At 45.8% G+C, this 129,225-nt stretch overlaps 4 protein-coding genes and 2 pseudogenes across 4 annotated transcripts; 4 read left to right on the forward strand and 2 right to left on the reverse strand.

The window, feature by feature from the left end:
• Nucleotides 1–3,060: 3,060 nt before the first annotated feature.
• LOC131275520 (eukaryotic translation initiation factor 4E-like) lies at nucleotides 3,061–111,963 on the reverse strand (annotated as a pseudogene).
• LOC101423029 (zymogen granule membrane protein 16) lies at nucleotides 18,451–20,862 on the forward strand. Its single transcript, XM_004479356.4, has 4 exons — nucleotides 18,451–18,530; nucleotides 19,391–19,452; nucleotides 19,627–19,759; nucleotides 20,463–20,862. The coding sequence occupies exons 2-4, from the start codon at nucleotides 19,398–19,400 to the stop codon at nucleotides 20,761–20,763; spliced, it is 489 nt and encodes a 162-aa protein (XP_004479413.2). The 5' UTR covers nucleotides 18,451–18,530; nucleotides 19,391–19,397; the 3' UTR covers nucleotides 20,764–20,862.
• LOC131275521 (leukosialin-like) lies at nucleotides 31,273–33,152 on the forward strand (annotated as a pseudogene).
• QPRT (quinolinate phosphoribosyltransferase) lies at nucleotides 64,712–67,327 on the forward strand. The gene is given in 4 exon segments (XM_058286194.1): nucleotides 64,712–64,767; nucleotides 65,422–65,603; nucleotides 65,606–66,009; nucleotides 67,100–67,327. Coding segments are annotated over 4 exon segments (870 nt in total).
• C23H16orf54 (chromosome 23 C16orf54 homolog) lies at nucleotides 94,607–97,117 on the reverse strand. The gene is made up of 2 exons (XM_004479357.4): nucleotides 96,982–97,117; nucleotides 94,607–96,394 (listed from the first exon to the last, which is right to left on the reverse strand). The coding sequence occupies exon 2, from the start codon at nucleotides 96,392–96,394 to the stop codon at nucleotides 95,729–95,731; it is 666 nt and encodes a 221-aa protein (XP_004479414.1). The 5' UTR covers nucleotides 96,982–97,117; the 3' UTR covers nucleotides 94,607–95,728.
• A 4,656-nt stretch (nucleotides 111,964–116,619) lies between the features above and the next one.
• Nucleotides 116,620–119,464, forward strand: ZG16 (zymogen granule protein 16). Its single transcript, XM_058286717.2, has 4 exons — nucleotides 116,620–116,680; nucleotides 117,962–118,023; nucleotides 118,198–118,330; nucleotides 119,034–119,464. The coding sequence occupies exons 2-4, from the start codon at nucleotides 117,969–117,971 to the stop codon at nucleotides 119,347–119,349; spliced, it is 504 nt and encodes a 167-aa protein (XP_058142700.1). The 5' UTR covers nucleotides 116,620–116,680; nucleotides 117,962–117,968; the 3' UTR covers nucleotides 119,350–119,464.
• The last annotated feature ends 9,761 nt before the right edge of the window (nucleotides 119,465–129,225 follow it).

Here is a 129,225-nt window from a genome sequence, read left to right on the forward strand (position 1 = left end):
CTAAAGCCTGATGTGGCACTGGGGATGTGATAAGTTTCTCATTTCCATGGAATGGAGACACGCCTTAGAACAAGAGGTAGTTGTTTGCACACTTGATCGCTGTGAAAAACACTTCCTTGGCACTCTCCATGCCCCAGGCAGCATTCTGGAACTTTACTCACACCAACCACTTAATCCTCACAGCGAAGTAGGTACAGTTATTGCCTCTTTTTATTTTTTATTAAGATAAGAAATAGAAGCCCAGAAAAATAAAAATAACTTGCCCATGGCATATGGTTTCTGAGTAGCAGTTGCTGGATTCCAACCCAGCCTGGCCCCCAGATCTCTCTATCTTAATGCATTTCCAGAACACATCGTGCATGAAAGCAGATGATTGAGCCTCATGTGAAGTATAACCAAGGAAATCAAATGTGCTCCTAGTCTTCGATTAATTCTTCCTGACCCAGGGTAACGATTAGTGCATCTTGGGGAATGACTCCTCCTCATTCCCACTTTGACAGCAGCGTCCCCAGCCTAGGAGAGTGCGGGTATGGCTGGTTATAGCAACTCATAGACAAGGTTTCATCCCTCTGAATATTATACTAGAGAGTGATAACTCTTTTTACTGAGTAAAACAAATAAAGGAAACAAAGGACAAAAACAATATCAAGTCATCAAGCAATTAATTCAATAAGAGATGTGGAGACTGAAGGTAAAAGCACAGGATAAAATGAACAAACAAAAGCAACAAGATAAGTTATACTTCAGTAAAAAAAGGCAATTAAAACCAGGTTCCCAAATGACTTTATCGTCAGTTGTCCAAATCAATTTATACAATATTCTTTTTTAAAAAATAATTCATTTCATATTTATTTATACAGGATCTTTGACAAGTTTGTTTTAAAATGATCAATTCATAACATTTAAAGACAAATTCTCCTCTCAACTAATATTTTCATCCTATTACCTGTAGTTTAGCTTACCATCTTTATCTATGATAGCCATTTTTCATTTCACAGATTAAAATACAAAATTGTATATCACAGATGTTGGAGAAAATACGGCGCTTACTGGGACACAGAGACTGAAATGACTATAGATAAAGAAAGATTTATTGAGAAGCTCTTCCAATGGAGGGGGTCTGAAGGACAGACTTCAGCCCCGCCCTTGGAAGGGAGGATCTTGAATTTATACAGAACTTTCCTAGGCCGGGGAATGATAGTTGGTGGGAGGGGGTCGAGGGTCCGAGTGAAGTGCAGGGGTCAATGGGAAGCCCTTAGAAGTGGAACTTTTCCTGATAGTGACTAGCAGATAGTGGCTTAGGGAGTTATGGTTTCTTGGAATGCTGTAGGAGCAGATGTTTCTTTGTTCTGTAAGAATTTTATCTCCCTCTGATATGTAGGTAAGGAAGGTCTCCATTTCCCTTTACTCCCATCTCTATGTGGTTTATTTATTTATTTATGGGGAAGCGCCATGCCCTTGGACATGTAGGCTTCTGGGGGATGGGGTTAGCCTTTCCCAGTGCATATCAGGGGAAACTGAGCTACAGCTTGTTAATTATTGCAAACCTCTAACAATAGACAAAAATTGTTCACATTGGTTTTCAAATGATGTCTATAAAGAGGTCAAGTTTTTGAACTTACATAAAACCATACTGCACCAATTTACCAATATAAACCAAAGTCTTCATACCCATTTCTCTCATTCTGTTAGACTGAAACACTAAGTAAATTCTTAATGGATACGCCCCAAATACCTATATTCTTTCCCTATGTTGCCATTTTGGCACTTACACGAAAATATCTCAATTCAGCAACCAAGTTTTTCAACTGTTATGCCTGCCAATTAAATGCTGAGACACCAAGAGCCCAACTCTCAGGAGTTTTAACATATTAATAGAGTACGACATCATTTACCTCGTCTGAATGACTGTGCTTTAGTTTATAAGAGACAAAGATGGCCATATCAGTTTAATTCCACATAAAGGATGCTACTTGTTCAATTTATTTAAAATTTAATAAATATAATGATCAAACTAGTACTCCAAACCTTTGCTGTTTACATGGAAATCACTACAACAGAAGGCACAATAGAGACTGCCTTGCAATAAGAGGTGCATAGTCCTTCTTTAGAGATGGAGAAATAGAAGGACAAATCTAGTTGTCTGAAAGATAATTCACTGTATACATTTTTTATACTGTCTTAATATGAATGGAATTGCTTCTCTACTTAGCCATTTTTACCAAAGCAAAATAACCTAGGTAACATAAAGTATTAAAATACAGCATAAAGAAACAAAAACAGACATTTTAGTTCTAGTTAGAGACGTAATTATGATAATTACATTTTCTAAAATCCATAATTATGTTTAGTAAATCACAGAAACATAGATCACTGATTTGAATGAAAAGCAAAAATTTGTAGCAAAGCTTCATTGTTACGAAACAAAACAAATTAAGAATGCACAAAATTAATGTTTATTCCACCTTTGTGTCATATTTCTGTATCAATGTTACATGAAGGGAAAAAAAACAAAAGCAAAACAAAATGAATAACTAAAATGAGAATCACTAATGTTTTTAGTAGGTAAACAAATTAAAATCTAGCAGCCATCAGGAAGAACACAGGAAAGACAATACTGTAAAAAGAAAAAAAGAAAATTTCTAGAAAACTGTATGCCTCATATTCTTTCAAACCGGCAAAATATGCTCCTGCCTGCAATGGAACACAAACAGAATTTTTTTTTCCCTTTAAAGCATAGAAACACAAGTTCTTTTTGAATATTGGCTATGGTAATTCTACTCAGCTATTACAGAGTGGGCCAGGAACACATTTATGGATTCTGGGGATGATGTGCACTGTAATTCTTTGTTTGGAATAGTGGATACGCTAGTTAAAATTAAAAAAAAATAACACGAGCACAGAGGTACAAGTTAAAGGCGAATGAGACTTCTCTTATATCTTAGCAATATTTAGAGGGAAATCCAATTGAAATGTAGTCCACTCTGCTTTTGAAGAGGCTTTCATTCATTTCATGATTACCTGATACAACTCCTATAAAAATACTCAGAAGGTGTCTTCTTAAACGACTAATGTGTTTTCAGTGCTGGGGCTGGTCTTAGTAGCCGCATCTGCATGGGTCTGACAACCAATCACTATCTCTGGAGGAAGTTCTGACCTTTCCTTGCACACCCTCCCTACATGTGCAACAGGGTCTGTTTTCACATTCATTAGTCCATATTGCTATCTTATCACCTTTAGTCCTAACATTAACATCAAAAGATTCTCCAAGAAAGCACAGCAGTGTCTCTAGTTCAAAGCGATGGAGGTCACTTCTTAGCTGTTTATTCAATGTAATTAGCCATTGCCCTCCTTGTTTGTTTTTTCTCATCTTCCCACATGGCTCAATCTCATTCTTAAAAAGTGAGTAGTCACAGCCAGGCATTAAATTACTAGACAACTAGATATGGTTGTACAGAGACCAAAAGCCTTCAACAGTATCTAACTTGGAGATCAGTCGAAGGTTTGCTTTCCAAGTTTTGCTTTTATCATTTTTAAAACACTAAAGCAACCATCTGTTCTGTAATGTATTTTAAAAAATTATTGAAGTATATCACTCAAACATAAATATACATAAACAATATATGTACAGTAATACTTGTGAACTTACAAAACAAACATATATAATGTCATACAGTGCTATCAAATGTCACTCTACCACCAATACCTTGCATTGTTGTGAAACATTTTAACTAATGATTAAAGGGCATCCTCAAATTATTACTACTAGCCAAAATATTTTTCCCCCAACTCACCCTATTATTATTTTTCGGTTATACATGAACATACATAAACAATAAGTGTATAGTAAAAGTTGTGAACTTACAAAGCAAACATGCATAACATCATACAGGGGTCCCATACATCAACCTACCACCAATACCTTGTATAGTTGTGAGACATTTCTTACAAATTATGAAAGAATAGTGTCAAAATCTTACTAGTAACTATAGTCTTTATCTTACATTTAGTGTATTTCCCCCCAAGCTACCCTTTTATTATTTTTAAATATATTTTTATGACAGAAGTTGTAAACTTACAAAACAATCATGCACATGTGCAGCATTCCCAAACATTACCCCTCTATCAACACACCACACCTTGGTGGAACATTTGTTACAGATTATGAGATAATATCATCAGATTATTACCAGTTCGATAGTGTATATTTCACACAGTTTTTCCATACTTCCCCATTATTAACACAGTACATCTTTGGCATAGATGCATGAATATTACATTATTACTGTAAACCACAGTCCATAGGTCACTCCTATGCTTCTTTTTCCGATGCTTCTCCACATTCCCACCACCCTGCAATAATGATGTACATCTGTTCTAACTCACCAAGGACACTCTTGCATCTGTACCATGAACCACAATTCTCGTCTACCTCTGGGTTTACTGTGCTATTCAGTTCCTAGTTTATTCTCTAGCTTTCTGTCAATTGGCATTTACATCCCTAGACTACTATTTTCAGTTACATTCCCATTTATAAACCAGCTATTACTCACCATAATGTGTTCCCATCAACTCTACATTTCCACTTTTACAGGAAAGTTAATTAAAACTTCTACATACATTAAACATCAGTAGTCCATCTCAGTCCTCCTCTTATCTCCTTTAAGAATCCACCACCTACCACCAGGTCTTAAAGATATTTTCCTATATTTTCTTCTAGAAGCTTTATGGTTCTTGCTTTTATATTTAGGTTTTTTAAAATCCATTTTGAGTTGATTTTTGTATGAGGTGTGAGATAGAGGTCCTCTTTCCTTCTTTTGGCTATGGATATCCAGTTCTCTCAGCACCATCTGTCAAATGGACTGTTCTGCCCGAGCTGGGTTGGGTTTGACAGGCTAGTCAAAAAATCACTTGACCAAAGATGTGAGGGTCTGTTTCTGAACTATCAGTTCAGTTCCTTGGTCTATGTGCCTGTCTTTATGCCAGTACCATTCTGTTTTTACCACCGTAGCTGGGTAATATGATTTAAAGTCCAGGAGGGAAAGTCTTCCAACTTCATTTTTCCTTTTTAAGATATTTCTGGCTGTTCAGGTCCCTCTACCCTTCCAAATAAACTTAATAATCATGTTTTCCATTTATTTTAAAAATGCTGGTGGAATTTTTTATCAGAATTGCATTGAATCTGTGTATCAATTTGAGTAGAATTGACATCTTAATGATAATAATCTTCCAATCTATGAATATGGAATGTTCTTCCAATTATTTAGGTCTTTTTAAAATTTTAACAGTGAGCTGCGGTTTTCTGAATATAAGTGCTTTACATCATTGGTTAAGTTTATTCCTGAATATTTGGGTTTTATCTGTCATATTTTATTATTTTTTAAATTTCTCTCCCCCTCCCCCACTGTTTTTGCTGTCTGTGACCATTTGATGTGTCATCTTCTGTGTCTGTTTCTTTTTTGTCTTCTCTTCTTGTTTTTGTCCTTTAGGCTTCACTGGGATTTGATCCTGGGAACTTCTGATGTGGGAGAGTGGTACCCTGTCATCTGTGCTACCTTAGTTCTTGGTTTCTGTCACATCTCGCCTTGACTCTTCCCCACATCTCTCTTTTGTTGTGTCATCATCTTGCTGCATTGCTCCCCATGTGGGTCTGGCTTGCCTTTAACAAGAGGACCTCCCATAGGGTAAACAGAAGCCCAATCACTTGAGCCACATGTGCTCCCCTGTATTTTATTTTCATCACTCTTTGCTACTTTCAGTACTTTTATTGATATAATCTTCATTTCTTGACTCTCCTGTCTTTTCTTTTCAGGCTGTAGCACACCCTTTAGCATTTCCTGCAAAGCCAGTCTCTTGGTTACAAACTCTCTGTTTCTGTTTATTTGTGAATATTCTAGACTTGTCCTCATTTTTTAAAGAAAATCTTGCCAGATATAAGATTCTTGGCTGGAAGTTTTTCTCTTGCAGAATCTTAAATGTATCATAGCTGGGTGCCAAATATATCAAACTGGATGCAGTTTTTCTCTTTACTTTAGGGCTTCCTACCCTTTCTCCCTTGATGGTTGTGCAGTAGGACTCAAGGATGTAGTTGGTGCTATAAGCTGTAGAGCCTCAAGCTGCCCACATTTCCCCAGGGACCAATGAAGCTTCTCCCAACTTTCTTTTTGCCAGGGGTAAGGACAGAGCCAGAACTTTGTGCGATAATCCAAGTTGTGCAGGCCTGGACTGTAGTTGCCCAGAGAGACTGATGAAGCTTCATGCCCCTTTCTTCCCTCCTGGGGTGGGTATGGAGCTGCAGGTGCGGGTAGCAGTCTATGCTGTGCAGGTCCAAAATGACTGTAGTCGCCCTGGTAGACTTCTGACTATTCAGTCTGTACCAACCAAATGTACCTGCAGTTACCTGGAGAGGCTGGTACAGGGCCTGCTATTTTCCCCCTGCTAGAAGACGGGCTGAAGCCTAGGTTAGGGCTGCAGGCTGATCTGACTGCAAGAAACCCATCTCTACCGTAACTGTGCTTTTTCAGTGAGCTCTGCTTTCCCTCATGCTGGGGGCAGAGTCAAAATGGTGTTACTGGCTTCTTTCCAACTTGGGCAGGTTCAAACTTTAGCTTCTTTAGGGTTTTACTTTAGCTAGCCGGATTTACTAATCAGTACCTGAAATCAGTGGCCAAGCATCTCTTCTTCCCCTGTATATGAGAAATGGAGCTTCCAACTTCAGGCACAGAATAGCTCCTGAGGTGGCTTGTGCCGCCAGAGTAGGCTAATCAAAAGCCTCTGTGGCGTGGCCTGTAGTTTCCCAAAGAGGCTGATGCAGGTCCCTTCAGCTTCCTCCCTGTTGAAGGTGGGGCTGGGGCTTAGACTAGAGCTTCAATCTGGCCTGGATGGAAAGAAGCCGATCCCTACCAGCAGTGTGATTTTCAATCCTTCCTGCCTCCCTGCGTGCCAGGCATGGAGTTAAGATGGCAACTACCAGCCTCTTTCTGACTTGAAAAGGCTGAAACTTTAGCTGTTTTTAGGATTATACTTAATCTGGTAATATACTAATCAGTAGCTGAAATTGCTGCCCAACATCTCTTCCTCTCCTTTTTTTGTAAAGCAGAGTTTCCAATTTAAGCCATGGAATAGCTCCCAAGGTGGCTTGTGCTGTCGGCGGAGGATGGACACTGGCCTCCATGGAGTGCTCTACTTATGAATCTTCTCTGCAGATGGGCAGTCTCCTCCTTCCATTCTTTCAAGAATGTTGTAGGATGCTTTTCTGGTCACCTGGGGCCCCCAAACAGGTGCTTAAATGGCTTTAGGTGATTACTTACTGCCCTGTAGCAGGAGTTGACTCTAGGAGCTCCTTAATCTGCCGCCATCTTGCTGGGTGTCCCCTGAAATGTATTTAAAAAAAAAAAGATTTACCTCCTCCCTCCCCATTGTCTGCCCTCTCTGTCCATTTGCTGTGGGTTCTTCTGTGTCTGCTTGTCTTCTCATTAGGCAGCTCCGGGAACAGATCCTGGGACCTTCTGGAGTGGGAGAGAGGTGCTCATTCTCTTGCGCCATCTCAGCTCCTTGGTCTGCTGTGTCTCTTATTGTCTCTCCTCTGTCTGTCTGTCTGTCTCTTTTTTTTTAAGATTTATTTTATTTATTTCCCCCCCGTTCCTCCCATTTGTCTGCTCCTGTGTCCATTTGCTGTGTGTTCTTCTGTATCTGCTTGTATTCTCATTAGGTGGCCCCAGGAACCGATCCTGCGACATTCCAGAGTGGGAGAAAGGCAATTATTCTCTTGTGCCACCTTAGCTCCCCTGTTCTACTATGTCTTCTTATTTTCTCTCCTCTGTGTCTCTTGTTGCATCATCTTGCTGCATCAGCTCTCCGTGTTGGCTGGTACTCCTGTGTGGGGCGACTTCCCCACACTGGGCAGCATTCCCATGCAAGGTGGCTTTCCTAAGTGGGGTGCCATTCCCATGCCAGCTGGCACTCCACGTGGGCCAGCTTGCCCTCACCAGGAGGTCCTGGGCATCGAACCCTGGACCTCCTATATGGTAAGTGGGAGCCCAATCGGTTGAGTCACATCCGTTTCCCTCTTTGTTTCTTTTTGTTGCATCATCTTGCTCTGCCAGCACTCTGCATGGGCCAGCTTCCCCTCACCAGAAGGCCCCAGGTATCGAATCCTGGACCTCCTATATTGTAGGTGGGAGTCCAATTGTTTGAGCCACATCCGCTTCCCCCTGTAATGTATTTTTTAAAAAAGATTTAGTTTTTTATTTATTTCTCTCTCCTTCCTCTTCCCCCACTGCCTGCTCTCTGTGTCCATTCACTGTATGTTCTTCTGTGTCCACTTGTATTCTTGTCAGTGGCACCAGGAATCTGTGTCTCTTTTTGTTGCATCATCTTGCTGTGTTAGCTTTCCGTGTGTGCGGTGCCACTCCTGGGCAGGTTGCACTTTTTTGCACTGGGCGGCTCTCCTTGCGGGGCGTACTCCTTGCAGGTGGGGGTCCCCTATGCGGGGGACACCCCTGTGTGGCAGGGCACTCTTTGTGCGCATCAGCACTGCATGTGGGCCAGCTCATCACACAGGTCAGGAGGCCCTGGGTTTGAAACCTGGACCTCCCATGTGGTAGGTGGATGCTCTATCCATTGAGCCAAATCTGCTTCCCATTATGACAATCTGATGGGAGAAGAGAATGGACATTTACTGAGAATCTACCATGTGGCCAGGCTTGCACCAGGTGTTTGTCAAACAATGGCTGATCTTATTATTTCCAATGAACAGATGAAGAAATGGAGGCTCAGCAGGTCATTTAAGGGCTGGAGCCAGATTTTAAACTCACATCTCTTTACAATACACTATTCTGTTTTAATTCTTAGTAAATCTCCATAAGTTTCTGACTTTATAACGTGATTAACAACGTACATTTACCTACCCCACAGCTGGATCTCTTGAACAATCCTAGATCCTGCCATCACCACTCAAGCTGCCCGAGATGTCCCAACCCACATCTAGCCTGAAGGAATTTTGAACAAAGGGCTTTTGTACCAAAAGAACTTGTATTTGAACAAGCTCCCTCTTTGAGGGAGGTAGAGTTCTTTTTTTCTTTTCTCCCGTTTTACAAAAAAGGAAACATAGGATCCAAGGAATGAAGTGAATTCTTTCAGGTCACACAGCTAAGAAGTGTTGGATCAATGTCCAGTATTCTTCCCAATACAGAGTTTCTCTGAAGGAATGGTAAATAAATAGAGGAAAACACAAGTACAAGCCCTACAAGAAGGCAAAGGGGCAACATTTGCTAGAAGTCTCACTGCAGCCTAGCCAAGGCCCTGCCTCACAATGTAAATTAATCATTTATGGAGTGTCTCCTTTGAACCAGGTGTGAGGCTGGGAGGTGGAAATTCAGAGATGGATAAGACCCAGTCCCTGCCTTAGATTGAGCTCTCCATTAAGTGGGGGAGCTGTCCATGTAAACAGATAAATTACAGCTCAGGATCATTCAGACCATAATATAGCAAGGTAGGAAGTTCAGCAGGAGGCCAGAGAAAGGAGTGACTAATTCTATTTGAAGAGGGGCTGGGAGGAGAAGTGAGCTGAGTGCGGCTGGGGCGGCTTGCACCCCGATGCTGACGGGGGGGTTTGGAGGGGTCAGACTAGACCGCAGTGGCGTTTGATGCTACGGCAGACAGCATCAGAGGGGCTCTCAGGCGTGGAGGACGCACGGCGAGGGGAGGAAGAAAGCCGCGGAGACTAGGTTTGTACGCAAGTCCGGTTTATTGCGGAAGGGGACATAGCTTTATAGGGTTAGGGACTGCGTGGAGGGATTTGATAGGTGCGGGCGGGTACTGCTTCCTGATAGGTGACTGTAAGCGGTTGCTAAGCAGAGGGCTGGCGGAGAGGTTTGGAATAGGGGAGGGGAAAGGGGGAGTGAGAGCTGGCCGGATGTTGGGCTAGGCGGGAGATAAAAAGGGGGAGGGCAGCGCCGGCCAGCCGTTAGCAGCAAAGGCCTAGTCAGGCGTGGTCACCTTATCTAGGCCCAGTGGGCAGAGGCGGTATCACTTCTTGCCGCACCGTTTGCTACTGTGGCAAGCCGGGCGCCCTTCCTCCCACAGCTGAGCAGTCTTAAGAGGAAGCATCGGTGGGCACAGGGGGTGGGCACAGGGGGTGGTGCTGCCTAAGCAGTCCTGAGGGTGGACGAGGCCAGGTGGGCAGAAGGAGGAGGGCGTTTTAGGCAGTGGGAGTAGCTTGGGCAGAGGGAACAAGGATGGGGTGAGCAGGTGCAGGCCACCGAGGGGCCTGGAGTGTGGCGCAGAGGGTGGAAGGGGGCGAGAGTAGAAGGACCCCCTAGGCAACTCGGTCAGGTCACTTCTGCTCACTGGGTTTCACTCTTTGAAGCAGCGAAGGGTGAACAGAAAAGAACTGTTAAAATTTATTCGAGTGGTGAGATCCTCTCTTCAAATGAAATCATACATAAAGGCCCAATTGTGCAAATAAAGAGGCAGAGAACCTCTCTTATTCCCCTTAACAGGAAACAGATCTATTAGTGTTTGGAAATAGACTGAAAAATTCTAGATGGGATGAAGGGGCAGATCCCCCACTACCTCCGCCCCAGGGACTGAGTTTGCACTAAGACTCTGAGAGGAGGGCAAAGCTGCTTTGCTTGAGAAGGAAGAGGTGGTCAAGCTCGGAGTACTCAGAAGGAGAAAAGAGGGGAAAAGGTTCACACCAGTCCTGCTGTGGCCCCCTAATTCACACTTCCCTGCCCACCCCATGTCCATTCTCCACATTATCAAAATCTGGAGAAAGTAAGCTGCTGTTGTTGGATTTTCTCTAGATTTTTGACTAAATTGCATGTTGATCCAGGCAGGGGTGGGAAGAAGGCCAGAACAGGGAGTAGAAAGCAAGAAGAGGGGCATTTTGAGTTTCCATTTGCTTTTTTTATAAAAGATTTATTTTATTTATTTCTCTCCCCTTCCCCCCACCCAGTTGTCTGTTCTCTGTGTCCATTTGCTGCGTGATCTTCTTTGACCTCTTCTGTTGTTGTCAGCAGCATGGGAGTCTGTGTTTCCTTTTTTTGCGTCATCTTGTTGTGTCAGCTCTCTGTGTGTGTGGCGCCATTCCTGGGCAGGCTGCACTTTCTTTTGCGCTGGGCGGTTCTCCTTGCAGGGCGCATTCTTTGTGCATGGGGCCCCCCTACATGGGGAACACCCCTGCGTGGCACGGCACTCCTTGCATGCATCAGCACTGCACGTGGGCCAGCTCCACACGGATCAAGGAGGCCTGGGGTTTGAACCGTGGGCCTCCCATGTGGTAGACAGATGCCCTATCCATTGGCCCAAGGCCGCTTCCCTCCTGTTTGCTTTTTAAATCATTAATAATTTCCCCCCTTTGCAAATGCTGGGGGAGAAATCCCAGTTGTTTGCTGTTTTGATTGGTAACCCCAGCCATCAATCTCCCAGAAGTGCCCATTGATAAGGCCACTGGAGAATATCCATCCAGGGCTTTTCCTGGCTTCTGGAGGAAATCTTGTTCCAAATAGGATTTCTCACAAGGGTCTCCCAGTAGTTATCTTGGGGTACTGATGCCCACGTGTTAAATGGTGGGCCTCTATGGTTTCAAATTGAGAAACCACTGCATTGTCTGCCCTTTAATTCCTTCCTTAATAGAACTGCTTCCATCTGTGAACCACTCAATGTCTGGGTTTGTAAGAGGCTCATCTTTTAAATCTGGTCTGCTCAAGTAGTTTTGATTAAGTGTCTCAAGGCAGGAGTAGAGAAAAGTCCCCTCAGGATCTGACCTTGGGCCTTCTACCAGTAGCAGGGCAGCTGGGTTGAGAGTCTGACACACCCTTAGCTTCATCTCAGGGATCTCCAGTAATTGAGCCTGGTATTTAATCAACTGGCTACTTGTAAGCCACTGATGGCCCCTGGCCTCAAGCACGTCTTTTACCTGGTGTAGACTGAAGACTGAGAAGTTGCCCCCAAGTTAATTAGGTATTTTTTTTAAATTAAAAGGGCAATTACCCCCAGTGTTCTCAGGCAATGTGGCCATTTTTTTTTTATCGTATAGGTTCGTTCATTAACTACTTGGAAAATGAAGTTTACCAGGACTTTTAACATGTCCAGTGTCCTTCTGCATATGGTCTAGAACAGAAAAGATACCACTCTAATTAGGCATATCGGTACAGTATTTAATATTAATTAATGCACTACCCAATGCATAAGTTTCTTTTTGAGCTGCAATTAATAGATTTCAGCTCCAGGTTTGCAATACCATAGATGTTATCTCTCCATGGGAGCAGGCCATAATGCCAATTGTGTTTAAGTTCTACTTACATTGCTCTGGTGATCATTGCTCCACTTGTAATGTCCTTCACATAGCCAGCAAGCTGCAGCACCACAGACCCTAGAGAGAAGCTAGGAAAGTAGGCTCCAGTATTCCACTGGCCTCGTGCATAGCATCTTCCAGCACTGTGAAACAGTGCCAGTCTGCAGGCAATATCCATTGTAGGTTTGGCTATAGTAAGCCATGGTTGGCTGCTGCAGGAGTCTGAAACTGCAACATAGTCTCCATTCCCTTCAGGAGCAGGACTGGCGATGTAGTAGATATCTTTATTGCTTTAGGGGTCAGTGACCAACCTAGCCAATAAATTAATTGGAGAGGCAACCTGCAGTGTGTTTTGAAGGGCTGGTTTGAATGCACAAGAGTTTGACAATGCTGCGTTTATATAATGATCTTAACTCGTAGTTATGGTTTCTAGTAAGCTTTTACTTTAAGGTGAACTGGGTACCTTTAATAACTAAGTCACAAGAATTTTATTAGTAACAACTTTTCTAAGCTTGTCTGCTTTTCCAGCAGATGAACCAATTCCACTTGTGATTTATATATTTATATATTATATAAATTTATAAATTTATATATTAATATATAAATTGGATTTATATATTAAATCCAATCACAAGACAGTGATTAAATGATTGACACTTAAAGACTCATTTTAGGTTATATTCACCATTATCCAATTTGTAACTGGGGAATCCCAAACCTTATTTCCTAGGCACAAGCAAACTGACAAAGTTAAACACAGATTTCAAAGTTGAACACGAAGTTAAGCAGAGATTCAAACAGAAGGGACAATTTTATACCTTTAGCATTTCTAGGAACTTTTTGATCTTAATGGATGGCACATGAGTTTCTTATTTTCCAGGAGAGGTTTAGTAACCAGTTGGATCTTGATCCCTATTCACACCCCTTAATAGGTACAACTGCATTTAAAACTGAGAAAGCTATCTCTAAAGGGGAGTTAATGGAAGGTTGAAGTGTATTTCCTCATTTCTTTAAGGAGACATGACATGAGGTTTCTGGCCCTCAGATCTTTCTGTGCTCTTCTACACTGGTTTAAGGGTCCAATACAGAGGCTGTTCTTGTTATACTGTCGCCACGTACACCAGCAGTAGGCAAATTTTCCCAATTCCTGAGAAGACACTCGTATGGGGAATCTACTGGTGGACTAGAGACCATGCACATTTTTCTGGGAAGAATGAAGAAACACTTTTTATACGACTGATCTGGGAACCCAGAGTCCATGTCTGACTAAAATGTTTACCATTCCAAATAACTTGGAGCTGATGCTCTGGTCTCAGAATCCTGAGAAGTTAATCCAGAGCCCTGCCAATGAGTATCCCCATCATTGACCTAGGTCTTGGGGGATGCCTGAAAACTCTGAAATTCAGACCAAAGTGCCCAAGCTGAAGAATTGGTGGGAGACATTGGGAACAGTTCCCCAAACCAAAGCACCTGAGTTAAGTCTCAGGGGACATTTGCTGCCCTGTGAACTGAACGGCTCAAGGCACGTCTTGGGGGACATTCAGAGGTTACTCCTCTGCTCTCTGAACCAAAGGGCCAAGGCATGTCTTGGGGGATGTTCAGAGTTTACTACTGGTTCCCAGCACCCCTGGCATTCCAGGGTCCAAGACTGACTACACTGTTACCTAAACTGAAGCGCCTGAGCTAAATCTCAGGGGACTTTTGGCTGCTCTGGTTCCAGCCACCCGGGAATCACAGAGTCCCTGCCACTTGATGTTTCTGGGGCCGTACTGGGCTTGGGAGACAGACCAAATACATTTCAGATGGCTGCCAAGATGAATATTTCTCCTTGGAGAAGGGGCAAAAAAACTTCTTCCACCTATTCTTACAAAGGTTTTAAAAGCAGTCCTATTTTTATGACTTTATACTGCCTAGGAATTTCCCAGTTATACCAGCCCTCAAAGGTCATTAAGAGATTAGAGGTCAAGAAGCAGTTGTGACTCAATTGATAGAGTGTATGCCTACCATATGGAGGGTCCAAGGGTTTGATACCCAGGGCCTCCTGACCTGTGTCGTGAGCTGGCCTATGTGCAGTGCTGCTGCATGCAAAGAGTGTTGTGCCACGCAGGGGTGTCCCACACGTAGGGGTGCCCCATGAACAAGGAGTGCACCCTGCGCGAAAAAAGTGCAGCCCCAGAAGTGACGCGGCACACATGGAGAACTGACGCAGCAAGATGACGCAACTAAAAAGAGACACAGGTTCCCGGTGCCGCTGACAAGAATCCAAGTGGACACAGAAGAACACACACAGCGAATGGACACAGAGAGCAGACAACGGGGAGTGGGGAAGGGGAGAGAAATAAATAAAGTAAATCTTACAAAAAAAAGAAAGAGATTAGAGGTCAATTGCTCCAGCTATCAGGCCTTGGGGCCCTGAGGCAATAACTTCCTTATACCATGGGTAGGGTTAAAACTCACTAGCAAATGCATTTTCAGTTTTACAGTTTTACAGTTTCTAAGCCATTCCAAAGCATTTAGCAAACCCGTAAGGAGAAATTCAGTAGTAGGAAGTGGGAAGATTAAACGTGCATAAAGGTTAATTATGAAGGGAGTTCTGGTCCGTGACCTCCTGCGAAAGGGAACGTGGGCTGCCCCATGGTATCTACCTCGGCCCTGCCCGCTGCCACCTTCCCACCCTGTCCCAGACTAGGTAGCTGGGTGTGATCGACAAGAGGACGGGCCAGCAAAGGCGTGGATCTGCAGAGAGGCGCAAGCCCCCAGCTTTCTGCCACGGCAGCCAGTCCGAGGGCAAAGCTGGTGGCTACTAAAAAGGCTTGAAAAAGCAGCTTTGCTGTGCCCGGAGCTCGGCTCAGGAACTCCTGTCTTGCCAGGGCCCTGCTTTGGGCCCCTGCCCCGTGCTCCGCCCTCCTGGCCGGGATCAGATCTAATGAGCCTGGACACCTGGTGCGGATGCAGAGAGCTCCCCTGTCCTGGCCTCCTCCCTCCTGGGTTATGTCCTATGGGGCCCCATAGGGGGACCTGTTTAAAGTGAATAACCAAAAGAGGGCATTAAACAGGCTGTAATTCATAGTCTGACTCACCAAATATTTATTTTCTCTTGACTGGCAGCGCCAAATACGTTGCTGGATTTTCTTTAGTTTCTTGGTGAAGATGTGTGTTGCTCCAGGTGGGAGGTGAAGAAGGGCAGAACAGGGCATAGAAAGCAAAAATGGGGGCATTTTGATTTCCTGCTTGCTTTTTAAATCATTAATTATTCTGTCCCTTCACTAATGCCAGGGGAGGAGTCCCAGTTGTTTGCTGTTTTGATTGGTTACCCCACCCATCACACCCCCGGAAGTGCCCAATAATAAGGCCCCTGGAGAATACCTGGGGCTTCTCCAGCCTTCCAGAGGAAATCTTGTTCTGAATGGGATTTCTTGCAAGGGTCTTCCAACAGCCGTCTTGGGGGTACTGATGGCCATGAGTTTAATGGTGGGAGTTTTTCTGTGAAGTTCCAGATTTGTCTATCGATTCTCTTTCTAGCCTGTCTCAATGCAGTTGTGATTATGGCATGACTCCCCTGCTCAAAAGCCTTCCACGGCTCCCATTCCTCTCAGAATAAAATGGACACTCCTGGCCAGGCCCTCCCAAACCCTGAACCGTCTGTCCACTGGCTGCCCCCTAGACCTCACCTCTTGCTGAGCGCCCTCCCTCCCTCCCCTCCAGCCCCCTTGCCCACCCCTTTGCTCCTTCCAAATGCACGGGCACCCTTTCTCCTCTCAGGGCCTTGGTTTTCCATATTCCCTTTGCCTGGGAACACTCTTCCTCCAAACATGGCTATTTCCCTGCCTCACTTGGACCACGTCCCTCCCCAAATATCACTGAAGTGAGGAGCCTCCCAGCAGCAGAGCAGCCTCCAGCCCCCTTCACGGCCTCGCCCTGCTCGGTTTTCCTCCACAGCCCTCCCTGCTCCAGGCGGATTGTGCATCCTCCCTTTGGTCAGGGTCTGGTTCGCCGTCCCCTGGAGCGCAGCGTGCTGGCTTTCCTCGCTGCTCTTTCTCCAGCAGCTAGAATGGTGCCTCCAAGGTCGAGATGCCCAGGGAGCATCCGGGAGAGAATTTCTTTGCTGAGGGAGCAGAGGGTGTGGGGAGAGAGGAAACAGTAGCTGAACCTCGGGGAGGGCCCCGGCCTTTCCTGGCCATCAACCCCGGGCATGCGGGGAGGGTTAAGGCAACTTCCTCCAGGGTTTTAGGGGCACGGAGGCCCCTCGGCTGGCACGGGCTGAAATGGAAGGCAGGTCAAACGGGAGCTGCGGCGGTCGAAGCAGATTTGGGCCTGGGCATCCTTCCCTTCTTCCTCCTGCTCCTTCAGTCACTGCCTCCGAGCAGATCCCGACACACAGCACCCAGACAGGGCCTTCCTTGTCTCCTGAAGCTCAGAGGATGGGCACAGAGGCCCCTGTGAGGGGGGAGAGGACAGGCATCTCGTGAACTCTGGAGAGGGGACTGGGGACTTGCAGTGGGGAGCAAGAGACCCATCTCCAGGCCACGGCAGAGGCTTCGCGTCTCCCCCACAGGGTCTGTGCGGGGGAATTAGCCTGTGGCAAATGCGGGGCCTCTATCCTCAGTCCTGGATGTGTCATGCCGGGCAATAGGGGGCTGACCTCCCGAGGCGCCCACCCCAGACTTCTCTGGGCTGCCACCCTGACTTCCTGGGTTTGGTCACAGACTGTCCCTAACAAGATGTAAGAGGGATAAAAAGAGCCACACAATAGTGAAAGAGAGGAGAGAGAGAGCTTGGGAGAGACGGGGAGATGAAGAAAGGGGAGACAGGCAGCAGGCAAGCGGCGTGGAGAGTTTTGGTAATAAATGGTGCTGATGGTAACACAACGTTGTGAAAGTAATTAACACCACTGAATCGGACACTTGAAAAAGGTTAAAGTGGGGCAAAAATATATAAAAATATAATAAATAAAAATAAATAAATAAATAAATATAAAGAGAAAACCTCAGAACTGGAGATATAGGGAGAGGTAGAGACATAAAGAGAGAGAAAGTGGAAGGAACGGCCAGCACAGAGAGAAGGCAAGAGACTTGCAAAACAAAGTGACTGGAATGAAGGAGCAATGGTGCTGTCCTTGGACCTTTGCTGGGCTGCTCCGCCCCCAGAGCCTCCCCAGCCAGGACCCTGCCCTGATTCCAGCTCCCCAGGGCGACCGGGTCCCCTGCCATCTGGGATGGGCCCTCACCAGGAGGCAGTGAGGTGCTCCCAGCACCTGGCTATTAGTTAATAATAACTGAGTGCACGATCCCAGCCCCTCCCTGGGCTCCCCCCTTCCCTCAGCTTGGAAAGCCCTGCTGGCCTGGAGGGGGTCAGAGGGCCAGACCTGGAGGCACCAGGCACAGGACTCCAGAGTGAGTCTGAGGACAGAGTCCAAGGGAAAGCCTGAAAGAGAAGAAATCCTGACATCAGCCCTGGGACGTTTCCACAGAACGGAAGAAGCAGGTGCCCTGGTGGGCGATCCCGAGGGCAGGGGCGAGAGCCCAGGAGGATTCAGCCTAAACTGCGAGAGGGTTCTGGAGCCCAAGAGCACCACCCCCAGAGAGCACCTGTGTCCCCTAGATCCTCAGCTTCCCATTTCCCACTTGGACTGACTCGGTCTGTTCTTGGGGAGTTGGCAGGTGTCCTATATGCACCTAGCTCAGAGGGAGAAGGTGTGCAAAGATCGAGGCAGGATACATGGATGGGGGAACAAAGCGAAGAGTGGACTGTCTTAGTGTGAAGTGTTGGAAGTGTGACCCCTTTGTGGGAGAATCTGTATTTTGAATGCTGGAGGGCAGCATTTACCCTCAAAGACAGCAGATTTCAAGGGAGAGCACCTGCAGGTCATTGGAGGAAGAAGGGCCTTCCCAGAGCCCCTCAGATTCCACCTCGGAGGGGACTAGCCACCCCGCCTACCCAAAGCTGCTGGCCTTGCGGTTGGTGACCTTTTCTTAAGTTTATTCTGCCCCTCTTGAGATCCAGGGTTTGGCCCAGAGTGGACCCCACCGTGCCACTTGTACCCACTTGTACCCCTTGGGGGAGGGGCAGGATATGATGTTCCAGATCCTACCTACCACCTGATCCCAAGAGGTCGATCGTGTTTGTTGAGGAAGTGCGGTTCACACGATCAAGAGCAGAGGGAGGGCTTGGACCTCGTATAAAAGATTTGGAAGGTTCTGGGGGGTTACTTTGCACCTGAAACGGCCAGGTGAGGAGTGACAGATGCCTGGGCTAAGTGGGTTGACGGGTGCCTGGCTCTGAGTTACGGGGAAATTCAAGTCTGAGCTGGAGAGGAGGATGCGTGGGAGACCTGTGTCTGAGCTGGTCTGAGGTGCAAAGATCCCTGGGTTTCAGCTGAAGGTCTTAGGACCCCTGGGAAGCTCTGAGGAAAGGGAAATAGCCAGGTGTGTGCTGGTGGAGAAAGAATTATGTCAGACAGACAGGGCCCCTGGAGTCTCATGTGCTGAGCGGGTTCGAACTCCTTCTGCAACTTCTTGCCTAGTCCATTTCCACCTGAACTGCTTGGATGCTGGTGACGGCACAGTCCTCTCTGTCACCACCGTCACTCCCCAGCTGGCATGAAGGAACCTCCAAAATGCTTTATGATCTGAGGTCAAGGTGAAGCTGGGGGTTTGAACTATGCCCCAGATGCCCCACGCATCAGGCCAGTCTGCCATAGGCAGGCTTTAGTTAGGGTTTGCTCAGATTCCTGGGTTTGTAAACCACCATCTCTGTGCTTTGGTGATGTCCTTGACTTCTTTTGCTATCTCCTTTGCTGCTTTGTGCCAGGAAGGAAGGGGGCTTGCCACAGCTTAACCCAGACAGAGGACGGCGGGCGATTGCCCTTCCACCTTGGGAGGGGAGAGGAGAGGTTGGCGACAGTCAGAGGAGAGCCAGAGGGGCTGAGGACACAGGACCGTGTCCCAGAAGACTAAGTCCAAGACGGGGGCTGCGAGGTTAAAGAGAAAGGACCAAGAAGCCTGAGTCCAAAGTAGAGGTCAGGCAGCCTGGTACATAAATCCAGAGGGAAAAGGGCAAAACTTCATTTTCTCCTTCCTTCCCTCACAGCCCCAGAATGTTGACCGTTGCTCTCCTAGCCCTTCTCTGTGCTTCAGCCTCTGCCAGTGCCAGTAAGTGAGACACCGGGAACCCCAGGGTCCTGGGAAAGCAGCCTCTGTCCTGTTGGAGGCCAAGGCATTCAGGAGCCAGCTGGGTGGGGTGGAGACCGACTTGTAATAAGGATGGTGGGGAGAAACTGAGCTCTTGGGGGCATTTTCCCCTTCAGCTCCTACTTTGCCCTCCAGTTCAGGCTCGCTCCTCCTCCTACAATGGAGAGTATGGAGGCGGTGGAGGAGAGAGATTCTCCCATTCTGGCAACCAGCTGGATGGCCCCATCACCGCCATTCGGGTCCGAGTCAACAATTACTACATCGTAGGGTAAGGTTCTTTGAGTTTCTGTGATTTGGGGACATTCTCCAGTCACCTTAGGCCACATCTATTTCACTCTACGAGACACAGGGGTAACATGATCAAGTAAGACGTTGTTAGATGACTTGAACCCTAGACTAGCACTACTGTAACCCCTCCAGTCCCTGACACGGGTGACCTTGGGCACACCTAGCTCAGCCCCTTTCTGAAGTTTAAATCACTCTGTGCTACTCCACCTGGCTTGCACCTGGCTACTCCACCCCTCCATCCTTGCTTGGTGACTCTCCTGAGATTCTCCTATTCCATTCATATAGTTGGAAAATTCTATCATAGCAGAGGCAAAGTGTGTCTCCTTCCCATCCTGGATCTGCACCCTGGGGCAGCACAAGTCTTTCCTCTTCCACCTTGGAGACTCTCTAATTTGTTTGAAAAATCCTTTTCTTCTTTCTGGGAGTCTGGACTTCAAGTTCAAACTCTGCCACTTTCTCACTCTCTGGGTGAAGTTAGGAAAGGCACGTGCCCTCTCGGAGCCTGGTTGTTTGCTGGCAAACCGAGGACTTGAAGCTCCCTGTGGGGCCTCCAAGGGCCAGCCCAGCCCTCACCTCCTGGTGGGCAGAAGCCTCACAATCCCGGTCACCTGTTTGAGCTCTCCCCAGCCAGGAGACCACCCTACCCATCATCTCCATCCTTCCCTCCTCACCCCTGCCCACAGCCTCCAGGTACGCTACGGCAAGGTGTGGAGTGACTATGTGGGCGGCTCCTACGGAGAACTGGAGGAGATCTTCCTGCACCCTGGGGAGTCAGTGATCCAGGTGTATGGCAAGTACAAGTACTACCTGAGGAAGCTGGTCTTCCTGACGGACAAGGGTCGCAAACTGTCTTTTGGAGAAAACGCAGGCATGAGTTTCAGTGCTGCCCCCTTGTACCCCAACTCTGTGCTACGATTCATCAGCGGCCGAGCTAGCACCGTGATCCACGCCATTAGCCTGCACTGGGACACCTTACCCAAGTGAGTGCGGCAGCTGCTGAGTCTCAGCCTCCTCCTTGGCAGGGGCACCCGGGTGGGAGTGTGCGAACTCCCCTACCCCCACCCAAACGGCTCAATAAAAGGACATGGCTAAAGCTAGTGCGTGTGTGGGTGTCTGCAGCTGGCATCTGCCTCCACTCGGGGGGCAGCTGTTTGAAGCTCCTTTCCAGCATCTGTTGGGTGTCAATCTGGGGAAGAGTGGGAGGATGAGGGAGAGGGGTGCAGGTAAGAATCCGGGGCTTTGTCAAATATATTTGATCAGGAGGAGATTAGAGTCTGGCTTGCACCAGCACTGTTTTCAAGGAAGGCTCCTGAGTGTTTACCAAACTGGCGCTCTGAGGCTGGGGTTAAGGCCTCCTGCGGCTCTCGGCATCAACCCCAGATGCTCCAGCCTCTCTGGCTCTCTTCTCCCCTCGTCCTCCCCTTGAGAAAATGCCTCAGTCTCCTGACTTGAACTCACCCTTGTGGGGTGGGGGGGTTGTCTGGTGACCCGGCCCGCAGGTCAAACGAACCGGCACCTGAAAGAGGGAGTGGGAATGGGGGGACAAGAGGCGAGAGAAACGGAGACAAGACAGGATTCTGATCAAGTCTCCGTTTATTGTGTAGAGCATCAGAATATATACTAAAGGGAGGGTATTAGCAGGGGGTGAGAGGCTGATGAAGCGGCTCTTCCATATAAGGCAATAAAATGCTGTTACACCACTTGCTATAGGTTGCGAGTCTTCAATGCTGGTCATGGCTTCAACATCTTGTTGTGCAGGCGCGACACTTTTTGCCCGGGAAACTGGGGAAAGGGGAAGAAGAAGGCGGAAGCACAGGGGTGGAGTAGGCGTCCTTATGAAAACCGCCATGTTGCTGGAGACCGCAAATGCACGTAGCTCGGGGCGGCTCCCCACAGTCTGGGACATTGTCCTTGTTCTTGCCCAGAAACCATCTGACTCATGACGTTTAGCCTATGTTTGCGACTAATTACACAGTCCAGTTCCTCTCCACCCTTACCCATAAGCCCTGGTGTACTTACTCAGCGATCCCAGAGCTGGATTCTTTCCTGAGGAAGCCGCTGCCTCCTCGACAGCCCTTTACTCTGCCAACAGCCCCCTCATAAAAGGAAATCCTGAGGTGAGATTTCCATTGCGGGTTCCCACAAACATAGGGGCTTGTTTGGAGTCCAGGAGTTTCAGTGTGACTCGATAGAATCAGCAAGAGTATTGAGTTGTTTTGGAAATAAGTGTTAGGACTCTAATTCCCAGCCATAAAAATTTCTGACCTTTTTGGGGATGGGTGTGGGGGAAAACTCGTTGTTGCCAACAGATTTATTCATGTCACAGGGGAAGCCAGAATCACATTTCTTTTTTTTCTGAGGTACCGGGGCTGGGCCTCCTATATAGGAAGTCGGTGCTCAACCACTGACCACCTCAGCTCCCCTTTGTTGGTTTTTTTTTTGTTTGTTTTTGCTTTTTATTTGTTTTGGTTTTAAGGAGGCATTGGGAACCGAACCTGGATCCTCCCACATGGGAAGCAGATGGTCAACTGCTGAGCCACTTCTGCTCCCCAGATTCACATGTCTTACCATTTGGGTAGAGAGCAGCCACATACATGTAATTTTATAAAGAAATACTGCTCAGGAAGTGGACTTGGCCCAGTGGTTAGGGCGTCCGCCTACCACATGGGAGGTCCCCGGTTCAAACCCCGGGCCTCCATCACCCATGTGGAGCTGGCCCATGCACGCAAGGAGTGCCCTGCCACGCAGGGGTGACCCCCGCGTAGGGGAGCCCCATGCACAAGGAGTGCGCCCCATAAGGAGAGCCGCCCAGCGTGAAAGAAAGTGCAGCCTGCCCAGAAATGGTGCCACACACGGAGAGCTGACTCGACAAGATGATGCAACAAAAAGAAACACAGATTCCTGGTGCTGCTAATAAGGATAGAAACGGTCACAGAAGAACACACAGCGAATGGACACAGAGAGCAGACAACTAGAGTGGGGGGTGGAGAAGGGGAGAGAAATAAATAAAAAATAAATCTTTTTTTTTTTTAAAGAAATACTGCTATTCTAGAAACAAACCAATGACTGGGCTCTTTTTATAATTCCTTTATCTCCCTCCAAAAATCAATTCTATACATTGGAATAACATGTCATCATAATTTTTTAAAAAATTCATACACCATAAAATCCAGCCTTTTAAAGTACAGAGTTCAGTGATTTTTAATGTATTAACAAGGTTGTGTAACCATCACACCCCTATGTAATTTCAGAACATTTTCATCACCTCAAGAAGAAACACGATGCTTAATATAAAATCACCCCCAACCCCCTCCACAGTCCCTGGTAACCACTAATCTGCTTTTTGACTCTATGGATTTGCCTCTTCCAAATCTTTCATATAAGTGGAATCATACAATATGTGGCCTTTGGTGTCTGGCTACTTTCTATTTGCATAAGGTTTTCAAGGTTCATCCATCTTGTGGCATGTGTCAGCTCTTTACTTCTTTTTATGGCCGAATCAGACAGATTTTTGACAGATCAGATGTCTGGTCAACTTCAGTCGTTCTGAATTTGAATGACAGTGGGGAGGTGTGGGAGTAGACTCAGAAGGACTTGATAACTGGATGCCTGAGGGGGATCTAGGGGGACTTCCCTGTCTCTAGCTAGGGCCTCTGGAAAGAGAGGGCTATCATTCTCTGGGATGGGAATATGAAAGAAAAACTTGGGAGCAGGCGTCGCTCAGTGGTTTGGGCACCTGCTTCCCATGTATGAGTCCCAGTTTCAATCCCTGGTACTTAGCAACAAAAACAAAAGCATGAATCAGCTTTCGGGCCCATTAGGAAATGTTTTTGTTGCTGTTTTTAAAGAATTTTTAACAGTTTTTATTATATAAGAATGTACAGAATAAAAAGTTTTGACGTATCTGTGGTACATCCTGGTTGAGATCCAAGAAGAGGCAGCTCAGCTTACGGATCTGATATAGAGTTATAAATTCGGGAGTTCATATAGTTAAGGACATTCAAGAAGTGGATGAGGAAGAATTTGCTCAGAAAAAACATGGGCCTATAAAATGGGAAGAAGCCCGAAGTCCAAGTCCAACACCACTGTTTGCTCTGTTTGATGGTTGGTCCAAAGAAGAGGAATCAGTGAAAACAAAACAGAGAATGGAGGAAAGCAAGGGTGAGTGGAGGAAAGCCAACTTCTTAGTTACTGAGTAAAAGCAGGAGTTGGGGTTTGGGGGTGGCAGAAGATGTCAGCAGCAAGGAAACTCCTGGAGAATAAGGGAGTTGGAGGGATTCCTTCAGGATCTTTAGGAACCCACAATGAGTACCTTTTTGGGCACTCTTCATTGCACAGGTACCAGGCCTCTCTTTCAGAAAACCAAAAAAAGAGATCCTGGATTCAGGCGTAGCTCTAAACAGAGGGGTGTGTTTCAGTTTTGATGAGTACATGAACCTCCTATTAGATGATGCAGAAGAGATTCGTTCTAACACAAAGTCAAGAAAACAACTGGGTTGGAACATGCTAAAAGGAGATAATATTACTCTATTACAAAGTGTTTTCAACTAGATATGAAGTGACAAGTTGTCGAGATCTCAGTACATTGTTTTCGGTGTCCTTTGTTGGAATTATAGTTCTAAAACAATGGTTCATATTGTTTTTGATTACCCTTATGTTATTGCCAGATCACAATAAATGCTTTGGGGTAACTTTTATGTATTAAAAAAGAGAGAATGGAAAAAGATGGACTATCGGTAACAGAATATGAAAATGATCTCTCATGAACTATAACAAGGATATAATACCAGTAATTACATAGGTTGTTAATAACCAAGTGGGTTGAGGGTAAATTGTAACAAATGAAAGATATTTGCTATAGTTAGTCGTGATTTTTTGGTGATGCTTTTTCATAGTTTTTAACAAATGTTTCACAACAATGCAAGGTGGTGGTGGTGAGATGTGTGGGAACTGTTACTGATGATATGCATGTTTGTTGTGTAAGTTCACAACTTTTACTATATACTTACTTTTTATGTATGTTCATGTATGAATATTAAACGTCAGTAAAAAAAGTAAAAAAAAAAAAAAGGAATAGATTCCACTTTGTTCCTCAATGCAGGACTCCCCTTCCCCAGGTCATTAACTTAAAAAACTCTTTTTTTTTCCATTTTTAAAAGATTTAATTGTCTTTTTTTAAAAAAAACAATAAATCACATAAAATATTACATTAAAAATATAGGAGGTTCTCATATACCCCCCTACACAACTCCCCACTCCTCCCACATCAACAACCTCTTTCATCATTGTGGCACATTCATTGCATTTGGTGAATACACTTCGGACCACTGCTAACCACATGGATTATAATTTACATTGTAGTTTACACTCCTCTCCAGTCCATTCAGTGATTTATGACAGGATATATAGTGTCTTGAAGCTGTTAATAAACTCTCTTATTAGGAAGGCAAAACTTTCCATGTGTTCCTCAATGGCAGTAACAGATTATTTGATAGAAATGACTTGACTTCCCAAAGAGAGGAGTTACAATTGTTAATAGATAAATAGATAGTTAAAACAGGGTGAATAAGTTTGTACACACACACATACCAAGGGATCTGAAAAAATTAGAGAAGGGAGCTATTTTTATTACTCATGATTTTTACTCAAATCTCACACACATTAGTTTCCTGACATTTGAAATAATGAACATCAACTGGACAAAGATGTTAAACTTTTGCTACATTACATTATTTTTTTTTACATTATTCTGCTATTTTTAGTTTTTATGTCTACTATACATTTTTTCCTTCTTTATTTTTTAAAAAATTTTATATTAAAAAAATATGAGGTTCCCATATATCCCCTACCCCCTCACCCCACTCCTCTCACATCAAGAACCTCTTTCATCATCGTGGCACATTCATCGCATTTGGTGAATATATTTTGGAGCACTGCTGCACCACATGGATAGTGGTTTACATTGTAGTTTACACTCTGCCCCAGTCCACCCAGTGGGCCATGGCAGGACATACAATGTCCAGCATCTGTCCCTGCAGCACCACCCAGGACAACTCCAATTCCTGAAAAAGGCCCGACAGCACATCTCTTCTTCCCTCTCCCTACCCTCAGCACCTACCGTGGCGACTTTCTCCACATCAATGCTACAATTTCTTCCATTACTAATCACAATAGTTCCACAGTAGTACATCAGTAAGTCCAGTCTAATCCATACTCTGTTCCTCCATCCTGTGGACCCTGGGATGGTTATGTCTACTCCACCTCTATATCAAGAGAGGGCTTAGCCCCTCTTGTTACAGATGTGGAGTGGACACAACCATTTCAAGGTCCACAGGATGGAGGAATAGAGTATGGATTAGAGTGGACTTACTGATAATCTATTCATGAACTATTGTGATTAGTAATGGAAGAAAATGTGGCATTGGTGTGGAGAAAGTGGCCATGGTGGCTGCTGGGGGTAGGGAATGGGAGGAAGAGATGATATATGGAGGCTTTTTTGGGACTTGGAGTTGTCCTGGGTGATGCTGTAGGGGCTGTTCCGGACATTGTATGTCTTCCCATGGCTCACTGCGTGGAACGTGGTAGAGTGTGGGCTATGATGTGGACCATTGACCATGAGGTGCAGCGGTGCTCAGAGATGGATTCACCAAATGCAATGAATGTCTCATGATGATGGAGGAGGTTGTTGTTATGGGGGGAGGAGTGGGATGAGGGGGTGGGGGGTATATGGGGACCTCATATTTTTTTAATGTAATATTAAAAAAATAAATAAGAACAAAAAAATCCATGATAAGAAAAATAAAAATAAAAAAAATTTTGAAAGAAAGAGGGGGTTTAGATTCCACATGGATGATAGATGCAATTCTGCTTGCAGTTGTAGGTATTCTTGGCTCCCTGGTGTGGTGGTTTACCTTCTTCACTTCCCTGTTAGCTGGCCAGGGTAAGTCCAAGAAACCAGAGGTTAGGAGTTGCAAGTCTGCTGAGGCTCAGGGCCTGGCTGTCACATGGACAGTCCAGAGATTCAAGTCTCCTGAGTATACACCAACCCCAGCACCAACCATAGGTCTGGTAAAGGTAACAGAAGAGGCATGTGTAGAAAGGTCATATCTCAGTCCAACTCCATCACACTCAGGAACACAAACCCCAAAGTAGGGCCAACTGACATGGCACTGAACTTTAGAGCCATCTGCCATGACTGTAGAACCTGTGGGTCTCTGCAGCCCTCAGGAGAACCAGTACGTTTTTGTCTATCTACTTTGGCTGTCTCTGGTACCCTGCTGAGGTGTGCGTAAGCATTACCCCTCTGATGACCTCCTGACTATTTTTTGGAGACTCGTAGCTGTATAAACTCACTTGCCCTTTCCATTTCCCCCTTTTATCCAAAGTCAAAAAGCAGTTTTTAACTCCTGATATTACATGTAGGCTGAGATATTCTGCTGGTCTGAGTTGACCCTTTTATTCAAGGTCTTTTTCTAGTTACATCATCAGCTGGTGCTTGGTAGTAATCCCTTGGCACCAGGGAGGCTCATCCCTGGGAGTCATGTCTCATGCTGGGGGGGAGGTAATGCATTTACATGCTGAGTTTGGCTTAGAGAGTGGCCACATTTGAGCAACATGGAGGCTCTCAGGAGGTAACTCTTAGGCACCCTCCAGCTCTAGACCTAGTCCATATTTCAGGCACACAGGCTCATAATGGTAGCCATCTGTATCAAGGGCTCATTGATTGTTGGACCATCCATCTTTATTGGTCTCTGCTATTGCAGTTGGGGGATTGTTGCTTTTCCATGGGGTAAAGCTAGATTATTGAGGATCATAACCCCCAAACTTTTCACATTTCATTCAGTTACCTCTATTTGAAATATCAAGACTATGTTGATAAACCTGTAGTTGTGTTCTAATTTGCCCTGTCCCAGAATTCCACAATTCTCCTATGTTGGGCAATGTTCAGATCAAATCCATGTATCAATGCTCATCTAACATAGAACCAAAAATATGAATTAGCATCACACAAACCCTTCTCTAGATAAATTTTTGAGGAAAGTCTACCCTTCAATTTCATTTTGTACTGTATTAGATTTTCTTTCATTAGCAATATTGAGTGTACCAGTTGACCAAAAAGAAAGGGAAAATTAATAACAGATGGAGGGAAGCGGATTTGGCCCAGTGGTTAGGGCGTCTGTCTACCACATGGAAGGTCCACGGTTCAAACCCTGGGCCTCCTTGACCCGTGTGGAGCTGGCCCATGCGCAGTGCTGATGCACGCAAGGAGTGCTGTGCTATGCAGGGGTGTCCACCGTGTAGGGGAGCCCCACGCACAAGGAGTGTGCCCCGTAAGAAGAGCCGCCCAGCGCGAAAGAAAGTGCAGCTTGCCCAAGAATGGTGCCACACATACGGAGAGCTGACACAAGATGACGCAACAAAAAGAAACACAGATTCCCGTGTCGCTGACAACGACAGAAGTAGACACAACAAATAGACACAGAGAACAGACAACCGGGGCCGGGGGGAAGGGGAGATAAATTTTAAAAATAAGTAAATAAAAACAACAACAACAACAGATGGATATGGAGAGGTAAGGTTTACAATGAGACTGTTTAGAGGCTGTGCAGATGTACCAACTTGCATTTAAAGAAAAGGGAAATAAAGAAACTATGCAAATAAACTTACAAAAATCAGTAATTTTTTATACAAAAAGCCTCCGTTTTTTGGAAATAATGAAGTTTCATTCAGGACACAGAAGACATTCAGTTTAAAATATAAGCAATCAAATAGTTTTGGGGAGCAATTACAACTTGAGCAACTGCTTCTTATGTACAAGGCCCCAGGTTCAATCTCAGGTACCTCCTTGAAAAAAAAAGATCAAATAGTTTTTTAAAGTATCTAACTATAAATTCAAATTCTCCAAAGTCCCTGATTCATTGATGACCGAACTGGGGGCAAGGTGATTTTGAAATCAGCTGGTTCAGCCCATTCCTTGTAGAGATAAGAAATTGACTTCCAGATAAGTACATGCTTTTTATATTTTTATAAATCATAACACATTTATTTGGGGTCAAAAACCAGAACTATAATCCAAGCATTTTCATAGAAAACTAACAGGATGTCCAAGTACTTTACTGAGATTACCTCAGATAAATGAAATTAACTAAGTATCTTCAAACTAAATAATACACTTTATTTTGCTACAAATTTGTAAATAAATTGGAGTAATAATTTTATTTTTTAGCTTTGAAAAGTACAACCTTGTTTTCTTTCTTTCTATAAATGTTTCTTTAATTGGTTCAGTATTCACCAAGTGCAATGAATGTCTCATGATGATGGAGGAGGTTGTTGTTATGGGGGGGTAGTGGGGTGAGGGGGGTGGGGGTATATGGGGACCTCATATTTTTTGAATGTAATATTAAAAAAATAAATAAAGACCAAAAAAAAAGAGATAGTAGGACAGCTCATCCATATATTATATATTTATAGAGGGTCTTGGGTTTCAAACTGAAGGGAGGTATTTGTGTGTGAGACAGGCATTTGTGTTGTGTATTTGTTGATCTAAGACTTCTGAACTCTATTCTATGTTCAACTGGAGAACATTTACTCATGGGTAAAACTATGCCCAAATAAAGTTAATTCTATATGTATAAAATAGAGAATGAAGTGGTCTAGGACGTAAAGAGAATGAAGAGTGATGCTCTTGAAGGCATGAGAGAAATTTCCAGAAGTGGTTAATGCCTCTCATTGCTTTGGCTTTGGCCATCAGAAGGTCATCAATGGACTCAACAGAGAAAGTCTCAGTGGACTGGGGGATGGTGAAGCCAGGCTGCCTTTGGTTAAAGGAGTGCGGCAGCACAGGGAGCCAGAGCTGCACATCCACATGGCAGGACGCTAGCATCACCTCTAGCTGACTTTGCTGAGAGAGCATTTCAGATGGCGCCTTGGTCTGGGAAATTCTGGAACTGTAAGCTTTTAGCCCAAATAAACGCCCTTTGTAAAAGAAAAGGGAAAAAAAGCTAAATATTTCAAGAAGTTTGGCCCTCGAAGCCAAAAGATAGGTGATCACAGTTATTACGGGATGTGAAGAAGGAGGGTATTTCGTGGTTTGGGTCTTTGTTTCCCTGGACAGGAGCAACCTGAGCATGTTGATGCAAAGAAGAGGAAGGAGCTAGAATAGAAGAGGCTGAAGTTTCTGGAATAGGAGAAAATGATAGAACAAGGTCTCAGAAGAGACTGGGAAGCCTTTTGGGATGATGACAGCCTAGAAAGATACCGGATTCTCCTCTCTTTGACAAAAATAGCAGGAGGACAGGCAGAAATGGCCTGGAAGAAGTCTTCTAGGGTTTAAGACACCAGGGAAAGGCTGGACACCACCCAGAAGAGAGGACAAAGGATAATAATGGCGACGACAAAACTCTGAGTTAAAAGCGGCAGCTAGAAATGAAAAAAGGGAAGAAAGAAAAAGACAAAAAAGAAAATAACACAAGTGGCAGCTGCTGCTGCCAGCCTCCTCCTCCACATTAAAGATGCTTTTGAATATTCAGGCCTAGACTGGGCCTGTGGCTATGGACAAAGGGGGCCACAGGGATCCACTCCCCAAGAGAGCGGAGAGAGAGGGACACAGTAGAAGGCTGACACAGCTTTTGACTCACCAATGTGGTCTGCTGTACCCCATCAGTGCGGTCTGCTGTACCCCACCAGCCCTTCCAGGCGGGGCGGGGCTGGGCCATTGTTTGCCCCAGAGCCCTCATGGCACTGGACTGAAAAGATCCGACCCTCTCGAGCTCCTCTCTAGAACTGGGACTGATTGTTGAGGACGCAGAGGGTAGTCGAATTATTGCCTACCCTGGAAAAGGGAGGAGGCTACCAGTGAAGGCTGGAGAGCTGTCTCTGAGAAAGTCTGCATTCCAAGGATCTCAGCCTCCAGGCAGGATCCTATATCACATTGATCCAGTCCGTGTTGCAGCAAACACACTCCGACCAGGCACTGAACAGAGAGGACTGTCAGAGCGCGCCATCTGCTGGCAGACCAAGGAAGTGCACATGAGGAAATTAAAAATAAACAAGAGGGCCTTTTCCTGATCTTTATAACCTCCCTCCCCAAGGCCCTAAGAAGCAGGTCTGCAGCCCATTATTGGTTCCACAGCCAAGTTCTGAGCAACTAACATGGACAGTCCTGAAAACCCAGTTTGAAACAAGAATCAAAGATCAGCAGTAACACACAGCTTCCTGCCACTAACACTTAGATAGAAATTGAGCATCTGAGTAATCTCACCATCCTAATCAAACGCCTAGACATCAACCAAAAATCATGAAGTATACTAAGGAAATGGAAGACATCGCCCAAAGAAAGGAATATATCAAAGCCCCAGAAGAGATGCAGGATTTGAGAGAAAAAATTAACCTGATGCACACAAATTTCCAGAATCAAATTAATGAGTTGAAAGACAATATGGGCAGTAAAACAGAATAAAACAAAATAAAAAAACAAACAAAAGTAAAGGCAATATGGCTAAAGAGATAAACGACCTCAAGAAGGCATTGAGCGAGGACAAGAATTTGAAAGCCTGAATAGAAAAGTAATGGAGCTCATGAGATTGAAAGACACAATAGGTGAGATCAAAAACACTTTAGGGGGGTGGTGGACTTGGCCCAGTGGTTAGGGCGTCCATCTACCACATGGGAGGTCCATGGTTCAAACCCAGGGCCTCCTTGACCGGTGTGGAGCTGGCCCACGCGCAGTGCTGATGCACGCAAGGGTGCCATTTCACCCAGGGGTGTCCCCTGCATAGGGGAGCCCCACGCGCAAAGAGTGTACCCCATAAGGAGAGCCATCCAGTGCAAAAGAAAGTTCAGCCTGCCCAGTAGTGGCACCGCACACATGGAGAGCTGACGCAGCAAGATGATAGAACAAAAAGAGACACAGATTCCCGGTGCTATGGACAAGAATAGAAGCAGACACAGAAGAACACACAGCGAATGGACACAGAGAAAAGACAACTGGGGTGGGGGTGGGGGAAAGGGGAGAGAAATAAAAACAAACAAATAACCAAAAAAAACACATTAGAGGAAAGTGGATTTGCCTCAACTGATAGAGCATCCATTCACCATATAGGAGGTCCAGGGTTCAAACCCAGGGCCTCCTGATGTGTGATGAGCTGGTCCATGCACAGTGCTGATGGGCGCAAGGAGCGCCGTGCCACACAGGGGTGTTCCCTGCATAGGGGAGCCCCACGCAGAAGGAGTGCACCCTGCAAGGACAGTCACCCCACGCAAAAAGAAGCACAGCCTGCCCAGGAGTGGTGCCACACACATCTTAGTCAACAACCTTCCAGGAAGTTTCCACCCAGATGTCATCAATGTTCCTGGAAACCTCTAAGACAAACAGTGACCCTGCTGTCCCCGTGACAGTGAACTCTCTGGGCTCCACACTGGGACCACTGAACTGTGACAACAAGCTCTCTGGAGATCTTCAGTGAGACAAGTGGGCCCTCTGTCACCATGGCAACTAGTGGGTCCCTTGTCACCATGACAACCAGCTCTGTGGAGACATACAGTGAGACCAGTGGACCCCCGTCACCATGGCAACTCCCTCTCTGGAGACCTCCAGTGGGAGGAGAGGAAGCCCTGTCACAGTCACACCTGGCCCTCCTGAGACCAGGACCACGGGCTCCCCTATCTCTGGGGTGAAAATACCCACCATGGCTACCTCCGAGGCCTCCGTAGCCTCAGGCTCCAGTGTCTCCCCAAGTTCAGGTCAGGGGATGAATGGCTCCCTGCTGGTGGCTGTGCTTGTGGCCCTGGTGGTGGTCGTGGTCCTTGTGGTACTGCTCCTGCTGTGGCGCCGGCGGCAGAAGCGGCACACAGGGACCCTGAACCTGAACAGAGCGGGAAAGCGCAACGGGGTGGTGGATGCCTGGGAGGGGCCGACCCGTGTCCCCGATGAGGAGGCAGTGACAGCAGCAGCGGGAGAGCCCGGGGGTGGCAAGGGCGCCGGGGTCCCCGAGACGGAGCGGACTGGCCAGAGGCCCACACTCACCACTTTCTTTGGCAGACGGAAGTCTCGCCAGGGCTCCTTGGCTATGGAAGAGCTGGAGGCTGGGGCAGTGAGAGAGGAAGAGCCTCTGATGGGGCAGAAGCAGGAGGCGGGAGTGCCGCTCAGTGCGAGCGACTAACAAGAGTGGAGTCAAAGTCATTTCCAGCGTTTTCCACCTTCCCTCTTCTCATCGCCTCCACCCTAACCCTCAGCTAGCATGTTCACCCAGCAGTCCCCGGATTGTCACTCAGCATCGTCACCCTGACTCTTCATCCAGCTTCTTGCCCCTGCATCCTCCACCAGTATCCTCACCCATCATCCTCCCCGACAGCTTTACCAAGGATCCACATCTAGTGCCTGGTTGGGGCCTACACTCAAGAAACATCATTTGTGGTCTGAATGAACAAGCCATCCTCACCGACTCCTACTTCTCCCTGTCACATTCTCCCTGCCTCCACCCAGCTCTCTCTCTTTTGTCTTTTGTCCTTGGAACCAGCTGCTGAGTCTCCATAATGCCAGACTTCCTTGACCTGGGAGTTCTTGGAAAATTCCCCAGGGGATACCAGAGCCCAGGAGGAAGAGGCAAATGACAATGCAGCAAACTCCCACCTGGAAGTAACTTTGTAAAATACACTTGGACCCAGAGTTTCGAAGGACACCCCTGGCATTGGGTCAGCCCGTGAACCTCCTCTAGCTTTGGGCCCCAGTCTTCTGTGCTGCCCCGATGTGTGGCTGGGTGGGGCCATCCAGCTGTGCGCTCAGGTGTCCTGAGACCTTTCCCAGAGGAGCTGGACTAGAGCCTGGTCCACGGCCCAACCCGCCACTCCCTCCCTGCATCATGGTTTGAGGCAGCCAGAGGCCTGGGGACTCCGTCTTCTCAAGGGCAGACGATGAGAAGTTTCTGGGCAAGTATAGGTCTAGAACCCCTGGCGTCCTGTGTGTGTCCTTTCGTGGATGCTGTTTGTGTGCCAGGTGTGCGAGGTTGGGGAGTTTTGTGAAAAGGTGGTGGATGTGAGTGGCGTGAAGGAGGGTGCAGGACTGAGGACATGCCAGTCAGAGCGGGGACACGCGGGAGCTGCTGAGAACGCATGTGCCCTCCTCTCTGCTCCCATGGGGTAGAGGGAGCAGATGGAACTTTGAGCCCAGTAAAGATGCTGGGCTTGCTCTAAAGGCCACACGGCTGACCCCGTGTGCGTTCTTCATCTCAGCCGTGCTAGCCCTTCCTCAAGGCCTGCCCGCTCTCACACACACGCGCACACATGCCTGCACACACAGGAGAGGGTTCTGTCCCAGTGGTGAGCCTGGGGACTTCCGCCCCTCTAAACGCACTGGTCGCGCTGACTCTGAGTTCCCTAAGTCTGTCTGCATCTCTCCTCTGAGTTCCTCCCCTTCTCCAGGGATCAGTGAGAGTTAAGTGAGGAGAGGCGACAGGCCGCTGGATCCAGCGCCCTCCTCTCTGGGTCTGGGAGGGAGAGGAGGCGACGAGATCCAACTTGCGTTCTCTGGGAAGGGCCGGGCTAGAGCCCAGGGGGCCACGTGGGCCAGGGGCCATTGGTCTTTCCCCAGGGCAAAGAGGAAATTTGCAAAGAGGAAGTTATTGGGTCAGAGGGTGCTGTGGCTGAGGGCAGACAGACTGAGCCTCAGAAGGAGAAGCAGAGGGGAACCCGTGAGAGGGTGACGGCAGTGTGGCCCAGAGAAGGCAAGAGATAAGGAACGGGCCTCAGTCGGTCCTGTGTGAGCTGGGGGAGCGGAGGGGAGGCAGGGGATGGCGCTCCGTCCACTGCGCCCGCTGTGCCTGGTCTGTGGGGAAGGGCAGGCTGGGCACCCGGCCTCCCCGCAGCCGTGCTGGGCACACACGGGGCTGTGTCCGGCCCCTCTTCCTGTTTCTTTCTTTTTTTTTTAAAAAAAGATTTATTTATTTATTTAATTCCCCCCCCCTCCCCTGGTTGTCTCTTCTTGGTGTCCATTTGCTGGGTCTTGTTTGTCCACTTCTGTTGTCCTCAGCAGCACGGGAAGTGTGGGCGGCGCCATTCCTGGGCAGGCTGCTCTTTCTTTTCACGCTGGGCGGCTCTCCTTATGGGTGCACTCCTTGCGCGTGGGGCTCCCCCACGCGGGGGACACCCCTGTGTAGCACAGCACTCCTTGCGCCCATCAGCACTGCGCATGGGCCAGCTCCACACGGGTCCGGGGTTTGAACCGCGGACCTCCCATGTGGTAGACGGACGCCCTAACCACTGGGCCAAAGTCCGTTTCCCCGTCTTCCTGTTTCTTACAAAGGTGCTAAGTGCAGCCTCAGAACGGCAGGATGTGAGTTCTGAAATTCTCCCAGAGAAACCTCAACCATTGCCTTGGATTTGTCAATCCAGGCGCCCCAATCGATGGTTTAGAAAAAATTGTCCCTGAACTCAGAGGTCGTCAGCGCCGTCCCCTCCCATTTGACAGAGGACTCATTTCCCAAGCCATTCCGGGTTTCTGCGTCGGAATCTAGAAGGAAACGGGGTGCGTGTGGGTAGGTACCCAACAAGGCTCTCACAGCCCAGAGAATATCGAAATACACGACGTGCTAACATAGAGGAGCAAAGCGTTAGGAGCGCACCCAGAGGGGGAAGGGACCCTGCCCCGGGGAGGGGTGGGAGGCCTCGCCCGAGAGTTTAAAATTCCAGGGCTCCTGTCACCTTCACTGCCATATTCCTGGCGGCAACTGTGCCGGTCACATAGTAGGTCCTCAATCAGTATTCGTTTGACTGCGTGAGTGAAGGACTCTCCTCAGAGGTTTGGAAGGATGAGGGGCCCCTGTCAGGGAGGGCGGCGTTCTGAAAAGAGGGAAGGGCCATCTGGCAGAGGGCGCTGCGGCGCAGAGGCATGTGCTGAGGAACCTGAGCAGTTCCAGGTGGAATCTTCTCTGGACAAATATGGGATGGATGCCTCTCGGTTCTCTAGAGGGGAACAGAGCAAAGAAAACAGCAGATATGGTAAGACCAAAAATAAGGAAATAGAAAACATGGTGACGGAGGCTAGACGTGTCAGTTATGAACATAATTGTAAACGGCTTATTGTACTTACCATAGGCCTTAGAAATCATGCTTTTTATATAATTACTTTGAAAAATGCGTACAATATTATGTTAAAGGAGGAAAAAAACAAGGCACTATTCTGTATGTAAATGATCTTAGTTTTGTAATAAAAATGTAAAAAATACATTTATAGGAGGAACGAAAGACTTGTAGGAAAGAACCCAAATGTTTACTGCAGCTAACTATGAAGTGATGGGTTTAGGAATAGTTTTTGTTTTGTTTATACTTTGCTGTGTTTTCCAAATTTTCTACAATAAATCTCCATTGCTTTTTTCAATTAAAATATTATTGATTTAAAAAAAAAGATGTTCCAGTGAAGTGGACTCGGGGGTGCCTGTTCTGTGGGATGTTGTGGGAGAGAAGGCTGGAAAGCGAGGTTGAGTCTGCATTTCGTTCCTTGGGAAAGCAGTGGGGGCGGCAGCGAGCCTCAACCCCTGCTCTGCCTCTCTCCTGGGGACTCAGGCAGCCCTGAAGAGCGCCACTTGCCCCCCTCCTGCATGGCCTCACTCCCAGGTGCTGACTCCAGCTGCTTCTTCCCTCATCCCTGGATCCCTTCCTCCAGGCCACAGGCCATCACAGCTCACCCAGGTCCTGCAGAGGCTTTCTCTGTCCTTCCACCCTCCATGGTGGCACCAGTCACCCACATAAAGGGCCGCTCTGTCCAGGGCACCCCTGCACTCCATGAGGCTGATGGGATAGCGCCCACCCTCTTAGCATAGGTCTAAGACCCCACAGGATCTGGCTCTGCACCCCCCACCCCATCCCACCCCGTGTCCCACCCCTGCCAGATCAGCCCTTGGTCCAAACACTCAATGTTCTCCAGGCTCCTCAGGTTCTTTTTTGTTCCCTGAATAGGTTTGAGTTTGGTTTTTTGGGGGGTGGAGGGGGAGACTTAAAACCCCTGAAAATACTTATTCTGTCCAGATAGTTAAATAACGTTTTCCTCTTTTGCAAAAGCACCTTCCACTTTCTTAAATAACAGGCTTCCTACACAGGCACACACAATCAGATACAGTGCGTTGTACTTCATTGTCTGTTTGTAAGTTGTGTCTGTATTATGTTCTCAAGGGGTGCACAATGATGACCTGGTTACAAATAAGCATCGTCATCTAGTGTCAAACTTCCAGATGGAAGGAGGATTTGGGTGGGGGAAGTGCTTGAGAAATCTTTTCATGCAGTTGACTTTTGCAGGCAGGGAAAGGACTCAGGGCTCGCTTCTAAAGACCTTTCATTTCTGAAAATATCTGTTGACACTGACTTGGCCTCTGCCTCCCCGTTTCTGCCCCCTGGCCGGGTTCCCACGGCCTGTGAGGGATGGGCTACATGGGGCTGCAGGCAGAGGTGACCCCCACCAGCCTGGAGCCATCCAGCCTTTGGGCTGAAGGAATGAGATCCAAGACCCCATCCCCAGTCACCCAGCCCAGCCCCCATGCCAGGAGGCAGATCACGCTAGGACTGTCAGAAGCCAAGAGGAGCAAAGTCATTACAAAAGCAGATGGCAAACAAAAGGAGAGAGAACAATTCAGACGCTGAGAGAGGGTGGCTTGGTTGACAAGCCTGCCGGGTGGAGGACTGCCCGGTTCTGGGGAGGTTTGGGGTAGAGGCATTGGACAGTGGAACCCGGGGGCATTTTAGACACAACCGGCTTGTTCCAGCCCTGGAGCTGCACGCAGGTGCCCGGCCGCCCAGCCTGTGCTTCTGGAAGGCCCGGCTTGACCACAGCCCAGGTCCAGGTTCAAGTGGAGCAGACTCAGCTTTGGCAGTGGGGCTTTGCACGTGCGTGAGTCCAGCCCACCCCAGCTCGCCCCACACCACACACATCCTCACTTCCTGTCAGACTCCTCCTCGAGTCAGGATTGGGCTCAAAGGCCGCGGTCCTGTGGAGCCACACTTGCTGCCCCCGCCCCAGGAGGGGTTAGTGCTTTCTCCTCCAGTCCCAGAGCACCTCGTGGGAGCCCCTCCATGTTCTCGGGGCATCTTCGTGGCTCCAGATTTCAGGGATTGGCACTGGGCCCAGCACACAGCAGCTGCCCGGGGCTGAGGGGGGAATAAATGAATGAAAAAATGAGCAAACAAGAGTTTTTATTTTATTTACTTATTTAAATTTGTTTTGTAGAGCAGTTGTAGGTTTACAAAAAAATCACCCAGAAAGTAGAGTTCACTTATATGCCCTGCCACACACAATTTTCCCTCTTATCTAACATTTTGCCTCAAAAGTGTGCCACAGAACCACAGATTTGGATATTGACACATCACGGCCTCCACTGAGAGAAATGTTTAATGTCTGGGAGATTTCAACTGATTTGTGTTTATGTAGAAGAGGGTAAAGAAGGGAATCTTGCAAATGGCCTAGCATCAGTCCACATCCCATTTTCACCTGGCTACAAAGTTTTAAGAAACTTTTTCAACACTTTGGGTCGAAGATGAACTTTTCACGCATTACCACCTGGCAGCTCTGTTTGAAGCACTAACTATTTATTGGCATTAGTTACTCTCCTTGAGATTTTATTTATAACAGACATGATGGGTGGGAGATGCCAGCTTCAAGTAAAACAGACAAAATGTTTTGAAACTGACTCACCTAAAAAAATTATGCCTCCCTTCTTTAGCCTCACTTTAATACTTTGAAAAATATTTAGCACTTTAAAAAAATTCTTTCCTAAACATGCTGTTCAGTAGGTTTCTAGGTGTTCCTCAGGGAGTGTCCTCACTGCTGGCTCCTGCCTGTGGACGAAGGTACAGCAGCCCTGGGCAGAGGGAGCAGTCAGGAGATGGAAGGTGCTGGAACCCCCAAGGGAAGTGGGACGCCGGGGAGGCTGCCCCGGGCACTGCTGTGTGACAGAAAAGTCAAGGAGCAAGGGCCACCAGCAACCAGCCCCAGAACGCCACAGGGTTCTGGGAGGAAGTGTCACCTTGATAACTCCTTGATTTGGACTCCTCCTTGCCTCAAAATTGTGAGCTGATATTCTTATTGTTTAATCCAGGAAAAAAACGAACTAAAAAACCAAAAAATATAACAACAATAAAACAGAGCCCCTGATGAGAATCACCACCAGGTGGAACGCGGGACTCACGGAGTGGGTCCGACGCTCTGTCCTTGGAGGGGCCTGCCTGGAGCCTTGATCTTGCCGCAGTCACCAGGAAGGCTGAATTCCCGCTCTCCCCAGACTCGCGAACCTGACACCACTTCTCGAAGAGTCTAGAAAAGAGGGCCTTAGGGATCCACAGGACCTTTCCTCCCTCACTATGATCAAGGACTGGAGGAGGCCCCGAGAAAAGGTCGGGGTTAGCTGACGATGTGCAGATGGTGAGGAAGGAGCCGGGTCGCGGGGCCACACCTGCTCCTGGTGGCAGCTGAGGGGGGGGGGGGGACGGACTCCACCCCCCAGGCCGCTTGTTGCAGCTGCAGCCCTGGTGACAGCTCAGAGAGGAGATCCTCCAGCAAGGGGCCGAGGGCGCAGAACCCGCGCTGGTTTCCACCACCTGCGGAAACGCGGGCGTCAGGCCTCTGCCACCACGGTCAGGGATTTCTTTATGGCCAAGATGAGCAGATCCCATGCCTGCAGTCACGGAGGTCCTGGGGCTGCCTCCTCCCACAGGTGTCACCCAGGGCAGGTGCAGAGCCGGCTGGGGAATTCGTGGTTAGTGGGCAAAGCCAGGACGGCCCAGGGGTGTGGGCACCGTGCGCTGGGGCTGAGCCCGCGCGGGGCCTGTCGGGTTAGAAGCGAGCATGGAGGAGGCTGCTGCTGGCCGGCGGGGCTGCGACAAAGGCTGACCCTGGACAGGGGAGGAGCTCCAGACCAGAGGAGCCCACGAGAGAGCTCAGGGGCCACAGGGAGCCACAAACCGGGGCTGCTGGGAAGCTCTATGCAACAACGGTCCAACAGTCGAGGAGCACAGATGGCAATTACAGACACTCATGGACCAAATGCTGTCATTTAGTGCCAGCCTTGAACGAGAAGGGAACTAATACAGGCCTAGTTTCTCTGTAAGCAGCGAGTGGTCACGACTGATTTGCACTGGAACGTACTAGGAGGTCATACTTTTGAGAAAAGGGGCCACAGGTGGGGGGCTGGTACTTTTGAATTTTAATAACTAAAGTCAGAGGTGAAATGTGTCAGAAAAAAGTATGATATATTTGTTACAATTGATGAAATATTGTTATAATTATAGTATTAACTATAATCCATAGTTTACATTAGGGTTCACTCTGTGCTGTAGAGTTCTGTGCTTTGTTTTTAAAAAATTATTATTGTAGGAACATATACACAACATAAAATTTCCCTTTTTAAAACTTTCAAGTATTCAATTCAGTGGTGTTAATTCTATTTGCTATGAACAAATGCTGGTTTTTAAAGAAACACATGGCAAGATCTTGAAGATTGACTTTCTGAAGACAAGTTACTCTGACGTCTAGGAAGATCATCTGGAGGAAGTGAGGACCAAGATGAGACTAATATTCTAAGTAAGAAAGATAAAGTGGGAGTTTGGCTTAGAGTGAAAGGAAGGTCAGGCTTGAAATTTACTTATGCAGAGAATAAGATTTTAGAATTAAAATTAAACCAGGTTACACTTCAGATTGCCATGTTTGGAAACTGGGGAGACACTGATGTCATTATCTGGAAATGCAGGGGGATGGGCAGGTTTTTGTGTTTTTTTAAACAATGAGTTCAATTTTAGAACCCTTAGGAGGGATGTTTGGGAGATAATTAGAAATAGAGTCTTGGAGCTTGGGAGGGAAATCAGGGCCAGGAATATAGATTTAAGAATCTTCTGATTATAGAGAGTATTTAAGACATGGCATGGACAGCTTAACGAATGAATTATATCTTCACTGTGTAGAATGAGAAAAGAAGAGAGCTGCAGAGAGATCTTAGGGTCTTAGTTAGGGCAGGCTAGTTGCTGCAACAAACAACCCCCCAAATCTGAGTGGTACAACTCAAGAGAAGTTTTTCCCCTTGCTTATATACGTCAGTGCTGGCATTTGGAGAGTGACCTCCCGCAAGGTCGTCCAGGGACCCAAGCTCCTTCCATTTTGTGGCTCCATTATCCCCCTAGGGCCTCGGAGTCTCCTGCTTTTAACCAGATGATGGGAGAAGAGAGGGAGGAGGATCATGTGGGAGATTTTTATGGGCCAGGCCTAGCAGTGCTACATGTCCCTCTTGCCCACATTTCATTGGTCAGAATCCAGCCACACGACTACCTCACTGCAAGGGGGCTGGGAAATGTGGTTTAGTTGTGTGCCCAGGAAGAAAAGAGAAACAGTCCCCACCTCACTGAGGGAACACCAAAATTTGAGCGCTGGATGTTGGAAGAAAGACGAGCCAGAGAGGAAAAGCACCTTTAAGGGAAAAATTGGGAGTGTTAGAGGCTTGCAATAATTAACAAGCTGTAGCTCAGTTTCCCCTGATGTGCACTGGGGAAAGGCTAACCCCACCCCCAGAAGCCTACGTGTCTAAGGGCTTGGCACTTCCCCACAGGTTAAACAAAGAAACCATGTAGAGACGGGAGGAAAGGGAAATGGAGACCTTCCCCTCCTGCATGTCAGAGGGAGATAAAATCCCTACAGATCAAAGAAACATCTGCTCCTGAAGCATTCCAAGAAACCTTAACTCCCTAACCCACTGTCCTCTAGTCATTATCAGGGAAAATTTTCACCTCTAGGGCTTCCTATTGGTCCTTGCACCCCATTCGGACCCTCAACCCCCTCCCACCAACTATCATTTCCCCGCCTAGAAAAGTTCCATATAAATTCAAATCCCCCCCTTCCAGGAGTGGGCTGAAGTCTCCTTCAGACTCCCCCATGCTGGTGGTGGGAGGGGGCCGATGTCTCTTCTTCAGACCCCCTCCATTGGGAGAGCTTCTCAATACATTCTCTGCCTGTGATCATTTCGGTCTTCTTGTCCCAGTGAAAGCTGTTTTTCTCCAACATGAAGAAAATGCTATCTAGCGGGGGAAAGAGGAGAAAGTAATTTGAAAGAGTTTGGCAGAAGCAGAGCCAGGACTAGAGTGAGGCAAGCAGGGGGCCCAGGCTCCAAAACTGAACCTGAGAGTGCGGGCGTCCTTCAGGTTTGCGTTCTAGCTGCCCTGCTTGCCTTGCCCTTGTCCAGTCCTGGCAAGGTCAAATGCTGCTGAGAAAGAAATGGAAAAAGACTGGAAGAAACCACTGGATTCGGCAATGAGGCGATCCCTGTGACTTTAGCACACTGACAATTCTTGGACAGGAACTTGCCCCAAGACCCAGTTTTCTGGTTTTCTGGTTCAGTAGCCCAGCTCTGACCTGCGCATGCCCTGAAAGTACTTTAGGAAGAGGGAAGGGAGCTGAATTTCTACTCTGTGTCATTTGCAGAGTTTCCTTATTTGAGTCTCAGTTCAACCCTTGAGCGAGGTATGATTCCATTTCACAGCTGAGGAAACTGAGGCTCAGCAAAAGGTGAAAAATGTATTTGAGATCAAGAAAAAAATGGTGGAATGAGGATTTGAACCCAAGTCTAAGGCCCATGGTTTTCCCGGTATACCATCAAAGTGGCTTTCCACCCTCCAGAGGGCGCGCACCACCTCCCTCCGTGGGGGAGAGCCAGAGCTGGAGCCGGGAGTGGGGCGGGAGTGGGAGCCTGCAGGTCCCCTTCAGGAGAGGATTTCTGAGTCCGCAGGTGCCAGTGCCTTCCCTGGCTCAGGGGTCTGTGACCAGACCCAGGGGTCCTGGAGGAAGTAGCAGAGAACCTGGGAGGTGCTGGGGCTTGGGGTGGGGAAGGGGGAGGGGGAAGGGGAGGGGCAGGTGCTAGATCCACCCCTCTCACCGGGTTGTTGTGAGGGTTTCACGTTAGCAGATGTCCAGGAGTCTCAGCTTTATTGCTTTAAGGTTGGGGTTCTTCACCGAGGGATTGAGGACGGGCTCTGGGGGTGGCTCATGACCCCTTAAATTCGCCCAAAATTGTGTGTCTCGTGAGAACTCGGGCGGGTGTTTTTGTAGGAAGGTGGTTGGTAATCTTCATTAGACTCAGATGCCAAAGGAGTAGAGGAGAACCTCAAAAAGCGAAGGACTTTCATTGAAGACGTACCCACCCCTGTTGCTCCCCAGCAAGTAATAGAGAAACTACTCCAGACTCAGATGTCTGGGTTCAAATCCCATCCTTGACGCCTGCCAGCGGTGTGGCCTCAGGCAAGTTGCTTAACCTCGCTGTGCCTCAGTTTCCTCAGCAGAGGGTGAAAATCTCCCTCTGGGAGAGCCGCCTGTTCAGAGGTTTCTTCACACTTGTGACAACACCTGGCCAAGCAGCGATCTGTGTAGATGAATCCAGAGGGAGTAGACAGTCAAAGGGGCGAGGCTCAGGCTGGGCAAACGGGGCAGTGAGTGGTCACTGCAGAGCAGGGGTGGGGTGGGTCAGTCTGCCCAAGGCCAGGCCATGTGGGTCGCCTGTGGTCCTGTGGCCCGTGGGGTCCAGATGGCTGTGTCCTTCTTCCTCTAGCCTGGGAAGGCCGCCCCCTGTGCAGCTACCCTGGCCCACTGCTTCTTGCCCAGACTGTTGCAGTCCCCAGGTTTGTGTCTGTCAAGAATCCTAAACACAACTGAAATGTTTAAACTTCAGAGTGTGTTTTGACCCCATAGCTTCCTTCCAGATTATTTCTTTAGTGGCATCCCGTTGCCCAAAGAAGAAAACCCAAACTCTTTCCAGGCCTTCTAGCCCCATTCTGCGCACTGGCCTCCTCCCTGCTAACTCCTGACGTGCCTAGGATTACCCACCATTTCCTGCATCTGCCCACGGCCTCCCCACGCCGAGCCTTGCTCTCTCCGTTCTCTGTCAGGCATGTCCCCTTCCCGCCTGTTCTCAGAGCCAGTCTTCCTCGGCCCTCCCGCTGGCTCTCATACCTCAGTGACAGGTCACCTCGTCTCACTCTGAATTCTCTAGGTCTTTTGACCCTGGTGTGATGAGGGATCCCATATGGCCCTGTGCGGAGGTCATGTCTCTTCTCTGGGGGTGGCGGGGGGGGGGGCTGGGGGTGAAGACAGGTCATTTAGTGGAAACTGCGGTGCTAACTCGCCTCTGTCTCCATCTGGTGTTTTCCATATGAATCAACAAATACATAGCTGGACTCCCCCTTGTGCCAATTGGTTCTGGCAGTTTTGTTGAAGTAGCTCCTTCGTCCTTATTGTAGTCCCGTGATTTCCCCGGGAAACTGACTCTCAGAGAGGCTAGTGACTTGCCTGAGGTCACACAGGGGTAGGTGCTGGAGCTGAGATTCTGATACCCAAGCCGAGCTAAAAAGGAAGTTTTGTGCTCAATTAACAGGCAGTGGTGCAGTGGCTAAGGGAGCTGACCCGCCTGGGTTCATCATCCTGACTCCACACTTCCCAGCCGTGTGATCTGCCCTTCCTGTGCCTCAGTTTCCTGATATGTAAAATGAGGATGATAATAATGGCACCTCCCTCATAGGGCCAGTGGTAGGATTTATGGGGTTAATACGTACAAAACGGTGCCTGGGAAGGGCCATATCCGTGTTCACTGTTACTATTATCACACTGTACGTCATACCAGGTTATTATAGGTGGGTGGTAGCAGTCCATCAGGTTTTAAGAAAAATCCCTGAAGGCCACACTTTTCTCTAAGTGACTGTTCCTGGAACGTGGCGTAGTCCCCCCTCGCTCGGCTTTGGCTTAACACTTCAGCCTGCCTCATGTAGCAGCAGCGTGTGCTGCAAGCACGAGCCGCATCATTACACATGAAATGAGGAACAAAGGCTTGCTCTATGCATTTCAGGAGTTTCCACAGAGCCTCCCTTTGTGGCCCACTAGGCCAAGGCACGGACAAGTGTGTGTTAAATGACAAAACAAAAGGTGAAACTATGGGAGTTCTGGTTCTGACAGAGACCCTCCTGGCAAGGAGCCACTGTCTAGGGAGGGGTGGCATGGAAGCACAGTCAAAATTACTCCCCAATCCAGAAGAGAACATCCAGAGGGGAAAAGTCTTCTTCCAGTCTGTCAGAGTCATGGGTTTATCTGTATCTCCTGAAGAGAGAAGAGGGGAGGGAAAACCCCAACCGGCTTTTCTCAGAAACGGGGATGCCAATTTTAATAAAACTCTGGGCCACCGATTAAGAAGGCATCGCCTTGAGAGATTATGGTTACACCCCACAGGAGAAAACTATAATCTGTGGTCAAGGCGTCTTGAAAGAACTTTTACATGGCAGGACAGGAGGTGACAGCTGTCTCCTCAGGCTAGCGCTCCCTCGGGGCTCCCTCTCGCAGGCAGCTCTCCTCTTGCAGCTGCAAGAGCAGAGATCTCCCTCTCCAGTTCCTTTCAGCAACAGCTGCTGCCCAGGCAAGCTCGCCTTTTCAAGGCTGCCGCAGGAATCCCTCTTGTTGAATGCCTGAGGGCGTCACAGCCTAAAGACAACCAGGCGTCTTTCTTTATTTTTCACAAATGGAACTCGGAATATGGAACATCCTGCCTCTACAGCAGGTGATCAGAAAGGATTTATCTCAAAGGAAGGGCAGTGGTAGAAGCAGCCTTGCCGTTCTAAAAGTACCTGGGCAGTGGAGGGAGAACTGAGTCCTTGTGCATTTTCCAGCCTTGAACTTGAGGTAATGACTTACCCCTACATTTCTGAGCCTCAGCCTTTCATCTAGAAAAATGAATGATATGGACCTTGAAGGACCGTGGAGAGGGTTTATGACATTGTCTGCCGAGTGCCTGGTTGAGGGTAGGCACCAACGCTACCCTCTTCCTCTAGCTCAGAGGCTCTCAGCACTGCTCCAAATTATAGTTAGATCAGCACTTTCCAGACCATAGAAATCAGAATATTAGTTGGGAAAAAAAAATTTAAGTATAAAAGATGCTTCCAATAAATATCTACATACATATCTATATATACGTATATATATATATATTTTTTTTTTATCCCCCCCTTGTGGCTTTTTGCGTGCTGTCTGCTCTCTGTGTCCATTTGCTGTGTGTTCTTCTGTGTCTGTATTTATCTTATTTCCCCTCCCCACTGTGGCTTGCTTGCTGTCTGTTTTCTGGGTCTATTCGCTGCGTGCTCTTCTGTGTTTTTTCCTTGTCTCCCCTTTTTTTTGTTGCGTCACCTTGCTGAGTCGGCGCTCCACGGCGCTTGCGGGCTGGGTGGTGCTCTGTGGCCTGTGGGTGAGCCTGTCTTCACAAGGAGGCCCCGGGTCACGAACCCAGGGCCTTCCGTATGGTAGACGGGAGCCCAAGTGATTGAGCCACAGCTGTTTCCCTACATACTTGTTTACTTATGAATACTTCTTTTCTTGAAATGCAACTGTGTTGGTTATTGATTGTGAAAAACTACCCCAAAACTTAGTAGAGGGAAGCAGATTTGGCTCAACTGATAGAGCATCCGCCTACCACATGGGAGGCCCAGGGTTCAAACCTAGGGCCTCCTGACCTGTGTGGTGAGCTGGCCCATATGCAGTGCTGATGTGCAAAAGGAGTGCTGTGCCATGCAGGGGTTTTCTCCTTGTAGGGGAGTCCCATGCACAAGGAGTGTGCCCTGTAAGGAGAGCCACCCCATGTGCAAAAGCATAGCCTGCCCAGGAGTGGTGCCACACACATGGAGAGTTGATGCAGGAAGATGATGCAACAAAAAGAGACACAAATTCCTGATGCTGCTTACAAGAATGCAAGCAGACACAGAAGAACACACAGAGAATGGACATAGAGAGCAGACAACAGGGGGGAGGAAAGAGAAATAAATAAAAAATAAATCTTTAAAAAAATCTTAGTAGAAAAAAATCTGAAAATCATCCAGTGTAATGCACCATATTAGTAAGCTAAAGGATAAAAACCATGTGACCTTCTCAAAACATGCTTAAAAAGCATTTGAGGGAATCAGATGTGGCTCAAGTGATTGGGTTTCCGCCTATCATATGGGAGGTCCTGGGTTCGGTTTCTGGTGCCTCCTATAGAAGGCGAGCTGGTGCGGTGGGCAGGTATGGCGAGCTGATGCAACAAGATGATGCAACAAAAGAGACACAAAGAGGAAAGACAATGAGAGACACAACAAACCAGGGACCTGAGGTGGCTTAGGTGACTGAGTGCCTCTCTTCCACATGGGAGGTCCCACGTTAGGTTCCTGGTGCCTCCTAAAGAGAAGAGGAGCAGACACAGAGAGCAGATGGCGACAGCAAGTAACAAGGGTGGGGGGTGATGAATTAATAAAAATAAAGCTTTAAAAAAAAAGCATTTTAAATAAATCAGAATCTGTGGCGGTAGGGCCATAGAAGCAGTTCTTTTTTTTTTGTCTTTATTTATATTTTTAATGTTATATTAAAAAAATATGAGGTCTCCATATACCCCTTACCCCCCTCACCCCACTCCTCCCCCCATAACAACAATCTCCTCAATCATCATGATACATTCATTGCATTTGATGAATACATCTCTGAACACCACTGTACCTCATGGTCAATGGTCCACATCATAGCCCACACTCTCTCACTGTCCACCCAGTGGGCCATGGGAGGACATACAATGTCTGGTAACTGTCCCTGCAGCACCACCCAGGACAACCCCAAGTCCCCAAAATGCCCCCACATCCTATCTCTTCCTCCCACTCCCTACACCCAGCAGCCACCATGGCCACTTTCTCCACACCAATGCCACCTTTTCTTCGATTACTAATCACAATAGTTCATGAATAGAATATCAGTAAGTCCACTCTAATCCATACTCTATTCCTCCATCTTGTGGACCTTAGAATGGCTGTGTCCACTCCACATCTATATCAAGAGGGGGCTTAGATTCCACATGGATGCTGGATGCAATTCTCGTGCTTTCAGTTGTAGTCACTCTTGGCTCCCTGGCATGGTGGTTGACCTTCTTCACCTCCATGTTAGATGAGTGGGGTAAGTCCAATAAACCAGAGTATAGGAGTTGCAAGACTGTTGAAGCTCAGGGCCTGGCTATCACATGGTCAGTCCAGAGATTCAGGTCCCCTGGGTATCCATTAAACCCCAGCACCAGCTACAGTTCCAGTAAAAGTAACAGGAGAGACTTGTGGACAAAGATCACATCTAAGTCCAGCTCCATCACACAAAAACACAAACTCCAAAGTAGGGCCAACTGAGATGGCACTGAACTCCATCTCCCATGACCATAGAACCTGTGGGTCTCTGTAGCCCTCAGAAGAACCAATACGTGGTGTTTTATTTACTTTATCTGTCTCTGGGACTCTGCTCAGGTGTGCATAAGGCCAACCCCTCTGATAACCTCCCAGCTCTTTCGGGAGACTCATAGCCATATAAACTCATTTGTCCTTTCCATTTTCCCCTTTTATTCAGGTCAAAAAGCATTTTTAACTCCTGGTATTATATGTAGACTGAGATTCTGCTGGCCTGAGTTGACCCTTTTATTCAAGGTTAATTTTTAGTTACATCATCAGCTGGTACTTGGTAGTAATCCCTCAGCGCCAGGGAGGCTCATCCCTGGGAGTCATGTCCTTGCTGGGGGGAAGGCAACACATTTACATGCTGAGTTTCGTAGAAGCAGTTCTTTTTAAAGCTCTCAGGTTTCCTTTACCTTGCCCCCCCATGTCAAGGAGGGAACCTTCTTTCTCTTCATTTATTTTTACTTTTTTTGTTGTTAGAGAGAATTTCAAACATATTTAAAAGAGATAGAAAAGTGTGATGAACAGCTATGTATCCATCACTCAATCCCAAACACTATCAACTTTTTACCATTTCAGCCCCACCTCTCTACAGACTTTCTACCTTCCAGTATTATTTGAGAGCAAGCCAGCTGTCATTTATTTTCTTTCTTAAACATTTCAGCATGCATTATGTAAAAGATAAGACTTCTCTTTTTATTATATAACCACAATACCTTTATCACAACTAAATATATATTTAAAAATCTTCAATGTTTTCAAATAGCTGTGCTCAAATTTTCAATTTTCTCATAAATGTCCTAATTTTTTTGCTATTAGTTTCAGTTAGGATACTGAGGATCCAAGGACTGTGATCGGTTAATATGTGTGTGTGTGTGTTTTTTTTTTTACATAAGCAATAAGTGTATAGTAATAGTTGTGAAATTACAAAACAAACATATATAACATCATACAGGACTCTCATAACTCACCCTACCACCAACAACTTACATTGTTGTTAAACCTTTTTACCTCTTTAACTAATGATTACAGAGCATTGTCAAAATATTGCTACAAACCAAAGAATTTTCCCCCAACCCTCCCTATTATTATTATCTTTATGTCATTTATATATGAACATACAGAAACAATTAAGTGTATAGTAAAAGTTGTGAACTTACAAAGTGAACATGCATAACGTCATACAGGGGTCCCCTACATCAACTCTCCACCAACACCTTGCATTGTCATGAGATGCTTGTTACAAATTACCAAAAAATATTGTCAAAATCTACTAATTATGGTCCTTATCTTACATTTGCTGCATTCTTCCCTCAAATCTACCCTATTAATATTTTTGAAATATATTTTTTATGACAGAAGTTGTAAACTTATAGAACAATCATGCACATGTGCAGAATTTCCAAACAACATCCATCTACACACCACTCGGTGGTGGAGCATTTGTTACAGGTAAGATAATATCATCTGATTGTTACCATGTCCATAGTATATATTTGGCTCACATTTTCCTTACTGTCCCATTATCAACACAGTACATCTTTGACATAGAGGCAAGAATATCATATTATTACTGATAACCACAATCCATAGGTCCTTACAGTTGTATTTTTCCCATGTGTTCCCAATACCTTGCCGTAGTGGTGTACATTTGCTCTAGCTCACAAAGGACACTCTTGCATCTCTACCATCAACCGCAATCTCATCCACCTCTTGGTTTCCTGTGCTATTCAGTTCCCAGATTATTCTCTAGCATTCTGTCAAATTGGCATTTACATGACCAGACTACCATTTTCAGCCACATCCCCATTTATAAACTAGCTATTACTCACCATTTGTTACCATCCATTCTGTACATTTCCACACTTTTACAGTAAAGCTGATTAAAACTTCTACATATATATAATTTCAGTAATCCATCTCAGTCCTTCTCTTATCTCCATTAAGAATCCACCACCTACCACCATGTCTTGAAAATATTTTCCAATAAATCAGATTGTAGGTGCTGGAGTCTGTTGAGGCTCAGGACCTGGCTATCACATTATCAGTTCAGAGATTCAAATCCCCTACCTATATCTTAAACCCCAACGTTAACTGCACCTCCAGCAGATTAGTATGAAAGTCTTATGAAGGGAGATCCCATACTCAGCTAAGATGGAGTTGAAGAAGGACAATCACCACACCATGGAGCCTAGAGTGATTACAACTGAAAATGGGAGGATGGCAGCCAGCATCCATGTGGAATCTGAGCCTCCTCTCGACATAGAGGTGCAATGGACACAACCAATCCAATGTCCACATAGAAGAGGTGGCATTGGATTGGGAAAAGTGGACATGGTGGACGATGGGTATGGGGAAGGGCAGGAAGAGATGAGAGGTGGGGGCGTATTTGGGACGTGGAGCTGCCCTGGATGGCGCCTCGGGGGTGATCACCGGACATTGTGGATCCTCACAGGGCCCACTGGATGTAATGGAGGAGAGTATGGGCCATGATGTGGACCATTGTCTATGAGGTGCAGAGGTGCCCAAAGATGTACTTACCAAATCCAATGGATGTGTCATGATGATGGGAACGAGTGTTGTTGGGGGGGGAGAGGGGGGGTGGGGGGCTGGGGTTGAATGGGACCTCACATATATATTTTTAATGTAATATTATTACAAAGTCAATAAAAAAAAAAAAGAAATAATATTTATGAAACTCCAAAAAAAAAAAAAAAAAAAAAGAAAACAGAAATAACAGTATTTACTTCAAAAACACTTATGTGTATTAAACAAGACAATACCTGCATAGTGCTTTCCAATTACTAGTAAATAAATAATAGCTTTTATTTCAAATATTAAAAAAAAAAAAAAATATTTTCCTACAATTTCTTCTAGAAATTTTATGGTTCTTGCTTTTATTTTTTAGGTTTTTGATCTATTTTGAGTTAATTTTTGGATAAGGTGGGAGATAGAGGTCCTCTTTCCTTCTTTTTGCTATAGATATCCAGTTCTTCCAGCACCGTTTTGCTGAATGAACTGTCCTGCCTGAGCTGTGTCAGTTTGACTGGCTAGTCAAAAATCACTTGGCCACACATGTGAGGGTCTTTTTCTGAACCATCAGTTTGGTTCCATTGGTCTATGTGTCTGTCTTTATGCCAGTACCATGCTGTTTTTACTACTATGGCTTGGTAGCATGATATAAAGTCTGGAGATGAGGGTTTGCTTTTCCTTTTATGCTGTTTCTGGCTATTCAGGACCCCTTACCCTTCCAAATAAATTGGATAATTGTGTTTTCAATTAAAAAAATGCTGGTGGAATTTTTATCAGGGTTGCATTGAATCTGTATATCAATTTGAGTAGCAATGACATCTTAATGATATTTAGTCTTCCAATCCATGAGCATGGAATGTTCTTCTAGTTATTTGGGCCTTTTAAAATTTCTTTTAAAATTGAGTTGTAGTTTTCTGAATACAAGTGCTTTACATCATTGGTTAAATTTATTTCTATCTGAGTTTTATCTGTCATATTTTATTTTCACCACTCTTTTGACACTTTTAGTTACTTTTGTTGATGTAATCTTCAATTCTAGACTCTCTTCCAGTCCTCTCTCTCTGTCATTTCTTTTCAGGCTCTAGCACACCCTTTAGTATTTCCTGAAAATCTGGTCCCTTGCTTAGAAATTCTCTCAGTTTCTGTTTATCTGTGAATATTCTAATCTTGCCCTCATTTTTGAAAGACAGTCTTGCTGGATATAAAATTCTTGGCTGGAAGTTTTTCTCTCATAGTATCTTAAATATATTAGACCACTGTCTTCTTGCCTCCATGGTTTCTGGTAAGAAAACAGCACTTAATCTTATTGGGTATCCCTTATATGTTATGCATTGCTTTTCTCTTGCTGTTCTCAGAATTCTCTCTTTGCCTTTGTCTTTGGCATTTGACATTCTGATTTGTATGTGTCTCAGAGTTGGTCTATTTGAATTTTTTCAGATGGGAGTACATTGTGCTTCTTGGACATGGATATCTATGTTCTTCAGTAGGGTTGGGAAATTTTCTAACATTATTTCTTTAAATATTCCTTCTGGCCCTTTGCCCTTCTCTTCTCCTTCCGGGACACCCACGACACATATGTTTGTGCATCTCTGGCTGTCATTTTAGTTCCCTGAGATCTTGTTCATTTTTTTCCATTCCTTTCTTCATCTGTTCTTTTGTATGTTCACTTCAGAGGTCATTTTTTTCAGGCTCATCGATCCTTTCTTTTGCCTCTTCAAATCTGCTTTTATATGATTCCAATGTTTTAAAAATTTCATTTATTGTGCCTTTCATTCCCATAAGATCTGCTCTTTTTCTATGCATACTTTCAAATTCTTTGTGCTCATGCAGTGTTTTCTTAACATCCTTAATCTCTTTAGCCGTCTCATTGAATTTAGTAAGGAGATTTGTTTGAACATCTATGATTAGTTGTCTCAATTCCTTTATGTCATCTGGAGGCTTATCTTTTTTTTTTTTTTTTTTTTAAATTTTTTTATTTTTTATTGACTTTGTAATAATATTACATTAAAAATATATATGTGAGGTCCCATTCAACCCCACCCCCCCACCCCCCCCTCTCCCCCCCCCCCAACAACACTCGTTCCCATCATCATGACACATCCATTGGATTTGGTAAGTACATCTTTGGGCACCTCTGCACCTCATATACATTGGTTCACATCATGGCCCATACTCTCCTCTATTCCATCATGTAGGCCCTGTGAGGATTTACAATGTCCGGTGATTACCTCTGAAGCACCATCCAGGGCAGCTCCATGTCCCGAAGACGCCTCCACCTCTCATCTCTTCCTGCCTTTCCCCATACCCTTTGTCCATTATGTCCACTTTTCCCAATCCAATGCCACCTCTTCTATGTGGACACTGGATTGGTTGTGTCCATTGCACCTTTATGTCAAGAGGAGGCTCAGATTCCACCTGGATGCTGGATGCAATCCTCCCATTTTCAGTTGTAACCACTCTAGGCTCCATGGTGTGGTGGTTGTCCTTCTTCACCTCCATCTTAGCTGAGTGTGGTAAGTCCAATAAATCAGATTGTAGGTGCTGGAGTCTGTTGAGGCTCAGGATCTGGCTATCACATTGTCAGTCCAGAGATTCAAATCCCCTAAATATATCTTAAACCCCAACATTAACTGCACCTCCAGCACATTAGCATGAAAGTCTTATGAAGGGAGATCCCATCTGAGTCCAGATTCATCACACATAAACACCATTTCCAAAGAGGGGCCATCTGCCCTGGTAGTTAACCCCATCGGCCATGACCATAACTCCCATGGGTCTCTTTAGCCCTCAAAGGAACCAATATCTGGGGGTTGTATCTGCTTTATCTGTCTCTCTGACTCTGCTCAGTTGTGCATGAGGGCAAACCTTCTGCCAGCCTCCAGACTCTTTTTTAGAAACTCGTAGCCATATAAACTCATTTCTCCTTTCCATTTCCCCCTTACTTTAGGTCAAACAGCATTTTAAAGTCATGGTATTTTATGTAGACATGGATATTCTGCTGATCCGCATTGAATGGAGGCTTATCTTGTTCCTTTAACTGGGCCATAGCTTCCTGTTTCTTGGTGTGAATTGTAATTTTTGGTTGGTGTGTTGGCATCTGGATTACTATAGTGTTTATTCTGGGTGCAGTTTTTCTCTTTAGTTTAGGGCTTCCTGCCCTTTCTCCCTTGCTGGTTGTGCAGTAGGAGCCAAGGATGTAAGTGGTGCTATAAACTGTCGAGGCTCAAGCTGCCCTCATTGCCCCAGGGACCGATGAAGCTTCTCCCAACTTACTCCTTGCCCAGAGGTAGGGACAGAGTCACAGTTGTGTGGAATAATCCAAGTCATGCAGGCCTAGAGGGTAGTTTCCCAGAGAGACTGATGAAGCTTCACGCCCCTTTCTCCCCTGCCTGGGGCAGGATGGAGCTGCAGGTGTGGGCGGCAATCTATGCAGTGTGGGTCCAAAATGACCCCAGTTGCCCCAGTAGACTTCTGATTATTCAGTCTGTACCAGCCAATGGTACCCTCAGTTACCTGGATAGACTTGTGCAGAGCTAGCCAGCCTCCTCCCTGCCAGAGATGGGGCTGAAGCCTAGGCTAGGGCTGCAGGCTGATCTGGGTGAAAGAAACTGGTTTCTACCACACTGTGATATTTGGACAGAATGTCTTCCCCTCAGGCTGGGGGCAGAGTAAAAATGGCTACCACCGGTTTGGACAAATTCACATCCCAGCTGTTCCTAGGGTTATTCCATAGCCATCCAAGTCTACCAATCAATAGCTGAAATTGGCAGCCAACCATCTCTTTCTCCCCTGTTTTTGAGAAATGGAGCTTCCAATTCCAGTTATAGAACAACTCCTGGAGTGGCTTGCACCACCAAAGTAGGACAATCACTAGCCTCCGTGGCTTGACTGGCAATTTCCTGAAGAGTCTGGCGCAGGTCCCTGCAGCTTCCTCCCCGTCAGAGGTGGCACTGGGGCCTAGGCTAGAGCTGCAATCTGACCTGGATGGAAGGAAGCCAGTCCCCACCAGCACTGGGATTCTCAGTCTACCCCACTTCCCCTCCTGCCAGGCGTGGAGTTAAGATGGCAGCTCCCGGGCCCTTTCTGACTTGGACAGGCTCAAACTTCAGCAGTTCTCAGGATTACACTTTAGCCCACTGAATTGACTCATCAGTAGCTGAAGTTCGTGCCCAAGTGTCTCTTCCTCCCCCAATTTGGGGAAGTGGAGCTTTCAATTCCAGCCACGGAACAGCTCCTGAGGCAGCTTGTGCCTCCGGTGGAGGATGGGCACTGGCCTCTGGGGTGTGGAGTGCTCCACTTATGAATCTTCTCTGTAGATGGGCAGTCTCCTTCTTCCATTCCTTCAAGGATATTGCAGGATGCTCTTCTGGCCTCCTGAAGCCCCCAAACAGGTGCTTCAGCTAGCTCAGATAGCCCTGGGTGTTTACTAACTGCCCTGTGGCAGGAGCTGATTTTAGGAGCTCTTTTCTCCACTGCCATCTTGCTGTCTCTCTGGTTAATATGTGTTTTAAGAGTCTTAATTTTTTTGTTTGCCTTACAGTTTATGAGTTGAAGAACTTGGGGTATTTTTTTCTGGTAGAGTTTCCCAGTCTGAATTTTGTTGTTTGCATCCCCATGGTGTTGTTTAACGTGTTCCTCTGTCCTCTGGTGTATTTTTAATTGGTGGTTGCATCCAGAAGTCTGATTGGATTCAGGTTAAGTTTCTTTTTGGCAAGAGTGCCTTACAGAAAATGTTCTTACAGCAGAGCACCCCATGTCCGGTTGTCTTCTGATGCTGCCTTGATGCTTAATACCTGGATCCTTTGGTTCACTAAGGGTTGCAAAATGGCTCAAGCCTTCCCTTGGAGCATTGGTTCTTTTGTTTGTTTAAGCATGGAATTTAATGATTTTTAGTAAACTTACGAAGTCGTGCAACCATTATGAAAATCCAGTTTTAGAACAATTTCTCACCCCAGTGAGAATCCATGCTTGTTTACACTTAATCCCCAACACTTGGCAACTACTCATCTAATTTCTGTCTCTACCCAGTTGCCATTTCTGGACATTTCATATAAATGTAGGCATACAATATGTCATCTTATGTGAGCACTGTTTCTTAATCTTCATGTGCATCTGAGTCATGGGGGCAGTTTTCCAAACCCTGGATGCCTGGAATGACCTTGCAGAGATGATTCAATTGGTCTGGGATGGGCCCCAGCCTCTGAGTTGATAAAGCTGCCCAGGTGATACTCATGTGCAGCCCAAGTCGACGGCCCTGCTTTATCATCTTCATCTACACCTACTGCCTCCACTTCCTCACCTCCCACATACCCCTTGATCATACAAGGTGTCTTTTGTCTCCACAACAAGGAGCTGAAACTACTCTGGCAAAAGCCTCCCAGTTGCCAATTTCTGTGGCTCATTTTCTGTCTTCCTTCTACTCGCTTCTGCCCACACCCTATTCCTTGAAACCCTCTTGTCTTCCCACTCACCCAGTCTCTCCAGGTGCTGCTTCTGTCTTTTTAAAATCTGTCTGCCTTTGAATACAGGTGTTTCTCAAAACCCTCTTCTTACCTGTCCTCACCACTGCTTTGCTCACTTGCCAGCCTTGTGTGGTGGTGTCTCCAAAATCACTTTTCCTCACTTTGTTTTCTCTTCTGAGCTCCAGAACCATTCTATCCACTAGCTGCACACTGCCACTCACATTCTCTACTAGCATCTCAGCCAAAACTTTGATAGAATCAAACTCAGTTATATTTCCCCCTCTTCTGCTTCTAAGCTGTGCCATCAGGGAACAATATGGGAACCTCTTTAAGCTTCAGTTTCTGTACTTGTCAAAGGGGAATAATCCCTGGTGATGTGTTTGAGATGACATAGCAGGTGAGAACTGTAGTACCCATGACTTGTACCCCACAGGCACTCAGTACTACAGGTTCCTGCCTTCTTCTGCTATTCTCCTTTGCCCCAGCCTGCTCCCCTCTCTGAACTCCCTGTGTCAGTTTTCAGTCACCCGGGTGTATCCGTCAGGGCTCTCCAGAGACACAGAGCCAACAGGGTCTACACACACACACATATGTAAAGAGATTTATTATAAGGAATTTGCTCACAGAACTGTGGGGGACTAGCAAATCCAAATTCTGTAGGGCAGGTTGGAGGCTGGAAATTCTGGTAAGAGTGATTTTGAAATCTTAAGTCTGAACTCCTTAGGCTAGAAAATACAGAGGAGAGAAGGATGTGGTCTTTTTTTTTTTTTTTTAATTTTTACTTAATTGTCTTCTCTAAAAAAGGATACATAGATCACAAAAAATGTTACATTAAAAATATGAGCGGTTCTCTTATACCCCACCACTTACCCCCCCACTCCTCCAATATCAATAACCTCTTTCAAAATTGTGGCACATTCGTTGCAGTTGGTGAATACCTTTTTGAGGCAGAATCCCTTCTTCTACTCAGAACCCTCATTCCTTTCAATTAAAGTCTCCACCTGACAGGATGAGGCCCAGTGAGCTGATGGTAAGTGCTACTCCCATCTACAAAATACTTGCACAGCAGTATCTAGGCCAGGGTTTGACCCAACAACTGGATACCATACCCTAGGTAATTTGACATAAAATTAACCATCACATCAGGACAGAAACTCAAGGGTGGTTATTGTGAAACTCTCCACTCCTTCCATGCCACCTCTACCTCAGCGACAGCTCTCCTATTTGCCCCTCCTTTCTCTATTCCTACGGTTGCTGCCTAAGTTTGGGGCTTCATCACTTTTTGTCTGACCAGTTGCCTCAGCCTCTTTTTGCCTCCCAATCTCTCTTCAGCCGGTGGATGAAGTTCCCCTTCCAGAGCAAAATCATAATCATACCACTCCCTCACTCCAAACCTGTGATGGCTCCTAGGATCCATCCGGACTCCTCTGCAAATAACTAGCCCTTTTCCACTCTGTCCTCACTTCCCACCATGTTCCCCATAATCCTGCCCCAGACCCCCAGATTTCTTTCTCCTTTCTCGCTTTTGAGTCTTTGAAAGCCTGCCCTTTCACCCTGCAATGTTGTGCCCACCTCCTCCCCACCCCACACCTTTGCCTGGCAAACATTACTCATCCTTCAAGGCCGCCACGACCACTCCCCCGTCCTCAGGGAAGCTTAGTCATTTCTTCCTGTCTGCTCCCATGACACTTGGTAAGGGCTTCAGCCATTTTTTCAGCAGTGTTCTAGGTACAGTGTTCCTAAGTGCTTTTCAAATATTAACTCATTCTATTTTCATAACAACCTATGAGGTGGTTATTGTTATTATGTGTTGGAGATTTGGACCTGAAGGGTATCAGGAATGAAAGAAAGAGAGAGTGAAACAAAGAGAGAAAGAAAGAGAGAGAGCTGGGATCAGGGGGTCTGTGAGTAATGACTCCTCAGACAACTTTATTTTCTACATGTGGCATTCTATACACTCAAACTATCGAGATAACAAGCAGTGTAACTACACATTAACAATACTCGTAAATTAAAGAACTTATCTCAGAGTACAAAGATTCAGTATTCCTTTCAAACTACAAAGTGTGTTTGCTCATATTTCTCCCTGCCCCGACAGCTCCATCCTGTTGACGGGAAAGGTGTAATTGCTGCATTCCTATGTTAAAAGCATAGCCACGGAAACAGCACGTCTATCTTTGCAAGACCACTATGCCTCAGTTTCCAACAATTATGCCCATTACAGATGAGGAAACTACAGCTCCTATGGGGTCAACTCACTATATCAAGATCACTTAGAAGCTGCAGAGTCAAGATTGGGACCCAGGTGGAATAGCCCCAGAGGCTGGGTTTTAATTCTGATTGAATAAGTACCACTTAATACTTACAATGAAGCTAAAACATGAAATGGCCTATATTTGGCCATTTTTGATCTATAAAAACCCAAATTCATAGGCTCAGTGTGCTAGGCACTTGGGATACAGCAGAAAACTCAAAGGACACAGCAGCTTTGCACCACCAGCAAGAACTGTCAGAAATGTCTTCCTCGGGGCTCCAGAAAACAGTTAAAGGACTGCAGTAACAGGGCAAGTGCCAAATCAAGAAAATGCCACTTAAAAGTGGTAGGATGTCAGGGTCCCTGGCAATGGCTTAGTGCAGAATGAGTTGCACCCAGAGTGTGGGCTCCTGGTTCCACTTTGAGAGGGAGCAGCATAACCCCTTAGGGGCATGCATGTCTGGCCCAATCTGGTGGTGCCCTGAAGGATTCACTGTCATGTAGAAGGCAGCTCATGGATCTCTGCTACTTAAGGCTGGGGGAAAGCAGTCAAGTGGTACTGCCTTGGGCAAGGGCTGGCTGACTGTGGGGCATAGAGTACAGTGCTCAAGCTGTGAGGAAACCTTTTCCTAGGGAAGAGGGGACATTCTTATCCATGTAAAAAGGAGAATTCTTAGGGCCACATGCTCAGGCCCAAGACAAGATGCCTATACAAAAAAGGGATCAGGGAGGCCCTGTGCGTCAGCCTGGAGCTATTCTCTAAAGTTGCATAATCCCCAAAGGAGAGCACTGGCACAGGTCAATCTGCAAAGACTAGGAAAGGTGTTTTATTTTCATTCTTTTCCTTCCTCTCCTTCTTTATTTTTTAATTTTTATTTTTTTGGTTAGTTCCTGCCATTCAAAGAAAGCGCTATCATAGGACACAAGCTTAAGGAACAGACATCACAGAGTCTAAATTTTAACAATAACTTCTTAAAATATCAAAACGTCCAGGTTTCAACAAAAGGTTTCAAAGCATATAAAGAAACAGGAAGCAATAGCCCAGGCAAAGGAGAAGATTAAAGCATTAGAAATCATCAGTGCGAAAGACCAGGTCTGGGACATACCAGGCAAAGACTTAAAAAAAAGAAAAGAAAAGAAAAGAAAAAGAATGTTCTAAATATGCTCAAAAGGTAAAGGAAAACATGGACAAAGAACTAAAGGAAATCAGGACAGTGATTGAGGTACACAAAGAGAATATCAATAGAGAGATGGAAATGATGAAAAGGCACCAAACAGAGCTGAAGACCACAGTAACATACATAAAAAATTTCTAGAGGTATTCAGGAGCAGATTGGAGTAGGCAGAAGAAAGAATCAGGGTAGCAGATGTAGCTCAAGTGATAGAGCTTCCGCCATACCATATGGAAGGACCTGGGTTCAATCCCTGGGTCCTCCTGGTGAAAAAGAAGAGAAAGCATGCCTACACGGTGAGCCAGTGCCCACACGAGTGCCCATGAGGTAAGCACGAGTGCCTGCATGGTGAGCTCAAGTGCCTGCATGGTGAGCCAGTGGCTGCGTGAGTCCCTGTGTGGTCAGCCAGTGCCCATGCAGCAAGGTGGCGATGCATCAAAAGAGAGACAAAGGGAGAGTCAAGATGAAGCGCAACAGAAATCAGGAACTGAGGTGGTACAATTGACTGGGAACCTCTCTCCACATCAGAGATCTCCAGGAGCCAATCGCAGTGAATCCTAGATGAGAGAAAATGAGAAGAGAAAAGAACACAGACAGCAAAAACAGCAGGGTAGGAGGAGGGGAAGGGGGAAAATAAATAAGTAAATATATCTTAAAACAAAAAAAGAAGAAAGAATCAGTGAACTTAAAGATAAGACAATTGAAATTATCCAGTCTGAGGAGCAGAAGGAAGACAGAATGAAGAAAAGTGAATAGACCCTGAGGACCCTGTGGGATACCAACAAATGTATCAATGTGTGCATTGCTCAAGTCCCAGAAGGAGAAGAAAGAGAAAGGAACAGAAAGAATAATCAAAGAAATAATGGCTGAAAGTTACCAAAGACATGAATAAGACACCAAGATGGTTAACAAATGCCAGACAGGATAAACCCAAATAGAACCATGACACAGATATTATAATCAAACCATAAAGTGTTAAAGATAGAGAATTCTGAAAGCCACAAGAGAGAACCAATGTGTTACTTACAAGGAAGCCTCGATAGGATTAAGTGCCTATTTCTCATCAGAAATGAGGGAGGCAAGAAGGCAGGGGTTGACATATTTAAAATGCTGAAAGCAAAAAACTGCCACCCAAGAATTTTATATCTGGCAAAGCTGTCTTACAAAAATAAAGGAGTGATTAAGACACTCCCAAATAAAGAAAAGCTGAGGGAGTTCATCATCAGTAAATTGACCCTGCAATAAATTTTAATGAGAGTTCTGCAGGATGAAAGGAAAGGACGCAAGATAATAAATAGAAGTTGTATGAAGGAATAAAGATTTCTGGTGAGGAAAATGACATGGGTAAATAGAAATGCCAGTACTATGGTACTTTTGGTTTGTACCTCTACATTTTACTTTCTATGGGATTTAAAAGGTAAATGCATAAAGGCAATGAGACATCAATGGTTTGGGACTCATCATGTATAGACATGTAATTTGTAAGAAGAACTACAGAGAGGTGGGGAGACAGAGGGGCATAAGAACATAGTTTGAGTATACTATCAAAGTTAAGCTGGTATCAAAACAAATGAGATTGTTATAGATTTAGGATGTTAAATTTAAGCCCCATTGTAACTGCAAAGAAAATATTGGAACATATGCAAGCTCACAGAGACAGAAATTAGAGTAAAACTTGTCAAGGGGGAGGGGAATGGGGAGTTAATGCTTAATGGACATAGGGTTTCTGTTTGGGGAGATGAGAGAATTTTGGTAAAAGAACGTGGTGGGGGTATCACAATATTGTGAATATGATCAAGCCTACTGAATGGTATCTTTAGAAGGGGTTGAGATGAGAAAATTTGTATCGTAGATATGTTCCCACAATTACACACACAAAAAAGAAAGAAGGAAAGAACAACTAAAAAGACAATGACTGTTAAATGCAATACATGATCCTGGATGGGATCTAGCAAGGGAGGAAAAAAGGCTCAAAGGGACATTATTGGGACATAAGAAAATTGTAAAATGTTAGCTTTATAGCAATTTTAAATGGCTTGAACTTGATAACTGAACTTAAGGTGGTGACATAAGTGAGTATCCACGGTCTTAAGAAATGTACATGGCAGCATTAAGTGTTCAAGGAGCAGGGTGTATACAAACAACATTCAAGTGTTCAGAAGATGGGTGGATGGATGAATAGACAGATGATAGTTGGATGGCTAGCTAGATGATATAGCAAATGCGGCAAAAGTTAAACTTGGATCTGGATATCTGGGGGGGGGGGTTGTTTAGGGATGTTTTGGAGTTCTCTGCTTGAGGTTTGTTATATTTTTATAAATGTCCTGTAGTTTGAACATATTTAAAAATAAAAAGTTAAAAAAAACCCACCAAACCTCAATGGAAAGATACAATCTTTGCCCTCAGAGGGGAAACATAATGTATGATGGGGGGTGGCAGGGTGTATTAGTTAGTCAAAGGGGTGCTGATGCAAAATACCAGAAATTGGTTGGTTTTCATGAAGGGTATTTATTTGGGGTAGGAGCTTACAGATACCAGGCCATAAAGCATAAGTTACTTCCCTCACCAAAGTCGATCTGGAGCAAGATGGCTGCTGACGTCTGTGAGGGTTCAGGCTTCCTGGGTTCCTATGTTCCTGCGCTTGCTTTTCTCTGGGTTCAAGGTTCCTCTCTTACTGGGGCTGGCTTCTTTTTTCTCTGCATGAGGACTTCCCGGGGCTCCAGATTAAGTCTTCCCCATCAAACTCCAACATCAGAACTCCAACATCACAAACCCTCAACTCTGTTCTTCATCATGCCTTTTATGTGTGAGTCCCCAGGGGTGGGACTCAACATCCTAATCATAACTCAATCATGCCCAGGTACAGATCGGATTACAAGCATGATCCAATATCTATTTTTGGAATTCATCGATTATATCAAACTGCTACATGGGGGGTGCAGAGGGACATGGAGCTAATAGAGAGTATGACCTAATTTAGGGGATCTGGGAAGGCCCCTGGGGAAGTGATATTTCAGAGGAGAGTTGAAGGAGGAGGGAAAGGTGAAGAGGGAGTCTTGGGAGAAGGGAAGGGCCATCCAGGTGCCACCCTGGAACAGCGTAGGCTAAGGCCTGACTGGTAAGAGGAGGAGCCTTGGTCCCCATCATGGCCCAGCAGTTTGCACCCGGCCAGAACAGGGGCTCAAGAAGGATTTGTCAAAATAAGCAAGGAAAAGTGGAAAGAAGTTCAGAGCTGGAGCTAATATTGTGTAAGTGGAGTGTATTTGAGGTACTGGGGCCAGAGATTGAACTGAGGACCTTGTATGTGGGATATAACTAGAGAAGGGAAAATTCACCTTTTCTTCCTTCCTGTTTTTTTAAAATTTTTTGTTTGCTGAGTCTTGACAAGCACATCAGTCACATAGTCGCACCACAGTCAAGATACAGAACTGTGCTATCACACCCAAAACTCCCTGGTGCTGCCCCTTGATAGGCAATCTGGCCCTCATCCTCACGAAACCACTGATCTGCCTTCTGTCATTCTAGCTTTGCCTCTTCTAGGTTGTCACCAAAATGGGTTCATACAGCAGATAGCTTTCTGAGTTTGGCTTCTTTTCCTTGGCATAATGAGTTTGAGATACATCCCAGTTGTATACGTGTAGTTTCTTTTTTTTAAATTTTTTTAACTTTTAATTTTTTAATTTTTATTTTTTTCTTTTGTTATTTTCTCTCTTTTTTTTAAGATTTATTTTTTATTTATTTCTCTCTCCTTCCCCACACCCCCATTGTCTGCTCTGTGTCCATTCACTGTATGTTCTTCTGTGTCCACTTGCATTCTTGTCAGCAGCACCAGGAACCTGTGTCTCTTTTTGTTGCGTCATCTTGCTGCGTCAGCTGTCCATGTGTGCGGCTCCATTCCTGGGCAGGCTGTACTTTTTCACGGTGGGCGGCTCTCCTTACGGGACTCACTCCTTGCATGTGGGGCTCCCCTACGCGGGGGACACCCCTTGTGGCACGGCACTCCTTGCACGCATCAGCACTGCGAGTGGGCCAGCTCACACATGGGTCAGGAGGCCCTGGGTTTGAAACTTGAACCGCCCATGTGGTAGGTAGAGGATCCATCCGTTGAGCCAAATCCGCTTCCCTGTAGTTGTTTTTCATTGCCACGCAGAATTCCAGTCTGCAGATGCTCCATAGTTCATTTATCCACTCACCAGTTGAAGGATTCAAATTTGCTTAATAAAAAAATACCACCACCTCCAGTTTGAATGGATGGAGGGGCTTCTGATCAAAACTTATTCACAGGGAAGTGGACTTGGCCCAGTGGATAGGGCGTCCGTCTACCACATGGAGGTCCAAGGTTCAAACCCTGGGCCTTCCTGACCCGTGTGGAGCTGGCCCATGTGCAGTGCTGATGCACGCAAGGAATGCCCTGCCATGCAGGGGTGTCCCTGCGTAGGGGAGCCGCACGTGCAAGGAGTGCACCCCATAAGGAGAGCCGCCCAGCGCAAAAAAGTGCAGCCTGCCCAGGAATGGCGCCGCCCACACGGAGAGCTGACACCACAAGATGACGCAACAAAAAGAAATACAGATTCCTGTGCTGTTGACAACAGAGGCGGACAAAGAAAAACACGCAGCAAATAGACACAGAGAACAGACAACTGGGGGAGGTGGGAGAAGGGGAGAGAAATAAATAAATAAATCTTAAAAAAAAAAAAAAACTTATTCACAGGCTTTGCCCCTAGCTAGATGGTGATCGTGATGGAGACAGTCCACGCCCTTGACCCTTTGTCTTTGTGCCCAGCTCCAAGCCTAGGCAGAGCTGCCCTGAATGGACGAATGGAAGCCCCTTAGGGCAGTTGTGGGCAAGAATTTGGGGGGCTGGGTGTAAACCCTGGGACTGTGGCTCAGGAGAAGGGAATGGATGAGTGGGTGAAGATGGGTGCTTGGCTTCTGTGAAGAAGGGCAAGACAAGAGAGGCCCTGCTTCTGAGAATAGAGCATTCCAGAATGTTTGGCCTTACCTTCAACTTGGAGCAAAAGTGGGATGGGGTGGGGGAAACCTTCACAGACTATCTACTCATCTCTCCCTCCCTGGAAGCTAAGTCAAGGCCAGCTGTGGCGGGTGCCCACAAGGCTGCAGTCCTTCTCCTGGTCGACAGGTGGCGATGTTGAATCGTGTCCGAGCCCTGCCTTCGCCTTCATTTCATCCAAATGTAAGGAGGGGCCCATTTGAGGCTGCGCTGGGCAGTCACTGTGTCCATCCCTGACAGAGCAGTCGCTCAGACCCAGTTTTCCTGCTGGTCCTCTAGAATGGGACAAATCTCCAAGATCAAGATCAAAGGTGAAGGGACAGTCAAGATCGCAAGGTCTGGCTGGCTCTGCCAGTTTGTTGTGGGACTTTAGCACATTTGTCTTCCCTCTCTGGTCCTCAATCTCCATTTCTGTAAAAAGCTGAACTTCCAGCTCTAAGAATCTTGGTGCTATGGAAACGACTAGCATGAAGAAGACATCGACTCTGCTTGCCCCCAACCCCCAGCTCACCTTCTAGTGGGGGCTTCGGCTCCTAAATAACTGCTCGTACACAAGCAGACTGGAAAGGACATAACGTGGCATTCAGGTGTCTGCAGGGGACGACTGAGTGGACTGTTAAAAGATCGAAATACTTCCCTTCCACTTGGCAAATAGGTGTTGATGAGGTTTACCAGATAAGATACAAGACAGTTCAGTTACATTTGAATTTCAGATACACAATGGATAATTTTTTTGTCTAAGTATGCCCTGAATATTGTCTAGGATATATTTATACTAAAAAACTAGTTGTTATTTATCAGGAATGTAAATTCAACCAGGCATCCTCTATTTTCATTTGTTTGATCTGGTCACCTTGTCCAGCCCATAAGGCCCCACCCTCTGCGCCGTCCCCAATCCCCCCCCACCCCCCGGGATCCCCAGGATTTTTCACTCAGAAAGGTCAGTGCCCAATTTAAGAGATTGTAAAATGTTTCCCCTCTCACCCGTAGTGACAAGAGGGGCAGCGTAAATCTAACAGCTCTTCTGTCCTTCTCCCTCCCAGGCCTGGCCCTCCTGCTGCCCCCTGGCACCCTGACGGCCCTGGCAGATGCCTGGCTCCAGGAGGACTGCCCAGGCCTCAACCACGTGGCCTTGGTCACTGGGGCTGCCCCCACACGGGCGGCCCTGTGGGCTAGTCCCCCGGGGTCCTGGCTGGGCGGCCTTTCTTCGATGCCATCTTCTCCCAGCTCAGCTGCCAGGTGTCCTGGCTCCTCCCCGAGGGATCGAAGCTGGTGCCCGTGGTCAAGGTGGCCGAGGTCCGGGGCCCTGCCCACCTCCTGCTGCTGGGGGAACGGGTGGCCCTGAACACACTGGCCGGCTGCAGTGGAGTGGCCAGCGCCGCCGCCGCCGCCGTGCAGGCCACCAAGGGGGTCGGCTGGCCCGGGCGCGTGGCAGGCACCAGGAAGACCAGGCCAGGCTTCCGGCTGGCGGAGAAACAGGGGCTCCTGGTCGGGGGCGCTGCCTGCCACCGCTACGACCTGGGAGGGCTGGCGATGGTGAAGGACAACCACGTCGCGGCGGCAGGGAGTGTGGAAAAGGTGCGTGTCCGGCTGAGCCCCCGCTGGCCCTGCTCCAGCACGCAGCCCCCTCCCAGCCCTGCCCGTCCTAGGGACCCTCAGCCACCAAGGGGTGAAGAGGGACGGCCGGGGTCACTTGCTGCGTCTGTAAAACAAGGGGTTGCACTGGCTTCTCTACGATCGTTCTTCTGTTGCTGGGTATGATGTCCAGGCGCAAAGGACAAGCCACGGGCCCCCGGTGTTCGTGGTTCATGACAGGGGCTCTTCACCTTTTCTGTTCCACGGACCCCTCTGCCAGTCAAGTGAAAACCACGGACCCCTTCTCAGAACGTAGCTGCCGAGAGTTTTATGACACTCAACATGGGCATGTCTTTAAATGAAATTTTAGGATTATTCAAAATTAAAATTTTCAACTGCCTTAATTTCTATACTTAATAACCTAACACGGTTCAACAACTCAGTTCAAATGGTCATTTTCGGCAAACACGGAGAAATTTGAATTTTCCAACGGTGTCATAAAACCATCTCTTCTTACCAACATTTTGCAGGCAGTCACCCCTGCACTCAGAACACGCTACATCAAAATAAAGACCATACCAAGTCCACACTATAGTATTATTTAAGAAATATGCCACACCCGCACCAACACGTCCCCACAAGAATCATGTTTTTTTGAATTTTCAGTTCAAGCTCATGGACCCCTGAAATCTTAACCCCTGGTAAAGAAGCCCTGCTTATGACCTCGGGCAGCTCTAACTCTGCACCTCAGGCTCCCCACCTGTAAAAATCTCCTGGCCCCTTTCCATCTTAACATTTGGAGTTGAAATGCACTCAGGTGAAATACCAAAGATTGCTGCTTCCTGCCCGTTTTTGACCCAGCAATGTGTTGATTTCAGCCTCCTCCTCGCGCTCCCCCGAGCGGGGGTGCGGGGCGCCCCGCGGCGGCCTCCGCCCTGCAGGGGGCGGCCGAGCGCGGCAGCTGCCCGAGGCGCTGGGGGCGCCCGCGCCGGGCGGACCTCGTCCTGGGGGACAACGTCAGCCGCGAGGGGAGGGGGCTCCGCCTCCCGGGAGGGCCGCGGGGGGCTCTCGCCGCCGCTCGGCCGCCCCGCAGGAGCCGCACCCCGCGGCCGCGGCGCTGAAGGCCCGGTCCCCGCGCGTGGTGTGGAAGCCTCCCCCGCGTCTGCGGCCCCGCGTCGACGTCCTCTCGCCGGGGAGGCTGCCCCGGGCCGCGCCCGCGCTCGGCTTCCCCCTCCCGCTGCTCCCTGAGGGGAGGCTCTCGAGCCCCGCGCCCCGCGGTCCTGAGGCGGAAGACGGCGGCGCCGGAACCGAACCCTCGTGACGAATTAGAGCGCCTGCGAGAGAGTTTACTTGGCAGTTGTCCTTTGAGTGGGACATTGTGTGTTTTCCGTCAATGCTATAGTTGGTATCAGCTGGAACATTCCACGTGGCTGGTGCCCGTGTGGTACAGGTTATTGAGTATTTGCCTCTTGATTCTGGCCCCGTTATTGGCTCTTTGGTGGAGATGAGACGCCCTCCCCACCTCACGTTTAGGGTCCCCAACACACACTCTGCCATATGCTCCCCCCGGGACGGAGGACACCCTCATTCCAGGCTGAAGGTCTGTGAGTGACTGATCTGGGCTCAGAGCAAAGGGCAACCAAAGGAGTGGGAAGGGCAGGGTCCATGTTCAAGCATCAAAGCCCCTTCCTCAATGAGTCAAGACTCAGGGTCAGTCAACTGCAGCCCAGAGGAGAGTCTGAGCCCAGCTCCCGAACATCACTAAGACACACACACACCTGCGGCCCTGCCTCCTTCTGTGGCAGCCCCACCCTGCCTCAAGCCCAGGGCTCCCTCTTTCTAACCCTTGAAAGGTGACTCCAAGAGGAATGGGAGTGTGAGAAACTCTGAGGGGATAGGTGGGCCCAGGTGACTCCTCCAGCCCAGAGGGTGTGCCACTCTCCTCCCAGAATCTGGTCTCTTCTCTACCCTTGGAGGAGAGGAAAACAGCTCCTAAGCAGGAAGGCTCCTTCCCCAGGGGCCCTCTGGGTGCCCCAGGTTTCCCTGAAGGAGGTGCCCCCATCCCTTAGCCCCCTCTTCAACCCCAGAGACCAGACAGGGGCCTGGAAAAGGGGCAGATAAAGAAAACAGTGTGCTCCTGTCTGAGCTGAAAGCCCCAGAGGGACCAAGACCTCCGGGCCGCCCGCAGCACACAAGCACAGAGCACCTGCCGGGGCCAGGCTGTGAGCAGAGTGGGATGAGTTTAGCAGAGATGCAGTTTAGTAGAAGGAGCCACAGGACACAGCGCAGAGGTGCCTGCCCCCCAGGGCTCCCAAATCCCCACTCCAGCCCTGGGTGCTTCCGGCTTCTGTCCAAGGGGACAGGGACATGCTCAGCCACAAGCTGCCTTCCCTGTGCCCACTCCTCATTCCTGAGCTGGGAGTTGCCAAACCTGCAGGGAAGGGAGGACCCAAGGGCCAGCTGGGAACTGGGAAGGCAAAACACCTGGCATCCAGGAGGGACTGGGGCACAAAGGAGTAAGTACCAGGAGTTGTCAACTCAAATGCCTCAAGGGACCAGGCAGGTAAAATATAGAGGTAAAGTTGGACTAAGACAAATGGTGGGGAGGTGCTGTGGTGAAGTCGTATTGTACCCACAGGTGTTCCAATGAAAAAAGAAACATTGAATGACTGTCCTTGTCCTTTGGAAATGTACACAGCAGTGTTACATGTTCAAAGAGCCGGATGTATACAACCCACATTCAAGTGTTCAGGAAATAGATTGATAAGTAGACAGTCAGGTGGATAGATTGTCAGATGGACTGACTGACTGATAGAATGATATGGCAAATGGCAGAAATGTTTAAAGTGGTGGATCTGGGTACCTGGGGGAGGTCGAGGTTGGCTGGAGTTCTCTATATGGGGTTTGCATTAGTTTTGTAGCTGTCCTGTAGTTTGAAAATATTTAAAAATAAAAAGTCAACGGAAGAAGTGAGGGAGGCAGGGAGGGAAGGAGAGAGGAAGGAAGGAACCAAAAGAGAAGGAAGGAAGGAAAAGAAAGAACAAAATTCTACTAGGCTCTAGACTCGACACATTTGGACCCAGGCAAGGGTCAGCCCTACAGGGACTTCCAGGAAGGGGCTTCCATACCAGGGACAGAGGAACTTGGTCCTGGGCAGGCAAGAGCAAACCTGGCCTCCTGGCAGGAGAATGGACTTCCAGGCAGAAGAGACTGCAGGGCAAAGGCTGGGGGACATGCCTTGGACTGTTTGGTATGACACCGGGACTAGGAGGGGCGGGGTGATGGGCGGTGGGCTGGGTCCAGGCCTCAGTATGGTGGATTCCAGGATTGAGCTCCATCCCAGGAGCAATCAGAACAAAGCTGGCGAGGGAGAGAAGCGTATTTGCAATTGACATTTGGAGCACTGCAGGCAGATGCCTTTGAAGGGGCTTCGGTGGCCACGGGGAGACCAGTAAGGAGGCAGAGGCAGCCATCCCCAGCACCCTGACGTGGGTTGTGGCAGGGGATTAAGGGGAGGTGGCCGTGGGGCTGGGGAGAAGGGAAAGCAGGCCGACACACCGCCTCCGCAGAGGCTCGAAGGCGACGGAGACTGCTGGTGCCCACGGAGGCGGAAGGCGGAAGGAGAATCCTCCCACCTCACCCGGGACCCCCGTCCATCTGGCTACACTTCCTCCTTGCCTGGCCGGCCTGGGACTGGGCCGGGATCACTCCCCAGGCTGCCAGGCCCAGTGGCAAGCCCGTGCCACGACGGCAAGTGTGTCCCTCAAGTTGGTTTGCTGAGTGAAAATGATGTGCTGCTGTCAGTATGGGGTGTAGTGTGTGTCCCCCCCGGCCCTCGGTTAGTGCTCGTGGCACCTGCATTTTACCCAGCAGGGAACAGCCTCTAAAGGTCAGAAAGCTGCCCAGGGTCCTCCCCCATCAGTAAAGTGGGGGCAGGGTTTGGAACCTGAGTCCGTTGTCATTCAATAAATATTGATTGAACCCCTACCAAGCACTATTGTAGAGGCTGGAAATGCAACAACGCAAAAACAGACTCATGGAGTTTATATCCTAGTGGGGGTGGCAGAATTGGAGAGGAATAAACAATGAAAAAAATACCTAAGGACAATGCGCAGACTGCCCACAGTCACCCTCCTCATAGCCGCCAGAGGGCACTGCACCCACACCACCTTCCTTTCTCCTCTGATTACATCTCCCTTCTGGGTTGTGAAAGCAATGGCCAGGGAGGCTATGAATAGTAAGTAAGGCATCTGCTAAAGGATGACAGTTAAGGAGAAGACTGCAGCGGTTCCGTCTTCCACCCCATTTTCCAGCTTAATCACCTCTTCAGATCTCCACTCAACAGCTCAAGGTACCTTAGGGACTTTCCAAGGCCCTGGATGCTCCAGAGTTCACCAATGCCTTGACTCACGCACCTCCATCAACCCACTCTCCCAGCCTTCCATCAACTCACCCACCCCTCTTCTATCCACCCATCTGCCCGACCACCCATCCCATCCACTCTCCTTCCATTCATCATCTTGCCCACTACCTACTTACTGTACCTACCCAGTCATGCTTCCTACTACCCACCCATCCCTCTTTCCTCCTACCTCTACCCATCCACTGATTACCCCCATCCCTCCATATATACTTTTTTTAGGAGGTATCAGAGATTGAACCCCGGACCTTGTACATGGGAAGCAGGCACTCAACCACTGATCCACACCCCACCTCAATATGTACTTAAACATACCTGCAAACCTAGTCACCCGTGCCTCTGCACAGCCTTCTAGACTGTACATTGTTCATGGTACAATATAGTCTAGAAGGAAGACAGACAAGTAACAACGAATTACAATAAAATGTGATGGATGAGTGGGCCCAGGGCTGGAGCACTCACTCCAGAGGGTCAAGGAAGGCAAGAGGTAAAATGGAATTGATGGAATCATTGATTTGCCTCAGTGGGCATGAGTTTTAGTGTGTCAAGGTCAATGAAGAATGAAAGCATTTTAAAATGAGATATTATAACAAACAAAGCAGTATAAAAAATAATTACATTTTGAATCTTAAAAAAAATTCCATTGTGATTTTATGATATGGATCCATATCTACCTATCACCAAGCCTACAAGACAATAGGTTAAGTAAAATTGCATAAATGTCTCAGCACCTCTGCACTTTGTTCCAATGACTTCCTTGAGTAAGAGATCATTTTGCCACTTGTTCAGTAACATTTAAGACCTGCTTTCAGAGGCCCTAAATAGCTTGGCATGGCGAAACTAAAATGCAAAGTACTGAAGAAAATCTAAACATGAGGATTTGAGAATAACCTCTTGACAGATTCCTGTACAAGTCTAATTCACCCCAGATTATTCAAGCTTCCTTTATTTCAGGTATGCATTGCTTTTCAGTTGACTGGAATCTATTAGAGCGTGTAAAAATGATGTAAAAGAACTGTTTATCTGTGACCCATCTGAGACAGTAATTCAGTGGTTTCTGCATACAATAATTAAGGGTAAAATAGAACACAAAAAAAGTGCATCCATAACTTCTCTGGCACAGTTTATATATCCCCTCCTTTCTGGTTTTTTTTTTTAATTGATTTGGTTACCAGGATATAAAATGAAGAAGTAAAAATCCCTATTCTCTCCCATCTCCCTGAGCTGACTGCTTTTAAGTTGAACTGTTTTAATTTTTCTGGTGGCCACCACTTGACCTGCAAAGATGATGGTTTATAACTTTAAACAGTATTGACTCCTTGATGTAAATAAAAGACCAAGAATTTCACCACTCATACTGTTTTCTGTCCTTTATTTTTATGAGTTACAATTTTTCCTCCCCCCTGAGGTGGCTCCCTCATCTGTTTGCTATTGTCTGCTCTTTTTTGTTTTTTTTCTTTAGGAGGCACTGGGAACCAAACTCAGAACCTCCCATGTGTGAGGTGGGCGCTCAACTGCTTTAGCCACATATGCTCCCTATTATTACAATTTTATTAGTCCTTCTGTTGGTTCTCATTATAACTTTATAATATATGTAATCTCATCTTTTTTTAGAGATTTATTTATTTTAATTCATTTCTCCCCACCTTGTTTGCACTTGCTATCTGCTTGTCTTCTTTTTAGAAGGCACTGGGAACTAAACCTGGGGCCTCCCATGTGGGAGGGAGGTGCCTAATTGCTTCAACCACCTCCGCTCTCTGTGTTGTAGTGTCTCTTACTGTGTTTCCTCTCTGTGTCTCTTAGTTGTTTCATTTCACTGTGTCATCTCATTGAGTCAGCTAACCACAGCAGCCCATTGCATCTGCTCGCTGTCTAGCTTGTCTTCTCCAGGAGGCACTGCGAACTGAACCCGGGACCTTCCATGTGGTAGGCAGGAGCTCAATTGCTTGAGCCACATCTGCTTCCCCTTTACTATCTTGATAATATCCTTTGATGCACAAAACTTTTAAATTTTGATAAAGTCCAATTTATCTATTTTTCTTGTTATTTTTGTTTTTGGTGTCAGATCTAAGAATCTGTTACCAAATCCAAGGTCACAAAGATTTGAGCCTATGTTTTCTCCTAAGAGTTTTACAGTTTTAGCTCTTATATTTAGATCTTTGATCCATTTTAAGTTATTATATTTAGATCTTTGATCCATTTTAAGTTAATTTTTATAGTATGAAGTAGGGGTCCAGCATCATTCTTTGCATGTGAATATCCAACTGTCCCAGTAACATTTTTTTAAAAGACTATTCTTTCCTCATTGAGTGGAATTGGCACCCTCACTAAAACTCAATTGATCACTTCTACCACTGTTATTATTACTGCTACTTCTACTTCGACATTGTGCCAGGGCTTTGGGGACATAGCAGTAAATCAAACAGTTCTTTTCCTGTCTTCTTACATACTTGTGGGCAGGGAAGAAAACTAATGAACAGATACATTTAAAAAAATCAATAGAGCATAAATATAAGGGTTTATTTCTGGACTCTCAATTCTATTCTATTGATCTTATTTCTATCTTCATGCAGTACCACACTGTCCTGATTACTGTAGGTTTTAGTAGCTTTTGAAATTGGGAAATGGCAGTCCTCCCACTTTGGTTTTTTTTTAAAGTTGTTTGAGCCCTTTGCATTTCCATATGGATTACAGAAGCACCTTGTCAATTTCTGCAAAAAGTCTGCTGGGATTTTGATAGGGATTGCATTGACACTGCAGATCAATTTGGGAAGTATTTCCATCTTAACAATATTGAGTTTTCTGGTCCATGAAAAGGGATATCTTTCTGTTCATTTAAATCTTCTTTAATTTCTTTCAGCAATGTTTGTTAGGTTTTGGTATGCAAGACTTGAAGGCCTTTTGTTGAATTTTATCCCTGTTTCATTCATTTTGATGATAATATAAATGGAATTTTCTTAATTTAATTTTTGACTCCTCATTGCAAGTATTTTTTTAATAAATTGATTTATTTTTACAATTTATATAAACGTAATCATGCAATATGTTACACAATATATTTAGTTCACAGTAATGCAATCATGGGGTATTTGTCCTTTTGTGTCTGGCTTGCATCACTCAGCATTATGTCCTCCAGGTTCATGCATGTTGTCATATGCTTTACAACTTCATTTCTTCTTACCGCTGCATAATACTCCAATGTGTGAATACACCATAGTTGTTTATTCATTCATCAGTTGATGGACACCTGGGTTGTCTCCTACTTTTGGCAATCATGGATAACACCACTATGAACATTGGTGTGCAGATATCAATTTGTGTCACTGCTCCCAGTTCTTCTGGGTATATACCCAGTAGTGGAATTTCAAGGTCATGTGGCAAATCTATATTCAACTTCTTAAAAACTGCTACAGTCTTCCAGAGTGGCTGTACCATTCTGCACTCCCACCTACAGTGAATAAGTGTTCCTTCTCTCCATATCCTCTCCAACACTTGTAGTTCTGTCTTTTTAATAGTGGCCATTCTGATGGGTGTGAAGTAGTATATCATTGTAGTTTTGATTTGCATTTCCCAATCATTAGTGATGTTGAGCATTTCTTCATGTGTTTTATTGCCATTTGTATTTCTTCTTTGGACAAATTTCTATTCAAGTCTTTTGTCCAGTTTTTAATCAGGTCATTTGTCTTTTTATTGTTGAGTTTTAAGTTCTCTTTATATATCATGTATATGAAATGCTTATTGGATATGTGATTTCCAAATATTTTCTCCCATTAAGTCAGTTGCCTTTTCACCCTTTTGACAAAGTCCTTTGAGGTGCCAAAGTATTTAATTTTGGGGAGATTACATTTATCTATTTTTTCTTTTGTTGGATGTGGTTTGGGTATAAGGTTCAAAAAACCATCACCTACCACAAGGTTTTGAAGATGTTTCCCTACATTTTCTTCTAGTAGTTTTATGGTCCTGGCTTTTATGTTTAGGACTTTGATCACTTTTTAGTTGATTTTTGTATAAGGAGTGAGATAGGGGTCCTCTTTCATTCTTTTGACTATAAATATCCAGTTCTTCCAGCACTATCTGTTGAAGAGACTGTTTTGTCCTCTTAACATGGATTTGGTAAGTTTACAAAGACCAGTTGACCATAGATGTGAGGGTATATGCCTCTTCCATTGATCAATGTGTCTATCTTTATGACAGTAGAATGTTGTTGTTTTGTGGGGTTTTTAAAATTTTTATTTATTTCTCTCCCCTTCCCACCCTCCCCCTCCCAGTTGTCTGCTCTCTGTGTCCATTCGCTATGTGTTCTTCTGTGTCCACTTATATTCTTAACAGCGGCACCAGGAATCTATGTCTCTTTTGGTTGCATCATCTTGCTGCGTCAGCTCTCCGTGTGTGCGGCGTCACTCCTGGGCAGGCTTCACTTTTTTCACGCTGGGCAGCTCTCCTTATGGGGCATGCTCCTTGTGTGTGGGGCTCCTGTACATGGGGGACACCCCTACGTGGTATGGCTCTCTTCGCGCATGTCAGCACTGCGGGTGGGCCAGCTCATCACATGGGTCAAGAGGCCCTGGGTTTGAACCCTGGACCTCCCATGTGGTAGGTGGACGCTCTATCCATTGAGCCAAATCCGCTTCCCAGTAGCATGTTGTTTTGACCACTGTTGCTTTGTAGTATGTTTCAAGGTCAGGCAGCGAGATTCCTCCTATGCCACTCTTGCTTTTTAGAATGCTTTTGGCTATTTGGGTGCACTTTCCCTTTGAAGTAAATTTAGTAATTGCCTTTTCTGTTTCTGTCAAGTAGGCTATTGCAATTTTGATTGATTGGTATTGCATTGAATCTATAAATCAGTTTGTGTAGGATTGACATCTTCATGATATTTAGCCTTCCAATCTATGTCTCTCCATTTGTTTATGTCTTCATTGATTTCTTTTAGCATTGTTTTGTAGTTTTCTGCATATAGGCCCTGTACTTCTTTGGTTAACTAGATTCCTAGGTAGTTAAGTCATTTTGTTACTATTTTAAATGGAATGTCCCCCCCACCCCACCCCGATTTCCTCCTTGGATCATTCAGTACTGTTATACAAAAACATTACTTATTTTTGCATGTTGACTTTGTATCCTCCCACTTTGCTCTACTCATTTGTTAGCTCAAGTAGTTTTGTTTCAGACATTTCAGAATTTTCTAAATATAGGATCATGTCATCTGCAAATAGTGAGAGTTTTACTTCCTCTTTTTCTATTTGGATCCTTTAATTTTTTTTTTCTTGTCTAATTCCTCTAGTTAGAACTTCTAGTACATGTTGAATAACAATGGTGACAGTGGGCATCCTTGTCCTGTTCCTGATCTTAGAGGGAAAACTTTCAACCTTTCCCTATTGAGTACAATATTGGCTATGGGTTTTTCATCTATGCCTTTTATCATATTGAGGAATTTTCTTCTGTTCCTATCTTTGGAGGCATTTTTTTTTTCAAGAAAGGATGCTGGATTTTGTCAAATGCCATTTCTGCATTGATTAAGAGATGATCAGGTGTTTTTTTTCCCTTCAATTTGTTAATGTGGTGTATTACATTGATATATTTTCTTATGTTGAACCAACCTTTCATACAGGAATAAATCCCACTTGCTCATGGTGTATAAGTCTTTTGATATGCCCTTGGATTGGATTCACAAGCATTTTGTTGAGAATTTTTGCATCTACCTTCATTAGAGAGATTCATCTGTAATTTTGTTTTCTTATAGTGTCTTTATCGGCTTTGGTCTTAGGGTGATGTTGGTTTCATAGAATGTGTTGGGTAATTTCCCCTCCTCTTAAATTTTTCGGAAGAGTTTAAACAGAATTTGTGTTAATTCTTCTTAAAATGCTTGGTAGAATTCACCTGTGAAGCCATCTGTTCCTGTACTTTTCTTTGTTGGGAGATTTTTGATGATGGATTCAATTTCTTTCAATGTGATTGGTTTCTTAAGTTCTTGTAGTGTCAGTATAGGTTGTACATTTCTAAGAATTTGTCCATTTTATCTAGGTTGCTGGCATCCAGTTTCTCATAATATCCTCTTATGATCCTTTTTATTTCTGTAGGGTCAGTCGTAACTTCCTCCCTTTCATTTCTGATAGTATTTATTTGCATCTTCTCTCTTTTTTCTTTGTTAGTTTAGTTAGGTGGTTGTCAATTATATTGATCTTCTCAAAGAACCAGCTTTTGGTTTTGTTGATTTTCTCTTTTTTTTTGTTGTTCTCAATTTCATTTATTTTTTTTTCAGTAATACTTTAAATTTTTTTAACAGATCAATTTTGTTACATATTTTTAAAGCACAAATTTATTCAAAGAGCATAAAAAATGGTATTCACTGTAATCACATATTTGTGCATTCATTATCACAATCATTCCCAGAGCACTTTGGTATTCCAATAATAATAACAAACAAAAAACTTATCATAGGTCACCAGAAAATAGAAGCATGTTGAGAATGGAAAGTTGAGGGTTATTCTGTGCAGAACTGGTAAAAAAAGAGTTGTTTGTAAATCTTTGGAAATTAATAGATAAGGTTAAAGCATATCATGGTATTTGTAACTAACAGTGTTATTGAATGGGTAAGACAGTGGTTGAAAGGGAAACTTTAAGGTCATATATATTACTAAAAGGAAAGCTAAAAATTATAAAATGGGACTGTATAAGCTAGTAAAAACCTCCTGTAAAACTTGAATATGGGGGATATTACATATATAAGACCATTTTTATAAAATATAAGTACAAAGTTCTTTTTATTTTTCTCTAATCTTTACTATTTCTTTCCTTCTGCTTGCTCGGGGACTGGGTTTGCTGTTCTTTTTCTAGTTTCTTTCATTGTTTAGTTAAATCTTTGGTTTTATTTTTATTTTATTTTATTTTTAAAGATTTATTTTTTATTTATTTCTCTCCCCTTTTCCCCCTCCCCAGTTGTCTGCTCTCTGTGTACATTCGCTGTGTGTTCTTCTGTGACCACTTCTATCCTTATCAGCGGCACCGGGAATCTGTGTTTCTTTTTGTTAAGTCATCTTGTTGTGTCAGCTCTCCGTGTGTGTGCTCTCCGTGTATGTGGCACCCTTCTTGGGCAGGCTGCACTTTCTTTTGCCCTGGGCAGCTCTCCTTACGAGGCGCATTCCTTGAGCATGGGGCTTTCCTATGCAGGGGACACCCCTGCGTGGCACGGCACTCCTTGCGCGCATCAGCACTGCACATGGGCCAGCTCCATACAGGTCAAAGAGGCCCAGGGTTTGAACCACAGACCTCCCATATGGTAGGTGGACGCCCTATCCCTTGGGCCAAGTCCGCTTCCCTTAAATCTTTGGTTTTAGTTCTTTCTTTTTTAATATAGGCATTTAGGACCATGAATTTTCCTCTCAAGACTGTCTTTGCTGTATCCCATAAGTTTTGGTAAGTTGAGTTCTCGTTTTCATTTGTTTCATTGTATTTTCTGATTTCACAGCAATTTCTTCTCTGACCCACTAATTATTTAGAAGTGTATTGTTTAGCCTCCACATATTTGAGAATTTACCTCTTTCATATCTATTATTGACTTCCAGTTTCATTACATTAAGATCTGAGAAGATGCTCTCTATAATTACAATTTTTTTATTTATTGAAAGCTGCATTGTACCCTAACATATGGTCTATCCTGGAAAAGATCCATAGGTACTTGAGAAGAATGTATAACCCACTGAATTTGAAAGTGATGTTCTTTATGTCTGTTAGGTCTAATTCGTTCATCATATTGTTCAAGTTCACTGTTTCCTTGTTCATCTTCTGTCTAGTTGTTTTATCTAATGATGTGAATGGTGTGTTGAAGTCTCCAATGATTACTGTAAAGATGTTTATTTCTCCATTCAGTTTTTTAAAAATTTCTTTGTCTTTATTTATTTATTTTTTAATGTTACATTTAAAAAAATGAGGTCCCCATATACCTCCCCACCCCCCTCACCCCACTCCTCCCATAACAACAACCTCCTCCATCATCATGGGACATTCATTGCACTTTGTGAATACATATCTGAGCACTGCTGCACCACATGGTCAATGGTCCACATTATAGTTTATGCTCTCCCCCAGTCCACCCAGTGGGCTATGGGAGGGTGTACAATGTCCAGTAACTGTCCCCACAGCACCACCCAGGACAACTCCAAGTCCCGAAAATGCCCCCACATCACATCTCTTCCTCCCTTTCCCTACCCCCTGCAGCCACCATGGCCACTTTCTCCACTCCAATGCCACATTTTCTTTGATTACTATTCACATTAGTTCCAGAATAGAATATCAGTAAGTCCACTCTAACCCATACTCTATTCCTCCATTCTGTGGGCCTGGGATGGTTATGAGCGCTCCACCTCTGTATCGAGAGGGTGCTTAGATTCTACTTGGATGATGGATGCAATTTTCCTGTTTGCTGTGGTAGGCACTCTTGACTCCCTGGTGTGGTGGTTGACCTTTTTCACCTCCCTGTTAGCTGGCTGGGATAAGTCCAATAAACCAGAGGGTAGGAGTTGCAAGTCTGCTGAGGCTCAGAGCCTGGCTATCACATGGACAGTCCAGAGATTCAGGTCCCCTGAGTATACACTAAACCCTAGCACCAACCATGAGTCCAGTAAAAGTGATAGGAGAGGCTTGTGAACAAAGATCACATCTGAGTCCAACTCCATCACACTCAGGAACACAAACTCCAAAGTAGGGCCAACTGACATGGCACTGAAGTCCATCTGCCATAACCATGGAAGTTGTGGGTCTCTGTAGCCCTCAGAAGAACCAATACCTGGGGTTGTAGCTACTTTAGCTGTCTCAGGAACTCTGCTGAGATGTGTGTAAGGGTGACCCCTCTAATGACCTCCCAGCTCTTTTTTGGAGATTCATAGCCATATAAACTCTTTTGTCCTTTCCATTTCCCCCTTTTATTCAAGGTCAAAACACAGTTTTAACTCCTAATATTACATGAAGCCTGAGGTATTCTGCTGGTCTGAGTTGACTCTTTTATTCAAGGTCATTCTCCAGCCATATCATCAACTGGTACTTGATAGTAATCCCTCAGTACCAGGGAGGCTCATCCCCGGGAGTCATGTCCCATGCTGGGGGGAAGACAATGCATTTACATGCTGAGTTTGGCTTTGAGACTGGCCACATTTGAACAACATGGAGGCTCTCAGGAGGTAACTCTTAGGCACTCTGCAGCTCTAGGCCTAGTTCTTATTTCAGGCACACTGGCTCACAAGCGTAGTCATTAGCATCAAGGGCTCATTGTTGAATTATCCTTCCTTATTGGTTTTAGCTATTGCACTTGGGGGACTGTTGTTGTTCCATTAGGGAATGTGACAGAGCTCCTCTGGCCAGGAACTCAACACTCCCCCAGCTGTCGTTCCCAACTGTAACCACTATGAAAGTATCCAAACATTTTTATGCACCCCGCACATATGTCCTGGAGAACTCCCTCCCAACCATGTGCCCCCCACCAATAACACCCCACACCAGTATTCTTCCCCCGCCATCATCAAACCCCTCTGTGGTCCAAAACCTCCCTGAAAATGAAGGCCAGTATATTGCCAGGTTCCATTAATAGTAAAATGGAATATAGTGATGGGTTTAAAGGTTAGATATAGAATACATATTAATTTAGAAAAATTAAAGTAAAAATAAATTGGGGTATCAAAAAATTTAAAAATGAAAAAGCTTTGTTTTTGATATTTTGCCTTCCATCACTGCAACAAGTGTTGCCCTGTATACACATCGGCAAGGCAGCTTCTTCCATCTCTTCCTCAGTGTCTACATCCTTTCTTTTTCTTTTTTTCCCCCTAATTATTAAGCTTGTCTTCACAAAAGCTTTAGACCACAGTAATTCATATATACAATATATAGTACTCCCACATATTCAAAATCAGACACTTTGTCCCTTCCCTAGCAATAATCTTTTTACATGGTCATACTATATTTACTGCAACTGATGTATAGATATTGAGACAACAGCTTTCAAACAAGGTTACACTTGGATTTACATTGTGGTTTATATTTTAGACTATACAATTTTCTAAATTTTTAGTTATCTTATGTTTTACATTATGATTTACATTTTAGTTTACAGGCCCCTATACATTTTTGGTGTAATTTAACATGTCCTATATCCATCCTTGCATAATATTGTGGAACATTTCCATTGCCCCACAGTTACACTGATTCCACTTATTCAATACCTTTCTCCCCCTCCCCTCAGGGCCCACAGTGACAATCACTCTTCATTGCTTGAAGGGCCATGTTCAGATATACTTGCAACAATGTTGAAGGCTTGACATGCTCAACTGTCCTAATGCATTGGGAGCCACCATTTCTCTCGAGCGATCCAATTCCCTCTGTTTGAGAACATCAGTCCTCCGCAGGATGTGGGTATACCTTCACTCTCATTGTATGGATCTCCATCCAATGATATAAGCCACTATGACAAAATGAGCACTCACACACTCCCTAGAAGCCTGTCCTGCATCAGATTTTCCACTTTAAGCATCTTAAACAGGTAACCTTCTTATTATATTTTTGAAAAAAGTTTTCTCAACATTATACTCTCAACCACATACCTGACAATCTCCTATGTTCATGTTTCCCCACCCTCCCCCCAATTTCTTGGGCCATATTACCCATCCTCCCATCCCTAGCCCCGCTCAAGCCCACAAAGCCCCACCCAAAGGTAACCCTATGCCCCCATTTTATCCCTTCCCTGTACAAATACTTACCTCTAGCTTATAGATTTCACCCAGGTTGGTGTCAGCGCACAACCTTCCTCTACCCCCCAAATTCCTTTAAGCCTATCATCCAGTCTTTTGCTCTCTGAGGCAGCTTGGTTTACTTATATCGTTGAGGTCATGTAGTATTTGTCCTTCAATGCCTGGGTTGCTTCACTCAACATAAGGGTCCCAAGATTCATCCATGTTATCACATGTGTTTGTAGTGTATTTGTTCTTAAAGCTGAGTAGTATTCCATTGTATGTATATACCACATTTTATTTATCCATTCATCCATTGATGGGCATTTGGGTTGATTCCAACTTTTGGCAATTGTGAACAATGCTGCTATGAACATTGGTGTGCATATCTCGATTTGTGTTCTTGTTTTCAGTTCTACTGTGTATATAGCGCACAGTAGTATATATGACACAGCAGTTACACTGCTGGGTCATATAGCAAATCTATAGCTAACATTTTGAGAAACAGCCAACTGTCCTCCAGAATGGCTGGATCCTTCTGCATTCCCACCAGCAGTGGATGAGTGTTCCCATTCCTCCACATTCTTTCCAGCATTTGTAGTCTTCTGTTTTTTTCATAGCTGCCAATCTTATGGGAGTAAGATGGCATCTCATTGTAGTTTTGATTTGCATTTCCCTAATAGCTAGAGATTTGGAGCATTTTTTCATGTGCTTTTTAGCCATTTGTATTTCTTCTTTGGAGAAGTGTCTGTTTAAATCTTTTTCCCATTTTTTAAATGGATTGTTTGTCTTTTTATTTTCAAGATATAGGAGTTCTTTCTATATGCAGAATATAAGTCTTCTATCAGATATATGGTTACCAAATATTTTCTCCCATTATGTAGGCTCTCTTTTCACTTCTTGACAAACTCCTTTGAGGTGCAGAAGGCTTTAGTTTTGAGGAAATCCCATTTATCTATTTGTTCTTTTGCTGCTCATGCTTTGGGTTCCTGTAGATGATTCCCTACATTGCTTTCCAAAGTCTTTATGGTCTTGGCTCTTATATTTAGGTCTTGGATCCATCTTGAGTTGATTTTTGTATAAGGTGTAATTTGGTAATCTTCTTTTATTCTTTTACATATGGATATCCAGTTCTCTATGCGCCATTTGTTGAAGAGGCCATTCTCTCCCAGTTGAGACGGTTTGGTGGCCTTATTGAATATTATATGACTGTATATATGAGGATCTATATCAGAACTCTCAATTCAGTTCCATTGGTCAGTGTGTCTATCCTTGTGCCAATACCATGCTGTTTTCACTACTGTAGCTTTGTAGTATGTTTTGAAGTCAGGTAGTGTGAGTCCTCCAATTTCGTTTTTCTTTTTCAATATGTCTTTGGCTATTCAGGGCCTCTTTCCTTTCCAAATAAAATTTCATAGTTAGTTTTTCTAGTTCATTAAAGAATGCTGTGTTGATTTTTATTGGGATTGCATTGAATGTGTAGATCAGTTTTGGTAGGATAGACATCTTAATAATATTTAGTCTTCCTGTCCATGAACAGGGAATATTCTTCCATTTATTTAGGTCTTCTTTGATTTCCTTGAACAGTTTTCTGTAGTTTTCTGTGTATAAGTCTTTTACATCTTTGGTTAAATTTATTCCTATGTATTTGATTTTTTAATTTACAATTGTAAATGGTATTTGTTTCTTGATTTCTTCCTCAGATTGCTCATCGTTGGTGTACAGAAATGCTACTGATTTTTGCACATTGATCTTATACCCTGTGACTGTACTGAACTCATTTATAAGTTGTTGTAGACTTCTCAGGGCTTTCTATGTATAGGATCATGTCATATGCAAATAGTGCAATTTTTACTTCTTCCTTTCCTATTTGGATTCTTTTTATATCTGGGTTTTGCCTCAGTGCTCAAGCAAGTACATCTAAGACAATGTTAAATAGAAGCAGTGATAGTGGGCATCCTTGTCTTGTGCCTGATCTTAGAGAGAAAGATTTTAGGATTTCACAATTGTAAATGATGTTGGCTGTGGGTTTTTCGTATATATCCTCTATTATGTTCAGAAAGTTTCCTTCTATTCCTAACTCTTGCAGTGTTTTTATCAAGAAAAGGTGCTGTATTTTGTCAAATGCTTTTTCTGCATCTATAGATATGATCATGTGATTTTTTCCTTCAATCTGTTTATATGGTGTATTACATTAATTGATTTTCTTATGTTGAACCATCCTTGCATACCAGGAATGAAGTCCACTCGGTCATGGTGTATAATTCATTTAATGTGTTGTTGAATATAACTAGCAAGCATTTTGTTGAGAATTTTTGCATCTAGGTTCATTAGAGAAATTGGTCTGTAATCTTCCTTTCTTGTGGTGTCTTTGTTTGGCTTTGGTACTAGGGTAATGCTGGCATCATAGAATGAGTTAGGCAATCTCCTTCTGTTTCGATTTTTTGGAAGAATTTCAGCAAGATTGACCTTAGTTCTTTCTGGAATGTTTTGTAGAATTCACCTGTGAAGCCATCTGGCCCAGGGCTCTTCTTAGTTGGGAGGTTTTTAATGACTGATTCTATCTCTTTACTTGTGATTGGTTTGTTGAGATCATTGATTTCTTCTTTTGTCAATGTAGGCTGCTTATGTGTTTCTAGGAATTTGTCCATTGCCTCTAAGTTGTCTTTCTTGTTAGAATACAGTTTTTCAAGGTATCCTCTATGAAAATCTTTCTTTCAGTGGGGTCAGTGGTGGTATCACATTTCTCATTTCTTATTTTGTGTATTTGCATCTTCTCTCTTTTTTTCTTTGCTAGTCTAGCTAAGAGTTTGTCGATTTTGTTGATCTTCTCAAAGAACCAGCTCTTAGTTTTGTTTATTTTTTCTAGTGCTTTCCTTTTTTTCTATTTCGTTTAGTTCTGCTCTGATCTTTCTTATTTCTTTCTTCTTTCTTTGGGGTTCATTTGTTGTTTTTTTTTTTACTAATTCCTCCAAGTGTGCAGTTAGTTCTTCAATTTTAACTCTTCTTTTTTGATATATGAATTTATGGCTATGAATTTCCCTCTCAGTACAGCTTTTGCTGCATCCCATAAGTTTTGATATGTTGTGTTATCATTTTCATTAGTTTCAATGTAGTTATTGATTTCTGTTGAGATTTCCTCCTTGACCCATTGTTTTTCTAAGAGTGTGTTGTTTAACTTCCATATCTTGGTGCTAAATCTGGGCCTCTGGCCTTTGCAGATTTCCAGCTTCACTCCACTGTGGTCAGAGAAATTATTTTGTATGATTTTGATCTTTCTGAATTCATTGGGAGTTTCTTTGTGGCCTAGCATGTGGTCTATCTTGGAGAATGGTCCATGTACACTTTAGAAAAATGTATATTCTGCTGTATTTGGGTGTAATGTTCTGTATATGTCTGTTAGGTCCAGATCCTCTAATATACTGTTCAAAGTTTTTGTTTCTTTATTGATTCTCTTTTGAGATGTTCTGTCCAATGGTGATTTTGGTGTGTTAAAGTCCCCCACTATAATTGTAGAGGCATCTATTCCTTCACTTAGTTTATCCAGTGTTGCCTCATGTATTTGGAGGTGCCCTTGTTAGGAGCATAAATGTTTATGATTGTTCTTTCTTCTTTAAAGATAATCCCTTTCACTAATATGTAGTGTCCATCTTTGTCTCTCGCAAGAGTTTTGCATTTAATGTCTATTTTGTCTGATATTAATATAGCTACACCTGCCCTTTTTTGGTTATTGTTTGCCTGTAAGATTGTTTTCCACCATTCACTTTCAATCTCCTTGAATCCCTGGGTCTAAGATAAGTTTCTTGTAGACAACATAGAGATGGGTCATATTTCCTTATCCAATCTTCAATCTGTGTCCCTTACAGGTGAGTTTAATCCATTGACATTTAGTGTCATTACTCTCAAGGAATTACTTATATTAGCCATATTTGCTTTGGATTTGTGTTTGTCTTATGTTTGATTTTTTTTTTCTCTTTTTTGTAGTTTTAGTTGTTCTTACACTCTCTTCCAACTCTGTCTCTCTGGTTTTTTTCTTTCCTTTTGCTTGTATTCTCATTAGGTGGCTCTGGGAACCAATCCTGTGACCTTCTGGAGTGGGAGAGAGGCGATTACACTCTTGCGTCACCTCAACTCTATGTTCTGCTACGTCTTATTTTTTCTCCTCTCTGTCTCTTGTTGTGTCATCTTGCTGCACCAGCTCTCAGTGTTGGCTGGCACTCCTGCACGGGGTGGCTTCCTGCACTTTGTGACATTCCCACACAGAGGGGCACTCCTGTGCTGCGGCATTCTAGCATGGGCCAGCACTCCACGTGGCCAGCTCACTACATGGGCCAGCTTGCTGTGTAGGCCAGCTTGCCCTCACCAGGAGGCCCTGAGCATTGAACCCTGGACCTCCTATATGGTAGATGGGAGCCCAGTTGGTTGAACCACATCCATTTCCCTGTAATGTGCTTTTTTATTTAAAGATTTATTTTTTATTTATTTCTCTCCCCTCCTTCCCTGCCCCCCCGCCCCCGTGGTCTGCTCTCTGTGTGCATTCACTGTATGTTCTTCTGTGACTGCTTCTATCCTTTTCAGCAGCACCGGGAATCTGTGTTTCTTTTTGTTGCATCATCTTGTTGTGTCAGCTCTCCGTGTGTGTGGCACCATTTTTGGGCAGGCTGCACTTTCTTTCACACTGGGCAGATCTCCTTATGGAGCGTATTCCTTGAGCGTGGGGCTCCCCTACGCAGGGGACATCCCTGCATGGCAGGGCACTCCTTGAGCACATCAGCACTGTGCATAGGCCAGCTCCACACAGGTCAAGGAGGCCCAGGGTTTGAACTGCAGACCTCCCAAGTGGTAGGCAGACACCCTATCCAGTGGGCCAAGTCCACTTCCCTCTAATGTGCTTTGATCTCACCTATAGCATCTTTCATTCCCATGAGCTCTGTTACTTTTCTGTTCAGGATTTCAAATTTTTCTTTGAGTTCACTCAATATATTCTTTCTTAAATATTTATTTTTTATTTATTTCTCCCCACCTGTCTGTTGTTTGCACTTGTTGTATCTGTTCATCTTTCTTGTTTCTTTAGGAGGCACTGGGAACCAAATCCAGGACCTCAGATATGGGAGGGAGGCACTTAATCTCTTGAGTCACCTCTGCTCCCTCCTTTGTTGTGTCTCTCATTATGTTTTCCTCGTGTCTCTTGTTGCATCATCTTGTTGCATCAGCTTGCTGCACCTACCCTTCATGCCAACTACCTGTCTTTTTTAGGAGGCATCAGGAACTGAACAAGGGACCTCCCATGTGGTAGGCAGGAGTCCAATTGCATGAGTTGCATTCACTTGCCTCAAATCATCTTGATGTCATTTATCTCTTTAGAAATATTGTCTTTCAGCTCATTAATTTGATTTTGGAAATTTGTGTGTATCATATTAATCAGTTGTCTCAAATTCGGTATCTTTCTGGGGCTTTGATATATTCCCTTTCTTGGGCCATGTATTCCATTTTCTTAGTGGGGCTCGTAATTTTTTGCTAGGCATCTGATTAGGATGTTAGTTTACTCAAATGCTCAATTTCTCTCTCTTTTGTAGGGATTTAGTGGCAGGAATTGGTGTGTTACTAGTATTCTTTGATTCTTGGTTCAACCTGGGTCTTTAGGATTGTCCCTATTAGTTGCAAAACTGGGCTCTGGACCCAGTAATGTGTTGCAGACCTACTTCCTAGGGCCTTGAGGAGGGAGGCTTTAAAAGCTGGAAGAAGCCTCTCTTGTATACTTTTAAAATTATTATTATTTTTTAAATTTATTTCTCTCCTCCCCCCCAGTTGTCTGCTTTCTGTGTCCATTTGCTGAGTGTTCTTCGCTTTTATCCTTATCAGCCACCAGGAATCTGTGTTTCTTTTTGCTGTGTCATCTTGCTGCGTCAGCTTTCTGTGTGTGCGGTGCCATTCCTGGGCAGGCTACACTTCCTTTCACGCTGGGCGACTCTCCTTATGGGGTATACTCCTTGCGCGTGGGGCTCCCCTACACGGGGACACCCCTGCATGGCATGGCACTCCTTGTGCGCATCAACACTGCGTGTGGGCCAGCTCCATCTGGGTCAAGGAGGCCTGGGGTTTGAACCACGGACCTCCCATGTGGTAGGCGGTCACTCTGTCCATTGGGCCAAGTCTGCTTCCCGCTCTTACATACTTTTAATTCCCTCACATGTGCTTCCTTTTTCTGCCAGCAGATGGCTTTCTTTGACAGCCTTCTCAGTTCAGTGTGTGGTCAGAGTGTGTTTGCTACAAGACAGTCCCGATCAGTGTGATAGTGGTTCCCGCCTGGAGACTAAGAGCCTCAGAATTCAAGGCAAACAATGGTAGGGCTCTACCTGGCCTGGAAGGGCTGTTGGGACACAGCAGACCAAATTTGAGTCAGCCTTAGATTGTGTCCCTCTCTTTCCCCTTTTCTGGGGAGTTGGTCCCTTTGTCAGTAGCCGGCCCCCAGTGGGACTGAGAATTCTAAAGGGCCTTTAGTGTGGGGGAGGGCCCTGCAGTAGCAGCTGCTGGTTTTAACTCACAGTTTTGCTGTTGTGATTCTTTTCCTTTATTCCTCTCTCTTTTGAGTGGTGTCCAGCCTTCTTCACCTGGTGTCCTAAACCCTAGAAGATTTTTTTCCAGGCCTTTTCAGCCTGTCCTCTAGCTATTTTTCTGAGAGAAAAGAGAGTCTCATGTTTTTCTAGCCCACTATGTTCCTGGAACTCTTGATTTTTATATATTGATCTTCTATCCTGCAATCTTGCTCAACCTTTTTATTCTAATAATTTTTTTTTGTTAATTCCTTAGGATTTTCTGCATGCAAGATCATGTCATCTGCCAATAGAGGAAGTTTTACTTCTTCTTATCCAAAGAAATGGATGCCTTTCATTTCTTTTTTCTGATCCAGGCTGTTTACACTTAATGTGATTACTGATATGGTTAGATTAGAGGCTATTTTTTTTTTTTTAAGATTTATTTATTTTTTATTTCTCTCCCTTCCCCCCCACCCCCCACCCCAGTTGTCTGTTCTCTGTGTCTAGTTGCTGCATGTTCTTTTTTGTCCGCTTCTGTTGTTGTCAGCGGCACGGGAATCTGTGTTTCTTTTTGTTGCGTCATCTTGCTGCGTCAGCTCTCCGTGTGTGTGTGGTGCCATTCCTGGGCAGGCTGTACTTTCTTTCACGCTGGGCGGCTCTCCTTACTGGGCGCACTCCTTGCGCGTGGGGCTCCCCTACGTGGGGGACACACCTGCATGGCAGGGCACTCCTTGTGCCCATCAGCACTGCTCATGGGCCAGCTCCACACGGGTCAAGGAGGCCTGCAGTTTGAACCGTGGACCACCCATGTGGTAGACGGACGCCCTAACCACTGGGCCAAGTCCGCTTTCTTAGGGGCTACAACTTGTTATTTTTTTTTCTAATTGTCTATCAGTTCATTTTCCCCTTTTTCCTCTTTTTCTGCCTTTCATAGAAATAATATTTTTATTATGTTTTCATTTTTTCTCCTTTGTTAGAATAGCTTTAACTCTTTGTTTTTAGTGGTTCCTTGAGGGTTTATAGTTTACATCTTTAATTTATCTCAGTCTACCTTTGAGTGATATTATACTGCTTCATATATAGTATAAAAATCTTACAATAGCACACTTCCACTTCTCCCCTCCTGGATTTTATGCATTTGTTGTCATGCCTCTTTTTTTTGTTGAGGTACCAGGGGTTGGGGATTGAAACCAGGACCTTGTATGTGGGAAGCCAGTGCTCAGCCACTGAGCCACATCAGCTCCCTGAGTTGGTTTTATCATTTGTTTTGCTTGTTGTTTGTTTTTGTTTTTTCAGGAGGCACCAGGAACCAAACCCAGGACCTCCCATGTGGGAGGTGCTAAACTGCATGAGTCACATCAGTTCCCCAGTTGTCATGCATTGTAAATACTTTTAAAACTTGTGGTAACATATATATAACAGAAACTTTCCCATTTTAAGTGTACACTTCAGTGGTATTAATTTCCAATACAGAAACTCTGTACCTATTAAGCAGTACCTCCCTCCTTCCCCCGGCCCCTGGTAACCTGCAATCTATTTCCTGTCTATGTGAACTTGCTTATTCTAGATATTTCATATAAGTGGAATCATACAATATGTGTCTTTTAGTGTTTAGCTTATTTCACTAAACATAATCTCTTCATGGTTCATCCTGCTGTAGTATGTATCAGAACTTCATTCTTTTGTAGTTTAATATTCCATTGTATGCATAACCACATTCGATTTATCCACTCATCTGTGGATGGACACATGGGTTATTTTCACCTTCGGGCTACTATGATTAATGAACATTGGTATAAAAGTATTGATTTGAGTCCCTGTTCTCTTACATATGTTTACATTTCACAAAGCATTGCTATTATTTTTGTTTAAACATTCAGTTATGTTTTAAAGAGAAATCTATTTTTTAAAAATCTTATTTACCCATGATCTTCATTCCTTTGTGTAAATCCAGATTTCCTTTTAGTGTTATTTTCTTGCTGCCTTTAACTTTTCTTGTGATATGGGCCTGCTGGTTCATGTTTATGTATCTGAAATATCTTTTTTTTTTTTTAAGATGGTATCAGGGATTGAAACTGGGACCTTTTACATGCAAAGCAGGTGCTCAACTCCTGAGCTGCTCCCCTTGCCTTAATTTTTGAAAGATATTTTTTGCTGGGTGTAGAATTCCTCATTTGCTGAGGAAGGTTTCTTTCATTACTTTAAAATGTTGCTGCACTGATTTCTTACTTGCATAGTTTCCAACAAGAAATCTGATATCTCTCTTACCTTTGTTCCTCTGTACATAGCATATCTTTTTTTCTCTGACTTTTTAAAAACTATTGTTAAAATATACATACCATAAAATTCACCCTTTTATTTTTTTAAATTATCTTTTATTTATTTCTCTCCCTTCCCCCCCCCCCCCCCAGTTGTCTCCTCTCTGTGTCCATTCACTGTGTGTCCTTCTGTGGGAATCTGTGTCTCTTTTTGTTGTGTCATCTTACTGCATCAGCTCTCCATGGTGTGTGGTGCCAGTCCTGGGCAGGCTGCACTTTTTTTCATTCTGGGCGGCTCTCCTTACGGGCGCATTCCTTGTGTGGGGGGCTCCCCTACACAGGGGACACCCCTGTGTGGCATGGCACTCCTTGCATGTATCAGCACTGCGTGTGGGCCAGCTCATCACACAAATCAGGAGGCCCTGGATTTGAACCTTGGACCTCCCATGTGGTAGGCGGATGCCCTGTCCATTGGGCCAAATACACTTCCCAAAATTGACCCTTTTAAAGTGTATAATCCAACAGAAAGAATAAATAAAAGAAACAAGAAAAAAAGGAAAATAAAAGAAAGTATAAAATTCAGTAGTTTTTACTATATTCACAGAGTTGTGTGGCCATCACCACTATTGAATTCCAGAAGATTTTTCTTACCCCCAGAAGAAATCCCCTACCCTCTAGCAGTCACTGTCCATTCCCTCCTTTCCCCGTCCCTGGCAATCATCACCAGTCAGCTACGGATTTCTCTCTGGCTGCTTTTCAGATTTTCACTTTATCACTGATTTTGAACAATTTGATTATGATGTGCCTTGGTGTTGTTTTTGTGTGTGTGACATTTGTTGGACTTTTAGGATACGTAGGTTTATAATTTTAATCAAGTTTGGAAAAATTTCAGCCACTGTATATTTTTTCTATGTCCCTCTGTCTCTTCTCCTTTCAGGACTCATATATTAGGCTACTTGAAGTTGTCCCACAGCTCACTGATATGCTTTTCATTTTTTTCTTAGACAATGTGCTGTGGTAACATATATGTAACATAAAATTTGCCACTTTATTTTTAGGTGTACAATCAGTGGCATTAAGTATATTCACAATGTTGTGCTATCATCACCTTCATCCAATACTGAAACTTTTTCATCACCCAAAACAGAAACCCTATACCAATTAAGCAAATGCCCTTGAAAATACATAGCTGAGCAACTCAATAAGACAAAAAACTCAATTTAAAAATGGACAAAGGACTTGAATAGACATTTCTGCAAAGTAGATACATATATGGCCAATAAACACTTGAAGAGATGTTCAGCATCATCGGCCATCAGGCAAAAGCAAATCAAAACCACAGTGAGATTCCACCTTACACCGCAAGAATGGCTATTATGAAAAAATGGAACATAACAGGAGCTGGCATGAATGCAGAGAAATTGTCGTATATTGTTGGTGAGAAAGTAAAATGGTATAGCTGTTGAGGAAAACAAAAAGTTAAACATAGAAGCTACCATATGATCTGGAAATCCCACTTCTAGGCATACACCCCCAAAATTTGAAATCATGGACTCAAACAGATATTTGTATACCAATGTTCATATCAGCGTTATTCACAATAGCCAAGAAACAGAAGCAGCCTATCTGTCTGTCAACAGACGAATGGATAAACCAAGTGTGGTATACACATATGCAGCATAATAACATGGCTAGTCTTTGTCCCCATTTCCTAAAGAGGTAATATCCCTGGAATTCCTGTAATAGGAATGTTTTTGCTAATCATGGTGGTCCTGGAACCACACCTGATAGTTCACATGTTAATATGGTGATGGGGGTGGGTGTTTGCGGGGGGGGGGGCGGGGGAAGGCAGCCACACCTATAGTTTTAGGATAAGGGGCTGGCTGCACGAGAAAGACCAACAGAATGATTACGGGTCTGGAGACTGAGTTCAGCCACGTGGGCACTGATTCCACCAGTCATGCCTCACTAATGAAAACCCACATAAACTCGGGAGACTGGAAGCTCAGGAGAGAGCTTCCGTGATTGAGAAGATACGTTGCTGTGCTGGGTGGGAGGGCGACGTTTTCTGACACCATGTGAAGAGGATACAGAAGCTTGTGTGGGAGACCCTCCCAGACCTTGCCTTCTGTTTCTCTTCTTTTGGCTTCTTATTTGTATCCTGTTACTATAATGCTAAGTATGGTACTTTCAGGGAGTTCTATGAGTCATTCTAGCAAATTTCGAATCCAATGGGCTGGTACAGACCCTGGAATTTGAGGCCAGTTGGTCAGAATTGTGGGTAGCCTGTGCCCCCAAACTTAAGACTGGTGCTGAAAGGACTATTCTATTAAGACAAGCCCTAAATTTTGGAGTCTGGTCAGTTCCCCGTAGTTAGAGTCAGAATTGAGTTGAGTTACTGCAGTATTTGCCTTTAGTGTCAGAATCTGTTGGAAGTCGATAGAAGTTTTTGCAGCCTTTATAATATATGGTGGAACATTATTTGTACCTAAGAAGGAACGAATGCTACAACATGGATGAACCCAGAGAACATCATGTTGAATGAAACAAGTCAGACACAAAAGGGCAGATGTTGAATGATTCCACTTACATGAAATAGCTAGAATATGAAAATTCACAGAGACATAAGTAGAGTATAGGTTATGGGGGACAGAAATGGGGAGTTAATACATAATGGATGCAAGGTTTCTGTTTGGGGTGATGGTAGCACAACATTGTGAATGCAATTTTTTTCCCCTGAGGTCTGGGGCCAGCATTGAACCCCAGACCTCATATGTGGGAAGCTGTCACCCAATCACTGAGTCATATCAGCTCCCCTGAGTTGGTCTTTTTGTTTGCTTATGGTTTGCTTATGGGACCTTCCATGTGGGGAGCAGGCACTCAACTGCTTAAGCCACATCCACTCCCTGTGAATGTAATTTAATGCCACTGAATTGTAGGCTTGGTAGTGGTTGAGATGGGAAATTTTGTATTATGTACATCCTAACACAATTTTTTTAAAAAAGGCATAACTGAGCTTGCAAGAAAGTAAGGGTCATCCCCAGGAACAATACATGAAGAAGAAACTGAAACCAGAGCAGTGCTACCTGAGGTTGCTACTGCTTGGGTGGCTGAGGATCTAAATAAAGAAGGGGATTGGGTTTTACACTCACCTGGGGATTGGAGAGGAGGTTTTGCCTGGAGAACTGAAAAGCGAGACTCTCACTAAAGCTGGCTTTCTTAAAAGGCGACACCTTCTGTGGAAGAGTCAACTAGAAAAAAATCTGCCTGCTCTTCCAGGGAGCACGAAAGAAGCTTGTCTGTCTCGAACTGAAATCTGGTGGCAATAAAAGGTCTCCTCTCAGGATCCATAACCAAAGTCTTGCCTTCACTCGGGTTGAGGGTTTAAACCAACACTATCTGCACGGTCTGGGAAGCCCCAGTAAAAATAACAAAATGGTCCAGAGTTGATAACACCCCTGAGGCACTTTTCACAGAGCAAACACAAAACTTCTCTAGAAGAGTTACCCTCAAAACTAGTCATGTGGATTCCACCTGATAAGTCCCTTCGGAAGCCAAGTTCACAAACCCCAGATTATACAACATGAGGTAACCACCTGCCATGGATGAGAGTAAGCAGGTACAACACCCACTGTTCCATTCAACAGCAGGACCAATTCCCACCCTAGAACTCCAGATAATGAAATTATGGGATAAATGAACTTACAATAAGCACATGATTTAAATGCCTAAAAACATGAAAGGAATCAATGAGAGAAAGTAAGTTTTTTTTTAAATGTTAAAAATAAGAAGGACTATGAATTCCTATACATATCTCTCTGTTTTTTCTATCAGGCTTCAAATCCAGTATGTTTTAATGTCTAAAAATAAAAATGGCAAGTTACCTTCAAAGAGACAACCATTCAGAGCCATCTGACATAATGGGCTCTGCTTTGTTGGTTTCGCCAGCTTCTGCCCTAATATGCACAGGGATTTAACAACAAAATAGCTAACTAAGCTTCCCTTATAGTATCTTATAGCAATAGTAATTGTACTCTTTCCCCTGTTAGAGTGGTAGCAGGTTCTACTGATGAGTCAGAATGTCAGAGAGGAACAATGTTCTTTGGACACTGAAAATTCAAGTTAGTAGCAACTTCTTTGTTAGCAATTCATGGACTGTTGTTGCTCAATAGGAAGAAAAAGGCTTCTGGCGACCTTGGTTATGTCGTTGACGATTTCTAGCAGTGTGGGAAAATGGCAAACGTAAGGGCCCTTTTATGGCTTCATTTTTGCTCAAGGGACCAAATGGCTAGTTTATCCCATGAGCAGAGCTGGGAATTTCCTCCATCAATAAACCAGAGCTGATAGCCAGAGAATTAGGATCTGGTTAGAAGTGGTTTATAGTATAGATGCTTGCTGTCATGAGGAATTGTGAGATATTGCTGAGAAAAAAAATGACTTAAGTTTCCTGAAAACAACATAAAATATGTAACATAAATAAAACAAAATGAAACAAACAAACAAAAACCGATCCCCCCCACTTCATGCTTCCCACAGAGCTCTGGGTCAGCGCCTCCAGCCAGGAATAGTGTCTACTTAAAACTTAACTTTATTTACACTGCATTTATTTTCACTGTTTACTTTCTGTTTATAAGCAGTGATACTGGTTTTCCATTTACAGAAGTGATACAAAAAAGATTCTGTTGAAAATACTTTTATTAAGCAAACAGTGAGCCAATTTCAAGAAAAATATAAAGTAAATAGTAGCACAGGTGGTAAACTGATAGAGCAAAAAATCTGCCATGCATGACTGAAGTTTGGGAAATCAGAGTCCAGAGAACGGAAACTCTTCCCCTGTCCCCAGCTCCTGGCCCATCTCCCAAAGGGGAGGTCACTGATAGAAATGGCTAGGACCAAGGACATTTGGGGCTCAGTTTCTATGGGGTGGAACATTATAAGGAGGCCTATCTTGGCATAATCCGTCTTTTTGGACCACTCCAGCAGGCTGGGAGGGAAGCTGGCCCGAAAGCTGCTTCTGGGTGCTGCCCGGCCCTGGGACAGTGCCCCTCTCTGCGTTGGGTGGAACTCAGTTCTCCTGGGCTTGTGCCTCTTCACCGTGGAGTGGTAAGATGCTGAAGGCGGCTGAGATTGGCGAGCGGCCTTCCAAGGCTGGGCAGAGGAGGCCTGTTGGTCTTAGACTCTAGGTCCCAGCTCCAGGCAAGACGGGGCCTCCCCAGCTTGGCCCCCAACTTCCTCGCTGTGATTTGAGGGTCAGAGCCACAGTCCATGTATAACAAAATGTGCCTTTGCCTGGCCTCACCCTCTCTTTATTTGTCCCATTTCCCTGCAGGACTTCATGGGGCCAGGGGCTGAGGAGGGGTAAGATTCCAGGATCTGGAAAAGTGTGTTCCTGTCATCTCCTGCTAACACACAGCACCGGCAGCATCTCAGCATTACACCCGGCCTGTTCTTTAGCATCCACGAGTCTGCCTTACCCTGGCAGCCGGATCTTAGGTGCACATTCTCGGAATAGAAGCGTCTGGGGTTGGTGCCATCTTCCTGCCTGTGTGGTACCTCGAGTTCTTAATCTGGAATGGGGCCCAAAGCTGGCCCCACCCCCAGGACTCTGCACCCCAGCCCCCGGCAGACACAGGGGGATTGAAATCCAGAAGTAAAAGCCTGGGAGGGGTAGCCTTCCCTGGGGGATGGAGGGGTGGGGGCTCCCAGGCTGGAGCCTCAGGATTTTCAGGTCCTTCTGAGGCAGGACCCTCCACGGAGATCTCTGGGAAGCAGTAGACAGTTCTCCAAGCAACGGGGCACTCAGAACCCCACGCTGGTCCGGCCTTCACGCCTCCAGAAGGCTGAGATCTGCTCCAGGGTGACGTGAGGCTGGAGGCCCCACTCGGGCTCGGGGCTCCCTGGCCGCTGCCTCCGGGCCTGGGGGCTCCCCAAGTATGTGCCGGCTTCTGGTGGCCCCGGCTCGGCCCAACTCACCAGGCCTCTGGCGTGGGGTCTTTCCTCCCAGGGCTGCGGCGCCCAGAAGGTGCTGCGGGCTGGGGTCTGGTTTGGGGTCTGGGGCACCAAGGGGCTGGGGGCAGCATGTGGGGCGGCAGGTGCCGGGGGTGCCGTGGCTCGAGCCTCCAGGGTGCCCCCGGGGGTGGGGGGCTCCGGGGCCCGGTCCATCAGCAGGGGCACCGCAGAGCCGTACCAGTCCTCGGAGCGCTCGCGGGGGCTGCCGGTGGGCTCGATCCACAGCTCGCCTCCGGGACGCCAGACCAGGGTGGGGGCGCGGCCGCCGGGGTCGGGGCGCAGGGAGCGGCGGAACAGGCGTTCGGCCAGCACGGTTGTGGTCAGCAGGAAGAGGGCGGCCAAGGCGGCCAGCGCCAGCATGATGGGGATGCAGGGCCCGCAGGGCAGCGGGGGCCACGGCGCCGCCTCGGGCGGGCCCTGCGTGGGCGCGGGAGGCTGCTCTGGAGTCGGGGGCATCTGGGAGACACGGGGGGGGGGGTGGGAGAGGAAGCCAGTGAGACAGAGCTGGCCCTCGAGGGAGGCGGCGAGTCTCAAAGAGCCAGAAACAGTTACCACAACAAAAATAAGGAGCGAGGCAGGCGGCAGGACACAGACCTGCAGACCTACCTGGGCGCAGCCAGGCCCTCCTGCCCAGGCTCCCCAGCCCCCTTCTGGAAGCCCCCTTTCCCCTCCCAGACCCCAAGGGGCCTCGGGCAAAACAGAAGGGCCCGGGAGGTCTCTCCTCCCGTCTAGGGGCCCTCAGGACTGGCTGAGGCCTAGGGAGGAAGTGGCGACCACGAAACAGGAACCTCCCCTCACAGCCCCTGCGCGAGCGGGTGCCCCTCCTGTGAGGGCCCCCATGGGCGCCTTGGGGCCTCCTTCGCCCCTCACAGCCCCTCCTTGGAGCTGGCCTCGCTCTCTGTGGGCTCCGGCTCAGGCGCCAGCGCCGCACCTGCCCCTGCCCCTCCAGCTTTGCCTGGTCTCTGTGTCCCCTTTGGGGCTCGGCCCACCTCTCTCGCCCAGGCCCCCCATCCATCTGCAGGGCTCCGGCACCCTCCCCTCACCTCCAGTCAGTCCCAGGGGCTCGTCTCTGTCCCCTCGAAGCCGCTCTTCCCTGCGCAGGGTGGGAGGGCGCCCCAAAGGCCTGAGGAGGGCTGGTCCCAGATGAGCCGGAAGGGAGGGCTCCACCTGTTGCTGGGCAACCTGCCCCACGCCTGCCCCCATGGGGTGTTTCCAAGGCAACCTGAGGGGATGTGGTCACTGTGGGGAGGAGGCGTTTCCTGGGGTGAGGTGGGGCCGAATGGGCGGTGGCTCTTTTGAACCGGGTCTCACCCCATAGCCAGGCCCCAGCCCCAGAACTTCACCCAGAAGCCAGGCAGGAGGAGACAGACGCCAGCCCGTCCCAGAGCACCATGGTACCTCACCTCCTGTCCCCGGAAGGTTCCCCGCCGTAACTGTCCTGTCCTCGTCTTCAGACCACTTAGGCCCAATTTTGGTTGGAAATATATCTGTGAAGTGAGGCTTGGATAACCAATGTCAGGCCTCTGGGAAGAAGACCTGTTTCCAAGACCCTGGACCCCTACCCTCTTGGTTCCTCACTCCTGGAGGAGAGGGCCAGGGGTCAGGAAGAGGCACCAGGCAGGCACAGGGCATCGTGGGGGGTGATGAGTCAAGAGGCTTTGCAGAGATTCTCTAGTGACTCACTGAAAGATGGAAAGAGTGAGGCCTGGGGAAGGTAGGTGACGTGTCCAAAGTCACACCACCCACGTAGGTGCTAGGGGGTGTGTGCATGGATAGACATACACACTTCGTCTGCGAGAGACCTGAACACAACAACAACTCTTAATAATTACTAATGATTTGCTTTACAAAATGGCAGTCATTTAATGTGGAGGACTACAAAAATGTGCTGAATCATTGACATCTTACAAAAGGTTACAGGGCCAGTCCGACCTTGGGTGATTTTGAGCAAAGGAGCAGGCTGGAAGGGGCACTAGGTGCAGCCCTGGGGAGGGGGCAATGGAAATGGAAGGCCCCCTCGACCTCTGAGCCTCAGGAAATGTACAGAAACCTGATGAGATGAGAATCTGATGAGTTTGAGGGGTGTAGATTCACTCATGCAGAAAACAGAGTAACCGTATACCCAGCCCCATTGTGAACATTTTGCAGTGGGGTGGTACCTTGGTTACAACTTTTTAGAGAAAAAGTAGCACTCACTGGGATCCAGAGACCCATGATTGCAGGGAGGAAATTTATTGAGAAGCTCTCCCAACAGAGGGACTCTGAAGAAGAGACTGCAGCCTGCCCCTGGAGGGGGGAATATGAATTTATTCAGTACCTTCCTAGGTGGAAAAATGGTAGTGGGTGGGAGGCGGTCAAGGGTCCGAGTATAGTGCAGGGGCCAATAGGAAGCCCCAGAGGCAAAAATTTTCCATTGTATGGCTAGAGAGAGGGTAGTGGTTTAGGGAGTTATGCGTTCTAGAAATGCTGGAGGAGCAGGTGGTGCTTTGATTTGGAGGGGGTGAAGGTCTCTACCTCACTTTACTCCCATCTCCATGTGGTTTCTTTGTTCAACCTTTGGAGAAGCGCAGTGATTTCAGACACAGAGGCTGTGGAGGGGGGCGAAACTTGTCTTTCCTCAATGCCTGTCAGGGGGAACTGAGTCACAGCTTGTTAATTATTGCAGACGTAGCGTGGGGGAAACCTCTAACACAACCAAGGAGAGAATATTATTCTAATTGTATGATTAATGTCCGTGGTTTATATCAGGGTTCCCTGTTGTATTGTGCAGTCGTATGGTTGTTGCTGCTTTAGTAAAAATCTTATTCTTGTTAACATATATACACTTAATTTCCCCTTTAAACCACATCAGATAGATAACCCAGTCCTGACAATTATATTTGCCATCACCATCACCATCAAGAATTTGATGAGATCTGAAGTCTTAAAAATAAAACATGAAAATTGATATGTGTGTTCTCTTTTAATTAAACCTTTCTTTAAAAAACAAAAAAACATTAGGAAACTAAACAGCATTAAAAACGAGACCATCACACATGATTTTTCTGTTTCTAAGACGTGAAACTGGCTATTTTGACTCAACTATCTTTCATCACTTAAAAGAAACTATAAAAACATGAACAAATATTAGAGAAAATGGAAACCTAGAGAAGTAAATTATTCCCTGTCGTCTCCCCAGGCCCAAAGAAACCTGCCATCTTTTCTTCTTAGTGGCTCCTGCCTGGCTGGCGTCAGAATCCTGGTCCTGACCCTCAGGCCAGGCTCCGCCCATTCCACCATTCAGAGTTTCTGGGGGGGAAAAGGAATCATGGAGTTACTCATGGAGGGTGTGCAATAAAGAAGCCTCTGGGTCCGGAACCTAGAAAACAGGCCGTTGGGAGTCCTCTGTGGACAAGGGTGTGCTCCTTGGGCAGGTGTAAGGGGGCCAGCTCGACTCTGCCGAGAGAACCAGGAAGAGAAAACGATTTCTTCACAGACCCGGGCGCTGACTTGCAGCTAGCTCTGCGTGCTAGCAGTTTACTAAATCTCACGTAACAGGAAGCAGCGCAATCATCCTCTAAAACAGTGCTGCTTCTCAGAGCTCTGCCCTCGCACCCTTTGCTCCTCCGTCTATGTGATTGTTTTAAAACATGCTCACAAATTTGACACTCCTCCTCTCAGAAGCTGGCGTCTCATTCCACTCCGCTTGAATGTAGGCCAGCCTTAGCGACCCATTTCTAATGACTAGAACCCAGCAGCAGTGACACAGCATGACTTCCCAGGCTGGTTTTACAAGAAGGGGAGATTGGAGTATGTGTGTGTCGAGGGTGGGGGTGCTCTCACATATGTGTACGTGCTGTGCTCCTGCACTCCTGCTGTGTCATAATCCCTCATGCTGCCAGCTGAATAGAGTTATAGTCGGGGGGCAGCTAGGATTTAGCCACTTGGCCTGTGGAACCCTCCCTAAAGACTCCTCACTTGCTGGGGGAGAAAACACAAACTGTCAACTCTAAACTGAGTTTGGGAATATGCTGACTACAAAGCAATGGTGGAGACATTCAACAAAATTTCTCAGACACCTACTGCTTGCCAGCCACTGGTACTCAGCACAGTCCGTCCTCATGGAGCTTACATGGGGGTGACGGACAAGCAACCAAGCAATCAATAAACCACTGTCTTGATTCCTAGAGACCAATATGGCCCAAGCTGCCGCTGGTCTCAGGATATCTGAATTACATGGGCCTCTGTTGTGCATGGAAAACTTAGCAAGCCCTCCTGGATGAAAGTGTCTGATTGTTGGGGGGAGGTGGGGGAGAGTGGGCAGACAAGGGAGGGAGAAGAAGCAGGCTTGTCCTGCAGTACAGCCTCTCTGAACAAACGTATTTGCAAAACTGGCGGCCACCGTTCTGGTCCAGGTCCTTTCAGTCAGAAGGTCCAGATGATGCCAGACCCAGCAGACATGGTCCTCAGAGGTGAATGGAGATGTAGGGGCTTAGAGAACTACTCCCAGAGCTGACACAGAAAGAAGCTGCAGAGAATCAGGGAAATGTCCAGAAGCTGTGCCAGAAGGTTCCAGAAGACAGAAGCTGAAAGCAAGAAGGCCCAGAGAAGGCAGAGACTGAGACTGGTATGAGCTGTCATTGTGCCCTGCTATGTGGGAGGAATCCAGGACCACCAGCAGCCGGTCCTCGGGGAGAAAAGCACTGCCTGATGAAGCCTTGATTTGGACGTTTTGACAGCCTCAGAACTGTTAGTTTATAAATCCCTTTTGCAAAAGCCAACCCATTTCTGGTACATTGCCTGAAAACCTTTAGCAAACATTACTTTCTTACTCAATGATTTGCTTATTCTGTACAGTTCATATAAATGGGATCATACAATATGAGGTCCTTTGTGTCTGGCTTCTTTCACTTAGCAAAATGCTTTCAAGGTTCATTTATGATACAGCATGTATCAGAGCTTCATTCATTTTTATGGCTGAATAATATTCTGTTGTATGGATATACCACATTTTATTTAGCTATTTATCAGTTGGTGGACATGTAGGTTGTTTCCACTTTTTGGCTATTATAATACTGCTGTGAACATCGGTGTACACATTTTTGAGTGCAGATATATATTTTTTTTCTTTTCTTTTTTTTTTTTTTTTTTTTTTTTTTTGAGATTCTGAAGCAGGGATTGAACCCAGGACCTCATATGTGAGGTTGGGAAGCTATTGCTCAACCCCTGAGCTACATTGGCTCCCCTAAGTTGGTTTTTTCATTTGTTTATTTGGTGTTCTTTTAGGAGGTACTGGGGACTGAACCTGGGATCTCATATGTGGGAAGCAGGCGCTCTACCACTTGAGCTACATCTGCTCCCACACAAATGTTTTTAATTCTTTTGGGTATATGCCTATGGTGTATTTGATGGATTGCATGGTAACTTTTTGGTGGGTGACCAAATTTGCAACTGCTGAGTTCATCCACTTCTCCTCTCTACTCGGAACTTACCTTCTACAGTAATAAGAGTCCCCTCCACCACAAGCCTGGCTACTGGGCAATATGTGGAGACCAACGACCTTGTGTGAGAAGAAAAGTGATGGCAGCCCCAGGGGAGGCAGTCCTTCAGGCTGTTCTGTCACGTGTTCATTCTCACACTTATGCCAGTCATCCTGGTGGAAGCCTGAAGAGCTCTTCCTATGCGATGTCACTGTGACCAGAATTCTGGGTCTTGTACTTCAAGCCACCTCCATCCCTGCACACCCAGTCCCCATCTCCCCACTCCCTATTCAGTCTGGTGAGCTTGGACCTTGCCATGATCCTATCTTGACAAGAGGCTGCAGCCAGGAATGATGGGAGGTGATCAACTGGGGAGGCTTGTGATCTGTGGTCCAGGCCATAACATGAGCCACAGCCGAGGGCTCCAGACAGCATGCTCGTGAAAAGTCACTTTGTGCTTCAGAAAGTTAGCTTCGGCAGATGAGGGTGCATGCGGTCAGCTCTGAGCATGTTCCTGTCTGGACAGATACAAATGATGCTCCCACCCTGGTGTCACTGAAAAGCACTACCTGGATGGTAAGAGGCAAAGCAGCTAAACCTAAGTTATAGGAGAATGATTGGCAGACAGCCACATTTCACACCCAGAAACTGAGGCAAGTGGTTAAGTGGCCTCTCTGGGGTGATCATCTATCCTACCTGCACCAGACTGCCCTAGTTTTGGCATGGAAAGTCCCCTGTCCTGGGAAAACCCCCTAAATGCCTGGCAAACCAAGATTTGGCCAACATCATCCAAGGTCACACAGCTAGCAAGTGCCAGAGTGGGATCTGAAATCAGACGATCTCCAAAGTCCTCCTACATGAGTGGCTTACTCACTGAACCTGTCAACCACAGGAGACATAGTCACATCTTCAGCAAAGGCATCCAGGCACTTCCTACGCTCTTTCCTTCACCCTCAACACCCTCTCGACTGTGGGACCTGCCCCCAGTCCTAGAGCTTTAGCTGTCATCCAGGGTCATCTTGGTGCCAACAGGAAATAAAGGCAGTGCTGAGCTCAGGAGAGTCTCAGTGTTGCTTAGAGCCTGCCAGATCGGTCACTTACTTGGCTACCGAGAATCCAAGAACCAGAGTCTGACTGTGAAAGCTGTGAAAATGGTGAGAGTGAAATAGAGAGTTCCAAGCATTACCTCTTTGGGGGAAATTGGGGGGTGAGGGGGATTGTATGGAAAGGATCTGGGCTTTGAAGCCTGCCAACCCTGGATTACATCTGAGTTTCCTCACTTAACAGCTGTGAGACCCTTGGCAACAGACTTAGTCTGTGTCTGAATTTCCGTTTTTCACTCATCCCCATCCTGGAGCTGCTGGGGGGGATAATATTTGGTAGTTTATATAAGCTACCTCATGAAGTTGGCACTCAACACTTGATTCCCTTCCCACCTCAAACTAGCATTGTCATTACCGAAAGACCATAAAAGGATCTGCTCCTCCACTCTAGGGCCCCACCTGGAACCTTGTAACCTTCCACGATTGCTCTGTGTTGGCCGTAAAATTCCCCAGGCTCTGAGGCTTCCCTTTCTCCCACTCCACCTGCTGGTCCATCTTGTTGAGACTTCTTCCTGGAGGCCGCATTTTCCATCACTGTCTACCCTCCCATCCAGTCTCATTCCACTTCCTCTAGAACCTTGTAGGGTATTGCTTCAGCCACTCACTTAGCAGCACTTGCCAGCCTTGTCCTTCTGCCACATCTTCCTCATGAGTCTTCTACCTCGAACCAATACCACCATGTCCTTTTGTCCGATTACCAGGTTAGTGAGCCCTGCTAGAGAGAATCATGCAAACCCCCACATCTAGTATCTCTAACTTATCTAGACAGGTCTAACTTCATCTCTAACTTGGGTCTGGGCAGCTCACTCTCCCTTTCCCACACTGACTCTTCCAAACCTTCCAGTCTTCCCTGAAGGGCCCTCCCCAATTCCAGTGACCGCCATCAACAAATATCCTCTTCTCTCTCCGTAAAAGAAAGTTGAAGTCTTCAGGCATGCACTCCTGCCTTCTTCCTTGTTCGTTCTCACTTTTGGGTATCTGAGAGTGAAGTTGGAACCCCATTTGTCCTCAACCCCTACTCCAGCAAAGATAGATTAGCAATCACAAAACTCGTAGTCAGGTCTTGACTGCATTCATGGCCCACTTGGGGATTCGTACTGGCTTCTTCCGGTTTCTACCATCCTGTCTGCCCTGATACCTTCATCCCGTGTTAAAGCAGAATGTGCCTCACTTCACACCCACTTTGTTCAAATGTCTCCACACTCCTAGGCTACCGCTGCTGGCCATAACCAATTGTGTGTCTTTTATGACCCTCACAATTTACTACACAGACTTTTTATCTCATTTAACTTCAAAATAACCCTTTGCAGTGAAACTTAACCCTCCTTCACTGATGAGGAAACTGAGGTTCAGAGACTTTAGGTTAATTGCCCAAGGAAGGTGGCAGAGTCGCACCTCAGCCCCCTTCTCTTCTGGTTCCAAAGCTGAAAGCTTTTTACTCTGCAGTTCTAGCATCTAGGACTACCCTCCCCCCGCCCCCCCCCCCCGGCACCCCCATCCCGCAAGGCACAGGCAGTTACCACAGTCTCTCTGTGGTTGACTGTCTCTAGATCCACTCCACTGGATTTACTCACTGCATTGGGAAGAAGTGTTCGTTTAAATGTTTGCCCCTCACAAGGCTGGGGGCCTCTCCAGGGCAGGAAAGGTTGACTTCAGCTCCATCTCCCCAGTGCCCTTGGTAAATGCTTTGATTACATTAAGTCCATGCTATCTTGGCCTGATTCAGCTGTGTTCGGGAAGAAGTTGAGTATTTTGCCCTTATTCTTTTAGAAAATGAGTGTAAATGACAAGTGATGACCCTAGAGAAAAGATGTGAGATCCCATCAACTTGGCAGGGTAGGGACAGAGTTGAGAAGTGCCCTGGATGCTAAAATCAGCGGCTCTCTGGCCTCACTGGACATGCACTGGGCTCTAGTTGGTCTGCAGGGTATTCAGTTGGGAAGGAAAAGGTCACAATTAAAGCATATGTATGGAATGTTATAGATACATAATGGAGGTTTCTCTCTAAAGCCTGAGGTGGCACTGGGCATGTGATGAGCTTCTCATTTCCATGGGATGGAATCAACCCCTTAGAATAAGAAGCCTTTGTCTGATCTTTCGACCTGTGCACAGGTGACCGGTGTGGAAAACACTTCCTTGGCACTCTCCATGGCCGAGGCTGTGTTCCGGAACTTTACTCACACCAACCACTTAATCCTCACAGCAACCCTAAGAGGAAGGTACAGTTATTGCCTCCTTTTCAAAAAAATTTTTTATTAAGCTGAGACAAGAGAAGCCCAGAGAAGTGAAAATAACTTGTCCGTGGCATATGGTTTCTGAGTAGCAGTTGCTGGATTCCAACCCAGCCTGGCCCCCAGAGCTCTCTGGTTAATGCATTTCCAGAACACATTGTGCACGAAAGCAGTTGATTATTTGAGCCTCACGTGATATATAGTAAAGGAAATCAAATGTGCTCATAGTCTTTGATTAATTCTTCTTGACACAGAGTAACCATTAGTGCATCTTGGGGAATGACTCCTCCTCATTCCCACTTTGACAGCAGCGTACCCTGCATAGGAGAGTGTGGGTATAGCTGGTTATAACAACTCACAGACAAGGTTTCATCCCTCCAAATATTAAACTAGAGAGTGATAATTCTTTTTGCTGAGGAAAACAAATAAAGGAAACAAAGCACAAAAACAAGATCAAGTCATCAAGCAATTAATTCAGTGAGAGATGTGGAGACTGAATGCAAAAACACAGAGGATAATATGAAGAAACAAAAACAACTGTAAGTTATACTTCAGTAAAAAAAGGAAATTAAAACCAGGTTGCCAAATGACTTCCCTAACGTTAGCGGTCCAAATCAACTTATACAATATTCTTTTTTTAATCATTCATTTCATGTTTATTTTATACAGGATCTTTGACAAGTTTATTAGTATTTAAATGAACAATTCATAATATTTAAAGACAAATTTTCCTCTCAACTAATATTTTCATCTGGTTACTGACAGTACAGCTTACCAACTTTATCTATGATAGCCATTTTTAATTTTACAGTGTCTGAAACATACACTTATATATTATATATAATATATAATTATATATTATAGACAAAAATTGTTCAAGCTGGTTTTCAAATGATGTCCATAAAGTGGTCAAGTGTTCAAGCTTACATAAAACCATACTGCACCAATTTACCAATATAAACCTAAGTCTTCATACCTATTTCTCTCATTCTGTTAAACTGGAACACTAAGTAAACTCCTAATGCATATGCCCCCAACCACCTATACTCTTTCCCTATGTTACCATTTTGGCACTTACATGAAAATATTTCAGTTCAGCGACCAAGTTTTTCAACTGCTGTGCCTGTCAATTAAATGGTGAGACACCAAGAGCCCAACTCTCAGGAGTTTAAACGTATTAACAGAGTACGATAATATTTACCTCGTCTGAATGACTATGCCTTAGTTTATAAAAGACAAAGATAGCCAGTTTAATTCCACATACAGGATGCTACTTGTTCAATTTATTTAAAATTTAATAAATATAATAATCAAACTAGTTCTCCAAACTTAAGCTGTCATTAAGTGGAAAATACTATAAGAGAAGACAATAGAGACTGCCTTGCAATAAGAGGTATGTATTCCTTCTATAGAGATAGAGAAATAAAAGGACAAATCTAGTTGTCTGAGAAGACAATTTACTGTACACATTTTATTTACAGTTTTGTATACTGTGTTGGGTTGTTTTTTTGCCATGTGCAAAAGGATTCACATTTACTGCTCAAATCCAGTACATAACACTTGCTGAACATACATTTCACACCAATTGGCCACATTTCCACAGGGGGTCTGTTCACAGAACAGAGCCCACCCCTCCCCAGCTGGCAGGGTTGGAAGTAGCTGAGGGCCTGGGTAGCTGGCAGAGCCCACCAAGTAACATTGAATTATGCAGCATTGCTGGAGCCAGGCTGGTCCTTTGGGGACGAGGGCTCAGAGACACCCCTTTTTCTCAATTCCTGCACAGGGCTGTCGGTAGAGGCGGGCCGGGGGCAAGCTCATGGCTGCACGTGCCCCCAGAGCACTGGACGGTGGAGCATAGGAAGAAAATGAAGGCCTCTTCAAGGGGGTGACTACTCCCTGGCTGGGCAGGTGGGAAAGACTCCCCAGACATGGCCCAGACATTACAACGTGGCCACAAGCCCCTACTGCAGGCTGGGATGGCAACACAGACGAAAACCTCAACACCCCAGGGCAGGCAGGCTTTCTTTCCTAGGCAGAAACATGTAAGCAGAACAGAAGCTAAGGTATTCTTTTCCCACAGGATTCCTCAGAGAGAAATCGACCAGGATGTCACTCAAGAGGTAGGCTTTCTTTTTCTTTTTCATGGAAATTTGAGTCAACAACATTATCTACTACAAGACCTTCGTGAGAGTAAGAAAACAGTGGTCAGCAAAGGGTAAAAGTGATCCTTCGGCTGGCATGACTGGCTCCAGGCTTGGGAAGACTAACCTCCACCAGGAACACAACTTTCTTCTTGGACTTGTAGCAGGCTCTGGTCTGACTCACAACTTCCCGTTGAGCCTACAGTAGATTCCAGAGCAGGCTGTGGCCCATTTAGGGCTGCAGGCCCCGAAGAGGGAGGCCATGTGGGAATTGGACAGAGTAGAAGAACAGGCGTCTTATAAGCTGGTAGAAGTAGGGCCATCAATGCTCATGTTGCAGGATAGCTAAGGAGTCTTCAAGTCTCAAGGTAGCCCAGGTCTGGCCAGGGAAGAAGCCCCAGAAGGCTCTCTGGCCAGAGAAGGGGACCCCTGCCTCTGAAGAAAACAGACTAGGTCTGGCTCCCAAGTGCAGAAAAGAAGCTGTTGCCTATGGCTGCCAAGAGAGGGGTTTCTGGGGACCCTGTAATTAAACACACATCCCTGAGCTGTGGCCCTAGAAACTCTTGCCTCAAGGCTGACCAGCCGCTAGCACCTGGTGAGTGATTACTGTTTCTTATCCTGAGACACAGATAAAACATCATTTCACAGATACTGGACATCGATGTTTCAAGCAGAGGAAAAAGGGAGGAATGATCAGCTGCAAAGACAGAAGGGACTCATGTGGATCAAGGTGGGGTGGGGGGAGTAAGAGTAGTGGGGTTCTCTTGGTATTTTTTTTTCCTTTAAAAAAAATCAATAAAGAAAAATTCAAAGTTTAATTTAAGGGATGGTCTAAAAGACTGAATTTCTTAAAACAATTATGAAGCTTTAAAAATCAAAAAGGAAAATAAGGAAAAAACAAAACAAAACATATATATAGACCAGGGCCCAGAGCTGAAGTCTTGGAACCGCTACTCAACTTCCTGCCCTGCTGGAAAGCCAGAGCTCCCTTTACTCTGGCTAACTTTGGGCATGGCTTAGATGTTGCCCATGCTGGGTTTTCTGTCTGTCTCCATCTGTCCATTCCCCAGGAAATCAAGAACAAACAAACGAATGAGCAAAAAAATGTAGGAAATGGGCAGCAGAGGAAGGCAGCTAGCTCTCTGTTACCAGGCTTTTAAGGTCCTGACGACATTGACTGTGCAGGTATTTGCCTCCCTGAGTTGGGGCAACAGGTGAGAGGTGGGCTGTTGTGGAGTGGATGACTTTCAGTGATGCCATGGATACGCCTAAGTTTCCTCCACTGCTCCTCTGTACCTGTGGTACAGGGTAGGGAGGTGCCTAGCTGCTGCCTTCTAAACCTGGAGGCTTTCCCACCTCCCTTAGGGGCTGGGGTGGGGGTTGGGTGTCCTCTGAGATAAGTGGGGTGCTGGGGACAGGTTCTGAGGAGTTTCTCCAGACTAGAGAAGGTCTAGTCTGAGAGACTAGTAGAGAAGGTCACCAAACCTTGTGTGGGACTCTAAAAGTCTATCAAGGAGCCGGAAAGCATGACTTGTAGGTGAAGTTCCAAGATTCCAAACTTCTCTTGTGGGTCAAGAAAACATTTCCAGCAATGAGCCCCTGATACTAATGACTATGCCTGTGAGCCTGTGCACCTGAAATAAGAACAAGGCCTAGAGCAGCAGTATGCCTAAGAGTTACTTCCTTAGAGCCTCCATGTTGCTCAAATGTGGCCAGTCTCAAAGCCAAACTCAGCATGTAAATGCGTTGCCTTCCCCATGACTCCCAGGGATGAGCCTCCCTGGCACCAAGGGATTACTACTAAGTACCAGCTGATGATGTAACTAGAAAATGACCTTGAATAAAAGGGTCAACTCGGACCAGCAGAATATCTCAGTTTATTTATAATACCAGGAGTTAAAAATGCTTTTTGACCTGAATAAAAGGGGGAAATGGAAAGGACAAATGAGTTTATATGGCTATGAGTCTCCAAAAAGAGCTGGGAGGTTATCAGAGGGGTCGCCCTTAGGTACACCTCAGCAGAGTCCCAGAGACAGATAAAGTAGATACAACCCCAGGTATTGGTTCTTCTGAGGGCTACAGAGACCCACAGGTTTTATGGTCATGGCAAATGGAGTCAGTGCCATGTCAGTTGGCCCTTCTTAGGAGTTGGTGTTTCTGTGTGATGGAGCTGGACTCAGATGTGATCTCTTTTCACAAGTCTTTCCTGTTACTTTACCAGAATTGTAGTTGGTGCTGGGGTTTAACATATACCCAGGGGATCTGAATCTCTGGACTGACCATGTGATAGCCAGGCCCTGAGCCTCAACAGACTTCAGCTCCTACACGCTGGTTTATTGGACTTACCTCACTCAGCTAACATGGAGTTGAAGAATGTCAACCACCACACCATGGAGCCAAGAGTGCCTACAACTGAAAGCAGGAGGATTGCATCCAGCATCCATGTGGAATCTAAGCCCCCTCTTGACATAGATGTGGAATGGACACAACCAATCCAAGGTCCACAGGATGGAGGAATAGAATATGGATTAGAGTGAACTTACTGATATTCTATTCATGAACTATTGTGATTAGTAATCAAAGAAAATGTGGCATTGGTGTGGAGAAAGTGGCCATGGTGGCTGCTGGGTGTGGGGAATAGGAAGAAGAGATGAGATGTGGAGGCATTTTCGGGGCTTGGAGTTGTCCTGGTGGTGCTGTAGGAACAATTACCAGACATTGTATGTCCTCCCATGGCCCACTGGATGGAACGAGGAAGAGTATGGGCTATGATGTGGACCATTGACCATGAAGTGCAGCAATGCTCAGAGATGTATTCACCAAATGCAATGAATGTCTCATGATGACGGAGGAGAATGTTGCTATGGGGGGAGTAGTGGGGTGAGGGTGGTGGGGGGTATATGGAGACCTCATATTTTTTTAATGTAATATTTAAACAATGAATAAAGACCAAAAAAGAAAAAGAAAAAGTTCAGAGGGTAAAATAAATAAATAAAATATTAAGAAAAAAAAGAAAACATTTAAAGGGAAAGAAAGGGAAAAACCTATAGGTTTCAACCCAATGCAAGAAGGTAGGGCTCTCTTTTTCCACATAACTTTCAGAGGTAATATTTTTATGGTGGAAAATTCTCACTCAAAGTGAGGATATTAAAGAAAATAACAAAATAATAAATTTAAAAAGGGAAAGAGAAAAAAATCAAAAATCATAAAACAAAGTGAGTATAAGTCTTAATATGAATGGAATCACTTCTCCACTTGAGCCATTTTTAACCAAAGCAAAATAACCTAAGTAATACTAAGTGTTATAATACAGCAAAAAAATAAAAGTACAGACATTCTAATTCAAGCTAGGAATGTAATTATGATGTTACATTTTTTTAAATCTGCAATTATGTTTAGGAAATCACATAAACATAGATCACTGATTTGAATGAAATGAACAAATCTGTAGCAAAGCTTCGTAGTTGCACACAAGAAATTACCAAAGAATGCAGAAAATTCATGTTTATTCCATTTTCATGTCATATTCCTAGATTTTTCACCAATGTTACATGAAGGAAAAAAAAACAATAGTAAAACAAAAGAGTAACAAATCAGTATCACTAATGTTATCAAGTAGGGAAACAAATTAAAACCTAGCAGCCATCAGCAAGAGTACAGCAAAGACAATATTGTAAAAAGAAACAAAGAAAATTACTACATTTGAAGAATATGCTACATTTGAAGAATATGCCTCATATTCTTTCAAACCAGCAAAATATGCTCCTGCATGCAATGGAAAATGAACAGAATATTTTTCCCCTGTAAAATATAGAAACACAAGTTCTTTTTGAATATTGGTAACAATAATTCTACTCAGCTATTACAGAGTGGGCCAGGAACACATTTATGGATTCTGGGGATGATGGGCACTGTAATTCTTTGATTGGAATTAGTGGATACGCTAGCTAAAATTAAAAAATTAATATATGAGCACAGAAGTTTAAGACAGAGGCCAATGAGGCTTCTCTTATATCTTAGCAACATTTAGAGGGAAATCCAATTGAAATGCAGTCCACTCTGCTTTTGAAGAGGCTTTGGTTCAGCTCCCAAATCATGACTACTTGACACAACTCCTATGAGAATTCTTATAAGGCGTCTTCTTAAACGACAAACCTATGCTTAGTGCTGGAGCTGGTCTGAGTAGCCATGTCTGCAATGGACTGACAACCAGTCACTATCTCTGGAGGAAGCCAGGCATTAAATTACTAGACAACTGGATATGTCTTCAACAGTACCAAACTTAGAGATCAGTCAAAGGTTTGCTTGCCAAGTTTTGCTTTTATCATTTTGAAAACACTGAAGAACCCATCTGTTCTGTAGTGTATTTTTAAAAATTTATTTTCTTTTAAATGTTACATTAAAAAAATATGAGGTCCCCATACACCCCCCACCACCCTACCCCACTCCTCCCACATCAACAACCTCTTCCATCATCGTGGCACATTCACTGCACCTGGTGAATACATTTTGGAGCACTGCTGCACCACATGGACAGTGGTCTACATTGTAGTCTACATTCTCCCCCAGTCTACCCAGTGGACCATGGCAGGACACAAAATGCCCAGCATCTGTCCCTGCAGCACCACCCAGGACAACTCCAAATCCTGAAAATGCCCTCACATCATATCTCTTCTTCCCTCTTCCTACCATCAGCAGCTACCGTGGCCACTTTCTCCACATCAGTACTACAATTTATTCCCTTACTAATCACAATAGTTCCTCAGCAGAATAATAGTAAATCCACTCTAATCCATACTCTATTCCTCCATCCTGTGGACCCTGGGATGATTATGTCCAGTCCCCCTCTACATCAGGAGGAGGCTTAGATTCCACATGGATGATGGATGCAATTCTCCTGCTTGCAGTTGTAGGCACTCTTGGCTCCCTGGTGTGGTGGTTGACCTTTTTCACCTCCCTGTTAGCTGGCCAGGGTTGTAGTGTATTTTTAACATAGCATCCGGGTTGGCCACCTCCTGATTAGATTCTTTCTCCTCTTCTTCTGCAGGTAGGGTTAGGAGTAGGGGTGGCTTCCCCTTCCACAGTCACCATCTCTGATCGATCTGATGGTGCTACACAATATTCTTTAGTCCAGCAAAGTCTCTAGTATCTGAACTCAAGCCAACCAGTAAAATAAAGCCAACTGAAGATGAGAAGGACAACGGCTGCCCAGATCAACTTCATCTGAAAGGGATCAAAGGGAAAGGCCATATTTTATGAAAATCTGATGGGAAAAGATTCCCGAAAATCTACCACATGGCCAGGCTTGAGCCAGGTGTTTGTTAAACAGTGGTTGGTCTTATTATTTTCAATGAAAGATAAAGAAATGGAGGCTCATTCATTTGTTTGTAGTTCTCCATAAGTTTCTGACTTTAAAACATGATTAACAACGTACACTTACTGCCGCAAAGCTGGATCTCTTGAGCCATCCTAGATCCTGCCATCACCACTCAAGCTGCCAGAGATGTCCCAACTCACATCCAGCCTGAAGGAATTTTGAACAAAGGTCATTTGTACAAAAAGAACTTGTATTGAATCTTACTCTTTGAGGGAGGTAGAGTTCTTTTTTTTTTTTTTTTCCCTTTCTTTTTTTAATCTCTTCATTTTACAGAAGTAGAAATTCAGGCTCCAAGGAATGAAGTAACTTCTTTAGGGTCACACAGCTAAGAAGTATTGGATCAATGTCCAGTATTCTTCCCAATACACAGTTTCTTTGAAGGAATGGTAAATAAGAAAGAGAAGAAAACGCAAGTACAAACCCTGCAAGAAGAGAGACTCGGATGTGTGAAAAGGCAAAGGAGCAACATTTGCTAGAAGTCTCACTGCAGCCTAGACCAAGGCCCTGCCTCACTCATAAATTAATCATTTATGGAGTTTCTATTTTAAACCAGGTGTGAGGCTGGGAGGTGGAAATTCAGAGATGGATAAGACCCAGTCCCTGCCTTAGATTGAGCTCTCTATTAAGTGGGGGAGCTGTCCATGTAAACAGATAAATTACAGCTCAGGATCATTCAAACAATAATAGAGTAAGGTAGGAAGCACAGCAGGAGGCCAGAGAAAGGAGTGACTAATTCTATTTGAAGAGGGGCTGGGAGGAGAAGTGAGCTGAGCAGTCTTAAGAGGAAGCTTCGGTGGGCACAGGGGGTGGGCGCAGGGGGTGGTGCTGCCTGCGTAGTCCTGAGGGTGGACGAGGCCAGGTGGGCAGAAGGAGGAGGGCATTTTAGGCAGTGGGAGTAGCTTGGCAGAGGGAACAAGGATGGGGTGAGCAGGTGCAGGCCACCGAGGGGCCTGGAGTGTAGTGCAGAGGGTGGGAGGGGGGCTCCCTGGGTTTCACTCTTTGAAGCAGGGAAGGGCGAATAGAAAGGCAGTGTTCAGGGAAACGGACTTTGGCCCAGTGGTTAGGGCGTCCGTCTACCATATGGGAGGTCCGCGGTTCAAACCCCGGGCCTCCTTAACCCGTGTGGAGCTGGCCATGCGCAGCGCTGATGCGCGCAGGGAGTGCGGCCCAGCCCCACGCGCAAGGAGTGCGCCCGTGAGGAAAGCCGCCCAGCGTGAAAAGAAAGAGCAGCCTGCCCAGGAATGGCGCCGCCCACACTCTCCGTGCCGCGGACAAAGAAACAAGACGCAGCAAATAGACACCAAGAACAGACAACCGGGGGGGGGGGGGAGGGGGGGAATTAAATAAATAAATAAATCTTTAAAAAAAAAAAAAAGGCAGTGTTCAAATTTGTTCGAGGGGTGAGGCCTCTGCTGAAATGAAATCACACGTGGAGACCCAATGCGCAAATAAAGAGGTAGAGAATTCTTTTTTTCTCCTTAATAGGAAACAGATCTGCCAGTGTTTGGACATAGATGGGATGAAGGGGCAGATCCACACACCTCACCCCAGAGCCTGAGTTTGCCCAAGACTCTGAGAGGAGAGCAAAGCTGCTTTGCTTAGGAGGAGGATGTCAGGCTCAGAGCACTCAGGAGGGGGAAAGGGGGAAAGGTTCACACCATTCCTGCTGTGGCCCCCTAATTCCACACTTACAGCCCCCCCGAAGTCCATTCTCCACTTTATCAAAATCCAGAGAAAGCAAGATGCAACTGTGATTACGTCATGACTCCCCTGCTCAAAAGCCTTCCACGGCCCCCATCTCTGGTAATACAATGGACACTCCCAGCCAGGCTGCCCCAGGCCCTGAACCGTCTGTCCACTGGCTGCTCCCTAGACCTCACCTCTTGCTGAGCGCCCTCCCTCCCACCCCTCCAGCCCCCTTGCCCACCCCTTTGCTCTTTCCAAATGCATGGGCACCCTCTCTCCCCTCGGGGTCTTGGTAATCCATATTCCCTTTGCCTGGGAACACTCTTCCTCCAAACATTGCTATTTCCCTGCCTCACTTGGACCAGGTCCCTCCCCGAATGTCGCTGAAGCGAGGAGCCTCCCAGCAGCAGAGCAGCCTCCAGCCCCCTTCATGGCCTCGCCCTGCTCGGTTTTCCTCCACAGCCCTCCCTGCTCCAGGCGGATTGCGCATCCTCTTCTTTGGTCGGGGTCCAGCTCGCCGTCCCCTGGAGCGCAGCGTGCTGGCTTTCCTCGCTGCTCTTTCTCCAGCAGCTAGAATGGTGCCTCCAAAGTCGAGATGCCCAGGGAGCATCCAGGAGAGAACTTCTTTGCCGAGGGAGCAGAGGGTGTGGGGAGAGAGGGAACAGCAGCCAAAGCTCGGGGAGGGCCCCGGCCTTTCCTGGCCATCAACCCCGGGCATGCGGGGAGGGTTAAGGCAACTTCCTCCAGGGTTTTAGGGGCACGGAGGCCCCTCGGCTGGCACGGGCTGAAATGGAAGGCAGGTCAAAGGGGAGCTGCGGCGGTCGAAGCAGATTTGGGCCTGGGCGTCCTTCCCTTCTTCCTCCTGCTTCTTCAGTCACTGCCTCCCAGCAGACCCCGAGAGACAGCACCCAGACCGGGCCTTCCGTGTCTCCTGAAGCTCAGAGGATGGGCACAGAGGCCCCTGTGAGGGGGGAGAGGACAGGCATCTCGTGAACTCTGGAGAGGGGACTGGGGACTTGCAGTGGGGAGCAAGGGACCCATCTCCAGGCCACGGCAGAGGCTTCGCGTCTCCCCCACAGAGTCTGTGCGGGGGAATTAGCCTGTGGCAAATGCGGGGCCTCTATCCTCAGTCCTGGATGTGTCATGCCGGGCAATAGGGGGCTGACCTCCCGAGGCGCCCACCCCAGACCTCTCTGGGCTGCCACCCTGACTTCCTGGGTTTGGTCACAGACTGTCCCTAACAAGATGTAAGAGGGATAAAAAGAGCCACACAATAGTGAAAGAGAGGAGAGAGAGAGCTTGGGAGAGACGGGGAGATGAAGAAAGGGGAGACAGGCAGCAGGCAAGCGGCGTGGAGAGTTTTGGTAAAGGACAGTGGTGACAGTAACACAACGTTGTGAACGTAGCTAACACTACTGAACTGTATACTTGAAAGCAATTAAAATGGGAATATATAAAGAGAGAGACATAGATATGTCTACAATACATGTAAATACATAAAGAGAAAACCTCGGGGCAGGAGATACAGAGAAAGGTAGAGACATAGAGAGAGAGAAAGGGGAAGGAAAGGCCAGCACAGAGAGAGGCCAAGGAACTTGGAAAACAAAGTGACTGGAATTACGGTGCTGTCCTTGGACTTTTGCTGGGGCTGCTCCGCCCCCGGAGCCTCCCCAGCCAGGACCCTGCCCTGATTCCAGCTCCCCAAGGTGACCGGGTCCCCTGCCATCTGGGATGGGCCCTCACCAGGAGGCAGTGAGGTGCTCCCAGCACCCGGCTATTAGTTAATAATAACTGAGTGCACGATCCCAGCCCCTCCCTGGGCTCCCCCCTTCCCTCAGCTTGGAAAGCCCTGCTGGCCTGGAGGGAGTCAGAGGGCCAGACCTGGAGGCACCAGGCACAGGACTCCAGAGTGAGTCTGAGGACAGAGTCCAAGGGAAAGCCTGAAAAGAGAAGAAATCCTGACATCAGCCCTGGGACGTTTCCACAGAACGGAAGAAGCAGGTGCCCTGGTGGGCGATCCCGAGGGCAGGGGCGAGAGCCCAGGAGGATTCAGCCTACACTGCGAGAGGGTTCTGGAGCCCAAGAGCACCACCCCCAGAGAGCACCTGTGTCCCCTAGACCCTCAGCTTCCCACTTCCCACTTGGACCGACTCGGTCTGTTCTTGGGGAGTTGGCAGGTGTCCTATATGCACCTAGCTCAGAGGGAGAAGGTGTGCAAAGGTCTGGCAGATCGAGGCAGGATACATGGATGGGGGAACAAAGTGAAGAGTGGACTGTCTTAGTGTGAAGTGTTGGGAGTGTGACCCCTTTGTGGGAGAATCTGTATTTTGAATGCTGGAGGGCAGCATTTACCCTCAAAGACAGCAGATTTCAGGGGAGAGCACCTGCAGGTCATTAGAGGAAGAAGGGCCTTCCCAGAGCCCCTCAGATTCCACCTCGGAGGGGACTAGCCACCCCGCCTACCCAAAGCTGCTGGCCTTGCAGTTGGTGACCTTTTCTCAAGTTTATTCTGCCCCTCCTGAGATCCAGGGTTTGGCCCAGAGTGGACCCCACCCTGCCACTTGTACCCTTTGGGGGAGGGGCAGGATATGATGTTCCAGATCCTACCTACCACCTGATCCCAAGAGGTCGATCGTGTTTGTTCAGGAGGTGCGGTTCACACGATAAAGAGCAGAGGGAGGGCTTGGACCTCGTATAAAAGATTTGGAAGGTTCTGGGGGGTTACTTTGCACCTGAAACGGCCAGGTGAGGAGTGACAGATGCCTGGGCTAAGTGGGTTGACGGGTGCCTGGCTCTGAGTTACGGGGAAATTCAAGTCTGAGCTGGAGAGGAGGATGCGTGGGAGACCTGTGTCTGAACTGGTCTGAGGTGCAAAGATCCCTGGGTTTCAACCCTGGGAAGCTCTGAGGAAAGGGAAATAGCCAGGTGTGTGCTGGAGGAGAAAGAATTATGTCAGACAGACAGGGCCCCTGGAGTCTCATGTGCTGAGCGGGTCTGAGCTCCTTCTGCAACTTCTTGTCTAGTCCATTTCCACCTGAACTGCTTGGATGCTGGTGACAGCACAGTCCTCTCTGTCACCACCTTCACTCCCCAGCTGGCATGGAGGAACCTCCAAAATGCTTTATTTTATTTGTTTATTTTTTAAGATTTATTTATTTCTCTCCCCATCCTCCCTATCTCCCCGCCCTGGTTGTCTGTTCTCTGTGTCTATTTGCTGCGTCTTTTTCTTTGTCCGCTTCTGTTGTTGTCAATGGCACGGGAATCTGTGTTTTTTTTGTTGCGTCATCTTGTTGTGTCAGCTCTCATTGCCTGCAGCGCCATTCCTGGGCAGGCTGCACTTTCTTTCCCGCTGGGCGGCTCTCCTTACGGGGCGCACTCCTTGTGCATGGGGCTCCCCTACACGGGGACACCCTTGTGTGGCAGGGCACTCCTTGCACACATCAGCACTGTGCATGGGCCAGCTCCACACAGGTCAAGGAGGCCTGGGGTTTGAACCGCGGACCTCCCATGTGGTAGACGGATGCCCTAACCACTGGGCCAAGTCCGCTTCCCCCAAAATGCTTTATGATCTGAGGTCAAAGTGAAGCTAGGGGTTTGAACTATGCCCCAGATGCCCCACACATCAGGCCAGTCTGCCATAGGCAGGCTTTAGTTAGGTTTTGCTCAGATTCCTGGGTTTGTAAACCACCATCTCTGTGCTTTGGTGATGTCCTTGACTTCTTTTGATATCTCCTTTGCTGCTTTGTGCCAGGAAGGAAGGGGGCTTGCCACAGCTTAACCCAGACAGAGGGCGGCGATTGCTCTTCCAACTTGGGAGGGGAGAGAAGAGGTTGGTGACAGTCAGAGGAGAGCTAGAGGGGCTGAGGACACAGGACCGTATCCCAGAAGACTAAGTCCAAGACGGGGGCTGCTAGGTCGAACGGGAAGGACCAAGAAGCCTGAGTCCAAAGTAGAGGTCAGGCAGCCTGGTACATAAATCCAGAGGGAAAAGGGCAAAACTTCATTTTCTCCTTCCTTCCCTCACAGCCCCAGAATGTTGACCGTTGCTCTCCTAGCCCTTCTCTGTGCTTCAGCCTCTGCCAGTGCCAGTAAGTGAGACGCTGGGAACCCCACGGTCATGGGAAAGCAGCCTCTGTCCTGTTGGAGGCCAAGGCATTCAGGAGCCAGCTGGGTGGGGTGGAGACCGACTTGTAATAAGGATGGTGGGGAGAAACTGAGCTCTTGGGGGCATTTTCCCCTTCAGCTCCTACTTTGCCCTCCAGTTCAGGCTCGCTCCTCCTCCTATAACGGGGAGTATGGAGGCGGTGGAGGAGAGAGATTCTCCCATTCTGGCAACCAGCTGGATGGCCCCATCACCGCCATTCGGGTCCGAGTCAACAATTACTACATCGTAGGGTAAGGTTCTTTGAGTTTCTGTGATTTGGGGACATTCTCCAGTCACCTTAGGCCACATATATTTCACTCCATGAGACACAGGGGTAACATGATCAAGTAAGACGTTGTTGGATGACTTGAACCCTAGACTAGCACTACTGTAACCCCTCCAGTCCCTGACACGGTGACCTTGGGCACAGCTAGCTCAGCCCCTTTCTGAAGTTTAAATCGCTCTGTGCTACTCCACCTGGCTTGCACCTGGCTACTCCACCCCTCCATCCTTGCTTGGTGACTCTCCTGAGATTCTCCTATTCCATTCATATAGTTGGAAAATTCTATCATAGCAGAGGCAAAGTGTGTCTCCTTCCCATCCTGGATCTGCACCCTGGGGCAGCACAAGTCTTTCCTCTTCCACCTTGGAGACTCTCTAATTTGTTTGAAAAATCCTTTTTTTTCTTTCTGGGAGTCTGGGCTTCAAGTTCAAACTCTGCCACTTTCTCACTCTCTGGGTGAAGTTAGGAAAGGCACGTGCCCTCTCGGAGCCCAGTTGTTCGCTGGCAAACCGAGGAGTTGAAGCTCCCTGTGGGGCCTCCAAGGGCCAGCCCAGCCCTCACCTCCTGGTGGGCAGAAGCCTCACAATCCCGGTCACCTGTTTGAGCTCTCCCCAGCCAGGAGACCACCCTACCCATCATCTCCATCCTTCCCTCCTCACCCCTGCCCACAGCCTCCAGGTACGCTACGGCAAAGTGTGGAGTGACTATGTGGGCGGCTCCCAGGGAGACCTGGAGGAGATCTTCCTGCACCCTGGGGAGTCAGTGATCCAGGTGTCCGGCAAGTACAAGTACTACCTGAGGAAGCTGGTCTTCGTGACGGACAAGGGTCGTTATCTGGCTTATGGGAAAGACACAGGCACGAGTTTCAATGCTGCCCCCTTGTACCCGAACACTGTGCTACGATTCATCAGTGGCCGAGCTGGCTACCTGATCAATGCCATTGGCCTGCACTGGGACTTCTACCCCAGTGATTGCAGCAGCTGCTGAGTCTCAGCCTCCTCCTTGGCAGGGGCACCCGGGTGGGAGTGTGCGAACTCCCCTACCCCTACCCAAATGGCTCAATAAAAGGACATGGCTAAAGCTAGTGCATGTGTGGGTGTCTGCAGCTGGCATCTGCCTCCACTCGGGGGGCAGCTGTTCGAAGCTCCTTTCCAGCATCTGTTGGGCGTCAATCTGGGGAAGAGTGGGAGGATGAGGGAGAGGGGTGCAGGTAAGATTCCGGGGCTTTGTCAAATATATTTTATCAAGAGGAGATAAGAGGGAAGCGGACTTGGCCCAATGGATAGGGCGTCTGCCTGCCACATGGGAGGTCCAGGGTTCAAACCCAGGGCCTCCTGACCTGTGTGATGAGCCGGCCCATGTGCAGTACTGATGCACGCAAGGAGTGCCATGCCATGCAGGGGTGTCGCCCGCATAGGGGAGCCCCACGCACAAGGAGTGCGCCCCATAAGGAGAGCTGCCCAGAGCGAAAGAAAGTGCAGCCTGCCCAGGAATGGCACCGCACACATGGAGAGCTGACACAACAAGATGATGCAACAAAAAGAAACACAGATTCCCGGTGCCGCTGATAAAAATAGAAGCAGACACAGAAGAATACACAGCGAATGGACACAGAGAGCAGACAACTCGGGGGGTTGGGGCGGAAGGGGAGAGAAATGAATAAAAAATAAATCTTAAAAAAAAAAAAAGAGGAGATAAGAGTCTGGCTTGCACCAGCTCTGTTTTCAAGGTTAGCTCCTGAGTGTTTACCAATGGAGCTCTGGGGCTAGGGTTAAGGCCTCGTGTGACTCTTGGCCCCAACCCCAGATGCTCCAGCCTCTCTGGCTCTCCTCTCCCCTCGTTCTCCCCTTGAGAAAATGCCTCAGTCTCCTGACTTGAACTCACCCTTGGAGGGCTGGGGGGTGTCTGGGACATTATTTTTTGTTCTTGCCCAGAAACCATCTGACTCATGACGTTTAGCCTACATTTGTGACTAATTACACAGTCCAGTTCCTCTCCACCCTTACCCATAAGCCCTGGTGTACTTACTCAGCTCTCTCAGAGCTGGATTCTTTCCTGAGGAAGCCACTGCCTCCTCGACAACCCTTTACTCTGCCAACAGCCCCCCCCCCAGAAAAGGAAATTTTAAAGTGTTTCAAGTCCAGAGGTTTCAGGGTGACTAGATAGAATCAGCAAGAATATAAAGTTGCTTTGGAAATAAGTCTTAGGACTCTGATTCCCAGTCATAAAAATTTCTGACATTTTGGGGAGGAGGGTGGGGGAAAACTCATTGTTCCCAAAAGACTTATTCATGTCACAGGGAAAACCAGAATCACATTTTTTTTTTCTGAGGTACTGGGCTGGGACCTCATATGTAGGAAACCAGTACTCAACCCCTGACCACCTCAGCTCCACTTTGTTGTTGTTTTTGTTTATTTTTGCTTTTTGTTTGTTTTGGTTTTAAGGAGGCATTGGGAACCGAACCTGGATCCCCCCACATGGGAAGCAGATACTCAACTGCTGAGCCACTTCTGCTCCCCAGATTCACATTTCTTACCAGTTGGGCAAAGAAAACAGCCACATACATGTAATTTTATAAAGAAATACTGCTATTCTAGAAACAAATCCATGACTGGGCTCTTTTTATAATTCCTTTATCTCCCTCCAAAAATCAATTCCATACATTGGAATAACGTGTCATTGTAATTTTTTTTTTAATTCATACACCATAAAATCCAGCCTTTTAAAGTATATAGTTCAATGATTTTTAATATATTAACAAGGTTGTGCAAACCATCACACCACTCTAATTTCAGAACATTTTCATCGCCCCAAGAAGAAACATGATGCTTATTATAAAATCAATTCCTCCCAACCCCATCCTGGTAACCACTAATCTGCTTTTTGACTCTATGGATTTGCCTCCACCAAATCTTTCATATAAGTGGAATCATACAATATGTGGCCTTTGGTGTCTGGCTAATTTCTCTTTGCATAACGTTTTCAAGGTTCATCCATCTTGTGGCATGAGTCAGCACTTTATTCCTTTTTATGGCCCAATCAGATTTTTGACAGATCAGATGTCTGGTCAACTTCAGTGGTTCCTAATTTGAAAGACAGTGGGAAGGTATAGGGAGTAGACTCAGAAGGACTTGATAACTGGATGCCTGAGGGGGATCTAGGGGGACTTCCCTGTCTCTAGCTAGGGCCCCTGGGAAGAGAGGGTAGCATTCTCTGGGATGGGAATATGAAAGAAAAACTTAGGAGCAGGTGTAGCTCAGTGCTTTGGGTGCCTGATTACCATGTATGAGTTCCAGTTTCATTCTGTATTAGTCAGCCAAAGGGGTGCTGATGCAAAATACCAGAAATTGGTTGGTTTTTATAAATAGTATTTATTTTGGGTAGGAGCTTACAGATATCAGACCATAAAGCATAAGTGACTTCCCTCACCAAAGTCTATTTTCACGTGTTGGAGCAAGATGACTCTTGACATCTGCGAGGGTTCAGGCTTACTAGGTTCCTCTGGGCTCAGTTCCTGTTTTCTCCACAAGGTCAGCTGTAGACCATGAGGCTCTCTAGGCTTTGCATCTCTCCAAAACATCAGGTGTAGACTATCAGGCAAATGGCTCTGTCTCTTTCCCCGGGGCTCCAGCTTAAAACTTCAGCATCAAACTCCAACATTAAGAACCCTTAACTCTGCCCTTTGCCATGCCTTTTATCTGTGAGTCCCAACAACCTACTGGCATAAGAGGTTTACATAATTACTTAATCAAGTAAACCTATGAATCCAATATAATCTAATATGCCCAGAGGAAAAGATCAGTTTACAAACTGAACCTAATATTGCTTTTTTGGAATTCATCAATAATATCAAACTGCTACACATTCCCTGGTACTTCCTAACAAAAAACAAAAGCACTAAACAGCTTTTGGGCCTGTTAGGGTTTGTTTTTGTTGTTGTTTCTGAAGAATTTTTAAAACAATTTTTATAATATAAGCATGCACAGAATAAAAAGTTTTGATGTATCTGTGGTACATCCTGGTTGAGATACAAAATGAGGCAGCTCAGCTTACAGGTTTGATATAGAGTTATAGATTCAAGAGTCCAAATAGATAAGGACATTCAAGAGCTAGATGAGGAAGAAGTTGCTCAGAAAAACAATGGGTCTATAAAATGGAAAGAAGCCTGAAGTCAGAGGGTTCAGGAACACCACTGTTTGCTCTGTTTGATGGCTGGTCCAAAAAAGAGGAATCAGTGAAAACAAAATAGAGAATATAGGAATGTGAGGGTATGTAGAGGGAAGACAACTTATTAATTACTGAGTACAAGCAGGAGTTAAGGTTTGGGTATATAGCAGTTTGATATGGTTATGAATTCCAAAAATAGATATTGGATTATGTTCCTAAGCAAGTCTGTGCCTGGGTGTGATTAAGTTATGATTAGGGCTTTGATTGGGCCACGTTTTTAGGGCACAGATAAAAGACATGGCAAAGGACAGAGTTGAGGGTTTTTGATGTTGGAGTTTTGATGTTGGAGTTTGATGCTGAAGTCTTAAACTGGAGCCCCAGGAAGTAAGCTCACAGAGGAAAGAGAAGCAATCCCTGGGAAGAGAGGACCTGAGCCAGGAGAAGAACACAGAGGAATAGAGACAGCTCCTTAGACATGGCAGAAACCCCAGGGAGAGAGATAGAGCCATTCACCTGATAGTCTACAACTGACCTTGTGGAGAAAACAGAGGAGCTGAGCTCAGAGGAACCCAGGAAGCCTGAACCCTCACAGACGTCGGCAGCCCTCTTGCTCCAACACATGGAAATAGACTTTGGTGAGGGAAGTAATTTATGTTTTATGGCCTGGTACCTGTAAGCTCCTACCCCAAATAAATACCCTTTATAAAAACCAACCAATTTCTGGTATTTTGTATCAGCACCCCTTTGGCTGACTAATACAGGGTGGTGGAAGGTGTAAATGCCAAGGAAACTCCTGAAGAATAAGAGAGTCAGAGGGGATTCCTTCAGGATCTTTAGGAACCCACAGTGAGTACCTTTTAGGGCACTCTTCATCACACAGGTACCAGACCTCACTTTCAGAAAACCAATAAAAGAGATCCTGGATTCAGGTGTAGCTCTAAATAGAGGGGTGTATTATCAGGTTTGATGAGTACATGAACCTCCTATTAGATAATGCAGAAGAGAGTCATTCTAAAACAAAGTCAAGAAAACAACTGGGTTGGATCATGCTAAAAGGAGATAATATTACTCTATTACAAAGTGTTTTCAAATAGATATGAAGTGACAAGTTGAGATGTCAATACACTTTTTTTGTGTCCTTTGTTGGAATTGTAGTTCTAAAACAATTGTTCGTATTGTTTTTTATTATCCTTATGTTATTTCCAGATCACAATAAATGTTGTGGGGTTGCTTTTATTAAAAAAAAGAGAGAGAGAATGGAAGAAGATGGACTGTGATTAACAATATGAAAATGTTCTCTCATGAACTATAACAAGTATATAATACTATTAATAATGTAGGGTGTAATAACTGCATGGGTTGGGGGGAAAATACAACAAATGAAAGATATTGGCTATGGTTAGTAGCAATTTTTTGGCAATGCTTTTTCATAGTTTTTAACAAATGTTTCACAACAATGCAAGATGTTAGTAGTGGCGAGATGTATGGGAGCACTGTCTGATGATATGCATGTTTGTATTGTAAGTTCACAACTTTTAGTATATACTTATTGTTTATGTATGTTCATGTATGAATGATAAACTTCAATTTAAAAAGTTAAAAAAAAAGGGGGGGGGATTAGTTCCCCTTTGATCTTCAATGCAGGCCTCCTCTTTTTCAGGTTACTAACTTAATAAACTGTCTTATTAGGAGGGTAAAACCTTCCATGCGTTCCTCAATGGCAGTAACAGATTATTTGATAGAAATGACTGGACTTCCCAAATAGAGGAGTTAAAGCTGTTAATAGATAGTTATAACAGAGTGAATAAGTTTGTATACACAAATACACAAAGGGATCTGAAAAAATTAGAGAAGGGAGTTATTTTCATTACCCATGTCATTTTACTCAAGTCTCACATACATTAGTTTCCTGTACATTTGAAATAATAAACATCAACTGGACAAAGACTTTAAACTTTTGTTATATGATTTAAAGCTAGATTATTTTGGATCATAACTCCCAAACATTTCACACTGCAAACAGTTACATCTATTTGAAATATCAAGACCATATTGTTAAATCTGTTCCCCTGACCCAGAATTCCACAATTCTCCTATGTTGGGCAATGTTCAGACCACATTTAAGTATCAAATTCCATCTAATATAGAACCAAAAATATGAATGAGCACCATATAATCTCTACTCTAGATAAATTTGTGAGGAAACGCTACCCTTCACCTTCACTTTCTACTGTATTAGATTTTCTTTCATTGGCAGTACTGAGTGTACCAGGTGACCAAAAAGGAAGGGAAAATTAATAACGGAAGGATATGGAGAGGTAAGGTTTGCAATGAGACTGAAGTCGAGGCTGTGAAAATGAACCAATTTGTATTTAAAGAAAAAGGGACATGAAGAAACTATGTAAATAAACACAGAAATCAGTAATATTTTATACAAAAAGCTTCAGTTTTTGGAAATAATGATGTTTCATAGAGAACCAGAAGAAATTCATAAATGGGAACCTCTTATATTTTTTAATGTAACATTTTTTATGATCTATATATCCTTTAAAAAAGACAATTAAATAAAAATTTAAAAATTAAAAAAAAAGACAATGGATATGAAACAGTAAAAAAAAAAAAAGACATTCAGTTTAAAATATAAAAAATCAAATAATTCTGGGGAGCAAGTTTAATTTAAGCAACTGTTTCCCATGCATGAGGTCCGAGGTTCAATCCCTGGTACCTCCTTGAAAAAAAAAAAGTCAAATAGTTTTTTTTTAAAGTATCTAACTATAAATTCAAATTCTCCCAATTCCCTGATTTATAGATGATACGACTGGGAGCAAAGTGATTTTGAAATCAACTGGTTCAGCTCATTCATTGTAGAGATAAGAAACTGACTTTCAGATAAATACACTTTTGTACAACATAATGTTTTATTTGGAGTCAAAAACCAGAACTATAATCCAAGCATTTTCATAGAAAATTAACAGAATGCCCAAGTACTTTATTTATATTACCTTAGATAAATGAAATTAAGTATCTTCAAGCTAATTTATATACTTTATTTTACTACAAATTTGTAAGTAAATTGTAGCAATAATTCTATTTTAAGCTTTGAAAAGTACAACCTTGTTTTCTTTCTTTCCATAAATGTTTCTGAGGGATTACTACCAAGTACCAGCTGATGATGTAACTAGAAAATGACCTTGAATAAAAGGGTCAACTCGGACCAGCAGAATATCTCAGTATATATATAATACCAGGAGTTAAAAATGCTGTTTGACCTGAATAAAAGGGGAAATGGAAAGGACAAATGAGTTTATATGGCTATGAGTCTCCGAAAAGAGCCAGGAGGTTATCAGAGGGGTTGCCCTTATGCACACCTCAGCAGAGTCCCAGAGACAGATAAAGTAGATACAACCCCAGGTATTGGTTCTTCTGAGGGCTACAGAGACTCACAGGTTCTATGGTCATGACAGATGGAGTTCAGTGCCATGTCAGTTGGCCCTACTTTGGAGTTTGTGTTTCTGTGTGATGGAGCTGGACTCAGATGTGATCCCACAAGCCTCTCCTGTTACTTTTAACAGATCTGTAGTTGGTGCTGGGATTTAGTGTATATCCAGGGGACCTGAATCTCTGGACTGACCATGTGATAGCCAGGCCCTGAGCCTCAACAGACTTGCAACTCCTACACTCTGGTTTATTGGACTTACCCCACTCAGCTAACATGGAGGTGAAGAAGGTCAACAACCACACCAGGGAGCCAAGAGTGCCTACAACTGAAAGCAGGAGAATTGTATCCAGCATCCATGTGGAATCTAAGCCCCCTCTTGATATAGATGTGGAGTGGACACGGCCATTCTAAGGTCCACAAGATGGAGGAATAGAGTATGGATTAGAGTGGACTTACTGATATTCTATTCATGAACTACTGTGATTAGTAATCAAAGAAAATGTGGCACTGGTGTGGAGAAAGTGGCCATGGTGGCTGCAGGGGGTAGGGAAAGGGAGGAAGAGATGTGATATGGGGGCGTTTTTGGGACTTGGAGTTGTCCTGGGTGGTGCTGCGGGAACACTTACTGGATATTGTATGTCCTCCCATGGCCCACTGGGTGGACTGGGGGAGAGTGTAAACTATAATGTGGACCATTGACCATGTGGTACAGCAGTGCTCAGAGATGTATTCACCAAGTGCAATGAATGTCTCATGATGATGGAGGAGGTTGTTGTTATGGGGGGAGGAGTGGGGTGAGAGGGGTGGGGGGTATATGGGAACCTCATATTTTTTTAATGTAACATTAAAAAAATAAAGACAAAAAAAAGACACAGTAGTAGGGCAGTTCATCCATATATTACATATTTGTAAAGAGGGTCTTGGGTTTCAAACTGAAGGGAGGTATTTGTGTGTGAGACAGGCATTTGTTGTGTATTTGTTGATCTAAGACTTCTGAACTCTATTCTATGTTCAATTGGAGAACATATACTTATGGCTAAAAACATCCCTAAATAAAGTTAATTTCATATTTAAAAAATAGAGAATGGAGTGGTCTAGGAAGTAAAGGGAATGAAGAGTGATGCTCTTGAAGGCAAGAGAGAAATTTCCAGAAGTGGTTAATGGCTCTCAGAAGTCAAGAAAAAGTAGGCTTCTGTTGCTTCAACTTTGGCAGTCAGGAGGTCATCAATGGGTTCAACAGATAATGTCTCAGTGGACTGGGGGAAGGCGAAGCCAGGCTGCCATTGGTTAAAGAAGTGCGGCAGCACAGGGAGCCAGAGCTGCACATCCACGTGGCAGGACGCTAGCATCACCTCTAGCTGACTTTGCTGAGAGAGCATTTCTGATGGTGCCTTGATCTGGGAAATTCTGGAACTGTAAGCTTTTAGCCCAAATAAATGCACTTTGTAAAAGAAAAGAGAAAAAAAAGCAGAATATTTCATGAAGTTTGGCTCTGGAAGCCAGAGGATAGGTGATCACAGGAGATATAAGGAACGAGGGTATTTCAAGTTTTGGGTCTTTGATTTCTAAGACAGGAGTAACCTGAACCTGTTTATATGATGAAGAGGAAGGAGCTAGAATAGTTGAAGAGGCTGAAGATTCAGGAATAGGAGAAAATGACAGAACAAGGTCTCAGAAGAGATTGGGGAGATTTCTGGGAAGATGACCTACTAGAAAGACATGGTACTCTTCTCCCTCTCAGAAAAATAGCTAGAGGACAGGCAGAAATGGCCTGGAAAAAGTCTTCTAGGATTTAGGACACCAGGCAAAGGCTGGACACCACCCAAAAGAGAGAGGGACAAAGGAAAAAAATGGTGAGGGCAAAACCCAGAGTTAAAAGCAGCAGCTAGAAATGAAAAAAAAAAAGGAAAAAAAAATAAGAAAGAAACAAAAGCAGCAGCTGCTACTGCCAGCACTTTCCTCCACACATTCTCCTCCACAGGAAAGACACTTTTGAATATTCAGGCCTCAGGCCAGGCTAGTGGCTACGGACAAAGTGGTCCACAGGGATCCACCTCCCTAAGAGAGGGTAGAGAAAGGGACACAGTCCAGAGCTGACTCACCAATTTGGTCTGCTGTACCCCACCAGTGCGGTCTTCTCTACCCCATCAGCCCTTCCAGGCGGGGCGGGGCTGGGCCACTGTTTGCCCCAGAGCCCTCATGGCACTGGACTGAAGAGATCCCACCCTCTCCATCTCCTCTCTAGAACTAGGACTGATTATTGAGGACACAGAGGGTAGTAGAATTATTGCCTACCCTGGAAAAGGGAGGAGGCTACCAGTGAAGGTGGAGAACTGTCTCTGAGAAAGTCTGAATTCCAAGGATCTCAGCCTCCAAGCAGGATCCTATATCACATTGATCAATCGGTGTTGCAGCAAACACACTCCGACCAGGCAATAAACTGAGAGGACTGTCAGAGCGCGCCATCTGCTGGCAGACCAAGGAAGTGAACATGAGGACATTAAAAGTAAGTAAGAAAAGGCCTTTTTCCTGGTCTTTATAACATCCCTCCCCAAGGCTCTAAGAAGCAGGTCTGCAACCCATTACTCGGTACAGAGCCCAGTTTTTTGTTTATTGTTTTTAAAGATTTATTTTTATTTATTTCTCTCCCCTTCCCCCCCTCCCTCCGCTGCTCCAGTTGTCTGTTCTCCGTGTCCATTTGCTGTGTGGTCTTCTGTGTCTGCTTCTATTCTTGTCAGCGGCACTGGGAATCTTTGTCTCTTTTTGTTGCATCATCTTGCTGCATCAGCTCTCTGTGTATGTGCAGCCACCACTCCTGGGCAGGAACTATCTTTTGCGCTGGACAGCCCTCCTTACAGGGTGCACTCCTTGTGCGTGGGGCTCCCCTACATGGGGGACACCCCTGCATGGCATGGCATTCCCTGCACGCATCAGCACTGAACCTGGGCCAGCTCCACACGGGTCAAGGAGGCCCTGGGTATGAACTGTGGACCTCACATGTGGTAGGCAGACGCTCTAACCATTGAGCCAAGTCTGCTTCCCCAGAGCCCAGTTTTGAGCAACTAACAGGGGCAATCCTGAAACAAGAATCAAAGATCAGTAGTAACACACAGCTTCCCACCATTAAATGCCTAAGAAAGACAGAAATTGAGCACCTGAGTAATCTCACCGTCCTAATCAGATGCCTAGATATCAGTAAAAAATTATAAGCCATACTAAGAAAATGGAAGACATGGCCCAAGGAAAGGAATATATCA

Source organism: Dasypus novemcinctus, chromosome 23 (assembly GCF_030445035.2).
Source record: "Dasypus novemcinctus isolate mDasNov1 chromosome 23, mDasNov1.1.hap2, whole genome shotgun sequence".
NCBI classification, from domain to species: Eukaryota; Metazoa; Chordata; class Mammalia; order Cingulata; family Dasypodidae; genus Dasypus; species Dasypus novemcinctus.

Coding starts and splice junctions, on each gene's coding strand:
- LOC101423029 (XM_004479356.4), top strand. CDS start 19,398: ATGTTGACCGTTGCTCTCCTAGCCCTTCTCTGTGCTTCAGCCTCTGCC. Junction 19,453..19,626: donor TTCAGCCTCTGCCAGTGCCA/GTAAGTGAGACA, acceptor TTTGCCCTCCAG/TTCAGGCTCGCTCCTCCTCC. Junction 19,760..20,462: donor AACAATTACTACATCGTAGG/GTAAGGTTCTTT, acceptor CCCTGCCCACAG/CCTCCAGGTACGCTACGGCA.
- C23H16orf54 (XM_004479357.4), bottom strand. CDS start 96,394: ATGCCCCCGACTCCAGAGCAGCCTCCCGCGCCCACGCAGGGCCCGCCC.
- ZG16 (XM_058286717.2), top strand. CDS start 117,969: ATGTTGACCGTTGCTCTCCTAGCCCTTCTCTGTGCTTCAGCCTCTGCC. Junction 118,024..118,197: donor TTCAGCCTCTGCCAGTGCCA/GTAAGTGAGACG, acceptor TTTGCCCTCCAG/TTCAGGCTCGCTCCTCCTCC. Junction 118,331..119,033: donor AACAATTACTACATCGTAGG/GTAAGGTTCTTT, acceptor CCCTGCCCACAG/CCTCCAGGTACGCTACGGCA.